Source organism: Gouania willdenowi, chromosome 22 (genome assembly GCF_900634775.1).
Source record: "Gouania willdenowi chromosome 22, fGouWil2.1, whole genome shotgun sequence".
NCBI lineage: Eukaryota > Metazoa > Chordata > Actinopteri > Blenniiformes > Gobiesocidae > Gouania > Gouania willdenowi.
The window spans coordinates 20,853,157-20,975,052 of record NC_041065.1 but is presented as its reverse complement, the minus strand read 5'-3'; the positions used below and the strand labels follow the sequence as shown (position 1 = coordinate 20,975,052).

At 40.7% G+C, this 121,896-nt stretch overlaps 1 protein-coding gene across 4 annotated transcripts; it reads right to left on the bottom strand.

Annotated features, from left to right (window-relative positions):
• Window positions 1-14,698: 14,698 nt before the first annotated feature.
• Window positions 14,699-72,457, bottom strand: runx3 (RUNX family transcription factor 3). Of its 4 annotated transcripts, none has more exons than XM_028437780.1 (8): window positions 72,222-72,457; window positions 71,799-71,890; window positions 47,809-48,050; window positions 47,038-47,194; window positions 45,704-45,808; window positions 30,502-30,648; window positions 24,720-24,794; window positions 14,699-17,297 (listed from the first exon to the last, which is right to left on the bottom strand). In XM_028437780.1, the coding sequence occupies exons 2-8, from the start codon at window positions 71,854-71,856 to the stop codon at window positions 16,816-16,818; spliced, it is 1,266 nt and encodes a 421-aa protein (XP_028293581.1). In that variant the 5' UTR covers window positions 71,857-71,890; window positions 72,222-72,457; the 3' UTR covers window positions 14,699-16,815. The 4 variants fall into 4 exon arrangements, with proteins under 4 accessions (XP_028293581.1, XP_028293583.1, XP_028293584.1 ...); XM_028437782.1 differs by having other exon boundaries at window positions 71,799-71,879; XM_028437783.1 differs by lacking the exon at window positions 30,502-30,648.
• Window positions 72,458-121,896: the final 49,439 nt, after the last annotated feature.

The window sequence follows — 121,896 nt, the reverse complement described above, 5'->3', positions numbered from 1 at the left end:
CATATGTGATTAACTACATGTGGTCTAGTGCATTTTCATATGCAGTTGAAAGAAATGTCTAGACTTTGCATTGTTTCTAGTAGTGTATAATTCAACTCCCCTATTTAGTCAAGGACAATGAAGAAATTGAAATTGCAATAATCGATACTATTGCGTAACAGAACCTAATAAATCAAAATTGCAATATATAATGAATCGGTACAGAAGCATATTGTCCCAGCTTTAGTAAAAACTACTGATATTGGTCACCTGACTGTTTCTATTGTGTGTGTTTGATGTTTGACCCCTTTGTTAATGCACTCAGACGGTGAAGAATTCAGTATTACTCAGTGTTTATGCGCTGGGAAGGTTTCACGCTATTACGCACACAAGCGGTGATCTCACTGCTTATGATAGTGGCATCGCCGTCCCAGACTACCAAGTAACTGGCCAGCTTGGCGGGTGAAGTGTGCTCGCTTTGTTTATTTGATCCCTTATTAAAATGTGGGAGTTTGGCTTTCTCTCTCTGGGGCTCGGTGGCTGCTGTGGTGGGAGATAGAGGCCTGTGGTGGACCCCCATGAAAGTGGTGCAGTCAGAGCTGTGGTTAGCTGCAGCTGTCGGTGGGTAAAGAGGCACAGAGTGGGTTCGAGGATGGGAATCTTCAATCAGAAAGGCCTTTAACTGTAAACACCACTAGAGGGTACTCAGCCATAGTGAGCCAAAGGTGAGTGGGTTGCTGCTCTTCTGCAGGGTGTTTGTTTTTATCACCTTTACATGGTCAGCACATCTTCACAGGAAGTATGACGGGTGGGGTGGGGTGGTCCTAAAGTGAGTACTTTGATGAAGAAGAAGAAGAAGAAGAATGCGACGAGTGTCTGTAGTTGTTAGCGTGACGTCAGGTGTGCCTCCATCAGCCTTTTGTGGGGATTGTTCATTCACTCTGTTAGGCTACAACAGTGGCCTGTTTTATTTAGTCTGTGATGGGAAAAAACGATTAGACATAAAAGGCTTTGCTCTGTCAGCAGCCACACCCTGACCTTCACTCCACACAGGGCAAGATTTACCTCACAGTTTATGCTGCGTTAGTGTGTCAGAGCCTGCGGCGAATACCTGTCTGGTTCATGATGATTTATTGCTGCGTCTTTGTGGTTATGCATGTGTGTAATTCTCTGTGTCTTTATGTGTGTGTTTTCATAGTGCACCACACTCCTCTTGTTCTTTTCAAATAGGAATCAGGAAATGTCTGCTGGGTGTGCTGATAAAGCCAGGTGTGTGTGTGTGTGTGTGTGTGTGTGTGGCTAAAGTGAAGCACCAGGTTCCTTTGCAAACTTACACAGCACCATTTAGGAGACGCTCTTTGAAGTCGTGGCTCTGCCATCCGTCTCCAGCTCATGGCTTTCTTTTTGTGCCAGCCTCTGCAGAGGCTCTTTAAAGGGAAACACTCCACGCTGTGCTGCCATGGTAAAATGACAACAGACTACACTTTCCCTCATGGACATTAAAGTCCATTTCTGTTTGGATTTTTATCGTCCCAGTTTTAAAAAAAAAGTATCTGCTCCGAGCTTAAACTGAGATCTATTACATGAGACTACAGTAGAGGGGACTGAATAAAGACAGGCCGCGAGCTAAAGGCAATTAACTTGCCTCCAAAGTTAATGGATGTATCTGATCTTCCCTCACTGCAGGTGCTGGTCCTCTGATCTAAACCAGAGTGTCTCCTTTACTCGCCAGCAGCGATGGAGGATGCAATGACATCTAGTTTTAACATTAGAGGAGCAACGCAGCAGCAGCAGGAGGATGAGGAGATGTATTGATTGCCCTTAGCTGCTCTTTCATAGCCTCTGTGCCTGGGTTTGTGTTGGCTAAGCCCTCTAGCCTAATGGATTTTTAGACTTCCATTAGTTCGTTGAAGACAGTGTGGTTTAAGTAAGTAACAAAAGGCTCAGTGAGAATGCTTTAAGCATTAATATGACAGTTGGTGTTAGTTCTCCAGCCTGCTAACTCATCAGGAATACCTGAGTAAGGATCACAAAGACTGTAGGTCAGTACCAACGCCTGATGGTTCGTTTTGGCTCAAGTATTTCTGGTAACCAATAAGCTAGATTAACCGTTATTTAGGATTTTAGTTTGAAATACTAATGGCAGGGTTGGCGTCAATTATAATTGTGTAATTATTAGTAATAATAATTATACATCAATTTCATGTAGAAAATAAAAATAAAAATATGTTGCTGTTCTACACATAATTGAATTGTAATTGAGTTCAGATAATTGACTTTGTAATTGTAATTGGATTGGAAATTTGATAAAAACTGTCATTTACAATGTAATTACCGGTGATCAAAAACGAGAACCATATTATATACCGTACTGTAGTTCTATGGTTTACACAAACCGAATGTTTATAAACCATTACGATTACTGGTAATTACATTGTAAACGACAGTTTTTATAAAATTTCCATTCCAATTAAAGTCAATTATCTGAACTTAATGGTTTAAACATAGATCTATATGAAACATATTTTAATAATGGTTTACTATATATAGTAAACATTATTAAAATATGTTTCATATCAAGTTTAATTGTTAGTTCTCTTGAGGATCATTGAAAAAAAAAAATAAATCTCAGCGTTATACTGACAGAAAAAAAGGCTCAGCCACCCACACCAAAATATTAATACCAATATCCCCATGAATAATGAAGCCTAACAAGGTAAGCAAGAGATGAAAAACAAATTAGATGATAGAACATATTTTTTAGTGTATTTTGCAGCTGATTTAAGACGTGGGTCAAACTGACTCGTTATCATAAGAGATGCTAACAGAAAGTAAACACAAGAGAGAGGTTATGTTTTATGGGTTTATTTTTATTTCAAGCTCAGTAATTGTGATTAATTCTAATTGAACGTTAGTAATTTTTTTATGGGGAAAATAATAATTGTAATTTTAATAGTAATTGGAAAAAAAAATGCTGGTCAACATAATTGTAATTGAGTTGTAAGTGAGCCTGGATATTTGAAGATGACCCTAACTCTGACTAGTGGTGTACAACTGTTGTGTTCTGTAAAGATTGTTTTGTGCACAGACATTATATACTGACTGAGTAGAGACTCAACCAGAACAGGACGGAAAGTGCTTTGTTCCATCAGTGACCCACAGGCTTTGATAAACATGAAAGACAGAATGGGATGGGTTTAGGGTGGTTTGTTTCCCTGTTGTTGAGCTGTATTCAGGTTCCTCTTGTAGGACCATCTTTTACTCATAAAGGTTGTTTATTAAAAGCATAGTGCAAAGAGAGACGCTGCGGCCCACACTGTTTCTGATCACTGCAATTATCGGGTAGATCTGGTTCAGCTGGCTCACACAGGCCTGGTTTTTCTACAGCATGTGGGCGGATGCTTTTGCACTGACCCATCAATCCCAACAGACTCCTCCACTCCGTGCACACTGTGTGGTGTGTTTAACTTAGTGGTCGATGCGTCTTTCATGCCACCATTTTCCCTGCAATCCCTCAAAGCGTTTTGCTTTTATTGCAGCAGTCACCATATTTTTCCACCAAGGATGACTCTCTTTTGCCGGGAAAGCAACGCATTCGTGTTTGCGTACGTGCACTCGTGCCATTTTGGGAGAGAGCCCCTGTCCTTTTCTTCTGTGGCTGACCGCAAATCCCAAGATCCTGTTTTATTTGGCCATCGTAAAGACGGCAAATTCACCCTCTGTCTGTGTCTTACATCAACACGCTGTGCTTGATCTCACCAGAACAGGTTCTCCCTGAGCTGGTTACAGTAAATGCCAGCACGGTTCCCTCCCTACACTGAGACATTTCAATATTTACATCCTGTTTCCTCAACATAAACTTAGACCCTTGCAGTGATTGAGGGTATCTCTATTTAGAAAGGGCCAAAAAGGACGTAGAGAACCAAACGCCTGAAAGACTGTCATTGGCGATTAAAAACCGTTGGGCTTCTTGAATCAACCATTAGTTTGCTTGGCATTAGGTACGTTTTCATCATATTACATCATCTTTTCAAATCTTTCTAAGGTTTCTCAAATCCTTACCTCAACCTTGTATTTTTTATACCTACATGTCCCTGAGTGGGACTTTAAATACATAAACTTATTGGAGGTGGTTTACAGGTAAAAGCTTAAATTGACTGAATATTTTGGATACATTAGGATGCGCATTGGAGATATTTAAAACATGCTATGTATGGGATCTTAAAGGTACTGATTGAGAATCCTTAAAATTCTATGAGGTCCTCTGTGTTTAACTAAGATACAGTAGCTGTGTATCCTAACAGCATGATGGGACATCCACCATGTTTTATAGGCCATAAAATAAACTTTGTATACTTGTCCATTTAGACATACTGGAGTTTAGCTCCACTCTGTAGAGACGACCTTTGGGGCATTTAACCCTTGCCGACATCTTTATTGTCCTCCTGAGTCGGTCTATCAGTGACTTAACAGGTTTCCTACGACTGTCTTACAACTTTTGTCTTTTTCATTGTGGAAAATAAAGACAAACTGTTCGTTCAGACAGCCAAACAATCGTTCATTGGTTATTCCGGGTTTTGTGAACACTGAAAGAGAAGCACAGCTGGATCTGATTTGTCATGCACTTTGGGAAACCAAACTCACTGAGGGGTGACGATAACTCTTTTTTTTTTTTTTCTTGATCAATATTCATTATGTTTATAACAAAACAGATTATTAGAAATGTATTTCCATGAGGGTTAAAGGTTGAAGAGCCTTGTTCATTTCATGAACGATCAATGCCACCCAAGGCGTATGTTAGCATTGCATACCATCAGTGTCCCCCTATTGGTCGACTACTCTGCACCCTGCCAACCAAGCGAGAAACAAAAGAAAACCAGAACAATGTGCTGGCTGCAGATCAGTAGGAGCTTGCTTGTTCTCTCTTATACTGTATTTCATTTTAGTCATGCCTGCCTGCCCGATGAGCTCTACACTCACACTCCTCTCTGTCTGCCTGATCACAAAGAAGGGACTTTCTGTGAGAGGCTGGTTTTGATTTGTAGGCTTGAATGCCTTTGTGATATTGCAACTGGGTTGCTTTACTCGAATATAATACATGCGTGTGCATCAGAAGGAGAGTTTTTCCAGTTTTAGACTTAATTCCTAATTCACTGATGGACTTTTAGGAGAGCGTAGTGAAGAGACTTTTAATGAGTGCATTGCTGCTTGCCTGCTGCCTTATGGGTTTCTTTGTATGTTGGTGGGAATAGAGGAGTAAACATCGTATGTAAAGAACTTTGGTGTATAGTGGGGAAAGAGGGTGCATATGTTGTCATGATTGGACCTTTGCAGTTTTGAGGAAGTTTAAACGCACTCTTAATAAGAATATGTTAACATTCTTTTCCCTGATAAGATACTTTTTGTGTGAGAGTATTTGACATACTTCAAGAAGTTTTTACTTTAACAAATTTTCCTGTTGTGTTGGCAGATGAGTTTTCTTATTTTAGTCATTATATCCCTGATTTTACAAAATAAAAATGTAATAATGCATTTTCACTTTTTGCAATGCAGTTTGGATTGGTGGGGAAAAGGAATGTTTGGTCTTATGCGACTTTGTTTTTGAGGTTGATAATTGTACAGTTCTTTCCAGTACCAATTTTTGCACTGGGCTCCCAAGAAGGATGCAGAAGTTCTCCATTGCTTAACATGTATAAAACAAATAACCTGTTTTTTTTCTGTTTTAAACGTGTTGAAGTGATACTTTGGATTCACTCACTGGTGTGTTTTGCACTGTCAGTGGTGTGTCATAAGAGAATGGGATAGTCCATGATATGGATAAATCTACAATTTGGTTTTTCCTGTACATTTTGATATAGCACAAACGCCTGCCCTTATTAAGAGTAAAGCATGGCTGTACGTACACACATTTCTCATGCTGATGTGTGTCTCCATGTGACACGGGGAGCTCCAACCATGACTCTTGTCTTGGATCAGTTGTACAACTGCCACCTCCTGATCCGATGTCTCAGCTCCGTATTCTACCTCCCTCTCCCTCTCTGATCCTCCTCCATACTGTCATCTCACAGGAAAACCCCCTTATTACCAAGCCTCAAATGTAAAATACTTCATTTTCCATCAGCCCACAGTTCCCCCTTTGTTCCATCGCCCAATTCACTGTTATGTCTCTCCAATTTTTCCCCTAAATCTGAACACTCCAAATACTTGAAAGATATTTTCACTGCCTTCATCTTCCCTCTGTGCCTCGTGGGCAAAGAAATGGTTAGAAATTAAGGTGTCTGGTGTTTCCAGACTAACACCTATGCAACGTTTTATTCCCTGTGATCATGTAAACTCCCCACACACACACGCACACATGCATTCTCTTAAACATATGACGGGCCTTCTTCTACAGGTTGCTGCATGCACGGACAATAACGAAAGTACGCACCCGAAGAGACAAAGCTGTTTACTTCAGATGCAAGTCCTACAAAGAGTGTAAGATGATCTCCCATTAAAGATGAAAACAAACCAGTGAGTGGGAGGTGTACCCTGGGGAAGAGCTCAGTGACTATAGTGGAAATGTGGAACCATGGGAACTGGTTAGTCCAAGCCTACGGGGCAGCTGCGGTCAGACGCGAGGGTGTGGAACGCTGCCCCCCACACACTCGTCAGAGTGAGCAACAAAAAAAGTAGCTTCACTCACCTCACCTGTATGACATCAACGATAAATCACACTTGAAGCGTCAGAAGCAGGTTTAGGTACTGAGAGCTGGCTTTGATGCCTCCTGATAAAACATCAGTAAAACAGATACTCAAGGAAAAAGTGATCACACTATAAATCTGTCAGTGTTGTGAAGCTCCAGTGTTTCCCTGATGATTTATTAGGAGATTATGTTTAAGACTATTTAGGAATAGAACTGTTATAAAACAGAGGAGGCTGCAGCCTTGTGGTGAATCAGTGGTTTGCAATGATTTCTTTGTTCAGCCACACAAGCTCTCAAAGATATGAGTCATGCAGATGCACAGCCAACCTTAACCCTATAAATCTAATGTTTTATATCAGATACACATGCACACACACACCTCTGCCACTTATTGAAAACCAGTGTTAAATACTAAAGCATTTAAAAGAAAAAAAAAAGATTATATGCCATTAATTTGATCTCCTAAGGTCTGCTGTGATATCTGGAACCTATGGAGCCTTTTCCACCGGGCAGGAGCTGGAGCTAATTCGGAGCTTCATTCTGTTTCCTCCAACAGAGCTCCAGCTCTCGGAGCCAAAAACGAGAGCTATACGCTGGCACCAACTAGCTTCTGGGCTAATGGCCATTTGTATTCTTATTATGCCTATTGTTGTTAATGTTTAATGTTGGCTGTTTGCACTATCATAATATATAGTATCACTAAAATCTAAACTGTGTGCAGTGTCTCATTCTCCACTCCTACAGTCAAACCTAGTCTTCTGAGTCTAGCCCAAATCATAACTGTATCACTATCTGTTAGGACCTAAACTGTACTTTAAATAGGATAGCGTACATGCTACATTTGGTGTCAGAGAAGACAAATGGAATGGTGCAAAAAACAAACAATAGGAGCTGAAATGAAGTTGTAAAATTAGTTAGGAAAAAACAAACGTGGAGATATTTATCGGGTGTTAAAACACCTGAACTGCATAAAATGAAGACGAAAGAGGATCTGAAAAGAAGAAGAAATTGAGGAGTTTAAATATAAATGGATGTCGGGTCGTGAGTGGCCGGTATTCAACCATTTGTTCCCATTTAAAATGTGCGCTATACAGTTTGTGGGGAGTGGGATTTGTTTACATTTGAAGAGCATACATGTTAGTAAAACATTTTTTCTCTACAGTACATGTAATTCTTAGTACTGATTACTTCTATTCTTTCTAACTTCAAACAGTGTTCCAGGGATCCCGTTTTCATCTGAGTTAACTTTGTTTATCAAGTGATGAGAATATACTTAATAAAAAGTTCACTTCTCCGACACACCCAAAGTTCCATATTACACCTTTTAATCATTGTTACAACATTGTTTTTAAATTAAATGTTTATATATTTTTTTTTTACCATTTTAATGTAATTCTGCAATCAGCTAAAATATAAGCTATTTAAAGAAATATGAACGCTTAAATCTATTCTGTGGCACTCATAATGTAGTTTATTTTTGATGGAAAATTGGCTGGTGGAAAATCTGGTTGGCTGGTAACTTTAAGAATCTATCGCCATGCTCGCTGGTGATCTAAAAATTGAATTTAAAGCCCTGGTTATAACACATGATGGCAGTCATTTTGTTTTAATTTCGGTGAATGAACCCTGTAATTTCCCAAAATCCTCAAATTCCACAAGATTTCCCTAAATTAACAAAAATTGGTCACAAAATCAAGGAAATTTAACTGAACATCCTGCAAGGACAGATATCACTTATTGTTTGGATATTGTTGGTGCCTTTCATATTTGACATATTAAACATTGAAGTGCAGAACTATGGGTGCATTAATGTTTAAATTTGCTCGTATTTCCGCATAAAATCTGTGGCCCACTTGAGATCAGAATGGTCCGTGTTTGGCCCCTGAACTGAAATGAGTTTGACACCCCTATTCTACGAGGTTCTCAATGGACGAAGCTTTTCCGAAGTTGAAGTCACATGACCATTTGTCAACAAACCGATTGTTTATGTTGATCAAAACACTTTCAACCTTCTGTATTTGTGAGTAAATTATGTTTGATTTGTTGATTTTTGAAGCCTAAACTACTTCTTTATCTGAGTAGAATCAACCTAACTGCTGCTACAGAGCATAGTAAAAATGAAAACAGGAAGGAAGAACAGATTTTAAATAACCATTCATCCACCCATGTGATCCAAAACAGAGTTGTGCAACTGTTTCCTCAATGCTCGCACACAGTCAAAAAAAAAAAAAAAAAGCACAGGAGATAAAACGCGTGCGTGTGAACTGCCTATTTAACCAGTTCCCCTGCCTGGTTGAACAGAGTCCGGGCCCACAGGGAACCCTTTCCCCTCCTTCTCGCCTTCTTGCTGCCCTTTTGCCATGAGGAGAAAGAGCCTGGCAGTGCGCTCAATGTGTGTCTGTGTGTGTGTTAATTTCCTGTTTTATGGAGGAAACAGCATTCACATGTACTGATCATTATTCAGATTTTCTCTGTGAGAAAAAAAAGGGATAGAGTGGAAAGAAGTGTGTCAATTCTCATGAATCTGTATGGGAAACAAGTCGTATTGTTTCTGGGAAGCTGCCCTGATCGCTCAGAAAAGACCTATTTTAATCCACTGGTAAAATGAACACACCAGAGTTTCAATCAAATGGAGAGGAACATCTCATTTATTATTCCAGTTAAATATAAAATAAAATAAATCCTTCAAATGCTACATAACCTCCAGCCACATCAAACCACTTGTTTCCTGAAGTAAAATAACTTAATTAGGACCATTCGTGGTTGTTGCACAATGAGGACAATCTCAACCCAATAAATGACAGCACTAATGCCCGCTAACCATGTCTGAGCCACAGGTCCACCGCAGTGTGCTACCAAGTGTCTGTTGGTGCACTTTTATTATTTTCTTGAATGCATTCGATGAGCTGGACAGGGAATCAGTTCTCAGCTAAAGCTGCATTACGCGATTGTTAAAAGCTCTTTGTGTCAACTGGGATCAACTGGTACGTTCTGATAACATTACAGAATATTAGAAGTATTAACAGATGGCCATCGGCATACCAGCACCTCTATGGCACTTCATATTTCAAGGTCAGTGTATGTTTTGTTCATTGGATTTTCTGTTCAGAAAAGGATATTTAACAAAAGAAAGAAAAAAAAAAGACTAGTTATTTAATTTTTAATTTTAATTTTAGAATACAATAAATAAATAAATAAATTCAAGGCATTTATCAGGGTCAAGATGGAATACACAAAACTTAAAACACTTTTTCTGTTTCTAAACAAAATAAATTAAAATTAAATGTTAAAAGTCCCCCGGAAAGTTGCGAGTTTCAAAATAAGAGCATTTATGAGGACAGTGCTGTGTTTTTGGATTGTGCTTCTTCCCTGAAACACACTTTTATTGTTTTGAAAAACAACATACTGATGATTCAAGTCCATCAACTCTTGCTACAAAGCAGTGCCAAGATCCTTTCTCTCTCCTACTCAGCATATTTTTTTTGTTTATCTTCTAACATTTGATTTTTTTTGTTTTTAGAAACAGAAAATCAAAACCAACCTGCTTTAAAAGTTTTGTTTATCCCTTCTTGATCATTATGGAGAAAAATGACTTGAGTTTTAATCTTAGTTTTTGACTGTTTAAAATGAAAACCAAATAACCACCCATTTTTGGGTTTTTTAAATATTTTTTTTTATAAATGAAAAATCCAATGACCAAAATGTACACTGACATGCTAAGGTGCTGTTAATAAAGTCATGTATTATACATTTTCTGGAGGAATAATCACAAATGTGTGAAAGCCCTCAGTTAATAGTGGCAACCCTCTGATTCCTCAAAGAGGACTTCTATCCAACAGTCCATCAGAGAAGGAGCCCACTGTGGGAACTGCACAGTGCAACGTAACACTCAGTGGTCTCTAAAGGGCCAGTGTGGATGAGAAACCACCCTACCCGGGATCCCTCTGCTCTGACTTGGGAGAGCTTACATTCAGCATCTCTCTTCTGCTGTATCCTGTGTGAGAACAGTTGCATCACAGCTCTGGTGGTTTTGTAGCCCCTGGCCTCTTGGTTTCTCCATCAAGCTGTGGGAACCCTGATTTTGGACTCTAGCCTCTGTTCCCACCAACAGTCTTGGTTAGAAAATAGACCTCTTGTCATATACTAGGCACCCGAACCAAGCCGGTTCAGGCTCTTTCCCTTCTCACGGTCATTGAGGAGGCCTTAATTGCTTTCTTATGCAGGTACTGCAGAGGCAACTTACGAAATTAAAGAGAGTTTTAATGATTATGGGCTTCACACAGTCTAATCTGCTTTAATGTTAAGCAATATTTCTAAATGTCGACAAAGTATAATTGTGCTTTGAACGTGTTTCCATTGAAAGTTGTTTTGGGCAGGAGCCTCGTAACTCTCATGAAATCTCATCTCGCAAGACTTTGCTGCAGAAAGATGGACGCTCAGAACCTCCTTATAACACTCTGCATTCCTTTGTTGTTTCACGTTTAATGTGGCAGTAATCATTTTTAAGTATAATGCTAAGAAATATCTGGGTCTTCTCTTTTGTTTACACGTACCGCAACATGTTTTCTCAGAGAGAAGTGGTCGTATGACCAGGTACGTCACGTTCTGTGACGTTTATTTGCGGAAAAAGTGTTTCCGTAGCGCTTTTGAACCACATTTCAATATCAAAACATCTGAAATTCCTCCTCACGAAAGCATAATTTGAGTGTTTTTTTTGGAATTCAAGTGTTTCCATTATCAGTTTTTATTTGCACTATTTAGATTTTGCGCATTTCCAAGTGTAATGGCAACACAGCTTCTGTCTCCCCTCTGTGCATCCACTATCTGTCTTTCTTTGTCTCTAATCTAAATTTCAGCTTAAATCTCTATCATCTGTTTTGATGATGTAAGACACTGAGAAAGATGATGCATTCATAATGATAGAGGAGTGAATTGATCCTTTTCTTCTAAAGTGTTGTCTTTGGTTTGACTTTTAACAGGTATGCCTAGAGCACCTCATCCTTTTTGCTTTATTTTATAAATTATTCAAATTCCGGACAGAAATTGCATCCAGACCGTCTGTGATCATTTCCTTTTCGTCCAGGGGAGTTGCAGTTTTTGATAAAAGCCGATAATAATAAAAAAAAAAAGAGCAGCTCTGCTTGTGTGTAGTCCCATGACAAATCCTGAGCCAGATGAGAGCTCCTCTGCTTCCCACATGTGGACAAAAAACACCAGGGTATCTCAGAGAAGACAGCTGGAAAATTCCCCTGAGCCCGGCCTAATTGAAAGCTTATCGTCTTCCCTTTGTTTATAGTGGTTGGGGGGGGGGGGGTGGGGGGGGGGATGTGCATGGAGTGACTATGTGATGAGATTTGGCGGAAACACTGTCATACACTCGCACACTGTCGAGCTCAGACTGTCAAGGCAGCGTGGTGTGTGAAATCTGTCAGCAGGGGATTGTGTGTGTGTGTGTGTGTGTGTAGTCATCTGAGTGTGTGCCGTTAATTGAACACAGTCTATATCAAGGCTGTTTGTGTTGGCCCGGAGGCTTTGTTGTCTTGCCAATGCTGCCCGATGCAGACACACGCAGACATCAGAAGCTAAACAGAAGGAAAGAGCAGGAGGATGAAGGAGACAAAGTCCCAACAGGAAAAACAGAAAAAATAAATGAATGAATGAAAAGCAATTCATTCCAAAGTCAAATCGTCTTTCAGAGCACGTCAACAGGTGGCAGCAGTTTAAGAGGGAGCCACTCTGGCTATTGCGTATCAGGCTAACCACATCTGAAATCAGACCACCAAAGGTAGCATCTCCAGTGTTTAATCTGATGGCTCAGCCTCAGATGAGTCAAGCAGATGCCATCAGCGCGGCATAAATGAACAACCGCATCGCTGGTACAAAAAGGGCAGCCGACATTCCAGCCTTCTCCTGTATTGTTTGCAACAAGTGACGACTTGTAGACGTGAGCGAACACCAGCGTTGCCAGGGCGGTGTTGGATTCCTGAGCTGTGCTTTATTTACGCTCAGGGTACCACCGTGTTGACAGTCGGGAAGCTTTCAGCGAGTGGGTGAACACTAACCTGAATGGGAGAGAGAAAAATGGTTATCAAATGGGGCCAAACCACATGTGTGGTATTCAGCTGAAGAGGTGAGGATTGGTGGAATGAATCAGAAAGTCTGGTGTTAAATTAAGGACCATGATGGCCTCTGTTTTTGCAACTTGATGTTTTTACAGTTTATCTAAAGCAGTGTTTTTCAAACTTTTTTGTTTCATGTACCCCCTTCGTACGGCTACAACACTTTGCTCAGAATACTGGGGGAAAAACAACAGAGCATAATGATGGAATGAATGAGTGATTACACACATTTTAAAGAATCTCACTTGTAAATGAATAGAATGAAACTGTATTTAGTGGCTCCTGAATAGATTTATTTCAGTTTTTATCATTTCCACTCATCACCTGACTGGTGTGGGACCAACACTGACCCTTCTATTCTAATCAACATCATTTTCATTATCATGATCATCATTTTTAACCAAAAATAAACAGTGTAAAACCCCATATTTGTAATGCTTTCAGTTGTTAATTTTCCACTTTCTCTCTCAATCTCAATCACCCCCTGTTGTGCCATCGCGTACCCCTTGGGGTACACATACCCACATTTGAGAAACACTGATTTAAAGCAATAGTTCTCAACTGGTCTGGCTTTAGGACGCACCATCACCCCTGGAAAACAGGCTGCAAAACATTGACTACAGGTGGTGAAGCTAATGAGGGAAATGTTCTCTTTCACACTAAAATATCTTTGATTTGTGTGTATTCAAAAACAAATATCTACAGTAATATTCAGTGCGCACAGCTTTTCTATCATCAAGACCTAAAGTGACTTAATGCACAGGTGTGTAGTTAGAGAATACAGCTTCTGAATATTTAATTCATAGCGTTAAGCAGCTGTTTTTATGCACAATCTCAGAGCTAAATTGTTTCTAGAAAAATCAAAAATGTATTTATTTACCATATCGGTGAATACAGAAGGTTTTTGCCTCTAAATAAGTGTTTATTGTATGTGGTATTTATGTGTTTATGAGATATTTATATTTACAAGTGTAATGTTAGGAGATTCTTTTAAAAACAAATCCCTTTCAAAATAAAAGTACCCAATTTTCCCTGTTTATAGGTGTGTGACTCACTTTTAGACCAATCAGTCGAGAACCCCTGTATTAAAGACATGTGCTTTAAATTATATATGTATATGGCTTTTGAATTTTTGTTATCCTAAAAGGAATTTGAATTTTATTATCTAAAAAAACCCATTGTCTATCATTTTTTTTAACCATAGTTATCATATATACATATATAGTATGAGGAGGTAACTATTTTATTTTTCTCCTACTCACCTGGAAAAACAATTAGAAAAAGTAATATTTTTGTTATATAATTTAATTTCACTATTTCATGTGGGGGACAACACCCTATTTAAGATAAAAATACGTGATTACAAACACACATCCATTTTAATAAAATAATAATGAGTATAATATTAATTATTATAGTAAATATAGTCTAGTAAATATTTTTTATTGGAATTATTATTACTCCAAAAAAAAAAAAAAAAAACAGATAAAATATGATTTGCCTTTTTTGTATTAAGATGTTTTTGGTACGCTTAGTAATGAATTTGAGAGATATTGATATTTAATGTAATAGAAGATAATCCTGACTTGTGAAAAATCTTGGTTAAATATGTTTAAATGCAGTTAAAAACAATCGAGTTCTTTGTAAATGAGATCGAAACATTTTCTTTTTAAAGCAAAACAGGAAGCAGAGGAAAAATTGTGTAGGCACATGTTTTTTTTAATTAAAAGGATTAAAAACTTTACAAGCACTCGTATGGAAGCGTTGAAGATAACATGACATACATGGACAGGATCTTTAAATTAACACGTCAGGTTTGCACGTACATGCTTTGAGCATAAAAACAGACATATAACAGTTTGGTTAATGAGAAAGTGATTCTTTTACAAAGAAACAAAATCCGATGTAACATTGTGCTCTTTTATCAAACACACACTCAAACACACTACATGTGTGCTTTTTGCTTCATAGCCTTCTAACGAACACTGACACGAGCGTCCAATCACCAATCGATTGGGGTTGACGCTCATCTACTCAGTATTTAAAGGCAGGTGTGAAGATCTTTGGTATTTTCTAGCTGCATGATTTCTGCTCGTGATGAAGTCTGGTTTTTCACAGCCAGGCCTCAGAGGAGTGAGCAGGGACATCTTTCAGTGGGAATGAGGGAAATTCTATCATTAAGAATAGAAATAAGGCAAAAAAAGGTCAGCAGAGATGGTTGCATAAGTTTTCCTTTTGTACACCTGAGCTAGAAAATGCTTTGGATTTGAATAAAATCTTTGGATTTGAGTAAAAATCTCACCCGTGTGACAGCCTAATACTCATCTGTGAAAGTCACAAATGTCAATAATCTTCTTCCCTGATTGCCATGCACATTCAGCTGATTAGACTTGATTAGAATCAAGTGTGTGAAGTCTTCATAGCACTGGTTACTCTGAGCAAAGATGGCCGCGCACCAACAAGAGGAGGATTTGTGCGGTAAGAAGAAACCATTCTGCCTTGATCAAACCTCTCCTCTTTATCCCTTCATCCTCACCACTCCTCCAGGGGATGGGGGATCATGTGGTTAGGGTTAGAGGGGAGGCCTAGGGGACGGGAGTGTGAACGTGCACACACACACACACACTAATACACACCTGTAATGCAGGAATGTTCGTGTGTGTGTGCGCTCATGTTTTCCCAGCACACGTTTGCGAGAGCGAAGAGTTAAAAAAAAAAATTATTAAAAAAAAAAAGAAGGAAAATTCAAACATAGTGCAAAACTTAGGTATCTCTCAGCGCAGAAAAGACGGTTTGGTATAATTTACAAACGAGCGCACTCTAATGGCTATGGATCATTTGGAATAAAGGTTTTTAGTGCATCAAAGCTACATTGGAAAGCAAAAAAAAAAAAAATATTACATTAAAAGGTTTAGTTTTTTTCATAATTTAGTTGCAATATATTACACAAAATCCAAATTTATACTTAGCAACAGAACATGGTTTATATACTGCATATATATATTCATACATATAAAAAAAGAAAAGGTAGAGAGAAATGCTTAAGTGATTTGGGGTATAAGCATACATTTCCTCAAAATTGGATTCAAATAAATACCAAAACATCTAGTTCAAAAATAGGAAACAAGGACTCTTTTTGTCAGAAGTTTGCTTGAATAAAAAAAAACAAAAAAAAAAAACGAACACAAAGAATAAAGACAACAAGACAAACCTTTTCAGCCAACACTCCCCCAGTTTAAGTCTGTTACATTCCTTAAAATATCAGCCATTGTCCTTTAAAGTCAGGATTCATTTACGTAAAGTCATGAAAGTTAAAATGCTATTTGTTTTGCTCCGTTGGGGGTGGGTGGGGGAGCCTTTTCAATCAAAAACATCCGCCGATTTCTTTAGCACCAAATGCTAATGCATCCGCTCCAATAATAAATTAGGCAATAAGTGCTGTGCAACATCTTACAGCTCAGTATGCAACAATGTTTTCACAACAGGCATTTTTGGCTGCATTTAAAATGTTTGCGACAGCAGGTGACGCTTAAAACAAGTGATTGTGACAGAAGTCCCCGTTGTGTTATCAGGGAGCATAGTTCCAGTTCTCTTCTCTGTGCAGTCTGAGCGAGCTGTTTGATGAATGTGTGCTGTGGTTTTTCAGTTCATCAGCTCTACTGATTGTCCGCCCTCTGATTCTTTGTCTGCGGATGCATGGCTGCCGCTTTGCAGCAGACAAATGATCCTGAACCATCACAAAGGCGTCTCCTGCTTTACCCTCACTTATATTTACAGTCAACGCCAAACACTGTCTCGTATTGGCTTTTGCCATTCTTTAACAGTCCCGGCACCGTGCAGGAGTTCAGAAAAAAAACAAAGCAGGTCCAGGTCTTGAATGAGTCTTTGAAAGCAGAATGTCGTTACAGCGATTGTCGGAGAAATCAAAGACAAACATGCAGCATTTCTCTTTTTTTCTGAGATTCTTTTTCATTCAGTGTTCAGCTTTTTTTTTTGTTTGTTCATCCTCCTCTCCTCTGATTCCCTGTCAGTCAATATGGCCTCCACACGGACTCATCCAAGCGACCTGAGGCACTCATAGCTGTCGGGGAGTTGCTGTGGCTGCCGTCGGCTTCCACACCTTCAGTCTGGGCGTTCAGCCCCGGGTTCATCAGGCTGTTGGTCCCTCCGGCGCCTGTGGCCCCCGAGCAGGAGAGCAGACGTGTTGGGGAACGCTCGCCTCCGGTATTCCCTGGCGCCACCATGGAAAACGGGTAGGATCCGGAGCCTGTGCCGTAGTACAGGTAAGAGTTGGACTGGAAGTTTTGGGACTGGTTATTTGTGTAGGGTGGTGGCAGATAGGTGTGATATCTGGAGGAGGCTGGCATGCTGAGGCCACTGATAGCGGTGCTCGAGGTGTTGGCAGAGTAAGGAAAAGCCCCCGGGTAGTGCATGCGGGGGTCCGAGAAGCGAGGGTCCGTCAGCGGGGATAGAGAGGGGAAGGTGGTCCTCTGAGGGAAGAGATCTGTGGTTCCTGTCGGCACAAACAAATAAAAAAAACAAAAGGTTAGAACTAGCTGACTCACATTTAAAAAATAAAAAAAACACACTCCGCCACATTTCCAAGACATCCAACTGTCCCGAGGACTCAATGCTGGGCTCCGATTTCTTCGTCTGTGGAAATGTTTGCTCAAAGTAATGAACTGAGACATTTTCTGGCTTAATAACCATTATCAAGCAGTGACAGCACATCACCCCACAGCCTAATGCACCAGACTGCAGTTATGAAAAGCACCCCCCCCCCCTTTGCAAAAGCCCCGTACCGACTCTTCAAAAGGAGCGCAACGTACAGTTTTCAATCCCTTTCAAAGCCATGAAAAGAAGAATTGTCAGCGATGACGGTTGCTCTGTATGAACACTGATGGTCTGTTTCACTGTTGTATAACACATCATAAATCTTACTTAGGTGACAGAAGCAGACGGACACAATCAGAGGTAGTTGGCAAGACAAAGGAGGAAATGAAGCAGAAAAAAAAGTGTGAATGTTGTCAGAAGTGAACCATACCATTTTAGAGTTGGGACTTTAGCTTCAATACTTTGTAAAAATAGCAATTACGGAAAACCGCAGAAGGCTTTGACCAACTGGTCTTTTTTGTTTCTTTGCCAGACAAGGATGAAAACATTAGAAATGTGTTGGAAAGTTAATTTGGCAGAGCTTTTGGGATCAAAAACAAGAAATTCTGGTGAGAATGAAGTGACTTCACATCCCGCAATGCAATAACCTTTTCAGACATTGTCAATAGGAGAGTGTTTACAGCGGAGATAAACACAAACTGTCCTGCAAAAATGTCAACATTTAACATCTTTCTCAATCAAATTACCTTCGATTCATTGATCTATGAGGCCTACACTATGTCTCCGGCAGTGAGCTAGGCCACATAAAAGGAATATTAGGAGAATCACCTGCTAACACTGTAGCTCTTCAACCTGCAACTCTTTATCATATTAAAAGGAAGTCTGAGTCCCACACATTGACTTTGTGTTCCTCACACTCTGATTATTTAGAAGAAGCCAAGGTGGCCAAATAGTGATCAGCCTTGAATGTTTCTATTCTGGTCGTTCCTCAACCCTATTCCATCAACACCTAATGTTTGAATGCACTCACAAAATGCTCAGTCCATGTATCTGTTGTTTTCTTGCATGTAGCTTCCATAGAACTGATGTGGCCTCATGAGTGGTAAAATGCAGATTTAGATGCAGAGAAAGAAGAGCTTGTGTTTGTGAACCAGCAAGCGCTTGCACGCCACTGCCCTGAGTGGGGGAGGATGCCACACTTGCGTGCCATGGACTTGTTAAAAATGTCTTTACCTAATGTCTAGAAAACAGGGTCCATTTTCAGCTATAAGAAATGAGGGCATTTAACACAGCCTTGGAACACTCTTGGTTTTTTCGACAATGTATTGTCTTTAATTTTGGGACGAGGGATTTTGGCGACTTGTGGTGGGGTCTGCTTCTTTTTCCAGACACTGCTGGGCATTGGAGTCGGGCTCCATATCTGATTTCACGCGAGTAAAATCCAGGCCTTCAGCTGCTGTTGATTCGGGTGAAGTGGAGTCAGACTGCTAATTCCTACCGGACTCTCAAAAAGCTTTTGCTAACTCGCTCTCCCTGTCTGTCCCCACATCTCTGCCCTGTCTGGGCTAAATTTAGGCTGTGGGTGGGGGACATGATGGCTCGGCCTGCTGGGGCACAACCCCCCCCCCACCCCACCCCACCAGTACATGATCTGTGTTTAATTGAAGCCGGTGGAAACGTGTTGTATCTAAACTGTGGTGGGGATTGACTTCTGTCTTCTGTCAGAGGAAACTAGACTGGACACTTATCACAACACCTCAATATGCTGGTGCAGTCTTTGGGTGCTGGATGTGAGCCAGAGAGAGTCTGCCTCCACCTTTGAACCATCCGCACAGTACGGGAGCTCCCTCTGGAGGACTGGGCTAAACAAACTGCTTTGTAATTGGGAAGCAAAAGTTTAGCCATCTGCTTTTTCTCCTTTTTAACTACGCTGCTGCATACCTCACGGCACCCCACCCTCCCCCACCCTACATAAGTACAGGCTTTTGCTGTTGTGGCTGTGGTTACCGTGGTGTATCTTTGGTCGTGAAGGGCTTAAGCCTGGTAGTAGCTGCCTGTAAAACCTGTGGCACAAAAGTACACATGATCTCAATTAGGCTCATCCAAGTGTTTTGACTAGATCGCAGGGACAGGAGAAAGGTTGGAGCCCAGAGGGTGAGCTGGCACAGGCCACTGTCTGCGATGTTCTCTGTCTCTGTAGCAGGATTGCTGAGAATCAGGAGGTTTTATTAGAGAACACAGTGTTCCAAGCATGCTCTCCTTCCTACTGTACCACACACACCAAGGGCGGGTCCTCCTTTCTATTTGGCCCTAGAAGTCCACTAGTCCACACTCAAGCGTGTAACCCAGATATGCTTGGAGGTTTGTCTCATTTGCGTACGGGAGAAACAGATTTTGGTTGTTAACATGAGAACCGGCTTAAGGTGGTCACGTCTGTGTTTGCCGGCTTGTGTGTGTGTGTGTGTGTGTGTGTGTGTGTGTGTGTGTCCAAATGCGGTGGGAGGCATTGGAGGAGATGCAAATCCAAGCGCTCACCTGTGAAATGTTTACTCAGGCTTGATGCAAACTGTGACGACCAGAGCTCTAGCGATGGTGTCTCAGGCAAATAAGTGGAGGGGAGGAAAAATAGGATAGAAAAAACAGAGGGATGGCCCAGCTACGCGAATATGACCCACGGAGGGAGGTCATGCCTTAGCCTGTGCAGCTGGGTCATCAGAAAATAAGCTAATTAAACGCTAGCATGGACATAATGAAATAAAAAACATTTAAACTGAAGACACATGCTAATTATGTCATATGCAATCGGACCATGTTCATAAATTTGATAAATGAAGAGTTGAAGGTAAAAATAACAATAGCAGCTTAAAGATTTTGATGCTTGATGAATCTTGATAAGGTTATACATATTAATTAAAAAGATTCTGATATATTTCAAATATGAAATTTGCATTGGGGAACTGTGCCGATAGTTTATAAGAAACTATTCTAACTCCTCTTACACTTGAGTCACGACTGGTTTGGGTGGTTGGAAGTCGGGATGCCACAAAGGTGAGCTGTCGACGTTTGATAACAGGGCAGTAAAGAGCCACACAATGCAGGGCAGACCTGCAGCTGCATGGCAAAGAATAGGAGAGCCAAATAAACACAAATGATCTGCAAGAGTTTATTTAAGCATCGATGCTCTGGGGCTGGAGCATCATGTCGAATGCAAATGCTAATCACCTCTGGACTGCGGCGCTATCGGTCCACGGTAGCACTTCATCATGAGGGCATAGAATATTTTGCATGTTCCCAACATGGGGCATGTGATACAGGCATTGTTGAGGGAGGTCTGTGATGACAAAAAGAGCTGATATTTTCCTAATGCTTACAAAACCAAGGTGACATGATTTATTCCTCTGTTAAGTAAATTTTTTTTCTATGGGAGACATGGTGCTTGTTGTGTGATGTGTTACTGCTGAGCCGCGATTAAGTGCACTGTTAGTGGAAATGTAAGGAACTCATTTTGAATTCAGAGTTTATGTATCAAATGTTTTCATTTTTAACTTTGAATGCTTTATATTGCTAGATTCAAACATTCTGCATCAGAATTGCAGCGTGTCATGTTTCCAGTACTTAATCTCTGCACTTGTGTCCATGTTATTGATTGTATGGTTGAAAATGCAATTGTAATAGGAAAATATAACTCATAAACAGGTACATGCTTGTGGTTGTGTGCGCCTGGGTATGAAACTGGTGTACTTGAACTTTTACGGTAACTCTTCCAATATAATGTACTTTGTGAGACGCAGTTGTTGTTGATTGAGTTCCCAATGGGAATACAAATGTGAAATGTACGAGTACTGAGAAAATGAATATAGGGGTAGGCGCACATAAGCTTGCTTGCTTCAGCCTACTCCTTTTGAGATTCTATTACTGTGTAATGATGTGACTTCTGTAAGTAAATGAATGTAAACAGCTCAAATAAACTAAACTAAAAACACTATATATACTTAACTCTTAACCACCATGGAATGTGATGTTACATAGCCAATCAGCATTGAACCATAAGTGTAATGATCTTAATCTCATATGAACTAAAAACAGATTTCTGAAGTGAAAAAGGACGACAAGGCCAACCTACAGCCTAGCTATGACTCAGCCACACACAGCACCTATTAGTCCCTAGACTCTTCACCTGTGGTGGGTTATGGCCAACCATACAGTATATATAGTCTAAACTGTTCTTTTCAGGGCCTCTTCCGAGGGGTGGCCAGTGGTGCCACATTCCGTATCAGAAGATTAAGAAATCAAACGACAAATGGATCTACTGGCAATGCTTGTGCATCTTCAGTTGGAAGCATTACAAATGGTAGATTAAAATGTCAACAAATGCTGATTGCCACCCGTGTGACTCAGTAGGCCACCCTGGTAATAAACGTCTAGACACACCCCTGTTTGTTTTTTGCCCAATTTGCTGTTTTTAGCTGTTTTTGAAGACTTTATATTAGCAGAATAAAGTTAATTTGTTAAACCTTTAGTGTTTTCTGCTTTAGGTGTTATGCTAATGCCTATGAAAGATAAAAAAAAATACAATAAATGTATAAATGCAGTATATATAAAACTGAGCAAATGCTAGAGCTTCTTCTTTGTGTCTGCTTGGAGCTCCACGTCTCAGTGTGAGCAGATGACTCAGCATTTCTGGTGTCGAGCAGTGGTTTCTTTTCTCCACAAAAGACTGAAAGCTATTTGGCTGCCACTAGGTTTCAAATCTCCAAGAGATGGTTCGAAATGTGACTTTAGCAGTAGAAAGATAGGGAAAAAGCAAATAGTATGAAGAGTGAAGAAGGTCTAGGAACGTCTTTGGATGTAATCACCTCTTCTGGTAAAACGAAGCTAACACTGCCACAACAATCAGCCAACAGTCATCCTAGCTTCTCTGCTCCAGTTGTTTTAAAAGCTTTGATTTAAAGTTGTTTTCAGACTCTAATGTTATTTGAGTTGTTTTAAATACCTTCAAGCCTCGCTGAGATGCTGGCAAAGATTAGAAAGCTGTAATCTGTCAATGACTTAATTGTCACTTTAGTATAATTTTCCAAAACCCTTTGCACGCTGTAATTAAGGTCAAGTCTGTGACGTCAACCCTGACTAAGGAAAAAAAAAAAAAAAAGAGGCAATTTTCTCATTAGCACGCACAAAAAACACTTCCTTTGTAAGAATCCCAACAGATTTGAGGTCAAGTCAGGAGACTCAGTATGTAGCTCCTGCAAATCAAGTCAGCGTTTAAGTCTATTATACCGCAAATTTACAGATCAACAACATTTGTGGGAACAATGAGGCTGAAAAGCTTGCTGAAGGAATCAGGGAAAGGAATGATCCATTGGTCAGCTTTCTGAAACACACATTTCACTCACTTACATTTAACAAAAACAGCAGAGTCAGCAGCTCAGACGAATTACAGTGATCTACTGCAAGCACCGGCTTTCAGCTTTACTTAAGCTACTGCGAAGTAAAAAAAAAAAAAAAAAAAGACAGCATCAAAATCTCCAGACCCTGCTGATAGCTCTGGCTGCAAAAACGCTAAACTGTCTAGTATCGTTTTCCAATTCTGTGAACACAGCATAGTGTGTGATGCCATCTTTTGCAGTCAAATTGTAATTCTGAAAACCAAGTAATTATTTATCTGGAATTTTATTCCAGCAAAATCTCCTTACCCATTTCATACATTGGTTGTATGAATTTAAAAATTGGCATGAATGTTATACCCTCCACTCGGGGCAGCTCAGAGTCAAGACTTTATAGCAACAACAAAGTACAGCCAAAAAACTTAGCAACTGATAAGGAAATAGAAATAATGTCCTACGGAAAAATGAGATGTATAGGTAATAAAAGTTATCAATGACCTTGAACAACCTGTCCTCAGGATGTTTAAAAGCAGGGTAGGTGATTTTCAAAAGCATGATTTTGAATGTAGCCTCCTTAATGGCTCCGCCTTTACCCCCCCTCCCCCCTGTGCTCCGTCTCACTCACATGCATGCGCACAGCTGCTACATCGCCCTCAGCTCATCGCTTGTATTGTGTAGAAATGTCATTGTCTCATGTCTCATTCAGTAGTAAGTAAACAATAAACTTTACCATTATATATGTTAAAAAAAAACGTGACCAAAATCTCTGTTTTAGCTCTGTCAGCGGTGACGCGCTTTCAGTGTGAGCTTGTGCATAAAAAGGATCGAGAATGAGCAGGGAGACGTGATTGGTTAAAAAAAACGTTCAGATTTTTTCCATTGGTCGAACTTAATTACAGGTTTACAGCTGCTACAGATGACGGATTTTCTTAGTTCCTTTTTCAGAACACAAAACATCCTAATTTTTGAAAGGACATAAAGACAATTTCAACCAAAAACTTAAAAAGAGTATCTGGAGAAAATCGTCTACCCTAGCTTTAACCATAATGTTTCTTCGTTGCTTCTAAGAGGCATTAGCAATCAAACACTGAAAGCCACTATATGTATGTTTAGTAACTTATTAAACGTTGAACATGAAATGTCTTTAACCTTGACTATGGCACATGTGACCTTTAAAAACCACAACTGTGTAGAAAACACCGTTGAGAACAGTGGTTCTCAAACTTTTTTGGCTCAACAACCCCCTTTGTCTGACTACAACATTTTGCTTAATTTAAAAACAACTATAGAGCATAATGATGGAATGAGCGAGTGATAAAATACAATGTAAAAAATCTGATTTTGTAAATAAGTGGAAAGAAACAATATTTAGTGCAGTGGTTCACAACTTTTTTTGGATCGTGACCTCATTTTCATATCAAGAATTTCTGGTGACCCCAAAGACATTTTTTTTTCTAGAATTAGTTTTTGATCATGTTTGAGATCAGGTCTTTTTATTAAACTGATTTTTAGTTGAACTAGATTCATATTTCACAAAGTGAAAGTATATAAATACAGTTGTTTAAGATTGTGTTTTAATGATTAATAATAATAATAATAATATTAATAATAATAAAACATTTTTCTGAAATTTCAGGTGACTCCATTTAAACTCCAGGTGACCCCACATGGGGTCCCGACCCCAAGGTTGAAAAACACCAATTCAGTGGCTCCTGAGTAGATTTATTCCTATAGTTTTTATCATTTCCGGTCATCTCACGTCTGGGGTGGGACCAAGAATGACACTTTATTTAATTTTCCACTCACTCTCTTTCACTCAAGTACCCCCTGTAGTGCCATCGTGTACTTCTAGGGGCACACATACCCCCATTTGAGAAACAATGTTATAGAAGATACAACCTTAGTGGTGAATGCAACCTGATCAATAATGTTCTCACCTGGCCATGGTCTCAGGTCCTCCTCTACCTTGCAGGTCTTCAATGTGGGGGTGTCCATTTGCTCTTGCCACAGGGCTGGGGAAACACACAGAGTTGAAACAATACGTTAACACCTTGGTTTCATAAGCAAGTCAGTAGAGGTTGTATTTGCAGGACATGGAGTATTATCATGGTATGCCCGAAAATGTAACGGCAATCTAAATCACAGGCTCAGAAACCTTTCCAAGACAAACCAGTCACAATGTCTTGACATCTGGTAGTTTGGAGACGTGTCTTCCTGTCAAAGGTTGGCTTTTGCTGACTGAGCAGTGAAAACTGGGAAGAGGAGGAGTCTTTTTTTTCTCACCAACGTGAGACCAGGTCTGGAAAACATGCTTGATGGGTGCATTCAAGATATCTGCAAAGAAGCTCACTAGCCTGCGCAGCCAAAGCTGTCAAGAAGTAAAATGGGGTCAGAGACCTGCTGGCTCAACGTGTGGGACCCTGCTTCACACTTCCCAGTCACATCGCAGCTGGACTGACACAAACAGTTGGCTGTTTGCTCAGTCTGATTCTGTGCAGTTGTTTCGAGACAAGTTGCACGGATTCCTGTGAACAGTGAGGGGCAGCGCAGGCGTTGTACAAACATTGAGTATCATGGTATGACTCTTATATTATCATATTAAGCAGAATCTTTCTGATTCTGCTTAATATGTTGCATAAGAAAATTTAGTGCCACAATTTTGGAATCTGTCTTTTAAGAGGAACTACCATAATGGAAGTGCTGGATGCTTTTCTTAGAAGACTGTGCGTGTCATATTAAAAATAGATGAAGAACTACATCATCATATTGGTGCAATACAGAGGCCTTCTGTTTCTTTCTGAGGAACCAACGTTACATTAATATACTTTGACTAACAAGCCTAATGAAGCCTGGGTGTAGCTGTTCAAGCCCTTTAAAAGCTTGTGGTGTCTTTCATCACTGTAGCTTCCTGGATTACTGTGTCAATGGGTGACCTTATGTATCTGTAACTGGTGTTTCTGAGTGGAGTTTGCCTGTTCTCCCTAAGCTTTTCAATAACATGTTTGATTGATGGAGGGTGGTTAAGTGTATGGCTTTTTACTCAAGGCATGAACCACTGTTGACTTTTAGTGCACTGTAGCAACAATTAGAAAGCAGGAGGATGTCAGAGGAGGACAGCGGTAGGTGGCGACGGCAGCGTTGGATTTGGTCACACTGAGCCTAGAATGTGTAAGATCACAGCTTCCCTCTGGAGCTCCTCCACTTCCTCAGCAAAGGCCCAAATCAGCACTCAGTCCCCCAGAGTTCCCGCACCGCACCTCACAATGGACAATTCTTAGACATAAATGGTCTTATTCAGAAAGTCTGCCAAGCAGCTGGTCCGATTCGCTCAAGAAAATAAACACTTCCTTCAAATATTTTGATTGGCCAGCAGACAACGTCAATACAAGGGGCACAGATTGCCCCTGTTAATAGGAGGACCGAGCCCTGGGCGGAGCTGATGGAAGTAGGAAGGCAGGGGCTGAAATGGGAAGACGCAGCATCACTAATAGACTTGGTTGAGGCGGTGCCAGCCTGGGAGGACACAAATAAACACACACGCACTGCTTTTGATGTGCATTGAAAGGAGGTTTCTGAAGAGCAAAAAATGGCATCCGTCCCCATGACTCTAGATCAAGCAACGCCTCAGAGACATGTAACGCAGGGCGCCGTAATGAAGCGTGTCATTGAGACACTGTGAATGCTGGTCCTTGTGCTGGCTTCCTGTTTCGCTCAGGCCTCAGGCGTCGCAACAAGCAGAGAATTTGAGTGGAGTGAGCAAGACAGAAAGAGCGACGCCAGCGAGGGAAGGAGGGAGAAAGGCTGAGCGTGTTAGCGAGGGAGGAACACGGCCTTGGCTCAGCTATGTGCGACATTTGATATGTCTTTTGAGCCCTCACTTATAACGTGAGCAAAAACAAACACATGACCTCTTAGAATCTTAGGTTTTCTCTAAGAGCCCATCGTCTACTGCGCTCCCCAGATTCAATGGAGACTGTTCATGGCCCACATGTAGTTTCTGTAATTATTGAAATGTAAAACTTCGGGTGACTCTGATTTGAAATTATAACTTACACAAACGGGTAAAGTTAAAAACAACTTGCTCTAACTTAGATTTTTCTTTGTTCTATTTTTTTTTTAAAGAATGAAACTTCAAAAGGTTTTTCCTTTCTCAAAAAGAACGATTTTCTGTTTGAATTATTCATCATGTTCCAAAAAAAGGTTAACCACAAGTGATGCTTTCAGGCACTATAATAAATAAACTCTGTGGCAGCCATTGGCATATTATGTAAATAATGGTGTGCAGAAGTAACAGAGTGGCTAAGACTGATCCAGATTCCTGCCTCAGAAGGCAAGTTTCCTGCTCGCCGTTCCAGAAAGCCACTTGAAACCTGACTTGGTGGCTACGCTCAGAGGTCCACACCGCAGCTACCTGACGACGCTAATTTCCTGTCTCACCCTGGCTTCTAATTGGCTGATCATGTCACACTGAATGTGTGAATTAGCGTCAGCCCTCTCAGGTCGAGTCGAAGGAGGGAGATTGGTGCCTCAGAGGAGGGTGTGAGTGGGCAGCTTGTTTATGTGGAGTAAACAGTGCGGTCACTGTGAACACAGTTGGAGAGAGGGTTGTTTTTTAACTCCTCCTCTAAACTAAGCTATCTCAGAAGCTTCGAATTTTAAATTTCGATCTAAAGTATCAAAGCGCAGCTGCAGCAGATGTGGATTCCCTTCTGGGCAACAATAGCAATTGCTTTAGAATGACATTTGGGTTAAAAAGGCAATCCCAAAAAAAGAAATACATTAAATATATTGGGCTCCTGGCCATCATTGGCCCCCTCTGACTGTGCCCCTGGAGAGAATGAGGAAAAATCTGAAAAAAATATGGATTTCTTTTAATCATTATGTGTGGTAAGATAAGGGATAAAAATATTTAACAAAAAAAGTTATAGTTGAATTAAAACAGAACAGCAAAGCAATATTTACACTGTATTGTCTCTAAAAATCACAGGATTCTTTACATATTTGTTGCTAAACAGGTGAAAATATAATCAATTATCTGAATTTTTGATGTGTTTCAGAGTTACCCTGGAGTATGCTAAATGATACCACCTTTAATTACCATTACCATTACTATTACAATTTCATTTAGCAGACACTTTTATCCAAAGCGACATACAACACGAGCAGTTAGGGTTAAGGGACGTGCTCATATCCCACAGTGATGATGGCCCATGTTGGATTAGAACCGGTGACCCTCTGATTAGAAGCCCACTTCCTTAACCATTGGTTACATTTATGTAGTTTCTCTGTTGTGGGTGGGGTTAAAGGTCTCTTAAGGTTTTATCCATACAAACCAAAAAGTGTTTCCCGTTACCACTAAGTTTTTACTGAACTGTTTGCTCAACTCCAAACTGGAAATCCACGAGTAAACATTGTTGGAAAAACCATTTGAAGAAACCTATAGTCTGTATTAATGGAGAGAAAGGAACCAAAGTGCCACCCACAGGCACACGGATTATACTCATGTGTCTTACTTGAGGTTTTACAAACCAGAATAACAGTTTAGCACTTGATTGTCTGAGTGTCAGATTTACCAGACTGCACAGGCTGAACTATGAACACACACACGCATACATACATACACACACACACACACAGCCTCCGCCCTAGCCGAGAATCATTCCACATGTCTAGCAGGCTTACCTGTGGCCACAGGAGAACAAAAACAAGCAGCGAATACAGTGTCTGCCAGCATACAGGAATCCTGTTACTGCATGCACTGTAATGAGCTCTTAATTACCCTGTCTGTCTGAGGCACTTGCAAAGGGCTTGCAACACTAGCACATAACATTGTGCATGCACGCGCGTGTGCTTTATTTTATACGTGGTGCAACTTTGTGTGTGTGAAAGATTTAAAGATCCACAAGTCGCCCTGAGACAGAGCACGTTGGGATGTCTGGAGACTGTTGACAACCCAGCTGAGACGGTATTTCATGCCTCAGACAACAACATGAAGCAAGGAGGCTTTATCAGGAAGAGGAGGAGGAGGTGACATCGTACTTTTTCTTTTTTTAGCCGTCTTCAAGAGTGTAAAAAAAAAAAAACAACAAACAAAAACATTCAGGCCCTGGCTGATGGAAAACATCTTTTGTAACAGCAAGACGGGAATCCATTTAATTATAACCTGTTGATGGGCGATCTATCACCCAGCAATTCCCAAACAAACAGGGCTGGGATTTAAAGCATCTGAGGAGTACAACAGCATCTGGCAGACCTCGTCGAAAGCAGAGACGTGTGTGATGTTGATATGTAAACTCCTCCTGGGGTTTATTACAACAAGCCTATTTTTGTTTGAGCTTTACTTGTAACACTGCAGTGTCGCTCGTCCGTGTGTGCGATATCTTTTGGGATCCGACACGACGCGTATCTTCAACACACACGACGTGGGTGGAAAACAAGCCTTTTGCTTTGTTATTCAGTTATTTTAACACTCTTGTCTTGTGGTGTGCTGTCACAACGGTAATGCTGTAGATTAGGATGTGTGGTTTTCACTGCACGACCCCTCCTCTGTCTCACACACACACACACAGACGTCTTATAGACAGCCTCCAGTCACTGGCAGCTGTAACGTGACGCTCAAGGCCTCTAACGTCTCTGACACTTCCAACTGATGTTAACAGTGTTGTGTCTGCTCTCCGCCTGTGCACTGTACATGCGTGCGTGTCACAACATTTGCCACCCTTTGATGCCTGCCGAGCCTCTGATGCTCTAAGTCCTGCTTTAATCCTCAACCAGGCAGACAAGAGAGGAGCTGTCTGGGCTGTGTCTGTACACTCATGCAATGGCGCGTTGTCGGGAACTGAATGCTACTGCTTCTACGTAGCTACAGAAGAAGGTTTTAATCCCAGAGCTGAAACCATCAGAGTATGATTATCAGTGGAAGTGGCTTGTTTACAGTATCATTATGAGGTAAAGACATTGGGAAACGCTCCCAGTGTTCCCTGCCAGTCAGCTGTTACAATGGTTGTGACTCAGCTAAAGCAGGAGGGCCGAACAGGTGATCCGCAGCAATGGAGTCCAAACAAAGCCTCCCATATGTGCTGACATGCTGATGTAAGGCTAATGATGTTCATTAGCCAGCATGAGAACCAGAGAGTGGGCGGCAGAGGGGAGTATTCAGGAGTTTCGGACATGATAGTCATCTTCTGTCCAGCCATCACACACACACACACACACACACACACACACACACACACACACACACACACACACACACACACACACACACACACACACACACACACACAGGTCCGTCTGAGTCTCCAGTCTGAGAGGGATGTAACTGCCAAGGTAGCGTACGGCTGCTACATTCTTGTGCGTGTGTGTGTGTGTGTGTGTGTGTGTTGAGTAGAAGCCAGCTGGATGACCCCGGCCACAGCACTGACTGCTGGTTGCACTCCGTGCTGCCACCTGGATACAATGTTTCTAAAGTAGATACATTGTGGGGTTTCCAGGCTATCCAGGGTCAGAACTGACACGAGATTCCCCCCTTTTTCCCCAAAACACACACACAAGCTCTGCTGGAGTGTGCACAGGAAGGGATGTTGGCTTCGTTCGGAGCGAAGTGAGTTCCACGTGTTGTGTTGACATTTAACAGACTGCTAACCTTCTGGCCAAACACAACAAGATCGGTTTGACTCGTTTATTTAAAGCAGGCGAAGGGGGAGATGTGGTCCTCACCTGGTGGGGAGCTGAGGTGGGTTTGATGGATGGGGCGAGGGTTGTTGTTCACTTGACCAATCCTCATCGAACGCTGGAAGCGCTCGATCTCCGTCAGTCGGTCGGAAAATTGCATCTTCTGGGGATCCTCCAACTTTACTCTGTGCCCTGTAGAAGGGGAGAGGGAGATCAGCAACCTGACAGCTTTACTTCCCACACAACCTTCAAAGTGACACTAAATGACTTCAGACGTGCAGAAAGGGCAAATATTAAAGAACCTTTCCACCTGTCTCATTTCTTAATGGAGAGTTTACCAGTTTGACAGATCCAGGCAAAAACAACCCGCCTCTGCCTGTACAAACTATATTTAGAGTAAAGTTGGCAGCACAGACTTCATCCGGCTTTGTAATTCTCAATTATTCACACAGGAACTATGTATAAAGAGAGCGAGGGCGGGAAGTTGGTGCTGTCACAGTGTTTTCAGCTTCCAAACACAAAAATATTGAATGTCAGCAAACCTTGAAATACATTGGCTAGACACTAAATGTTACCCAAGCTGCACCTGCTGCTACATCATCTGCAGATAACAACAGCATAAGTGGTAGAAAATAATTGCTTGAGGAATTTTGTTTTGCTCTAAAGAGGACGAAAACAGCAAGCTACGGAGTGCAGCATCAGGGCCTTTCTGGAAAGTGTTGAAGTGAGGTGATTTTTATCTCGCTCAGAAAAGAAGTGGTGCATATAAGCTCCAACACAGAGAGAATGAAGTCTCACTGACACATTACTTAGTCAGAAGGAAACACCTAGTCAAGGCTACCAGACCGTATAGTCATCAGTCTTCAGCACGCGGAAGGACGCGCGAGTCAATTGTGTGCTTGTGCGTAATTGTAGACCAATCAGCTGTAGCATTATGACCCTTGATGGGTGAGGTAATAAACATAATGACTTGTTAGCACAATTAGTGTTAGCACAATTAATGGTCAAGTATAACTATATAATCATAAAGTGTAGGTTAAACAAGGGCCAAATGTTGACAGTGAGTTGACCAAGTTTTTCCCCCATCAGTATCTCTCCAAACTGGTCCAGGGAAGGTGAAGTCATGAAGCAACACTATTATGAGCAACCAAGGCTCCATGATTCATGTGGGAAGTGAAAGCTTGTCCAACTGTGTGTATTTCAAAGTGCTGAAGAAGTCCATGATGGTTTTTACAAAAGTCTGTGTGTGTGTGTGTGTCCTTCTGACTGTAGACTCATTTTCAATCAGGGCCCAAATACAGAATTTAGAGCAATTTTAATATTAATATGTTATAGTTTGCTTTTCCAGGTATAAATGACATATAAAGTATATGACTCCAACAACATTGAAGCAATAAGTGACCCTAAACTTAAATTTACTTAATTTGATTTGATTTTGTGACCAATTTTTGTTTAAAATGTGTGTTAAATTTTGTAGAATAATTTAAGGAAAACGAAGAGTTCCTTCAATCATTTGAGATTAAAAAGGACGACCATCATGTAATATAAGCATAGGAAAATTGTATTTATGTGTATTTGGAGGGGTTGTTGTTTATTAATTCCTCCTTTGGGCCAAATTGCATGCTCTAAAAGGACAGGATTTGGCCCCTGGCACTTGAGTTTCACACAAGTGCTATAGACTGACCCCTTCAAGTACACATGCGCACACACTCAGTGCCACTTTGTCGTCCCCTTTGGGGAAAAGGCCTGATCGTGTCTATTGTGTTGACACACACACACACACACATACGTGTATTCACTTATGTCTACATGTGAACACACCTTAAATGTCAGACGTAAGTCCGGATGAGGGCTCTGCCTCTAATGGGAGGAAGACATTTTAATGTAACTATCAATGCACCAAAACTGTGTGTGAACCGGCATGTATACATTCTGTGGTTTTCTCCCTGGCATCTCTACAGAGCAGCCTAATGTGAAGTAATGGCTGGATTTGAATATTTTATCACTATATAAAGGGGGCAAGGCAGACGGACCAATATGGATTTTGCCCGTCCTTTCTCCTCACTGACCCATGGGCAATATATCTTCCCTCTGAGGCTGACCCATGGGTAAAGTTTCATCTCATTTACCGCTCTGTCCATTTGTTTGTGCCCACCGCCTCCCATCCGTCCTCTCTTTACAAACTATATAGAAATATCTCACTTTGGCTATCATCACATCCCCCTCCCACCACCACCACCACCACCACCACCACCCGCCTCATTCTCCACACACATACAAGACATACAAGGAGGTACGTAGTGATGCAAAGACACAATGTCTGACCACATGCACTCACATTGAAAGTCCCTGCAGTGCAGAATATTCGAGCGCTTCTTTGCTTTAATCACCAGGTGTGGGAGTCTATATAATACATCATTAACAGATATGTATGTATTCCTATTATAGTGCTGTTTATTATAGGAGCTTAAAGGGAAAGCCACAGAATATTTCTGTTTCTGTTCGGTTTTGCAATCAAATGGGTACAAAAAACACTGAAAAGGGATTTGTTTTTCCCTCCTTTTTATACAAATGAAATCATTTCCCTCTATGAAAGAGGAACTTTGTCAAGTGTGTCCTTCTCTTAAAAAAACTGTAAACTCAACATGATAGTAATGATCCAGATTAGTCAAACCGTTGACAAGTTAGGGTACTGATTACTATGTGTTATCATGTGTTGTTGCACAAGAATGAAGATAGTTTGATATGGGCCACATTTCAATGGCTAAATGCTAAATCAGAGCATCTAATCAGTAATGGTCAATATCTATTGAAAGCGGTTCATAGAAGGGCAGGCCAGCCTGATCCAACTACTGTAGTTAGTGTGCAACTTGATGGAAGAGTTGCTGTTCCAGGCCCGTTGTTTGACCTGCACATAGCAGCGACTTACATTGACTACTAAATAAAACTATATTGGTTTTATTTCGTAATAAAACTACATTGGTTTTATTTTAGGATAGAAGGAGAGTGAGAAAATAACAACAAAAATTATTTTCAATTGTAACTTATAAATAACAGATAGCAGAGCACTCGAGTTCAACACATTTGGCCTTCACACCTCTGACGCTCACTCTTCAACACATATGCTCAACTTTTATGTGTGAGAAAGAGAAGGACTTAGTCATGGCTAATCTGTGCCAGCAGAGGCAGCAAAACTGCATGTTTTCTTCAGTGTTAAGACAAAAGAAAAATAACAATGTGTGCATGCATGTGTTGTTTGTCTCTACAAATAGGGTTTAATGTCTTTTGCTTGACCTCATATTTGGGCAGCCTCTTCTTTAAAGTGAGATGTAAGAACTGGAGTTAAGTATACACATGTATGCGCACACACAAACTTACTGGGCTCCAACTCGCACATAGACACAGTGGCTACTGTTTGTTCCAAGTCATAGCAGCGACGGCCAGGGGAGGCCGCCCACCAAATATAGCCTCTATACACGTCCTTGTGTAGTTATTAAGAGATTTACACCACCTCAAACGGCTGAGGTCAGGGAAACGGTACATCCCGCTGCTCCCTGGTAGGAAAATAAAGAGAGTCAAAACGGGAAGAAAAATGATAATTGGTCAGTTTTTCTGCAGTCAGCCGTGGTTTTGAATTAACTGGCAGAATCTTCAGGGATGAAGGTGATCCTTCATTTAGCCCCCCACACACAGTGTGACCCAGTTCCAGCTGGCAATGACGGTGAGTGTTAAGCGACATGCTGTTTCCAGCTTCCAGTAGGGGGTTTAGTGTGCTGTAAGGGTTTTTTTTTGTACATGAATCACGCAAACAAGGCCTGGAGCTCATTAACCAAGGCCCAAAGTAACACCAGTCATTAACTGGAAGGCTGATTAAAACTTTAAACTGTTTTTTTTATTCCTCTATTGAATCTCCTAGTCTTAAGTGAGTGGCACCTAAAAAAACGAATTGATTGTTTCATTTTCTCATACAAATTAATGTTAAATTCTAAAATATTTTATCATAATGAAAGGGTCAAATATGTTTTGGTCAGAAAATGCAGCCCCCGTCTGACTGAAACATACATATTTATGAAGGTGTTTGCTGTAGACATTGAAACTGGAGTCAAATTACAAACATGTGTGTGCTGTCTAACACCATGATTAGCATTTTTTTTTTTTTTTTACATGTTTTTTGGAGGCAGACCATGGGTAGAATATGGACTCTCAGAGGTGGGGATCAGAAAATAACACGTTTCACTGAAAGGTCAACGCGCACTGCCACTGAATTTTGTTCATGCTTTCATAAGGAAGAACAAAAAGATATCACCTTTCTCATGCCCTTTGTAGGAAGAGATTCAGAGATTTTTTTTTTTTTTTTTTGTTCAAATCCAGGGTAGAGATTGGTAGTGTTTGTGCATTGGTTACTGAAAGGCATTATCCTCAAAACAGCCAAACTAAAAAAGGAAAACGCATCTCTTTCTTTCTCAAGGAGACTCAGATCGCCCTGTTCAGTTGGGTTGCATTGGGTGGTTGTACGTTTATTTTCACTGATGACACGTGCACTACGTAATTTCAGACTGTTCTTTGATTTAAAAACAGGAAAAGCTTTAGTTTCAGCAAAACAAAGCTTCAAGATGAATGTGACCAATTTGGAAGATCCAACTAAGAAGCTTAGCCAGGATAGTATTGGGTCGCCAGTTATAATAATCACCAGGTAAACAGGAACGCCCCAATGTTTATGCTGCTCTTTGTCTGTTTTTTTATTTTTTAAATCTCCTAAAGCCAAATGGTTGATCGTTTGTCAACAGAAAAACAAACATGCTCAGATGATGCACATTATGTTTGACTGCAGTGGAAGTTCTCAGATCTGAGATCTCATTGAGTATCCAATGCCTAGAACAAAACAATCTTTTTCCTTGTGCTAAGCCCATTAAGTGAAGGAACAGACTGCATGACATGAGTCATCTTGTTTTTTTTCTGTGAATTCTATAACAGAACTGGAGGTTATTGACTTGAGCTCAAAGTCCAAGGATTCAATCTGCCAATTGTGCTTTTCTCTTGATATGTGTCTTTCTCTTGATAAGTGTGTGCTTGTTATTGTCCGTTTGTGTTATTCTCATCATTAGCAATGCTAATACTTTCTAAATCCTCAGGACCTGTTTCCTTCAGTTAAACCTGGTGTTAATATGCAGTCATTGACTGGTTGACCCTTACTGAAGCCACAGTGTCTTCGGCCCGACCGCCAAACATTTGACTTCCACTCTATAGGGCCAGGGGCCAGAAGGAGCCGGCGCTCCACACCGGCCCCATTTTAGAGGGGTTTCTGTGGTTGGATGAATATTTAATGTCAGGGTGCACTTAGGAGAGAATGCCTTTGTTTTTCTCTCTATGATATCATAACCACAAGATAGAGCTGGGAGATGGAAGTTGGTGCACACATGAGGCCTAAACAGTAGAGCTCAATATGCATCCTGAGCTGAAAATGGACGCTGCAGATTTACTAGCCTCCTCTCAGGGTACTGGTCGCATCATCTGAAAGCATTATCGAGGTCTATGAACAAATAAAATGCTTGATATAAATTGTCTGGTATTAATGATGTACTGAGAGAGGATGTAGTAAAGAAAAGGGTGTGCCATTCCGTGTGTGTGTGTGTGTGTATTTTATTTCCTAATAGTGTTTTAATCGCTACCCCAAATTAACTCAGTTAGTTTGCTGGATAGAATAAAAACTAGGAAGTCGTACGTTTGTTTTTCTCATGGATTTGCACGTGACCCCGTCAGACGAGAACAAACCACATGAACGCTACAGTTTGCTGTTTGTTGCCCAGCCTTCCACAAAAGCTCATATCAGCTCACCAGACGGTGTTTGCTCAGCGAGGAGACTTAAACACGATGCCACAACTCAGACATCCCCCAGTACGACCAGTTTCCTTCCTTCATCCCCCAACATTTCTCGACTTTTCGTGCTGTTCTCCCGACTGTTTGTCTCCCTCTCTCCACTAATAGAAAGAAACATATGTTCCTGTCCAAAGGGAGACACATTTAACACAAGCTCTTTTGAGTAAAGGCCTGGGTGCTTTTTAAGGGGTGAAGTGAAACTCTATCTCGACGGCAAAGGGTAATACGTGCTTTGGCCCTGACCCAAGTCTGCACTGAATATTTCTGAAGTGTAAATATTTGTGTTCAAGGTATAAAAGAATATGATAGGTCTTTGATAAATGACTAGAATAAATTCCCCAAACACTGAAAACTATGTCTGGACTTTAAAGTCTGTGCATACATTTCTTAGACTTAGCACAAAGATGCTAAAGCATTGTAAGGCATATTTAGAGGCTTAAAAAAAGAAGCACTTTTCAGTTGATTTCTGGAAAATCTTACTGCATACACATGCCAAATAATGTAAAGGATGACCTTTAGTGTGCTGTAAAGTATCTGTTGAAAACACGCTTGCAGAAGCTGCAGCCTTATCTGACTTCTGAAACCCCTCGCTTCGATGTGGGGCGACAGTTGAACAAATCTCGCAGTTGGGGCCTACTTGCCTGCATGCAAACTTCCGTTTGCCCTCAACAGACACAGAGGATGTTTCAACATCTGTTGTGCAAAGCCTTGCACACCTGTATTCTTCTTCCTCCTATCTCACTCCCACCCTATAGTCTCTCGGGCTAGCCTCTCTCACACTTCCCCTTTTGTTTGACAGTAAGCTTTCAGTCTAAAATTAATATTTTCCTTGCTGAAGGCCATTACATATATGAGGGTTGCCAATGTACTTTTCCAGGCCACCAATAAGACCATTGGATATTGAAAAAAGGGTGAGCCAAAGCTCTTGTGTTGAGGCTGAACCTAAAGGATGTGGGTTTTACCCTTGGTTGGAGATTGCGGCTGTCTTGTCTGAGCCTAAATGAGTTGTTAGCCACAAAACGCTGCATTGGTTTAAACTAATTACCATAAAAGTTACTTTACAGGTTTAGTCCATGCATTGAGTTATATGACTATATCATTATCATGCATTGCACTTTTTATTCCAGGGCAGAAACTCACATGAGTCTGGAAACATGGTCTGCAGCAGTTAATGTATAGTGAGTTTTTAAAAGGGATTTTTTTTTAAGGAGGGAAACAAAACCTTGGACATGGTTTTTTATCTTCAGTTCACCCTCTATGGCTGCAGTCGAGGCGTTTGTCTGTTGTCTGGTCTATAAAGATGCCTCTGGGGACGTCAACAGTGTGAAAATCCCCCGAAAACAAGCGGCGCACAGCGGAAGTTGCTTCATGCGACTGTTTGAGCACAGAGCACAGCCTTCCTCTCTGATAAGAGTATGAAGTGGCTTGTGTGTCTGCGTGTGTGGAGTACAGGCGGTGACACATACAAGGACAGGAAGGCAGGTTCAGGCAGGCCACAAGTGCCAAATTGGGGCCCATGCACGCGGATTTTCTCACTGTTCAATAAGGCCCGCACATGTCGAGCGCAGTCATCCCTATTTTCTCTTTCCATTGTTGACTTCACAAGTGTGTTTGTGCATGTGTGTCTGTCTTCTAATCCTGCTCTGCTCTGAAGTGTGTTTGGGGAGGGGGGCTATGCAAGCTGTTTTGGTTTTTTTTTTTTTTTCGTGGCTCTTTGGCAGTCTGCCTGATTTTCCCACTGCTTCTGCTGCTGCTTTGGCTCTTGTGCATAGAAGCTGTTTGGCTCCAGTGACAGATCATGTTGAAGCAATAAACTGCTTGGAAATTGTTGTTTCTACCTGTAATAGAGACGGTACACATAATGACACTAAAGTGCTGTAGTGTTTGTTGTTTGGAGGTGCAGAGAGAAGGTGGAGGCCATTGCAAAGGCAAGTGTTTGACTGGTGTCACACCATCAGCAGATGAGTTCACACCTTTGCGTTAACTAACACACACGGTAATGTGCAATGAGCATGTTAGCGCCATCAAAAACAGTTCCTAACAGGTGATATTCCAGGTGGCTCAACTCAAATGTGTAAGTGTAAATTTTCCATCACACTGATGAGCATGTTTTACTCAATTCTCACCTTGAGGTCATCATGCATGTTCGGTCCTGTCCTTAAAAAACGATTGATCTTGATTTTCAGAATGAATGCAGATCGTAAACGTAAAGCCTCATGAAAATGTCTGTTTTTTTTGGGGGGTGGGGGTGTGGTTTCACAGAAAGTAAAAGCAGCACCATGTTTGCTACGACTTTGTGTTTGACCCATAGAAATACAAACGCTCCTTCAGATAAAGCCTGAAATGTCTGTTAGGGGTTTACAGTTACAGAACATGTGAGACATTTAACACTAACATCAACAAAGTTACAAAAAAAATTTAATTATTGAAAAAAAAAACTGTGTAACGTGTATTTATTTATTTTTTTCTTCCCAAATGCATTTGCACTCACAGTGTTGTCAGGAAAATTTCCGCCCTTGTAGTTAATGGCCTTTGCAAATTCTCTTAACTTGATGCAAAACCACAGAGGCATCATTTTACAGGGAACTGATTGGTCCGAGTTCCTAATTCTAATGCAATCTTCAGCTTTCGTCATTTAATTTTTGTTGCCTTTTAAAAGAGAATCAGAGGAAAATGACCCTTCCTGAATAAACTGCTGCATTGTCAGAGAGAATAACAAGCCCTCTCACTTTCTCTGATGATTCTGTTTTTATTCAGAAGAGCTGTGTTTACTCAGGGAATTACGACCTCTTCTCACCTTGGACGCAAAAGAAAGGATCTTTCCTTTTACCTGCTATTTACTCCCTGTTCCTAACCATTAATAAATATGCAGACCACAGGGTGGTGGGACATCTTTTCCAGTAACTAGCAGGTGCCTTATTCCCACAAGCCACCACTCATCCTCCTCACTCCCCCTCCTGTTCCATCCTGCCCCAGTACAAAAAAGTGTTTATTGTCATAATGCAGCAGAGGAGAAAAATATTCCTCCACTCATGGGCCATTTATTTTTCTCGAAGCAGATCACAACTTATACTGGATTACAGTTGAAAGGTCGTAATGGTTCTCCTCCAGCGTGGGTGCGTGTAAACAGGGAAGAGTGAGCACACACAGAGTGGGCCTTTTACTTCCCGGGTAGGTAAGTAAACAGGAAAGATGCTCGGCTTGGGAGTTTAGAGGGATGCGTGTACCAACACGTGCTATGACCCGAGCATCACATCTAAGATAATTAAAAAAATAAAAAAAAATCTTTCACTTTTATAATCGGAGTGAATTAAAAGCACTGTCTGAAGCGGCTGTGAATAATTCGGCAATTCCTTCTACATCCTGCTGTTCTGTCTGGCGTCAGCAAATGTGGAGTGGAATTTTTTTGTCTGAGTGGAAAAAGAAAGGGAATCGGTGTGGGGGATATGTTCATGTGTCTTCGGCAGGCATCAGCTGGCCCGGGGAGAGGGAAGCGGCATCGTGCTGTTTCAAAATGTTAAACAATGATGCTGTTTTTAACAGAAACATGTGCAACAGCAGACAGGCTGAACAAGTGTGTCAGTAGTAACTGCAGCTTACATCAATAAGTGTGTGTGAGTGTGCAAATCTTTAAGAAACCTGGCAACAAATCTCTACATTCAATCCAAAGAAAACCTTTAGACGCTTACATTTGCAGAATCAGACATTAAATAACGCTTCACAGAAATGTGTGACTGGCTGCTTTGTGCGCCTGGAGGAAAAAGCACAACTATTGGAGGCTTTTGTCCTCATCTGGCACTCGTCATAAGCCTCGAAATGTGGTAAATGTTTTCGGCAAGTTTCTCTGAAATTATTCAATATGAACCCAGACATTCCAGTGGATTTATAAATAGGACAATATTTGCTCCAATTTGGATGACTAAGGCCCAGTATGATATGTCTGGATCAATGGGGATGATAGCACAGTCTTTAGTCGGCATAGACGCCAACGATTCTCGATTCTTTGAAAAAGACATAAAGTTTATCTGCTCCCATCAGGCTGCGAGCCATACAGAAGAGGATTCAGATCATTATTTTGATGGTCATGAGTTTAAATGTTGAGGCTGCCGACTATGTGAATGTAGGATTGTGTGTGTGTGTGTGTGTGTGTGTGTGTGTGTGTGTGTGTGTGTAGGAAGCAGACTATAGCTCTTGGTTACACTGTGAGCCATTAGAGGAAAGCACCAAGCATCACACACTGTGTGTCTCTCCTGGCACCGCTACACCTGTAGGCCTTTTTCTCAAAGACACCCAGCTCCATTTACAAACATCAAAGTTGCCTTTGAGAGAGCAATTCTCACCAAGGCCGAGCCTTTCATGTGATTTGTGGAGCATGGGCGGTGCCCCCCCCGTGGGGGCAGACTTAAAGAGATGCACCTGGCAGGTGCGCAGAGCCGAGCACACGCAAATGCATGCGCAACATTTAATGCTATCAAGTTTTTTTTGGTGTTGACTTTACTGAGACACTGCAGAAGGACAGGGAAAATAAGACAGCAAATGTCATTGTTTGTCTATTTGCATACTTTGAACAGTCTGTGTGCTAAATGCAAATATAATCAACCTGACAACTCCAACACGCACGCACACATGCACACACACACACACACACACACACACATGCACACACACACACACACACACACATTGTTTCCCTTACTTCTACGCCCCACGCCCGTCATTCTTCTGCTGGAGCTACCAACACACCCAGCCGAGTAAACAGAGACAACAAAACACGACGGTGCTCGTGTGATTTTGGTGGATGTGTGTCGGCCCGTGAGTGGGAGAAGTGTATAGAGCTCTGTTCTAATGTCTACAACAGTAGCTAACGCACTTCATGAAACCGTATCTTAGATGCTGGGAACTAGCCTTGTTAACCACTTTAAAGAGTGGCCTCACCTGCCCAAAGATGACACGTTTGAATTAGCCGTAGACTAAAGTCATGCATATTTACACACTAATGTCCATGCAATGTTATACAGTTTAAAAAAAATTAAAACAAAATAGCAATGTTCAGTAAAGTAGATTAACACACACACACACCCCCGCCGTTATTTATTGTAAATTATCAATGGAACCAGGCTTAAAAATTCTTAAATTAATTTTAGTTATTTCTTTATTTAATTATTTACCTAGTTGCTTGTTTGAATTCCATTTTTTTAAATGTATAAATATTTAACATTTAGTGATGGTAAATAAAATACAGATTGTAAATTTAGTAAAAGCATTCTTATGAGTAGATCAAATAGAATAGTGAATAGTGTTATCATTTCTATCACAAACTGAACTTGGAGCATTGATTTCCTCGTGTGCTTGGATTCATCCTCAAATATTTGGAGAAAATACTAGTTTCTCTGCGTTTTGTTTGGCCAACAAATACTGTTCAAACATTCTCCTTATTTCCCACAATGTCATTTTTTTTTTTTTTTTTTTTAATGAAATACATAAACTCATTTACACACGTTCTTGACACATGGATCTATAAGCATCCTACATGAATTATTTCTTCAGGCTCTAACATAGCTCATAGATGCACTGCCTGAAGCTCTGAGGGGAGTTTCTCTACGTAACTTAAGTCGTTTACAAGATTTAGTGCCTCTTATAATCTCCCTGTCAGACAAGGAGAAACTGCTTTGTGTAGCATTAGCCTCCTTTTGCAGCCCAGTTAAGGCCGAGTAGAAGTGTGTTGATAAAGTATGACAATCATGGAGGGTGTTATGACGAATGCCGGATGTGTGATGAGGAAATCAGCAGCGAGTGACACTAAAATTCTTGTAGCTGAACATACTTTCTGTTCAGAGATGCAGTGTGTGTGACTGTTTACATGTTTGTGTATCCAGACGTCAGTGTGTCCAAATACAATCAGCGTGTCTTGTTTCTGGAACCTTTACAGCGCTGTAGTCCTGTCCATCAGGTTCTCCATCAGTTAACATTAACAAAAACCTCCCTAGTGCCAGTTTCCTCTGTGTTTGGCAGCGTCGCGCTCACACAGGTGAGCACAACACTGTCCAAGTAGTGCTTCAAAATCCGACTGAATTGTTACCACATTGTGTGGCATGGTTGAAAAAAAAAAAATGAGAACAACAGGATCAGCCCAGAGTTTAAAACCCATCACTGTCTCCAGGGACGGGATAAAGAAAAAGTGCTGTTAGTTTTATGTGCTTGGCAGGGGTGCTGCCTGGGCTCAAAATGACGAACCTTGTGGGTGGATTATTTTTATAGTCCTGGTAATGTCTGAATGCCACAGAGTGCTCCTGTTGTTTGTCTGTGCCTGCATGAACAGGACTTATTCGGCACATGGAGAATACACTACTTGTTTTACTGCGTGGCTGTCTTCTTTGCATTTCTTTTCCAAGTTTGCAAACAAACCCAAAACCTTCCCCGAAAAGTCATCTCGGCATTAAATAATTAACTGAGCCTGTTTATTTTATTCACTGTGTGATATCACTGGATTAGAACTCAATGCAAAGTCATTGAGTACCAGCACTAACACTCTATTCATCTCCTTAGTGTGGCATAGTTTACTATCAAAACACACGTCTATTATGATCAGACCTTGAAAGCAGTGCTTTGCTATCAGGTACTACGATGTTAAACTGCGTTTTTGCAGTGTTTCATTGGATAAAGCTGATACGTTGGGACCCACAACCATAATATATTTTAGAAACCTGGTTGAGACTGGAAGAATCCCTCACGTATAGCTCCACAGTTGGGCTCACAAATGACATCTAATGGGTCCAACAACAGAAAGAGGCTCTCAGTTCAAAAATACGTACATTCAAATGTGTAAAGCATTTTTTTACCAATTCAAGCCAGGACAACTTTTCAGATGAAAGAATGACTTATGAAGTCCACAGTTTCAAGAACACACAATAAGAGAAGTCAATATCACCCTTGTCGGTGCACAGATCACGAAAACTCAACAACACAAACTGTATCACACCAACACCTCCCTATCACAGCCTGCAGACAATGAAGAAACCACCCTAAACTGCTTCATTTAATGCGGATCACATCATCCATCCACTTGTATCTTTTTATAACACAGGAAGTGTTAACTAGCTGCCTATACATCACACAAACATTAAAAAAAAAGATCATCAGTATTGGACTTATGTTATGTTTTCTGTTGTTCCCTTGATACTAAACATTTGAACCTATCATCATGCAGCCATATGGAAGGCCTGATAACAAGCAATGTGCTCGATAAAAGTGTGTTCGAGAAGAGACACAACAGGGACATGTGGGACTAGCTATGCCCGTGAGGACTTAAGTTTCAAGCCCTCCTTTAAAATGCCTTTAAAAAACCAATACAAGCTTTAGTTTGGTGCACAATGTGTAAAAAGAAGTACATGTTTAACATGTAATCTACAAAACAGGTTTAATGTGTTTGATTTCAGACATGACCAAAGCATTAAAACATCACATATGAGTCATGTAAAGATGAGTCTAGTCACATCAACAGAGTATTTTTCTCTCTGAGATCATCTTTCCAAAGCAACCATGTCATTCTTTTAGGGAAAAGAAATCATCCAATAGTTGGCACGCTGGATGTTTTTAGTTACACTGACAGGAGAAGAAAAGCTGATATTTTCTTAATTTACTGAAATCATATTCAGATGCTTCACTGCTTATTCGTTGTATTTTTCTGTTGTTCTGTGAATTCCCTCTTGGTGCCGTGTAACGATTTAATGGAGCCCTAAATTCCTCCTGACCTATATTAAACAGTGTCACTTTATAGCAGCCAGCGTCAGTGCAAAAGCAGCCCAGCACTGCTGACGCCTGCTGCTGCTGCTGTGACATGTTGACAGACTGACGGAGACGACCTGAACGTACACAGTTATTTCAAGCAGATTACAGATGCACACGAGAGTGTTTTAAGCACAGGCACGCAGCCCTCTTTCTTCCTTTCTTTTTTTTTTTACAAATTGAAACCATCCGCACACCCACAATGAGTGGGTATTATTATCCGGCCCCCTTCTCCCGCCTTTGCAGTCACTGTTCTCTTTTATATGTCTGCAAATAGCATCCTGTTTAGCAGGAGGGTGATGAGCCTCTATTGGAGCCTTTCAGTTCCAGCCTCACGTGGCCACCATTGCTGTGTGATCTGCTTTGACTGAGACGAATCCACCACATTCCGAATAACACGTCCTTATACTCCGAGAGACTTTTAAAACCCTAAAGCAGCCATGGGCACCTGGTGGCCCCAGGGCTACATGTGGCCCTTGATCTAATTGTGTGCCTCCACCTGAAGTAAATGCACAAAATAACTCCAAAAACATAGAAAATGTCAGCATTGACAAATTTTTTTTGCAAAAATACATAAAAAATTGGCAAAAAAATTGCCAATACTCAAAATGAATAAAAAAAAAACAAAGAAAAATACAAAATAACACATAACGCACTAGACAACAAAAATGTATAGAATGACAGAAAAATATACAAAAATGACAACAAAATTATGCAAAATGTCTTATGCACAAAAACCGCAAAACAACTAAAACACACAAAACCCTTTGCTGTGTATTATTGCTCAGATTGGTCATTATTCTACATGCTGGCATGAATGTTGATAATGTGGCCCTCGGATCAGAGAATCACATTTTTATTGCCTCCGCTCTGATGTAAGATGCCCATCTCTGCCAGGAAGCAAAACCTTCCAGTTTCCATAAGGTCACAATTGTATCTCCTGCTGTTCAAACCTTGTGCATCTGATTGGTCTGAGTAACATCACTCACTCATCATCCCTACCCTGAGAAGCGAGCTTTGTCTGAACTGTGGCACTCACTGCTTCAGCAAACCATGGCCACCCTGCAGGCCTGAGTCCAGTATGAAATAAATCAACGGGGCACTTATGTGGTCAGGCAGGTAAGACCCCGCTCTGACCAGCACTGGGGGAGGTAGCAGTGAGGAAGAGGAGGAGGAGGAGGAGGAAGAATCTACAGAGCTAAGAGCCACCTGCGGCTTGGAGACTCGCTCAGGTCCTCTTAGTGGTCTTGGTTTTGCCTTAATATGCTTTACAGTTTCCTCTGACTGGGTGCTTCCCTCCCCGTGCCCCTGCCACACACACACACACACACACACACCCACTCACGCACGCGCGCACACAAACAGGAGGCTCACCATAACCACTGCATTCTCACACATTTCTATCCCAAATTCAGGTCAAAATAACTCGAGTACAATCTGGAGCTTTTACGCACGGGATCGTGTGACCAAGATGCGCATTTTACGCACAAAAAGATACAGACACACAAGCTCTCCAACTGGGTGTTACTATTACCAACGCAGCACTGAAAGTGGTGTGTGTGTGAGTGTGTGTCAGTGTACTCACTGCGCGGCTCTCGCGGTCCGTCCACGGTGACTTTAATGGCGCGGTGGTAGGTGGCCACTTGCGGCGGTCCAGTGAACACGGTGATGGTCAGGGTGAAGCTCTTTCCTGCGGCACAGGCACGACAGTTATTTAAATTTTTTTTTTTTTTTTTTTTCCAAAGATATCGTTTCTTCCCATCTTGTTCGCAACAATACATCTCTTGTTCAACTTCAAGCAGCCTCCGAGTCAAAGGGAAAAGACGCGCACTCTTTGGCGGTCTGGTATGATTTAGACTGTTGGTGGGAATGTCTTCCAGATTGTCTCAAAGAGCTTACAGTAATAGTTTATTGTTCAACAAGGTTGGATCTTGCTCCCATCTGCATCAAAGGCAGTGCAGAGGAGGGGGCGGGAGGCTGCACGGCGCAGCGGGGCCGGGACTCGATCCCCAGCCAGAAAGCTTTGTTTAAGAGAGACTGCGTGGGAAGACAATAAAAAAAAATCTCGGGCGGGATAATTGACTACAGATTATATAAAAAAAGGTGAGAAATACAGTTTTTACTTGGTGACGAGACCTTTTTCCCCCCAGGTCAAATCTCACTGAAAAAAACATTTAATTCTGCTTCAAAACTCATTCTTTTAAATATATATTCACGTTTTGGTCATTTAGTTATTAATGTTTTAAGTTGTAAGTATTTCAATGGACAAATTATGGTTATTTTTGGCCTGTGCTTTAGACACAACATCCTGCAAACAGGCATGTTGATGCGTAAATTGTGCGTAAAACAAAAGGCCTTTTCTGACAAATACGGTTTGGATTATTTAACAATACACAGAATGTAGCTTTTAATTAACCAGCTAGACAATATTTTGCATTTGGGAGAAAAAAAAAACAACAACAACCATAGGCTATCCAAAAATAAAAAAATAAAAAATGATGCACACCAGATTTGTGATGTCTCACCCCTCCTACCCAAATTAGACTAAACAACAAAATCTACTTTTGTAAGAGATCAAAAGGCCCAGGAGAATACATGTTGATATGCTATGTTTATAAAGCCTCAGACTGTTCATCTGTGTAAAAGACTTGGAGAACAAGATTTTATTCAAATTATACACTTTCACTAAAAAAATAGTATATGCTGTCAAATCTAGTCATTTAGAAATAAGAGCCATTATTATAATAATAGTAATAGTAGGTGTGTGTGTGTGTGTGTGTGTGTGTGTGTGTGTGTGTGTGTGTGTGTGTGTGTGTGTGTGCGTGTGCGTGTGTGCGTGTGTGCGTGTGTGTGTGTGTGTGTGTGCGTGCGTGCGTGCGTGCGTGCGTGTGCGTGTGTGTGTGTGTCTGGGCTCTGCACCTCGTCCGCTCCTGCCCACAAAGCGCAGGTCGTTGAAGCGGGCCACCTGGTTCTTCATCACCGCGGAGGCGTTCCTCAGCTCGGCCGAGTAGTTCTCATCGTTCCCGGCCATCACTGTGACCAGAGTCCCGTCGGGCACGTCACCGAGTGCCACGACCTGCAGGCAGTGGAGGAGAACCAGCGGTCACTTTGGGTCACCAAAACCCGACAGAGCGCTTAATACCATATCCGGCACCCACATCGTCATCACCCAATTATTTTATTTTATTTTATTGTTTTTAATAATTTAAAACGCAAATACAACTTGGATGTAACGGGGATTATAGAAGGCTAAATACAAAATAGGGAATAATAAAATGCTATGTGTATCAATATATTTTTTAAATTCTCAATAAGGCTGTGCCATAGAAATTGCTAATTTTTTTAACTACATAATTAAAATAATCATGTAAAATTAATAACTATTATTTGCTGTAATGCTTTGACTACAAATATATGTAATCATCCTTGTTTAAAATATTAGTCCTCGTGGCCTAAAGCATCTTGAATCAGAGATGATCCCCACTTTAACAAATTATGCACAGAAAGTAAAAACTCATCCTCATCTGCTTTCGGTAATTAAATAAATCACAGGCTAGTGATCTTTTAAATTCTAATTAAATTGAAATGACTCGTTTTGCAACTATAATTTTTGTTGCAACTAGTGCGTGCCTTTTAGTTACAGTGCGTTATTAGAATAAAGATAAATATGTTTGAGCTTGTGCGTCTTGCCTTGAAAGCCACCGGCAGCGTCTTGTTGCACCTCCAGTGAGACGGCAGCACGGAGCAGAGGAAGTTGGGGCTGTCGGTGCGCACTAGTTCACCAGCGTGGTCCGCTAGGACGTCCACGACGTTCCTGGTGTCCGGCCTTGACCTCAGAGGCCCCGGGGTGGCCATGGTCCCGTTGCTGTCTCCGAGTTTGCTGCAGGAGAAGGACGTGGAGGGCGGCGTGAACCGTCTGGTTGTGGGCGGCTCTACGGGAATATGCATCACAACAGCTTGGGTCAGCGCCACGGGACTGATGTGGTGTCAGAAAATCTGGCCTGCTAAGTTAGAGAAAGATTCCTCTTCTTTTTTTCTATTATCCAAAAAGTCTGTTTTCAGAGTCCTCCGCGGGGGCGCGCAGGGATGATGGGCACTCGGTGTGTGTTCTCTGCTTCAACAGAAACACTAAACTCTGGTAACAGCAGAGCTATAGATCATCTGCACGGGATGCGTAAAATTGACAAACATTAGTTCATTTTTAATGTCGGTGCAGCATTAAAAAGAAAATGTCAACCAAAAAGCAGAAGCTCTCCAAAGTCTCTCTCGGTGCTGAACTTGCCACAGCACACGTTGGCACGCGCACAAACAGTTTACCAGCTATTTGGGATCCACACAAAAAGTAGTTTTGTTGACTTCCCTAAAAAAAAAAAAAAAAGATATTGCCTTTCGGCGACAAACCAGATGATCCAGGATCTGAGCGATTCCGGTTGAATGGCACAATTTAATAGGACGGTTTAAACTATAAAACACGAGGCAAGTCTGGAGCCAAAAGTCAAAAAAGCAGAAAAACACATAAGTATGAAAAGGAGTGATCTAAAATTAAACTACAGCTGAGACAGCGGGTTTTCCTTTCCGCGCGTAAAAGTTGTTGCAGTCGCATGAACCGGCGGCTCTGCCCACAAAGGCACCGCACAGCGGAGGAAAAGGTGGGGTGGGAGGAGGAACAGCTGCTGTCGCTCCTGGTTTCCTTTTAAAAGTTTATCCTCCTGTGCGCACGAAGGGCAACGAGAGACTGAGTGGAGTGCCGCGACGTTATTTCACCCCACTCATTTTAGCATTTAGTGGTTGGGAGTGCTGAGATGATTTCCACCAATGAATCTGCAGGGCTGGGCTTTACATCAGGCCAATCAAAGTGTTGCCCTGCTCCCACTCAGCTCTGAATTATTCATACATATCTGCGCCTTTATGTGAAACACACAAGACGTTAACATATTTGAGAATTCAGGAGCCAGTTTAGAGAATTCGTGAGGATGAATTAATTGGATTTGGATGGATTTTTACAGCTTTTACGCAAACTTTTCAACATGACGCAACTCTGTCAATGGGGTTTTACGCTTTGAAAATGAGTGTTTTAATAAAAAGAAAACAAACTCTATTTGACCCAATGACATTTTAGCCTGAAAAAAAAAAATCTAAGTTGAAATGTTATATTATGTAAAATACAACATGTGTATTTGTGCTCATTTTACACACACAATTTTATTATATCTGCTTTAATATGAGCTGCTTTTATCATCGGATGACTAAACTGAGGTTTCATCGAGATGGCCTAGGGATGTATGAAATCAGCAAATTATTTTTTATTGTAAATATGGGTTGCCGGCACGACAGTGAAGAGAGACATTAAGGCAAACTTCTCAAATCAATCCAACCTGCAGATGGATGAGATGGATGAGCGTGCGCGCCTTCCACTGTGCGCCTTTCCGACGCTAGTTGGCGTATTTGTCTTGTCAATGGCTTTCAGCTCTCACTGTGTGAGGCAGACGTTGCACGTCTTCAGAGAATAAAGCAGAACTTTGTGATCGGACAGTGATCTGTGTTTAATTAGACTTTAGAAATCGCATGTGAATAGTTTGGATAAAACTTTGACACAATTTCTTTTTTAAAAAATAGAAAAAATAAATAAAAACCATATTCGTGATAGTTTTTTTTTTGGTTAATTTCTGTTCATTAAATGTCCATTTTATGAGTCAAAATTCATTATTTAGTAGATTTTAGTTCAGTCTACTTAATTAATCTTTCTTTGTTTTTTCAAGCTTTGACTGCAGATGTATATTTTGAGGCAAGTTAAAGTACAACTTTATTTTACTTTGTGTAACAATTGTTTAAATAACTGGGGATAAAATCCATCTTAAATGTGATTTTTAATCATTTAAAATTCACAATGGAAAAAAGGGCATTCAAGTCCTTTTGTATAGTCACATGTGTGTTTTTTCCCCCTTTCAGTGCTGATCAAAGCTATATGATGTGAATGATGAAGAAAAAGGAACATGTAAATGAAACACAGTTGTGTTTGTTGAAGGTTGTGGCGTTAAACCTATAAATATATACCTTTTTTATTTATTTACTGTGGCTGTATATGTGGCTACAAACAGCGTTGCTGCTGCTGCTGCAAAGGAAAAAGCCAAAGTTAACATTACATGTCAAACTCAATGTATACAGGCTTTAATTATTTCATATTGGCTCAACCTTAAATATGACATAAAAATGTAAACTAAATACAAATATGTTGCTTAGTTTCAATTCAGAGGAAATAAAACACATTTTGTAGAGAAATGTAAAAAAAAGTTTATAAAAATCTGTGTAAACATGACAGACCAAACAGTGATCATTCAAAAAATATGGCATAAATAGTTTAATGACGGCTGTCTGAAACAAAATAGTTTGGTGTTTTAGTTCTTTTTCTTTTGGAGTTTTTTTTTTTGTTTTTTTGTAGGTTTAAGGGAGGTTTGGGATTCTCAGATAGGCAGATGCTTGGCTGCATGGGAAACAAATGTTTGAGAAATGTTTCTGTACAGTTACACTTTAAAAACCTATGACAGTCACTTATTAAATAAAAAGGACATATGGAATATGAGACAGTTCAGCTCGTAAGACAACATTGCTGGTGTCCTATAGTGCATTATGCAATACTTAATGTGCTAAATAAAGACTTTTTTTTTTTTTTTTTTTTAAAATAACAAAGTTCATTATAAAAATTACGATTAAAGGGCTTTTAAAATTTAATTAATTGGATGGTAAAACATCAATTCAGTGAAAACATGATGTAAATGTCAACACTTAGGATCCCATATAGGATATAAGTTTTTTATTTTCTAACACTAGTAATCTAAAATCCCTGACACAATCAAAGTCACATTTATTCATTGTTTCCTGCCTCAATATTAAGTCTAAGCTGACTTTCATTATTCATTGCATGGGAACAATATAAACTCATTCAGACCGTCACCTTTTCATTTCTTTGTGTCCATAAAAAGACAGATTTTGTGGCCTCGTTGCAATTAAAGATGCTCATTAACGGAAACTGAATGAGTGAAAATACCAGCAAAATGCAACACACAATAGTCTTCAGGAATGGCAGCAAACCGTGTTTAACGAGGCTGCAAACGTGTTTCTATCCCTTAAATCAGCGACAACATGAATCTGGTATTTATGTAAATATAAAATGGTAAATAATACAGATCTCAGCTTCATTTGCAGCAGGAATTAAATATTTTGCTTTAAACACTAAACAGTATAGTGACTGAATGCTAACAAATCATTTAAGGAAATAAATGAAATCATCTCCTTAGATCTTCCTCCAATCTTCTCCACAACTTGGACCATGACAGTATACGGTTGCCATCCTCGTGCCCTGTTTGACTTTTTAAGGTTTGATATTATCATGTGCAGAGTAGAGCCTCACAGGTATAAAGTCTTGGGTTCATAATCTGAGAAAAAAGGCTGATGGTGTTGCCTGTACATGGTTTGCATGAGTGATGCTCTGTGTGTACACATTGCAATCTGCTTTAATGTGAATAATTATCTTAAAGTGAAAACACTGCAATTATCTTCTGTTATATTAATGAGGTACATAAAGGAAGTTGTTGGTCAAACCATTTAACAAGTTAATCCATGTTGCCTTATATTCCTGTTGAGAACATTAACCTTTGCCTGCAATAAGTTGGGGACTTTTTCATCAAAATATTCAGATTTTGAAGGGAAGGGACTTGCATATTTTTTTTTTTTTTTTTACGATTTTCTTTCTTGACCCTCTTCATCTACAATATTCCACATCAAAGCTTGGGCATCATTTTTTAAATCCAAGTCTGCTTTGAGATCTTTGTCTGGCAGACACTATGCTGATGCAATAAATCTACTTTGTGTTCAGTTTTCTGTGTTGTATGTAGGAAGGTTTAGGGTTATGTAGGAAAATGAACAAATAAAGTGTCAGTCTGGGTCCCCCTCCAGGCGTGAGATGACCGGAAATGATAAAAACCATAGAAATAAATCTATTCAGGAGCCACTTAATCAATGTTTTTCAACCTTGGGGTTGGGACCCCATGTGGGGTCGTCTGAAATTTCTAAAAAAATATTATTATTATTATTATTATTATTATTATTATTTTTTTTTTTTTAGATTAAAGCAACAATATTAAACAACTGTATTTTTATACTTTCACTTTGGGAAATATAAATGCATTTCAACTAAAATGCAGTTTAAAAAAAAAAAATGTCTGAGCTTAAATCAAATCATATCAAAATGGGGTCATTATCAAAAAAGGTTGGGAACCACTGCACTAAATACTGTTTCTTTCCACTTATTTATAAAATGAGACTCTTTAAAATGCGTGTTATCACTTGTTTATTCCATCTTTGTGCTCTATGGTTGTTTTTAAATAGTTTTCTAAGCAAAATGTGTCGTTAGAAAAAGTGGGTACATGGATTCAGTAATAAGAGAAATGGGGTACTAGAGCTAAAAAAGTTTAAGAACCATTGTCTTAAGTGATATGATTTAACATTTTGTCTTTAGTTTGTGATGCCTGCAGCTAAATTTCTTCATGTATAGCTATAATAAATCACATGGCGCTTTGATACTATAAAAATTTCAGTTCATTAAGGGTTAACAGCAACCGAGTGCAACATAATATCAGATCACCTATCGTACAGTCTCTATTTTGAGCACAGCTGGGCTTGGACAGTGACATTGCTGGTGATATTTTAGTCATCCTGCAGCTCCAATTTAATATTAAAACGTGACCACACGCCCCTGGTGTACCCCGCTCAGCCTTAATGTGCGCTGCGGGCGCCTGTCACATTTAGACCTGCACATTTCAACATGCAGTTTCTACAGTTTCAGCCGCACAGGCATTGAAAACAGAGCACGCCGTGCCCCTGAGTGATTTTTAATGATCTGAGTTGCTCCAGTCTGAAATTAATACAGAAGTTCTGGAGGATGTGCAAAACCCTCTGGACCCAGCTCAGAAACATCAGCGATAGAAAACAAACCACTTGAGATAAAAATCAAGAAGTCACAGCATCGTTTACTGAACAAAAACTTGAAGTGCTTCTCAACCCAATCATAATCTTATGATGATGTTGGTCTAAAGGACACTGTGAAGTATCCAGTCAGCAAACGCTCCTTTAAAAACCAAAGGGAATCTTATTATTTGGTTGTTAAAGTGTTAAAGGTCAAGCCTCTAGGGTCAGTGAGGGTGGACCTGCCTCTAAACACCATCCACACTATATTCGGTGCCACATTAAAGCCTCTTTGATACAAAGAATGTAGTCTAAGATGCAACAAGACTCCTATAAAGTTATACCCTCTCGCTTCCTGAATATGATCTATTAGGCTGTGTAAACTCCAGGGCTATTTTCAGCCGTGCACCCATAAGCCTGCAGATGGGCGGCTATTCATTTAGAAAAGGGGTCTACGAGGGCAATTAAGAGTAGTTTGAGGTTCGCCGATGACATAAGAAAAAGATTTCTATCTTTAGAGAAGCTGTGGCAGTCACACATTTCTGTGCATTCACAAATTACAGGGCGAGCTCCAGCCCTCAACCCACCGAATGCATTCCTTCCGAAAAGAGTCGACTCGGATTTCATCCGGGGGTTTTCTGCTCGGTGGAAATGTGAGCGCTCTTGGAGGACGACTTCTATGAAATGAGGTTTTATTCCTCTTGGATTAAATTAGCTCTACTTTGGGGCTTGGGCTGGTTTGTTGTATGAATGATGAATTTTGCGGTGGCTGTCTGGGACGCCAAGCCTGTTTACTCTTCCCTCTCTCTCTCCCTCTCTCTCTCTTTTCATATTCCACTTTTTCAGCTTTGATATGTCAAGAGTTTTGTGTGATTAGACTTCCAAGCATGATGCAAGCCACCAAAGCCATTTGTGCCAGTGCCCTCAAAGCCAAGTCTTTCTCTAGCGTCAGAGTGTTTATATACACCAGTATATAGAGAAACTTTTAAACAACAGCGCGTGGGTGCAGACTGTTTGGGTTTTTGGCCTCTTGCTGCTCTGATGGCTGATTCCTTCTCAAATTTTGATTACACTACGTGTCAGCACATCACAGTTGGCGGTCATTTTTGTCCATTTTGATGTCAAGACAAGAAAATAGAAACCAGATTGAACAATTTTGATCGTATAAATCTGTCTGCTACATGAATGTCTTTGTTAGTTTGAACTCATTTGTGCACTCAGACTGTGTTTCATGTGTCTAAAATCTTTGTTTCCAAAGCTTTCTTTGGCTCTTTCGTGCTCTTCCTGAGGACAGTAAGTGTTTAGGAGTTGGGAATTTAGAGTGTATTTTATCCACAGGACGAAGGGATGATGTGACGTTTCCAAAGCCAGCAGCTAATTACTATGTAAGCATGATGAACAGATACAGCAGTCACCAAAAAGAGACAATGAGCACATTCATCTCATGCATCTTTAATACCCTGCTTACATTTTATAGGAGGTCCAGAGCGGAGCCAGGGGCTTATTAAAGGCGCTGCGAATCAATTGAGCAACTTAATGGCTGTTGGGGGACGACTCCAACTCTGTTTGATTTCTGTCTGCTAAATGTAAATGGGCTTCTTAAGGACTACACTTTTTCAATGATACCAGGCATGCATTTGTCCATCTGATGCCTCACACCGTAATGAATGCATTATGAGTTTGGTAGGCTGGGCACTTGGATGGTTCTCCCAGAGCAGCAGTCGAAGAAATTCAACTTATTTACTTTAAAGTACTTTCATACTAAGCTTTAATCCTCAGTGGAAACTGTTTAAATTTGTTCCGAGCTAATCCGAGTATGGTTGGCCCTTTGGTTATTCCAAAAAGCCAGATAAGCGGTGTTTTTCTTTCTTTAAATTAAAATGAGAAAAAGGCAAAATCTTGTTTTGTTTGTGTGATATTTAGTTATTTACGGGGAAGTTATTAGGCGAGAGCTATATATTGTTTTATTACTGAGGTAACGCTATCCAAGCTTCACAAAATCTTAGTCGTGCAATCCCGCCTTCAAAATATTATTGCTTCTCTATGCATAGTTCAACAGTAAAGGCTTGTGGGGGACAACTCGCAAAAATGCCAAAATTACGTTGTACCTTGCCATCTTTAAATGTAATAACCAGAACGAACCATACACAGATTCACGATGTAAAAGATTATTTACATTTTGATTTTAACTTGAAAATTTGATGAAGCAGTAAAATTAATCTCCGGAAAATTAAACCAATTACTGTCGTTTGCGGGTTTTGATGTTGACAGAAAGAGCTAGACTCTAATTAGCTTATGTATTAAGCTAACTTTTACATAATCTATAACTTGTGGTATCAAATCATGTGAAAACATAGCCAAGAGAAAATATTTGTTTAATTGTTTTCAGCATTACAAGTGGCGTTTTTGGCTATATGCTGACTATGCAGCTGCATAGGGCCCTATAAGCCACTGGAGCCCCCCAAAGCTGAGTCAGGAAGGATAATTAATTTGACCTTTGTCCTACTCATTTGTCTTTAAACTGAATATGCTTTCAAAAAATTATATAAGAACAATGGCTGGTGTTTCTGTTTTCTGATGTATTTGAAAGAGCGGTATTAATGCAGAACCCTGTTAGGTGATAAAGTGTAATTGATTCTAGCAGTTTTTGGACCATTTATTGGATTAGGGACCTCTTTCCTATCCTGATGCCTTTTTTCCCATCTTTCCTATGATTAATTTCTCATCTGGGATGAAAAAAGTATTCTGAACCTGAATTAATAAAATAAAGCGTCAAATAAATTAGAATTTTCTATATTAAATAAGGCAAGTTTGTTTTCAACTGAATATGATTCAATAATTTCAAAAGTTTAACTTTCGAAATTAACACGTTTTTTGTTAAACTATAGACATTTTTTTTTGTATTTGACAAGCAAAATACAACAAACACGTTAATCTTCACAAGTACACAAACTCATTAGTATTGTCTAATCATTATAACACAATGTGATGCAGAGATAACTGAAAAGGATGTATTTGGCTTTCATAAAGTGATGCTCTTTAAAGGAGATTAATCATTAACATGTGGTTACACTGTACAATGTGTTTAGGCCATTCTGTTGGAGCTGAACTGGAAATAACATGTCAGAATAAGAATTTCATAAGCCAAATATTTCCAAAGTCATCAATGGAGTCAATGATCTATAGGAAGCACTAATGGTATTGCTTTGTCCAATCATCCTATTGGTATTAATAGTCACGTAACGTACTATAAGTGATCCAATAAGTTTGCTGTGTTCAGGATTTGAACATCCTGCCTTCTTCCAGCTGCAGATTAGTGGCACACCCTACACCCAAAGCAGGTCTGACAGGGTGGAGTGGGGGACTTCGGCCTAAACCTCAGTGTCACAGCCGCTCCGCCCTCACATCATCCATTGGGTAGACTCACCCGACGATGACAGTCCAGCCTTTGTGATGTGGTTTACACGGCTGTTTATCCTTTGGAAACCCACTAAGAGTAGCGAACCCACCAAAAGGCCCGGGTGCTATTATAGGAGTGCTCTGGGGCTGAGTTTTGATCTGGTGGGATTGTAAAAAGGGCTCTGCTTTTTTGCGGGGAACCACTATTGGGTGACATTGTTTAGTGTGACTTGTAAGCACTGTTTTGATTTTTAGGGTGACTTGGCAACCTGTAGGACAATGTAGATCCAATAATAACATGTGTCACTGTTAATACAGCTGTGCAAATGCACACACAATGTATACTATTCCTTATTCGGAACTTGATCTCCTTTTCTTCACCCCTGAATGACAGAGTTTCAATCTAAATGCGTCCCATAAATGCGTCAGCTCCCGCCCGTTCTTTCTTAGTTGTGGTTTTTAGTGTAAGCTATAATCATTTCTCATCTTTCTTTGTCTTTGTGTCACTGCCTGTGTGTGTGTGTGTGTGTGTGTGTAACGGTACACGCACACAAATCCACATGTGCACACGAACGCAGTGTTTCTGGCGAGAGCTTCTGATGCAAGGACGGCAATCTGTAATCTGTAGTAATTGCATGTTGCAGAAAAACATTTTTCCGCTGTGGTAATCGCTACAATATGTGCAGTTGTGTTGCCAAAGTGACAGCACCCCCCAACCCCTACTGACACACACACACACACACACACTGACAGTAAAGCTGTCCTAGGATGGGCTGAAACCTTAAAGCCTGGAAGAGATTGAAAACTCACAGACACACACACACACATACACACAGGGACACCAGTGGAGGAGCTGCCATACTGTGTTCACCTTCTGCAAAAGATTTACAGTTCCTGCCAGTGACAGTTTAACTGCCAAACAACTGCAGAACCAGCGCCGTGCCAGGACTCAGCTGCCACACACCGATCAGCTGCCCGATCTTTCAAAGGAGCCACAACATCTCCCTTCTCTTCTTTCCCTTTCTAACAGCCATGAGGTGAAACATCTAATCCGCCTTGTATTACTCATGAAGCCGACTCCAAGAATCACTTGTCGGAGCTGTTTCCTTGTTTAGTGGAAGTTTTTGTCGCCACATTCAACAAAGGGAGTGCATTGACTGTCTGTGGCTGAACCACTGATGCTTATTTATCAAACCGTCCTCTCTGACACCAGTTTGTCTCGCTGGACTGCGTCGTGGGTTTATGAGGTCATCACCACCGCGCCAGGAGACGGAGGAAAAACTATGGCGTGTGTTGCTCGGCCAACCTGTCGCTCTCTATCGCTATGAAGTCATTAGCCGAGGCATCATCATCATCACTTTGGCCAAGAAAGCCGTGAAATGTGTCAGCGTAGCTGCACACCTACTCAAAGGCTTCAGAGGCATTTATAGATATACAGCAGAGGCACTAAGATTGCAACCAGACAATGTGTGTGCAAACCTTTTCCTCCTCTGACTGCTGAAGCCACCCAACCTCCCAGCAGTTGAACTTGCCTGTGTCTCTAATGGAGTCTCTCTGTCAGATCAAACAGATCCCAACGACAAGGGGAGGAGACACTTTGCAGCGCTGGAAGCCGTTCAGTCTGACAGCCCCCCAAACATGTTTGATTGGCAACGCAGCCTGCGTCTGCTCCTCCATCACTGGAGAGCCCACACAAATATAGTCGCACCACCAGAGAAGAGGTGAGGAGCGGGGAGTCAAGGAGCCGGGGTTAGTCGGCTTAAAGAATAAGTTATGAGGCACTTCTTTTGCATACAAAAAAGCCCTGAAGCTCAGGCTATTTCTCAAATGAAATCGCATGTGGGCCGAATATTAGGAAGTCAGCATAGCTTCCAGCAACCACTGAGCCATTATAGCACAGCCTGTAAACCACATTTTTACCAGCGGACAATGCCTCTTTGTGTGGCTGTTGCCGCTCATTGCAAACCATACAAGTAAAACAGAATTGAGTATTGAAGAGAGGGAAAATCAATGAAGAGGAAATGTCACTTTAAAAAATGGACTAATTATGGAGAATTGGGTGAGGATGAGGAAGCCGGTTGGTCTGCTCTTGTTTAGCCTCATCAGGATGAAGACCTTTGATGTGGTAACATGTGAATGCCAATGATTATTCTCCCCCGCAACAAAAGCCACATGTTGTTACTTTTTGATACAAGGTCGCTGCTGCTTTGAGCTGTGAAGCAACACAAGGAAGCATGTCTCCTACCACCTGAACGCGACACAACATCCTCGTCGTAGTCAACAGGGAACTGAGCCAGAAGACCACTGCTGTAATCTTCTTCGTCATACAAATCGATTGCATCTATACGTCTTGAATTTGTCAAAGTTCATCACATCAGTGTTTTCTCTGTCCTTTTAGCTCACTCAAAAATACTCCTTTCACCGGGTCATTTGGTGCTCTGTCACACTCATTTAGGTACAAATGCACTTCAAAGGGAGCTATGATATTGAATTTGCATCTATTACCTAGATTCTCCATTGCCATCTGACTCACTGCACCACTTGAATGGATTCGAGCAAGAACTTAGCGCTGGTTTCCTGACCAGTGGCCACACCACTTTTCTCCACAAACATGAGACAACTTCTTGGAAAGTATCTGGCTTGCCCTTCAGGACTTTTATCATAAAAGAAACAAGGGTGTGGTGCAGCTCTGGAAAACAAATCACAAAAAGTAGTTATTTATCCTGCACTGAAACCTATGAAGAGTAATTGATCAGTCAAGCATGTGATGTGATAGCAAATTAAATGAAAGTTGATCTCACATCTAATGTCTTTGTCAAATGTATATTTAGTCTCAATTACCAGTTGAATATTAAGCTAACCCAACTGGATACTTTAATTATTGTCAGTGTTCCACCATTGCAGCACCAGTAGCTGCTGCAGTTACATTTTGGACATTTTGGAGTCTGGAAAACCACTCGTGTGTCCGGGATGAGAGAATGTTTCCTCTCATCATCTCTGTCACTAATCAGTAGTGACGTTGCTCGTGTACCGTCAGCTCTCGTGGCATGTGGAGCCTCCACAGTGAGGCAGGACTTTCCCCTCTTTGACTCAGAACCCGAGGTGTCCATTAGGGTTTTTGCTGTAACTGCATTCTAGTGCTCTGATGGCTAACGACAGGCTAACAGCGCAGTGATGAGAAGGAGCGTTTGTGGACACAGCCTGGTGGTTAGGTCAGTCAAACTGTATATCTCCTGCTGTTTGTGTCTTATGGCATCACAGTGATTAAAGGGAGAAAGTTGGGACAGAAACGGCTTCCTTCCAGGTATCTGTAAAGATGAACAACCCTCTGTGTCTTAAGACTGTGCATGAATATCATCCTGTCCTTAGTGTCCAAAGCAATTTGATAATCCAGCATTGATGAAGATTAACTAAAGTGCACAAAGTAGCTGATAATGCAAAAGATCTGATGCAGCCTTGACAAACACGTTGACTTCTACGTTCATATCCTTAGTCAGTCACCAAGGTGTCATTAATTGTTCATGCAGCACTCATTCCTCAGAAATTGAGTTTAGTGTGTTGCTTGTTAAATTGAGTCAAATGAAGCGATCCCATGAACTCATCAAACAACAGAACTAAGATGTTGGAAGGAACATCCGGCGAGATCACGTAGATTGAGATTTTGAGGAAGATTTGACAGCTAGCGAGCGGCCTTCTATGAGCTCTTAAGTATGCAATAAATCAGAATCATTTCTAATATTGGTTAGAGTTTGGATGTCGATTGGATGCAGAGTTGCTGTGAGGCGGACGTGCTAACCACTAAGCCACCGTGCGCCCTCGCCCGGACTCCATCCGAGACTATTTATTTAATAAGAGCCTTAAAAGACATGAATATGATGAAGAGTGGATGGATGGAAGCATAAACATGCAGACATTCTCACACACACACACACACACACATACACACGGACCCCGCTGATCTATCTCTCTTCTGTTCTGCCGATTGGCTCTTGTGCGCAGGTGACTGTGGTGGCTCCGCTCCGGTGGAAAATTTTATGAAATCATTTATTAGTGGTATATCACTGCAGTCCAAACAATCTGATGTCACACACCCTTGAACCAAGCAGCAGCCATGTTGAAAGTCTCAGGTAAGTCTGATCCTGATCCTCAGAGTAATTTGAAGAACACACACACACACACACACACACACACACACACACACACACACACACACACACACACACACACACACACACACACACACACACACACACACACACACACACACACACACACACAGACAGACAGACAGAGATTCCTTGCTTTATAGATAGATATCTTTTTTTGAATGGAAAGATCCAAGGACCAAAACATACACTGACCCGTAGCCCTTCCATGTGCTGAATTATAGCAAATCAAAGTACAAAGCTACCATTAGGGCAGCTGGCTGACAGCCTACTGAGACCTCAAACGTGCTTTTACTTTGAAAACGGCAACTTCTGGTTGCACAATATGGAAAAAAACAGACAGTTTTTTTTTCTTTCTGTCTTCTTTTTTTAATTTTTGGAACAGAAAATGATAATCAGCTCTTTTTTAAGATGTTTATCCCTTTTTGACCCTTAAAATGCCTTGAATTTCAATCCTAATTCTTGAATTTTTTTTAACCTTTTTTTGTTTTTTTAATATCCTTTTCTGAACCAAAGACCCAATGATCAAAACTGATAAGCTCATCTGTTGGTGAGCTGCGTGTGGTTCAGTCATTGGTCCTTGTTTATGTCTTTTACACACTAAATGACCCCAGATTTAGCACTGCCCAGGGCACACGACAGAAAGACTATGAGAACTGTGAACACTACAGTTTTGCTCTCACTGGTATAAAACTGAGTCTTGTCAGCACACGGTAGTCAAATATTTTTGTAGCTTGAGACACCTAATAAAACGACAGCTGCTGATATTTTTTGAGAAAGTGTTATGTTGTTGGACAGTATGTGAGTAATTCTGTTGAACTGAGGCTTCAATAGACCATATGTTAGTCCTGACTGGCTGTTATGGTGAGGTCAGACAGGATTTAGGAAGAGGAAAGCTGCAAGGTCATCCAGCTGACTCAGCATGAGGACCAGCACGTGTGTGGCAGTGTAGGCAATACATACCATTGCATGTGAGTGTGTATACCGTGAACTTCCCTGTGCTCGTGATGTGTACTCTGCACCCATGAGAATGGTATTTGCTGCAGACAGAGTGACCTCACTGCAGACAGACTATGGAGAACAAAACCAATGGAGGGGCCACTTCTGCTGCACAGCTGAGGGGGAATCCCTGCACGGTGTTTCCTAATGCGCCAATGGAAGTGAGCAGCTGCAGAGAAAGCACGAGCTCTCCAAAGTTTACTTCAGGGCAAAAACCTGCTGCATTACAGGGAGGATGGGCCATCTCGTAAACTACTTTTTTTTTTTTTTTACGATGTTGTAAAAACAAACCACTAAAAAAATCTGAATATTTAATCTGAAGAAGAGAAAATAAAACTGAACTTTGCTTCAATTTGCAGAATTATGATAATTCTCTTTTTTGGGGGGTTTGCTTTGTTCATCAATGTTGGGAAATTCTCCTGTTTTTCCCTGTGGCAGTTTTTATTTTTTAAATTATTTTTTGACACATTCCGGTTAAAACAAAATACTGCATATCAAAATGAAGTTGAGGTCCTTTATTTATGATCTGTATTCAAATTAAGAATCACCCCCTGGAAAAAAAAAATCCTGCAAATGCAAGCCAAATTTATAAATTATACAAATAGCTGAATTCGTCATTTCTCTTCCTCAACATTTCTAAGAAAAAGGGCAAAGTGAAAAACTTTAACGCCTCATCTCCACAATGTGGGCCCCAAGGCAGTACTCTCCAAAACAGATTCCAGTGTTTAAAAGAACCATAGGCAAACATCACATTGCTATCTCAGTGCTTTAGGAGGACAGGGATGTTAAAGTATCAATAAGTATCCTAACAAAGGCTGCCTGATTCAATCAATGTGACATTTTTCACTCCTATCTTAACTATATTAAAGCTGATTTCATTACGGAATAACCCCGGAATCATCTTAAATGGGTGGACAACAGCTGGTCATTGTAACACAAAAGTGCGCTGACACTGGTGGTGCTGGCGTGCTTAGTCATGGGCACATTTTGCTTCTCGCTGCCGGATGGAGGTAGTTGTTGACAAAGCTGCAGGGAGGAGTCCAAACAATACCTTTCCCCCATTTCATTCAAATGTCACGTCACCGCTCGCTACAAGCTGCCGTCAGGCTACAATTGAGGCCGTAATTTTAGCGTAGAGTCTGTGGAGAGGGAGGGGCATGCAAATGAGTGAAAACGGTATGAGCTGTATTTCTGTAGTCAGAGCAAAACACTTGAAACTCTTGATTTTTAGACTTCTGACTTATAAAAGTGCATTTGAAGGCCCATAAATCACATAAACATTAATGTTTTTATTGCAGCATCAGCCATACTGTTACAGTCCATATCTGGACTTCCTGGGGAATGCACCTCTAGGTGGCACAAATCTGGTTGAAATTTTCTATACACTCCATTTTATCTCATGCTGATCTAATAATGATGGTTAATTTGAAAATCCCAAACATGAGTGTTCCATGTTATTCAAAAGGAATGGACTTGCTAACACAAAAACAAGCAATTACAACGGCATTGTGCCAATTCGACATTTAATGGTGCAGATGACATTTTCGATCTTCAGCCCTTCTGTGCAGCGAGGGGGAAAGCACTCCAAGTTACTCCATTACTGACACAATTTGCCCCCAAAGACTAGTCTAGAAAAGACCTACAATCCCATTTTTGAAACACTGTCTCCACAAGCAATCCTCTGTGGGTAAAGTTATGTTTGAGGGCAGGAGAGAAGCATCCCAAAAACATGTTTTATTGCAGCATGCGACAATTAGCTGTATGTAAACAAGCTGAGAGAATGAAATTCTGGGAAAAAAAAGAGAATCCGAAAACATTTTGTAGCCTGGAGCCTCTCACGTCCTATCATTATCTGCATTTTTCCTCCACCGTAATTAGGCTTTTCTTTATTGCTTATGGGACGAATGACAGACTTGGAGGATGTTTTGTGCATGATTAAAGTTGCTCATAATGAAGTGAAGAGCCAGTCTGGAGGAAGGATTATTGCAGATGAAAAAGAAAAAAAACAACCCGTTTGATTTAATCCTTTGATGGTGACAGTGTGAGTTCCTTTGGGGCTTCAGATCTTCACTAAACTTTCACACATGATAAAATAAATCCCTCCCGTCCTGCTTCCTTCACTACCCCTTTTAGAAGGAGGGTCTCCGTCTGCTGATGCGTCGTTGAACATGTGGGATCTACATATGTTTAAGTCATTTTATGTGCTGCTGAGCTGCTCCATGCCCGCCCATTAAAGTAATTTGTGGGTTGGGATGATGTTAAAAACAAAAGTGCGCTGACACTGGTGGTGCTGGCGTGCTTAGTCATGGGCACATTTTGCTTCTCGCTGCCAGATGGAGGTTGTTGTTGACAAAGCTACAGGGAGGAGTCCAAACAATACGTTTCCTCCATTTCATTGAAATGTCACGTCACCGCTCGCGACAAGTAGCTGAAAAGAATCCAAACTTAATGTGAAACAACAGCTTATGTATTTTCACCTTTTCCCCTGAATCTACATGCCGTTTCTTGCTTTGTATAACCTTAACCATTCCCATACATCTGCACAATTTGTGTGTAAATTTAGGTTAATATTAAATAAATGAGCATCCTGCTCTCTGGGCAGGGGCCAGCCTTACTGTGTAATAAGCTCTGGGGCTGGTTTGTGGTCAGGGCGTGGGTTTGAAGCAGAGCTAGGAATAAGAAAATTGTGATTCATTTGAGTAGTTTAGGTCACGAGGTGAATGAGATCATGATCACTGATGTGGATTTAATCATTTGAAGGGTTTGTATTATCAGCTCGTAAGAGAAGCAAAGCAAGCGTGAGGACTCATAAATGCATCCGGTGTGAGTTTCACTTCAGGGCAAATTGAAGTTTTTTTTATATGGTGATCATTTCCACCTCATTATCCCTATTTTGAAGCATATTTTAAGTTAGTTGCCTTTTATTCTGAAAGTAGTTTTCTTCCTGTTGGTCCCACATGAACCAAATGAATCGTCTAATTTAGCATGTCCCCAAAACAAATACACAAAATGACTTCAGAAATTGTACAAATGAAAACAGAAAAACTGGGGTATGTGTACTATAGGGGTACTTGAACACCTCTCAGGATGTACACAGGAATATTTGTAAGTTTATTATAGACTTTTTTTTTAATTTTACATGCACACAGACTTTTTTCATATCCAACAATAATATTTTGTGACTCTTTAAAATACACCAAAAGGTGAAGTCCAAATTCTAAAACAAGCAAAACATCAGAAATAAATGAATAAAAAGGCTTAAATTCAAGGTTAATGTTGGATGAGACACAGGAAAGAGTTTAGACGAGCCTGCAGACACAAATAAAACATGAGCTAAGGGGTAATTGCAATAAGAAATAAAGGCTTGGGTGTACATAGGACAACACTGATGTAAATCACAGAAAAAAATCCAATATGACTCCTAAAAACTTTATTGAGGGTGTATTTGTGGCTTTTATGATACTGTATATCTATATCAGACATGAACAACTGGTGGCCCATGGGCAACATTTGTCCCCTGGTCTGATTTCGTGCAGCTCCCCAAGCAAATGCATAAAATACCTCCAAAAACCCACACAAAATGATCCTAACAAAAAAAGTACCCCAGAAAGACATAAAAAACACAAAACATGATTCCATTAAAAACACAAATAAAAATACACTAACTGACTCCATAATCAAACAAAATCACAACAAAAATATACAAAATTTCAGAAAAATTTCCCAAAACAACAACAAAACACAGAATTGACTCAAAAAAATACACAAAACAACAACAAAAGCACAGAACAGCTATCAAAACCCACTGCTGTGTCACGTGTTGCTGTTCAGATTTTGGTTTTTATTCTAAATGCTGAGATGATTGTTGATCTTTCTTTGGCCTCCAGGTGATAAAATCTCTGATCTATATCTATATCTATGTAGATCTCCTCCTACACGTTGTGGATGCTGCTCTAAACCTATAGCACACATCCAGTCCACCTTTCATCTCTTTTTATTCCTCTGGGAATGTTGGCGTCTCAGCCTTTCACACCACCTTTTTTATTTTAAGTAATTCAACATAAGTCCACACGATCCAGGCCGGCCCTGTGGTTGTTTGCCGACCACCAGAAAATTGTATTTACAACTGCACTTAACACAAGTATAACCTTGAGAAAGTGTTTTGAATCAACGGCGAGTGATTGTGAAGGCAGTTTTAGGATTAGTCAACCACATAATCAGCGGCACCCCTCCCTCACTGCTCCCTCTACCTGGAAGCTATATCTCTGGCTGCTCCTGAAAGTGTTCTCCAGAAAGTCGTGTTGACAGATGGTGAAAGCAGCGAGACAGACTGAAAAGTAAATAAGTTCCCGAAGAAGAAGAAGAAGAAGAGGAAAAAAAAAAAAACCTTTATGACTAATGAAGTCCAGAACGCTCCCTCCGTCCAAGACAGCCGTCAGAGCTTTATAAATAGATATTATAGTCGGCTCAGTTGGAGACAGGATTTCACTGCTTGGCGGCTGTCATGACATTTTTAATATTTGCTTTTACTTGGTTACGGGTTTCAGCCACCTGGTTTTTGGGTTTTAGGGGTCACTCACATGACCCTGCTGGGTGCAGGACTCAAATGAGGCTTTGATAAAGCAGACCATCACTGCCCACTGGAGCAGCAACAGGGTTGGTGGGATTTATGCCACTTTAACCTTTAATGTGCATCTCTATCTTTACCTTAATACTCATTAGTTATTACACTGTAAAAAAAAATGTGTCTGATTTATCAAGTAAAATGGGTCAATTCTACTACCGCTTCTAACTGAAACTATTACAACAGCCGGTATAATATCCTCTTTCATACTGGATATGAAGAAAAACATAAGCTCATTGCTTCATTCATTGCTCATGCGTTTTCTGTTCAATCTTTGTATTTGCAACCATCCTGCTGTTTTGTGTGTTGCAATGAGTAACAATAGTTTACGTTTAGTTATTTTATTTATTTGACTAAATATTACAGTGGACTGTTGTGAAATACAGTGGACAGCATAGTGCTCATCTTTTGTTGATTGTTTGACTATATGCACATTTCACAGATCAACAGATACTTTTATTTATTATTTTTTTTTGTGTTTTTTTTTGATCAACAGATAATATGTTAAAATATCTTTCAGGCAAACAGTGTTAAATCAATACAAAGAGATTATTCACCAGTGACATACCAGGCTAACATTTTTTTTAAAGTATTTGTGCACAAAATGGGTTAAAATTAAACTAAAATACCTGCGCCATTTTATAGATATTTATGTATTGAAATTAAGTGCAAATTATTTCTTAAATTGTATTGAATAGATTCTATTGGTGGATTTTTATTGTGTATATTAACTAATTTATCCCTATTTAACCCATGACATGTTAACTCATTTAAACCCTGTGTTGTATTCCAGCCTACATTTAACACAGAAAGATGTTTTTTATTTAAGATTTCACCTTTTTGAAAAATATGTATAAAGCAACCTAAAATAAATACATAAATACATTGTGTGATGTAAATGTTCTAGAATAAAAAAAGACCTTTAAAAAATATTTAAAAACACTATATTTATCAAGCAATGGAAGTGAAATATTTGAATGCATGTATTTAGAAGTATTTTCATAATGTATTTACTCAAAAGATTGAGACCTGCTTTACCATTTCAAAAGAAGAAGAAGAAAAAAAAACCTAAGTTTGACTATCTCTAAGGCAACAAAAGAATTATAAAAGGGGGGAAATTAGCTTTTAAAAAATTGAAGTAAAAGCAAAAAAGAATGATTCTGCTCAGAGACATTATCACTTTAGGACACAACGTAATAACACAACGGCCCGCAGGCTCTGGGTTATGAATAGCCTCTCTCACACTGTGATTTTCCCTTTTTCTGGCACTTGCGGCACCAACCAGACCACCTCCCACAGTCCTACAAAATAACCTCTCTGCAGCACTGGTTTCTCACACACAAACCCTCACTCCCATTCATGCAGCGCAATAAGCCAAACATATAAAACCATTCCCACCCTAATAAACCCAGGCCTTTTATACTCCACCACAAAAGGAAACTGGCTCCCTAAAGCGTAACACTCCACAAGAACAACAACAACAACAAAAAAGAAAAAAAACAACTTTGGAGTATAAAACTAACATGCACAGAACACTGAGGGAAACGTGACGACAGAAAGACAGACACATTTAGCTTCTGACAGAAATGCAGGTTTCTGATGAAAAATGTGGTTCTGTGAGGGTTAGCAGGTGTAGCCTAATTGTGGTCGCTATCATCCACCCGTCTATGATGCACTCACACTGATAGCAGTTTGTCCCGTGCTCACTTGAACACGTCCTGTTCTGATGTATGTGTCGCACATCAGCCTGAGGTTTCTGAGGTGAGCCGTGTTCTTGCTTCTCACGCGAAGTGCGTGTGATGTAGCACATCACATGCTTACACGTGTTGCCTGTCTGCACTGCAAGGTCGCGATAAATTAAAACTATCAATGTGGCGCCTTTGTGCTGCCATGGTTTTCTACGTGTTTCTCCCTCTTTAGCTCAAATCCAAATGCAAAGATTCATGCAGGAGGAAAAAAAAGATGCTAAGATCGAAATCATCTCCAGTGACCTAAATGAAAGAGATGCGGCGTAGAGTAGCGTTTCCTGACTTCTAAAGAGCTGCACGCGGGGTTTCCATGAGCTTCATGTCACACTATATTAACCTCAGAGGTTGGGGGAGCCAGATATTTAACAGTCTCCTTGATTTTCTGTAACCGTTCCTCTTTATTTCAGTTTGATTTGAAACCAAATGAAAAAAAAAAAAAAAAAAAAAAACCCTAACTCTACCAAATTGCTTTGCTTGTGTGACACAAGCTGTTAAACAAACCACCAACGTACTCTCCTTACATGAGGTAGCCCCGATTCGAAATGCTTTCAGATTGAATGGGAGGATTTAATGACTTGGCTTTTATTCCCTCGCAGAGCAAATGTAAAAGGACGTTGCACATTCACTAATTGTTTCCAATGGATGGTTGACGTTTAAAATAGTGTCTGCAGTTTTACCTCCTGCTCTGATTGGCTGTAGAGGAATAGAAATGAATGGGGATGCATTAACCTGAAGCTGTCATGTTATGGTATATGAGAAGATACGTCTGTGTGTATGTGCGTGTGTGTGTGTTGAACACAGAGTTGAAAGTAATGGATTACAAGTACTCACGTTGCTTTTATGGGTACTTGCACTTTTTTGATTAGATTTCTAAATCAGTTATTTTACTTTTATATATACATTTAAAAAAAGTAAAGTAATGCGTTACATTTCTGCACCCAACAGTTACTGAGTACATTTTAATTAAGTTCTTATTTTTATTTTTTTTTAATTGAATTCATTGTTTATTTTATTTAAAAAAAATAATTATACATTTTGGCAAAACATTTACTTGTGGAAAAAAAATTAAGTTCACATGCAAGATTTGGTCTTTTACTTTTTAAGTTTATACATGAGATGTTTACTGTATGCAAGGGAACCGTGGCAATATTTATTACCAAAAATAAACGAGGGGGGTGAAAGTAACTCATACTTTTATTTTGAGTACTATTTAATTGAGCTACTTTTCACTTGTACTTGAGTATTTTATGTATGACTTACATGTACTTGTACTTGAGTGTCAGTACTCTTTAGACCTCTGGTTGAACATCATCTTCTCCAGTCAATGTGAGTGTGTTGTTGTTTTTTCAAAGAGTAAATTAAAGAATTGTTTTTCTGTGAAATCCAGTTGCAATGATTGTGTTTGTGTGGAACAGACTGTGCGTTAAGGCTGCAGAGGTTTTTAAGATTAACTCTGCAAACAATTATGAACCGGTGCTCCTCCTGTGGCTGCAGCGAGAGAGAGAGAGAGAGAGAGAGGTTGGGTTCTTTTTTTTTGTTCTCGCTGGCCTTTCAGTGGCCCATTCAGTGTGTGTTTGGAGAACAGAGGGAACGACTGAGCCTCTTCAATCTGAATCCATATCAATCATTATCAGTGACCCATTGATTAAGTGATTATTGTGTGAGATTTCTCAAATGACAAAAGTAAATCCAGTGCAGTTTATTCAGGTAAAACATCCATACAATTCTTGTAACGTTTTTGTATTGATTGTTTACGCACAGATTTAATTTCTTTGAATCAATAATAATCAATATCCCTATCTGCCTACAAATTGAAGCAAATAACAAGATACAAATTTGACTCCAGTCTCACGATATTGAATGTTATTGTTACCTTTAGTGTCTCTCAAACTTCATAGGCCAGAGACAAGATTGAACTCTTTGTTTTATTTCATCTATTATCATTTATCTATTATTATATTAGGATCCTGGCATCATAAAAATGCCACCTGTTCTTCTATTATAAATGGATTCTTTACATTTTTTAGGAAGTAGCTTCATTAGATCTGCTTGAGTGTAAAAAAAAAAAAAGCAATCATTAACATCCAAAAGTTATATCATGATATTTAGGAAATTTCTCATGCATCATTATTCTCATGTGAGGAGGAAGAATATTCATGTTGGAGCTCAAATATGGGGGAGTTTATTTTATTTTAATGTGTATTTTACAGTAATAGAGGTTCCTTGGTTGTGCACTCAAACAATATGCAATAGCTTAATAACTTTCCAGATCAATTACTTTATGGTTAATAATTTTCTGAATCCAAAACTATAGCTTACAGTTGTCATTGTGAGAAGTCTCTTTCTAATAACATCCCAACCCAATATATCTTTTTTTTTTTTTTTTAAAAGATCAGTTATCTAAATGTTTATCACAAGATACATAGAAATATATAGTATAGTATTATATATATTTGTCCATATTTGTAACAAATTGGGACTTTTTAAAGGGTTACATGGTGTGCCAAGGTTGTTAATGCCTTTTCCAAATATTATTATATTTATTAATTTTATTTTACATATGAAGAAAGCGAGTAGAAGGATATAATGTATTAGCTCTTTAATTGTAGGAGTGATTTTGCTACAAATGGTGACCCGTGTAGGGTGTTCTGTGCTTTTCAAACGCATGACATAATCCCAACGGTCAGAATCCCAATGCCTGATTAGAAAAGTGGACAAAAGTCACTTCTTAAGAGTTGTCAATTGCTTTAAAATAATGACCTGCTTATCAATAATACCATAACCTTAATTCGTACTGTAGTAAACTGTTTGTTATCAAAAACGTGTCATTATTTAGTATTTACGTACATGTCTGTCCACTGGGATTCTGACCGTACAGAATGTCTTCATAAGTTCATGAATCTGTGTTGTTCACAATCTCTAATCATAGTCAAGTCATCAAAATACAGTTAAAGTAAAACAAAGCATAGAGCCTGTCTAAGCTTTTTCCATTTAGTTACATATGGTACATACTAAATGGCTTAAAAAAAAAAAAAAAAAATCATGATTCCCAAATGTTATGGTGATGTAATCACTTGGTAGGCCGCATACAGTCATTGACCTCATGAAAGGGAATAAGCAGCAGCATTAGAGGGACTGTTTGTCTCTGCTACCGTTTTCAAGAACAAACATATTGAAAAGTTTAAGACTATTTCTTCCTGCGGCACTCACAACTGCTGAAACCTTTGTGAGTATAAAAGCCATCTGATTGGAATTGTCATGGCAACAAATGGCTCCCTCATTGAGGCTAAGCTTTAAGCATCGCCAAGTATAGTGCACTCACCTCACCACACAGACCAAAAGTACCTCCTGGAAGTAAAGCAGAGAGAGCGAGACAGTCTAATAGGTGTTTTTTTTCTTCCTCTTTGCTCTTTTATTGTATTGCTCTGTTCCAGTAAAGCCTTGGGTCACATGGAGCCTCTTGCGCTCATATTCACAGAGTGAGCGACGACTTTCACCTCATAATGAATGCCTGTGGTGAGAATCCCATTATGGCCCGACTCCATCAAGCAGTGCAGAACACTCCATAGCACAGGAGGCCTTGATGGAGTCTATCTGTCATCTGAGTGGAGGGCTATCATGCAAATCTATACTCCTGTTTTCAACAATCTCACACTGTGTATGGACAGACTGATGAATGCAGCGTTTGCCATGTCCAAAAACAAGCAGCCAAACAACCTACTGTGCATTCAAAAAAAAAGCAGGCCAGGAGTGGGATGGGGTTAGGTAAGGATCAGCACTCACCTCTCAGTAGGCTGCTGTTGTAGTTGGAGAACGAGTCAAAGATGCTGTTGGATGCCATGGTGAGCCCTGGCTGCAGACAGTCTTTTAACGACCTCCGGAGGAGAAGAAGAAGAAGAAAACAAGGAGGATTTAAAGCAGAAAGCCATACGAGAGAAACGAGAAAAAGAAAGAGCACAAGAGGACAAAACTCCTGGAGCTCAGAGTCTGCATGCAACCAAGAAGCTATGGTTTGTAAGTACCACAGGAATCCAAAGCCACAGGCTTGCAGAGAGCGTTGCTGCTGCAGCGGCAGCATGTGTAAGCAGCACAAGACAAAGGAGGCCAAAGGGAGAAAAGATACAAAACAAACTGGGACTGTGGAGCAGACAGTTGCTCTAAGGCAGCACCACAGTTTGAGTCTCCAGGTGCTGGAGGTGAACTCACCAGGGCCGGAGCAGAGAGGGGGCCCACCTGATAGAGCCTGGTGCTGCTGGTGGTGGTGGTGGCGGTGGTGTAGTAGGCTGACAGGGAGGTCCTCGGGTTTAGGCTGAGGGTCTGAGGTTTTCAAGCTGGCCCGAAAGCGTGGTCTGTCTCCAGCGATGGCGGCGGTGGCCTGACTGGAAGCCTCAGAGCTAGTAACAAGGCTCAAAGCCACAGTCTATCTGCATCCTCCTCGCCATCCTCCACACATACACACACACAAATACACATACACACACGCACACTCACACACACACTCACACTCCGCTCTGTGAGTGGTAAAACCCATGTCACGTGAGGTCACCGAGGCCTTCCTTCCCTCCCTCTCTACCCCTCCCTGCCGCCTCCTCCTATCCTCTCTTTCTTTTACCTCTGTCTACTTCCTTCACTATCCTCCAGACTTACCTTCCTTTACTCTCACTTTTTTTTGGATAGTTTCCTATTTTGTCACGAGTGCAACCTGCATTGCTGTGTGGCTCACTGAGGTTTGTAGCCTGCTCTGAAACCACAGCAAAGAGGCGGAGAGATATTCAAATATGTTGAAGAAGACCTGAGAGATAAAAAGCCAGCGTGTTGTTTTTGTGTTTAACATGCTACATTGATATTTTTCTAAATCACTGCACATGTGTGCCTGTAAAAAACCGGTGGTTTGGGGCCTGCAAACCTCCACCCTCACTTACCACTTGATAGTATCATTATACGAGTGTCATCCATGGCTCAGTTGGAACTGGCTACCAATACTTATTGCATGTATTTATTTGTTCATTTATTGGTTTACACCTTTATTTTAAATTTCATTCTCTATTTCGGAAAATAAAATATTTTTTTTTTTGCTTTGGGGTTTTCATGCCCCATGTGTCACTTAAACTCACTGATAATATCTTAAGGGTTTTTGGCACTAATTACTTTTTTTTTTTTAAACCTATAACGTTGACCTATGATTTATTTTCCCTCTAAAAATAGAAGATGGATGAAAGTGCAATTTTTCTCAAGTGAGTGTGCGAAACAAAATATTGAATTTTAGTGTTATTATTTAATATTTCATACCTTATTTAATCTTATTTTTATTTGTCTATTTTAGTTTGATGTTCTTGATTGAATTTAGGTAACACAAACATGTCTTTGTGGCGAAGTGGTTTGCGTTAATAATAGGTTCCTTGTTCAAACCTCTTGACTGGTGTGTGAGCTTCTTATTGTGGTGTTTGGATGTAATTTCTTTGCTTTTTACAGGTAATTCTGTATCGTTTTACGTTCCAAAGAAAGATTTTTTTTTTAAAAAACAATTTTAATCAAGTACGTCCAATGCGAGATTGTCTCTCATTGTCTCATGTCCTGCTGTTGTCCTGTTATGGCTGAAACTGGGTTTACTGTCTAAGTAAGGAAGGTTAATGAGAATGCCTTGTGTCTCTGGTATTGTGTTTTATTTATTTTTTTACATTTTTTAATTGTACTTGTGGTGGTAAAAATGTGCATTTCTTTTTACTTTTTCCCTACCTAAGACGATAATATGCCCTCGATTGAGATCAGGCACTAATAATGAATATTATCTTTGTAAATGTAAAGGTTATTGTTGCATTTTCTTTCATATTTATTTTATCTATTTATAGGTGTATTTAACAGGGACAGTGTACATTAATAACCGTACAGAAAATGTAACAGATTTAGCCTAGAAGGCTATTTTTCATCTGTAGTCCCTGGGCAGAATGTTCAAATGTCACCCTAAAATAATTCAAATGACAGGAAATATACAATAAAATATACAGTGAAAATGTAACTACATAATAACATATCAAACTACCATTTACATATTATTAGAAATAATAATAATATGCTTCCATGTGCTGAATGCACAAAGTCAAAATTACCAGGATTATTTTTTTCATCCCGTGCAGATGATTTTGAAAAAACAAAACAGGAAGTGATTTACTTTGCTACAGGCTGTGCAGGAATAAGCACCAGCGGAGCGGTAAATGTAGTGTGACAGGCAGAGAGAAGGTAGTCGTTTGCTGCGGTGCTGCTGAGCCGACTCTTGTTGTACAACATGTTTGTGAGCATAAATCACAGCCGTTTGCCAACCTGTGGTATCCACACTTCCTCTCTCCTCTCTCCTGTCTCTTAGCAACACACTGACCATGTCTGGCTGTGGGACATCAGGCCCAAACCACCGTCTGGTCTCTCATGTGACCCAGCTGAAAATCTGCTTGTCTCGGTTCTGCTTCGGTTTTTTCTTTCTTTTCTTTTTTGCACGCATGTCGGCCTACGTCGTCCGCTGCTAACTGCTGCATAAAACTGCTGCACGGACCACAGCATGTATTTGTATGTGTACGTACAGTACCATGCTCTTGAGTGTGTGTGTAAGTAAGTAGAAGGTTGCCTCTCTGTCCTGGTAGCCCGCACTGCCCTGCAAATGAGCAGTTACCGCTGTGTTAGGCGGCAAAATGACACAGCGTGTCAGAGAGTGTGGCCGAACGCTGAGGCCGCGGCCTCGGCCCCAAGGCTTTTGTCAGTCCGTCCACACGGCCACTGTAGGCCTCGGGCTTAACCTCACACCGAAGTGAGGCTTCCTCTTCTCACACCTCTGCTGCCTCCCGACATGGCCTCGGCCCGGCCTGCCAACACAGGGACACATTCCAGCACAGAGAGGGACTGCTCGAGGGAACCGACTCCCTGAAACATCAACTTTCTTTATATTTATGAGCTCTGGAGAAACAGCAAACCGTAAACATTTGTGTTTTGTTACATTTTGGTCTCATCTGTAAAGACGGCGCGCTGTATTCAAAACCTTGTGGTTGTTTGGGTTATTGTCTTTTTATGTGTATACATTTTGTGCAAGCATGCTGCTCGCAATAAGTGGCGCTTTGTTTTTCAGATTTCATCCAAGTGAGAATTTTACTTCGCTGCGAGTTATTTTCTCAAGAGCATACTGTTTCAGATTATTGTCAATTTCCTTATTTTTGTCCACATGTGGAAACAAAGTCGCTGCATTTGGGTTTTCACTGAGGAACAGAGAAAAACTAAAACAAATATAGAACCTTTCCACAGCAATGTGCAGGGTCCAGAATTGGCCAATTCGCTGTTTGGTCCGAACTCGACATTTGAAGAAAGCACTTCTCCCTCCATCCTTGGCATGTTTTTCTCCTAGGTAAACATCTGCTTCATGTTTTGAAATGTATCTCATGGCTTTGCGCTGCCCATGACCGTGAGGGAAAAATAGTCTGCAGATCATTGTGGCCATCTTTCACTCAATGCTTTTTTCCCCTGCCCAGGCCTTGTTTATCAAGCCCCTGTATTTAAGCTTAATATAACTCCTGTTTTGCTGAGAAAACTGTGGCGGTTTAATCACTGTCAGTGGTCCTACGCCTCTCGGGTGTGGCTCCCGAGGCAAAAAGGATCCAGTGCGGTCGTGCGTCCAGCTGCAAAGGGGCTTATTTTGTGGTCTAAAAATTGCAGGCTTCCCCATATGTTCCCCATAAACGTGGAATGCAGCGTGGGACTCGAGGAGGCTTTTATAATGAAGTGGCCGTCATTGCATCAAACACCACAGCCGTGCTCGGCTCCCGATAGGCCACGGAGCTCATTTTGGGAAAGCGAATACAAAGTCCGACTGCTTATGACTTTTCACCGACACCTCGTATCAGTGCTTTTCCTCTAATTACATTACGCTGCTCATTCTGCTGACAGTATCTATGTTCTCACTTGGGACTTTCTCATGATCTGTTTTTGTGGCTGACTGACTGTTTAAGGCGACTACCTGCAGTGAGCTGTCAGCTTGGTTTGGGTTTTCTGTTTATTTTTTTTTTCCCCTTGATGTTTCTTGAAGTGGCACATTCAGGTTGGTAAATAAAGCTTGTGGGTTCAACCCCTGGTTGGGCCCTTTTACACTTTAATGTCCTATTGTTGGTCATATTTTTCATTATTGTAGTTGCAAGGGGTGTCAAACAAATTTTAGTTCAGGGACCAAAAATGGACCAGTTTGACCTCGAGTGGGCTGTAAATTTTAGGTGGGGGGGTAAAAAGAGCCATTTTAACAACATTGTGCCCTAGTTTTCAATGCCAGTCCCTGCAGGATCTTCACTTCAAGAGTTTTTTGTTGTGTGGGAGAGTTCTTTCCACAATTTGCATCCAAAAATAACAGACCAAGAAACATAAAAGGCATGAACATATCACATGATGGACAGGTATGGGAGTACTGGGGAGCAGCCACAAGAGCAGCAATATAGTGAAATAAGCATGGGAAAACTGCGAGCCCCTAAAAATTATTGTGGAGTTTCATTACATTTGTGAACTGGAGATATATACAACTGAATTACTTGGTAAATTACACAATATTAATGTTTTATCATTTCTACTGTCTCCTCTGGGCTTAATTCGAGGCTCTAAAGGGCCAGATTTGGCCCCCGGGCCTTGAGTTTGACACAAGTGGTTTAGTCTGTCTGTGGTTAATTGTTCCGTGTGTTTCTACACCCCTGTCTTGTCAGTGTGCATGTGTTGAGAGACGGATTAGGCTCCTTCTGCCTGTTTGTTTCCACTCAGGTGTTTCCTTGTTTACTGATTGCCTTGCCTTACTATTTAAGGAGTGCTTGAACACAATGTGTTTGGTGTTTCTGGATTATCTTCTCCTACTCTCCTCCTATAAGGCGACCACGGCTTAGGTGGCAGAGGTCTTCTGATTGAGAGTTTGGGGGTTTGATCCTGTCTGTGTCTAAGTGTCCTTGGGCAAGACAATGAACCCTAAGTTCCTCTTAATGGTTGATTATCGCCTTGTATGTCAGCTCTGTCTCATTGGTGTGTGAATGTGAGTGTGAATTAGATGATATTGTGAAACGCTTTGGGACTACCTTCGTGGCTATAAAGCGCTATATAAAGCATGTCCATGTACCATTGACCCGGATGGTTTGTATCCTTGTATCTTCCAGTGTATCAGTGAGTTTGTAAGTTTTTTAGTTTGTACTGTCACCGTTTTTTTGTTTTGTACCTGGACTGATTTTTTCCCCCCCCCCCAATTAAATGAATGTTAGTTTAAGCACCACCTTTGCGTCCTCCATTACTGTATCTCTGCGTTTGGGTCCTCACGCCTCATACACCCTGACATGAATTAATGAACGGTCTTGCTCGATTTCACTTTACAACCTGAATACATACATGATGTTGCACATTTTGTTTTCTCAGAGTGAGATGATTCCGTCACGTTGCATGCATTCCCGAGGGTCCCGTTAGGGTTTTCATATCTGCTGCTGTGTAAATTAATCAAGGGGTAACAGTGGCTGTGTAGGTGGGTTGAGCCTCCAATGGCGTGGCACCTTGTTTATGGTGCATTCACTCTCCATCCAAACAAGCTGAGAAAAGAAACACAGGCTACATTTATTGATGTTTTGACCTTGTGTCCACAGCGTTCAGCTTCAATAATTTCACAGGTTTAAAACAGCTTTAGAAGCAATATGGTTTGTATAAAACACATTGTTGAGAGAAGATGGTTTTGCAATTTGCACTTTTTGCTATGTATTCTAGCATAAGAGTTGCTATTGTAGTGTCATTCAAGCTGAATTTGACATTTTTCCCGCAAATAACTAACTGCAAGATTTTTTTCGAACTCATATGAAGAGTCGGGCATGTTAAAAATCAATGTCTGCCCTAAACTCTCGCTGATTCAAAGCTGAACACACAGTAGTTGTCGATCACGTCCTCGCTTAAAGTCTGAGTATAGTAACAGCCCTGCTTTCATCTCTTTTTGCTAAAGTCCACGTGTGTGTGCATGTTTTGTTGTTTTGTTGGCACTCCCAAATGCAGTGGTTTTGCATGCTGTATCATGGTTGGAAGTGATCGCCGTCCCCATTATTTATTTATTGGTTCCAGCAGACATGGAGACTGTGCTAACCACATGGAGTAAAGGGGAGTGAGGCGCCATGTTGCCACACACACACTGCGAGGCCTTGTCCCAGAGATCCTGTAGTGTGCGTTAAAAACCTGAAGGCTGCCAAAGTTCTGTAGATGCTTATGCACGGACATGATCTTAGACAGACGGAAGAGCAATTCCTGCACGAGAACGGATGATATTAAAAAGGTTGAGAAAGTGTTATACTTGGTGACAACTGATTTTGGTCCTCAGGAATAATGAACTAATTCAGATTTTTGTAGTTTTCATTGCTTGTGAGGTTGGAATACGGTTTCTAATATGTGTCCTAGATGGTCAATAGAGAATCAGACGAAATTTGTAATGTACCCATCAAAAATACAACGTTCAGAATGTACATTTTATTTGACAGACACTAGCTTTTTTCAAACAATTGTTTTATGTTGGACCATGTAAAAGTTATTTATTTTTATTGTTAGTATTGTTGTATTCATAATGATATGATTTATATACTGGGTACTAATTTTTCCTGTGCATTTTATCATATTTTGTAAAACAAATTTTCTTCTTTTGTTACTCTCTTTTCTATTACTGTTAAAGCATCCCACGTTTTTTTTTTATTGTAACCCCTTCTATCAATGTGTTCATTTTGCGTTGTTTGTAGTTTGTTGAAGTATTAGAAAAAAGACAACAATGACTAATTTATCTGAATATTCACTAAGCACATGCAACCTTTTCCTTATGGATTTATTGCTAAATTAATAACTCTTCAGATTTAATAACTAATGCATCATTTGATTTTGTTTTTCTTTTTTATGCTGTCAATTTCCAACATTACAAGTGGTAAAATGTTCATGTTGCACAACAGACGAATCAATATTTGTCGAGATGTTTTTGGATATACTGCACAAAAATGAACCCACTTGCTGTTTCACGTGCACTAAATTCACCTGTTGTTACTCTAAGTGTTGAACCATGAACAAGGCAGATTAAAAAACACAGACCCTTTGTTAAGTAGTGTGTGTGTGTGTTTGTACCGTTCTGCTTTGGCTCACAGTTTGCATCACGCCGTGTCTGTGTGTTTTCAAACCACTTGTCTCCACCAAAGTGGTAAATTTACACTTGGCTTTGAGGTGCACAGAGGCACCACATCATTGCAACACAAGCAGCTGTAGGCTGGTGGGTGAAACGCAGCAGCCTCACATAAAAGCACCCATAAACCCGAGACCTCAGTTACCCCAAATATACCAACACACACGTACGTACGCACGTGTCAGACGCTGCCAGACCAGAAAACAGCAGTCCATGTCCATGCCACAAACCTGACTGGTCTCAATAACCTCCCATGTATCATCAGCATCCTCTGATGCTGCAGTATCGCTGAATCTTTGTCTTTCTGTGTCACACTTTTTCTTTTCCTGTCACAGGATTTGCTCTCCAGTTTAACTCGTGCGTCACAATGCTTCTGCACGTATTTTCATTACCGGTGTGAGTCTGTGCACACATACATGTTTCCTGTGGTTCAGACTTTGGTTCTGAATGTGACAGACGAGATCGCAAGCATGCTAAGTCTGTGTGTGGCAGGATGTTCCTCTTTAGCAGATGCACGGCGGTTTATATTCAGACGCCCTGCGCGTGAGAATGTTGTGGCTCATGTCTGAAAACAGACACCTCCAAAATCATAACTCGGGTGAGAAAATTGGGATCATTTCAGAAAAAAAAAAATAGGTTTTGTCATTTTTATCCATTTGTTCTTAAAAGATTGCAGTAATCTCTCACAAAATACCATAACATAACAAATATTGCTGATTAGTGGCTTTTCTTTTTGCAAACTTAAGTTGCAAAGTACATCCTGGCTGGCTCGTTAGTATTAGACCGACTTTACCCATTTATGCACATGTTTATTATGCAATTTAGAAACAAATCACGTATTAAATAGACCCATTTTGTTTGACGTATGCATGCTATATTAGGTGCATGCGTGTGCAGGCTCGGTGCAAACCAACCGGAGAACTGCATTGTACTGGCATCGGCATGCAACACTTTTGTTTTTGTATAAAAATCCAGGACTTACATTTTACAACATACCGGCTGGTGGGCACCTCTTTCAGAAGAATAAACAAGACTTATGGTTGCGTGCTATCAAACGGAGGCTGACAGCTGATGTATTTGACACACACATGCACGCACGCACGTACACACAGAGCCGGTTTATGATGGAAATTCAGCATTCATCAGATAACCACTCGTTTTCGGGAATGCTGCATGGGTCCCTCAATCGTTCACCCGTACTTAAAGTGAGTTTCCTTAAATAATAAATATGCTCAGGTGACAAGCTTTCTGCATACTTTCTATACTATTTTCAAGCCTTAACAGCAGTTCATTCATTGCCATTTTTAAAATTTTCAAGCTTCACATATGTAAACAACATGGTTTCTGCACCGAGTATGCGTGCGCACGTCAGTCACGTCTCTCATGTTTGTCTACATTGAAGTGGGTCTATACACTGCTCAATTTTATATATTGTGTAGGGTTGTCAATAAAAAAAACCCATTGATCCATGATTTTAACTGTAATAATTGTTAATGGTTTGGTGGTATGGACCTGCTCTAAAGGAAACGAGAAACGAGCATGACAACACATGAAAAGGAAAATTAACTTGAATTTACTTAGAATTGTTTGACACGACGGGCATTGTTCAGGAAATACCCTTTTTACCAGTCCACCACTGGTGTGTGTGTGTGTGCGTGTGTCTTTTTTAAATGCAGCACATGTGCATAAGCCCTTTATAGTCTTTTGAAAGCCAGTAACATAATAGCGCACACCATTTTTCTCCACAATGTCGTTCTCACTTTCTCTCTCCCTCGCTGTCATTTGTCTCCCACTTTGACAAATAAGGTCGACGGCCATTAGGATGCTTTATGAGGTGACGGTGACATGGGGCGCACTTGAAGGCCCCATAATGCTGTCCTGGCTCAAACACACACACACACACACACACACATTTTCCTTGTAAGTCCTCCTGTCCCTTTCTGCCTCCTCGTTTGTCCTTTGTGCTCTTTAATTTTAGAGCTCATTGCTCTTTGTCATCCAGTCTTCCAATCGCTTTGTTTGGTCTCTCTATGTGTGTGTGTGTGCATGTGTGTGTCTGTTGGAATATCTTGGCATTGGCCCTTAAAAACATGCACTACCCGTCTGATCCTTGATCCAGGGCTGGCTTTTATTCTAGGGGAAACATAGTGTTTCCTATCTGGGCGTGGAGTGTGTGTGTGCGTGTGTGTGTGTGTGTGTGGACAAAGAAGCGGGGGATTTCTAATGAAGGCCATGGCGGCCTCCCCCTAGTCTCTAATGTAACCCAGGCTCCCCGGGCTGAGTGACTGGATGACTGGTTGGACTCGGTCCACGTTCAGGGTTCCGGGTGTGTAGAAGACCACCTTTGGGCTGCTTTTAATGCAACTCCTGCTCACACTGACTTTAAATCTAAGATATGTGAATTTTCCCACACAGTTTATTCAACCATTAAGTGTGACTGATTTTGTCAGAACGTGCATACACATCCTTCACAGCGTTGTGGTTTTACTGAGAAAAAATGTCTCAAACAGATCTTTAAAGGTCATACACTTTCCTCTTAAGGATGTAAGACAATGTCGCTCCTGACAAAGAAAAAACAGAGTAAAAAAAACTCTGACTAACTCTGGGAGATCACCCAGCTTCTATTTGTTACAGATACAACACGCAGACAGAGATGATAAAACACAATATTTGTGATCTTTTCTTTTCTGGTATTGTCATTTTTAGTTTTTCAATGGTGTTACATAATCTCATCGTGTTTGCGTAATTTTTTTCTGGATTCTCTGTTTCCATCAACACCGTACACGATTGGACTTATTATTATATATTCTGCATTTTAAATAGAATTAAAAATGTGTTACCTGTGCTTGTTTGAAAGGTTCTCGGTCAGATAATGATCTTCAGTGTGGAAATAATATGCTGTGAATCTAATTATCCTGGGGAGTGAAGAGATTAATGGATTATAGATATTAGATAGATTGTGTCTGAACCTCCCTCCTCTTTTCAAAAGTGTCCCTTTCTGTTTTCCAAAAAATGGTTTATTTCACACCTTTGTCAAACCTCTTATCTCATATTTCCAGGATCTCTACATTGCAGTGTTCTAAATAATCTTCTGTTCTGCTGTCTCATGACCTGGCATGATAGCATTTAGTGTTGGGTCATGCTTTGGTGTAGTAGTTGTGTGGGTTTCTCCAATTTACAGGTCAATCAAGTTTGCTGTGCTTAACTTCTCCAAACCCGTAGTTTTAAACATATTGCCCCCTTAAAGTGGTTTGAACACTTTTATTGCCCTCAGCTATCATCCATGAAATATGGTCAAAGATGGACATTCAAAGACAGTCGAATTAAAATTGAAGAGAACCTTTTCTTTTGTCTCCATGAACCCTTTCTGCAGAATTTATCAATGATTTCTATATTCGTAACTTTCCAGTTTTACTGTATACCACAATATCCCCACAACCAATCCTGACTCTAATGTGAAGTTTGTTGGCTGAGGTCAACGATGTCTCCCTGGATTCCTGTGCTGTTATGTCACAAATATTACATCTAATCCAGGGCAGCACACTGGTGTAGTGCTTTGTAGCCTCACAGAAAGCAGTAACCTCGTTCTCTGGGTAGATCCGGATTAGGTGTGCATTGCTGTGGGGGTTTGCATGTTCTCCTGACGGTTGCATGCTTTAGATTCTATACGTTCAAAAACATTCATGGTCCAGTTGAAGGAAGAGACAGGTGTGATTGTCTTTGTTTGTCCAGTAAAAGACTGGAGTTTGACATCATTTTTTATGCAACAAAGAAAAAGGATGTATCATTATTTATCTATAATTTTAGTTTAAAGCTTATTGTTTGCACTGATATTCCAGTTTTAGTAGTCACTACTTTCCCTATTTCTTCCTTAACAAATACCTCTTTGCACTGTTTTTTTTTTCCCTTAGAGCCCCCGCCCCCATCCTCATTTGATATTTGCAAAGACAGCAGTCAATCTGCAGAGAATGCTGAAATCAGGTTGTTACTAAAAGTTGGAGCATAACACATTTCTTCCATAAGGTAAAATATGAAGGCGGTGGTAAACTTCTACTGTAAACCAGAAACAAGCCACGTTACAGAACTCACTCACACGTGCTGTCCCATAAAGAGGAAAAAGCTTTTTAAAATAGACAATCTGAAATATAATGTTTTCATGTTAGCTGGCTACTAACAGGAAATAGTGGAAGAAAAGCCAGATTCACAGAAGGAATAAAGCGGATGCTGATTTTCTCTTTATATGATCAAATACATAAAAGATGTAACATATTGGTGGACAACATTTCTGGAATTTAACTTCCACGTTTGCACAACTTAATGCAGTTATATATATTTAGATATTTTTTGCAATTTCTGAGAAATTCACAAAAAGCTGCAGTGTGCGTTTTTAGATTGTGCGGGGGTGTGTGTCTGCTGTCTATGTGCAGCCAGGTGCTGACATACCAAGGCTTTCTGGTTGTGGTTAGCAACTTGCAGACGACTGAGAAAGAACTGTCTTTTTTCTGTTTGTCTGTATTTCTAGCTGTTCATGTGAATAAACAGACTGTGCATCGATTTAGTTCACACAGAGGGGCGGATTCACAAAAGTTTTAGTGGTATTAAAACATGTGCAAACGTCACTCTATGCTAATAAGGAGTACAAACTCAAGGGAATCAGGACTGCGCGTCTTCAGCGCGTCAGAATGCGCCCTCAATCCATTTAGTGTGTTTCCCTCTGATGAATATGTTTAGTAGGCGGATTTTGTAAGGCACAGAAAAATGGGAGGAGGACATGCAAGTAAATCAATGCAGTGGGAGCAATGCAATTCATCAAATCTGGAACTGTTTTGCCGTGATTGTTTTAGCACGGAAAAATACTGCACCTGACAAGCAGGTGTAAACACACGCAGAGATCCGCTGCAGTGAATGTTGACACAAAACATATCAAAGATTGAAAAAAAGGCTCCAGTTAAACTTTCTAGTATAATAAAATTATTCTAATAAAACAATAGTCAATATTAACAGCCACTGAATGAGAAAATAAAGTGTGTGTTTGTGTGTGTGTGTGTGTGAGGGAGAGAAAAAGCTTCACACCTGCGGCGGTGCGTTTGGAGTCTGGTGACGCTGTGGTGGGGAGAGGATGCTGCTGTGCGGGGAGTTCTGTCGCTATGGACAAACCGCTTCAGTGATGTTTTGGCCGTCAAACTCTTGTCGCGTTGATGGAAGGAGCATCAGGCCAGAATCAGCTGATGAGAGTATGGTGACATATTGCTACATAGGAGGTCAAACCTGCTGGATGATGGTCAGTAGATCATCTTAAAATGTTGTTGATCGACTGATTGACAGACTGTGTTGTTGTATTAACTCAGATCAATGGCGTCAACAGATCAATAGGACGGTTTCTGTCCAAATCTGCCTATTTTTCATGGACTGATCAGAGCAAAGTTACAGGACCTGACGGAGCACCCATAATAAAGGAGGGGGGAAAAATTATTAGGTTTTGAAGTTAATGTTTAAAAATATTTAATTTTTTTTATTTTATTTTATTTTTTATTTAGTTTTCTACATTATTAAATGTTTGTGCAGCAGACAGAGAAGTCCATCTGCCTCCAATTTAACTTTCTCAAATGTCTGTGCTTGTGCACACTGGCATCTCCACATTAAACTAACAAAACGCTCATTTAAATGGGGCGGTCTGCACCACTTCTGCACGTGCACTAATCATTGCTGCAGTCTTAGTTAATTCCTTGCAGCAGGTGAGGAAACTGCATCACCAAAGGATTTAGGGAAGCAACTGGTTTACCACCCTTTATTTCAGATCTTAGTGAATCCGCCCCAGAGTGTTTCGTGACTAGACTGGGGAAGCTGTGGTTTAGGCTGCAGTGCTACCTGAGTGCATGTGGTTCTCTGTCTGGATCACTGTGCAGACAAATATTATAGAATGCATTTTACAATATCAGATGTAATGGAGCAGAGCATTGGTAAGAACATTGTGGGTTAAAAAGATCCTCTTACCCTGATCACAATGTAAAAATATTTTTAACTGGGCTTCCAAATGTAGTAATTTTCTTAACTTCCTGGAGCATTTGTTACTCATATTAAACTGTTTATCCAAGTGTTGTTTGGCTGTTTTTGGCACCTTTATAATAGCAATTTTAGTTCTACTTTATTCAGTTCTACATGCATGTGATATACGTGCACGACAGAGGTGGACGGGCATCGTCCCGGTGGGCTGGTCCGGTTCACTACTTTTTTTTTTTTTTCAATGAGTGAGTGGAGGCAGACATGTTGACAGGTGGCCAAAAAAGGTCCAAAAGTGGCAAAAACATGGTAAGAAAAAAGTGTAAAATGACTGAAATGGGCCAAAAGCAGTCAAGAGTGGCCAAAAATGGGCAAATAAAGAGGAACCAGGTGGTTTGTAATGGCCAAGGGTAGCTTAAATGGGCAAAATGTGGCAAACAATAGTGAAAAGGTATCTATTGGTATTTATAGCTTATTTGGATAAAAAGTGGCCAAAAAAAATAAAGAAAGGGCAAAAATTGGATAAAAGTGTCAGAAAGAACTTTCAAAAATGGACAAAAAAATAGGAAAAAATGGATATTTATTGGCAAAAGGTAGCTAAAATCTGAAAAAAGTGTCAGAACTTTTTGAAAATGGGACAAAAGAATTTGCAAAATGGCAAAATAATATAGATAAAAAGGGGTTAAAAAGTTTCTCCTTTTAAGGTTTTCTGGGGGAATAATAATTAAAATGAAGACATAAAGAGCCGTACATGTTGAGCATCAATGACTTAATGACAGCTTCTACATGGTGTTGCTGATAATGTGGTGGGCTGGTCTGGACAGAAAATGCCAGGGCTATATGTTTGTCCCAGTCCACCCCTGGTGCACGATGAAGCCACACATCAATGTGTAATATGTATTATTTAACATATGGTTTAACGTCAGACTATGGACCCATCGTCACATGCTTAATAAGTCCAATAATTCCTTTGATCAGCCCTGGATTTCTGTTTATGAGTAACACTCCATTCCTTATCCTTCTGATTTAAAACAAAGCTCGTAGCTTAAATTGCACCTTTACCGGCATTGATCCTACGGCATCTCTATTGTAAGAACAAAGTGTTCATTGCCACAGAACAGGACATAGGTTGCCACATTCTCACAGTGTTGGTTAGCCAAACCTACCTACCCAGAAATCATGGCTAGATTCTGTTAAGTTGAGTCATTTCAACAAAGCTAAAGGCTTATAAGCTTCACCCACACACAAACCGCCGTGTTCTATCTGAGTCACACTGAAACCTGAGCAGATATGCACTGAATGCGCAGATTTAAGCTTTTTTTTTTTACTGTCCCCACTTAATCTCATTTTGTGGTGGAATGGTCAGAGTTTCTCTCCTCCCTCGGTCATACAACTCATTGTTAGATTGTAACACACACACACACACAAATGCAAAACCCACAATTTTTCATTCTAACATCCTAGAATCGATTGTTATCCTGCATGTTCTTCTTTTAAAATCTTACTTCTGATGTGCAAACAATCGCCAAATTTTGCACAAAGGTCCAGTCCCATGCCAGATTGCCTCAGCCGCAAAACAAATTCACAATAAACCAGCAATGTGTGCTATATATTTGCAACTTTTACCAAAATGTAGCCACAATACTGAAGAAACTTTGTATGTTTAAACCCATTGAAAATAATGAAGTCCATTACTGTTTATTTATTTATTTATTTTTTTTTCTTCACCTTCCACAATTTTTGACACTAAACCTGCTGCTGCACATCTTCAGAATAACCTACACAAATGATCTACACAGATTTTTGATTCATCATGCATCAAAATGTTTCACGTTAAATGTTATTGTAAACATATACTTCAATTTCAATGTTCATAAAAACAATTTTTTTATTTACCCCATTTTGAATTTTGCTCTCATGTGAACAATTGTAGTCGATGCAAAAATGCATTTTTAAACATAAAATTTTCACTTATGGAGCCAATAAATCGTCATTTTTACAGACAAATTACTGACATGCTGTCGAGATGCAATATGTATATTTGTGGGTTTTTTCCTTAATAAATGAATTTTTGACAACCGTTTGAAATCTGCCTTTACACGCTAACAGCTGCTGTCTTGTTTTGCCTAAAAACGCGTGGCACTGACCGTTGCTCCGCAGCAGTTATGATTTTACTTAGTAGTGCTTAACATGAGCTATTTAATCAAGGGCAGATTATTTTTTATTTTTTATTTTTTTTCAGAAACTGTGACAAATGTACACTTTTTTTTGGTAAAGATTCAATATGAATAACATTTTAAATCTTAATTAATTTGTGACTATCAACATTTATTCAGCTATTTCTGCATGCTATTATTATTACCCCCCTTAAAGGTGGCTATAAACCACAGTGATTCGATACCTTTGATTTCCAAATAAAAACGACATAATGCTCTGTCTTTGAGTGGAAAACCCCCTACAAAGCGCTGTTGTCATTTTGTTTGGTTTACTCAACGCCGTTTGTCACACAAAACAAGGTCGCAGGAGTTTCTGGAGTGCTGCTGATGCTGATTATATGTTTTGTTCTGCAGATGTACAGACATCTGGACTATCTCAGGTCGTGGGAAATCTTCTACGGTTAGGGTTTCATTTTCCCTTGGTGCTTTTTATTTAGAAATTAAAAGGTGGAACAAACAAGTACAATCAGCATTACTTTCATGCTACTGGTGAGCAAAAATGAAGAAAAGCTCAGTCTGCATGCCTTTTAAACACTCAGTATCAGCCAACATAGATAACCTGATTGTTGTAGTAATTTTCAGTCAAATCCTTCATTTAAAGGTCAAATACAGTATGTATTTTGGTGTCCATCTTTAGTTGCTTTAAGTTTTAAAGTAAATAACCCAACAAAAAAGGAAGAAAAAAAAAAGAATAGCTGTGCTGGAAACAAAGAAATATACATTTGAATTTTTCCTCTGTTGGATATTCATCATCTGAAACCTAAACCCTCAGACAAAATAAACCATAACACAAAATACCCACAAAGGAATGTCGGCAACCTTCTCAGAACTCCCGACTATTTGCTTATGAAACAGAGACATTTTAAAGGACTTGTTTTCTTTTCCGAGGTGAAGTTAAAGTTTGTTGAAAGCTTGCAGTGTGTGGTGTGTGTGTGTGTGTGTGTGTGTGTGTGTTGGGTGTGTTTTGTCGTACGCACAGAGCAGACCTATGCCTGTTACAGTCCAGTGAAAGCAGACACAGGCTGGCACAGGGAAGACTTGCCCTGGCACAGATCAGATCAGTTTATAGTAACGTTCAACTCTCTGTGGCTTCACAGCTCTGCCCTGAGAGAGGCGTCACCATGTGACAGACATGCTCTGCACGGTTCCAAAGCTGATCAGCAGTTTAGACTGCTCTTATATTATACTGTATATCAATCACACTCGGTCATCACTTTGCACCTTGTTGCAGCAGCTTTATTTGTTTCCTTCCTCTTTTAGTCGAGTGTTGTCATACGTTCATCCATGTATTGGCTAAGTGACAATGTCCGCTATCTTTGATGATAGTCTTTGAATATTTTACAGATAACATAATATACTGTATATATAGTTCCCAACTGAGTTTTTGATCAATGAGTACCGAAGAAAATTTAATTGATCAGTTATTGATGATATATATATATTTTTCATTGGTTAAAGAAGAAGGATCCACCGAAAATGTTTGCATTACTGGGGCGACTGTGGCTCAGTGGTAGAGTGGGTCATCCAAAAACTGAAGGGTTGGGGGATCGTATCCTGCTCTATCCAAGTCGTTGTTGTTGTGTCCTTGGGCAAGGCACTTTACCCACATTGCTTTGTATGAATAGGTATGAATTGTGCATGAATGTTGTTGGTGGTGAAATGGCAGCCACGCTTCTGTCAGTATGCCCCAGGGCAGTTGTTGCAACGTTGTCAACATTACCACCACTAGTATGACTGGTGTGATTGAGTAATGGTTTTTGTCCACACTTTGAGTCTCCTTGAAAAAAGCGCTTTATAAATCTAAGCTAATGTTATTATTATTATTATTATTATTATTATTATTATTATTATTATTATTATTATTATTATTATTATTATTACCGCATACTATTACTGAGGGGTAAAGGGCATTCCCGCTCCTTCCCAGGGGGTCCGGGTCTCACCCTCTCCCCCTGCAGATGGCTTCGTATCGATATCTGGACAAAAAACAAGGCATCGGAGCAACACTAATTTATACATGCCTTTAACACAGTAAAACCTACAGTTGCATTCCCAGGAATAAGGTGAACATAGCCGTGGTGTCTCTCTTCTCTTTGAGTGTGGATTATTGGGGCAGGTGTTCAGCAGTTAGCCTCACCTCATCTTGTGGTTAGAAAGCATCACTTTTTTTTGCCAATATGCAAACAAGTGAAGAAGGCTTAATTTGCAAACCACATTCAGTATCAGGATCTCAGCCACACATTTCCACAGGCTTAGGCAAAGAGCTACACGAGCCAGGTTGTAGAAAATGCCCCGAAACTATTGACTAAACCATTATCTGATAACACAGTGGTTTAGGACTTAGGGTTTTTTTTAATTGCACGATATCTGTGCAGACAGAGAGGGGAGTGTCACTGTGATCAGTGTCTACTCGTGCCTGCTGCGAGTCGTCAGTGCGTCTCATACAGCCTTCCCCAAATCAAGAAGGAAGAAGTGAGAAACGGTTGACATGTGCGACCAGCATCTTCCTGTTATGTGTGTGTGAAAACCCAGACAGCTGTCTTAAGTTGCTCGCACGCAAACGCCTGCCTGGGAACCATGGCTACGGCAGCTCCACATAGCAGAAGGCGGAAGTGAGCAGTCGCGCTGAGGAAGTTGTTGGTTTTTCGATGGCCTTCACCATGGTTTCATGAGAACCGTGACTTCAGCTCGTGTGTCAAGCCAGACAGACAGCAGACGTGGGAACGTAATTTGCACAATCGTTACGACAGCGATGACAGTGATGATAGTGGCTGTGACAAGACATCTAGTCACAGATGTGTGAAACACAGCATGCTGACGAACTCAGTCTACAGCAATTAAGTAATGCAGTTTGATAGACAAAAGTAAAATACAGATTTGCCAGAACACACTTTTGAACGTAACTAACAGTGCTTTGGCACATTGCTTTTTGACTGATCTTTGTGACTTCCTGACCTCTAAGTCAGACCTTTGGTTAGGTTTTCATGGTCAGTTTTTACCTTCTTGTCTATAATTGTTTCTGTATGACCTCATACTTCCATGTGGAGATGGTCAGCAGTAAAAAGCTGCAAACTCATCTGTGAGCTGTTGTAGGTAATTAATGCTCTATTACTACAGTGCATTAGAGATCATATAGCTCATCTAAAAAATGTACAGCACAAAATATGAGGTTTTAGTTTAGTTACTTTACTCTAACTGATGTAAACATTATCTGATCTGGAAACCCAATTAGCATCAATGCTATCAGTTTAACTGTTAGCATGGGCACTAAAGCACTGATTTAATGCACTGCTCCAACATAATGCATTGTAGCTCCAAGCTTACTGTGAGAAAATAGTTTGTTCCAAAGCCAGATGACCCAGTCTTGGTAGAGTTTGCATGTTCTCTTTCTCTGTCTGCAATTTCCTCCCACAGTCTAAAAACATGTTGGGTTCATTTTGTCGGATTAATAAGAGGTGTGGCACGTTAGAACAATAGATCTAAGGATACCCCTTGAGATCATGTATCAATCTGATCTCTATGGATGGATAACTAAATGGTCCCAAAAAATAAGCCTGTAGAACCTTGTACTTTTTAGGGTCTAGATGTGTTTTTGTTTATGATGCGATTTACCCCCATTGGAAATTATGCTCCAAGAAATAAACATAAAGCTAGAACAGAAAAGTGTTAGCTGCTTTGTGTGTAAAGACTTTACATAAGTGGTATTTCATTTAACAAGCGATATAAACATGGGAACCTGCATGGCTGTAAATCGCAGCGTTGCCACATCCTGTAACACTTAATGATATCAGCAAGTGACTGAATCATCTTGATGAGAGGTTTCATCTGACAATGTGTGGCTGTGCATGTGGCTGTTTCCTCTCATATCCCATCCCACACCTGCCACAGCTTGGCTTCTGCCTGGCCTCAAGCCTCCTGTGAGCTGTGCTATGGTCGACTGAGCCCGCCACCAAACACCCTCATGGGGAGCCACTCCCCTAATCCTGAACCCCAACAACCCCCAGAAGCCGGCTAACGTCACAGTCAAAGCCAAAGTCGGTCTGAGGTGTTTGGGGGTTATTGGGTTTGGTTGTGTGTACAGACACCAGTGGTTTTAGAGCTGCAAGCAAAGATGACACTGGAAACCAGCACCTGATACGGATTGCCGTGGTTCAGTACATTGAAAGGGAGAGCAGAGGAACAGGAGGAGGGGTTTATGAGCTGCTAAATGCCAGAGTCACCGCAGGTAGGAGCTCCTCTGGCGACCTCATAAAACAGCTCGGCAATTCAACATCCAAAAATGTTTCAGCCTTTGCTAACAACAGACAGGAGAACGGTTCAGCATCGAGATGGGGCTGGTACTTTGACATGGTTTCAAAATATTTGGTTTGCTTAGAATGTCAGGGTCTTCTGGGAAATCCTTCTTTGCTCTTTTTAACTGCAAGAGATTTATTATTTATTCTCACCTGGAGAGTCTCAAAAATTCTCCCAATCCAAAACTTTGTCACAATGTATCTCACAAATCCATAAATGGATTGAATTAACAAATAATGCTTATCACATTTGTACAAATCCTGGCTATATCTGCTCGCTGCATGTACTTAGTGGTCGAGGAGGCCCATTGTATCGAGGTCCATTAGAATGTCCAGTAAAAGGCTGCTTGTATGCGGCCTGGTTTTAGGGCCCTGGTTAATAACAGAAAACCAAGCCAGGCTTTTAGAGTTGGTGCTAAGCAAAACCACCACTTCACAACAATGAATATTTTACCTTGCTACCGGCAGTCCAGCAAGCATTTAGCAACCACAGGCCATGTTAAGTGTTCCTGACCAGAGGCAAAGGGGGCACTTAACAAATGATAATGCCAACTATCAGTCAATGCTCTGCCTGAGAGCCCAACAGTGGCCAGAGTCCGACCACTCTACACCCACCACTGACCCACCAGCTAACCACACACTCCACAGCCTCCAGCACACACACACGTACAAACGCACACCTCCACTTTCTGGTATAAGAAGGGGGACTAGGTGGTCGTCCGTGAAAGGACAGCTGCTGCTCAGCTGACTGAGTGACCCTCTGACCCCGGCCATCAGTACAGAATGACACCAGTCTGACCTCCTTAAGAGGCTTTTTACAGTAACAGCTGATAACCACAGTCAAGGAAATGGAGGTCCAGTCTCATAAAACTCTGTAATGGGACAATACAAAGTTTTTCACAAGGTAATTGAAAGCTATTCTGAAATACTTTCGATCAGAAACAAATGCTTAAAACAAACTAAAACACATTTCTTCACTTTTTAGGACTGATGATTCCATTCTAGATCCATCGCGTCTCTTTATCTTTGTGACTACTAAACCCAATACTGTACTCTGCTCAGCAAATGCCTGATTTCGCAGAGATTCTGACTTTGCATCAAGTTTGCATGTTTTAAGCATGCTTTAGGTTTTTCAGTTTTTCTCCCTGTACTCTGATTTGCCTACAAAGTTTAAAAAGATTTGCATTCTAGTGGAGACCCTAAAATGACTGTAGGAATTACGAATCACAGCCAACTTTTTCCACATATGATACAATACTGATTGCGTAATATCAATATAAAATCAGCACAGAATATACATACTTTTCCAACATATTTTGTTGTGTGATTTACAATGGGTTAAATATATTTTAAACTTGAAAAAAGGAATATTCTACAATTAAATAAATAAAGACCCTGGAAAACAACCTCAAAACCAATACAAATAAATTAAACCTTTAAAGTGGAATATAAAAATTCTAGTGTACTTCAGTTTTTTGTTTTTTTTTACTGTCAGTATTTAGATCTGTCAGCTGCTGGATAGAAGTGTCGGAGTAGAAACCAGAATGGACTGCTTGTATCGGATATTTTATTTTATTTTATGTTTATTTATTTTAATAAAAATAAATTAATAAATAATTAAAATGTATCCAATATTTTAGATGCAGGTCTATATAATCCAATCTGCTGATTTTTTTTTTTTTTTTTTTTGCTGATATTGGACAGATTTTCAATTCTAAATCGTATCAAGACACCCCTAATAGGACTCAACGTGTCTTCAGACTGACTGTTTCTGTTTTAAGTACGCTGAAAATGTTTTTCTTTGATCTAGCATTTTTTTCATGTTCTAGGTATGAAGAATGGTAAAATAATTAAACATACTTACGCTGGTTCACAGAATACTCCGGATCACATGTTAATGTTTTACCAGCTGAACAGACAGACCAGAGAGCACTGACTGATTTGTATCTATGTTTTTGGAAAAGCTTTTGAATTCAAGGTGTTTCCGATGAGCATCGTTGGCCTTCTGTATCAGGACAGGTCAGCGATAACTCTCATATAATATGACGTGCCCTCCGGACGGACTTCTGATGTGAGCTAACTGTTCATTGGCTGGATGCCTTTAGTACACGGTGATGGTCTCACATGACACGACAACAGATAAGGTTTCTCTCTGAGGTGTGGCAACCAGAGCACACGTAAAAATTATGCTGTACTCATTGGCTCCGGAGTCACTGTAAATTCAATGAGCTGCAGCTCTTGAATATTTATGAAAAAGTCTACGGTTTGGCGCTGGCCAGAACTGAAAAAAGGAGTAGAGAAAAGACAACTACACACTTCACTTTCCTCCTAGCTCAGCATGAAGAGCAGCCAAAGAAATGATGATAAAGCCGGAGCTATGAGTGAAGAGGGAATAAGAAGGAAAAGTGCCCCACGACCTCTCTGTGTGGTCCTACTGAAGCGTGTGTTCTGTTTAACTCTCACCAAAGTGTTTTAAAGTGTTACAAGTGCATTAGTGCGGGTCACGCCTTTGCTTTGCTAACCTCTGACCCCCTTCCTGCAGCTCCAGGGCCTAAAAGTGAGCTCATGTTGAGGGGTTAGGCCCCCAGTGTTCACAGCAGTGGCTGGAGTGGGAGAGAGGAGGGGGGGGAGGCTTGTAAGGAGTGTGCAGCCCCTGTAATGATCTCCTCATGGATCTTTAATGGCTCCCCTCCGCTGGTGCGACACTGAATTATTCAGCGCGCTAAAACTGTGATCACACACAGACATGCTCTCTCTCTCTCTCACTCACACACACGCACACACACACACACACACACACACACACACACCTTCTTGTCGCTTTAATTGAATATGACAAAATAATCTGAAAATCCATTGATCCGTTGGAGAATAGACAGAACCTTATGCAAACTATTAATGTCTCCCCATTGCCTTACAAATAATTAAAGATGGGATACCACCTTCTTCTTATACTTTCACAATAAGAGCCCTGAATAAAAGCCAAATGGTTTTAATTTGTAGATAACTCATTGATACTCTCTTATAAGAGGTTTAAAAAGTTGGAATTGTTTTATAAAACAGATTTTTCATTTATCTATTTATTTAAAGAATAATTGCTTGCTAACCTTTTGGTCACAAATAGTTTGTAACCATAACCACCTCTGACTGTAATGCTACCAGGATACAGCAACATGTACTCATGAATTTGTACGCAATCAGCATCTAAATAAATGATACACTGTAATTGGTTTACTATGCATATGCTTTATTTTTTTCTAATTAATGTAACATTACAGAATTAGCTTTTTTTAAGTCTGTTCTGCACAAAGTGAGACCAACATCTTAGACAAAATCAGTGACAATTTTCTAGCTGATAAGTTTTCAATAATTAGCTTTCGATTTAGATATAGTGACATATAGACACAAAAATTTAGATTTAAATATAACATTTAGAGACAATATTTGACATTTATTTTTTGCATTTAAACATTGATGACAAATACATACATACATATTCGTTATATTATAACATTACATATAATATTATAATGAAAATATAACAGCTAGAAAATTACTGCTTTTTTGCTTAAATGTATTATTTCTTTGATTTTCTCTCCGTGTGCTGATGATTTTTGCTAAGTCTTTCCCCGAACAATCTTACTTTGAGTAAAGTTGAAAACAAAACATCCTCAGATGACAACATGATGCAACTTAAACAAAGGAGTGACTGTCCTAATGCTGAGCTCTGTTATTTTCTTCACTGATCAGCACATTGTCTTCACACAATGATCCAGAATGTTCTACATCTTTTCTCCATCAGCAGTGATGTGTCTGTATATCAGTCAGATATGCAGGGGAGACCTGCTTACTCAACAAACAACGAAACAGATGAAAAATGACATTCGTGCCTGTGGTTGTTTTCTTTTCCTTTTCTTTTCTTTTTTTGGTCTTCTTTTTGTTTGAGTTCAAAGTGACCGCGCCACCTAGTGGTAACTACAGCCTCGGGCCTTTGGCTCCGTCACGTGTGCTTCATCAAACTGGTTTCCAAAAGATGAAGGCGAAGATGTCAGACACGCAGCTGAGTTGATTTTGTGCCTGAAGCAACCTGGGAGATCAGCCAAAATCCTCATTCCCCAAACCTGGAACCTTGGGGTGCATGATAGTGCTATCAGGACTGTAACCACACTCCCTTACTGTGTGTGATTTCAAACAATGTTTAAAAAAAAAAAAAAAGCAACGATCGCCTGTTGTCACTTAAATCTCTCTGGCCTGCTGAGGTAATTGGCTACAGACAGTCTGAGCCTCACAACCTGCAGAAGCCTGAGCTTCATTAGTCACATCACGGTGTACCATCAGGTTTCTTTTGGCTCTGCAGTGTAGAGCATCCATCCATCCATCCATTCATCCATCCATCTATCCATCCATCCATCCATCCATCCATTCATCCATCCATCAAGCTGTAATGCAGTGTTGCCAAATGCAGAGCTTTAGCAAAAAAAGCTAATTTCTATTGACAGAAAATTTGATTGATTGATTGATTGATTATACTTTATTAATAGAGGAAATTCAGTTTCAGTTACATCCCGACCAAGAAACATGAAAAGACAATCACATACAACATGGGGGGACAGGAACGGGGCGCAGCAGGGCGGCGCTCCATTTCTTAGATAAGAAATATGGAACAATGGGTAGGTAGAAGAGGTAAAAAAGGACAAAAACAAACTAGGCCGTTGTAGAGAGGGGCGGAGTTTGTGATCATGAAAAAACTCCATAGCAAACATTGCAACAAAAACCAACAAACACAACATTCAATTTAATACAATAGCACGTTAGCGCCCGGGGGATGGGTCTTTTGGATGGGTAGTTCGCAGGTCAGCCACAGGGTGGCGCTGCTCTTACGGCCTCTCCTCCTGCTGCCATCTGTAGGAGACGGTGAAAAAAACGGGTTGTGTGTGAAAGTGTGGGGGAGTGAGCATGTGAGCTTATGCCTGTTTTCTGAGACTCTGCTGCCGTCTCTCACAGTTTGTCTCAATGCCGATAACGTGGGACGGCGTTGCCATAGAGATGACCTCAAGAGTTTGTTTGCGGAGACAAAGATCCCTGGTGTTCATTGGAAAGTGAGGTAAAGGTTAGAGCGTCGAATCAACATACCGTCCATGGAAGAGTGTGGAGGAAAATACAGACCTTGACAACAGGCTGGTCATCTCAGGGGGCCAAATGAATGAAGATACGTATTTTTCAGAAGTCACAATATTGACTACCAGCCCTATTGTTCCTGGTCATCCAATAATCCAATAATGTGGCCCTTTCCCTTGACACAAACTCTCCACTCTTCCTTAAAAGTTCACCACGGTGAATTCCATCTGAGAGTTCCGCCCCTTCCGTCGATGACTAGTGGCTTACCAATGATGCTGCCAATGTAATCTAAATTTTGCGATAAATCAGGAAAATGCCAGTTCCAATCTGATAGCATTGAGAGACCAGCTGATCAATTCCATGACTTCGATTTAGGATCGGGATGCAGATAGAGGCTCCTATTAGAATAAGACAAGGCAAAACAAGACAAAGAGCAGCAAGCAGGAAAAAAAAGGAGGGAGCAAAGAAAAAAGTGTCCCTCTCCTCTGAGAGAAAGGAGGAAAAAATAAACAAATAAATACATAACTAACATATTACACAGAGATAAAGAATTCTACTTTAAAGATTATTGATACAAACTAAATAGGCAATATGAACAATTAATATAGTTATTCACAGCAAGAAGGTCCTGGGTTCAAGCCTTGGGGTGGACACTTTGGTCCTTTCTGTGTGGAGTTTGCATGTTCTCCCCATGCTGCTCTGGGTTTTTTCTGACTTCCTCCCACAATCAATGACTGTTCGGTTGATTGGAGTTTCTAAATTGCCTACAGGAATGAGTGTGCATGTTGCCCTTTCATGGACTGGCACCCTGTCCAGGGTGTACCCCCGTCTAACACCCAATGAGAGCTGGAGATAGACACCAGCAGACCCCAGCGACCCTGAAAAAGGCCTCAGTGCTCTATGAGTTAAACTAAAGTTGTAGTAGCAACAGTAGCCAAGACATCTCTCTGTGTGTGTTATGTTCTGTGTATAACACTGCACATCCTGATTAAACATGTCACTGATGGCTGACGGAGCGTCCCTGGACAGTGAATGACCCATCAACTTCCCTGGATGAGCTTCATGTGTCTCACTCCCTGTAATTCTTTTTTCCGCTCCATCATTCCGCCCCTTAAGAGGCTCGCTGCAGTTTTCACTGTAGACCCTGGGGTCAGATGGAAAAAATACACTCATAAACAGCATCTATTATTCATGCCTTAAGGCTGGCCATCCAATCACAGAGTCACCGGCTGCAGCAGCTGTCCAGCTGCGATCACTGAGGCATCGCTCCAACAGCAGTATCTTCACACAAGCGTACAGAGCACATCTTCAAATCCGCTCGGTGAGATAAGCCCATCTGTGTCACATCTGTTTCCTAAATAATGCAGCCTGGCTGTGAAGCTCTCACAACAAGTCGTTTTTCTAACGCTGATTATGAAGCCCCTGCTATGATCACACTTGTTTGTGTTGTTGGCTTTTTCTAATCATCTGCCTCCAAACATAAAGCACCAGAATGAGTCTTTTGAGTATTTATGAAGTCTTTTGTTGACGTCTAACAGAGGCAATTACTGTGTTTCCACAGCCACAACAGTGCCATTTGATGATGTTCGCAGGCTTTCGTGTAAATGTGGGCCCGCATTTGACTGTGTTGGTATACTCATCCATTAGGGTCCCCAAAGGGCTTGTGATTCCACACACAGCTAATGTGTGCATTGGTGCTTCTCTTGAGGGACCCTTTGCCGATGGTATCAGTGGCATATCAGGTGGTTTTTAGTGTGATTGTGCGGCCAATGTGCTGTTGACTGGGATGCAAATCTCCGTCTTAATGCCCTTACCCCATTTAGCATCACTGTGACTTGAACAGTTAGTGACTCCCGCTAAAGACTTCTAACAATTTAATCCTCGGCAATCAGGATCGAGAGTTGAAAAGAGACGAGGCGGAGAAAGAGAGTGAGCCAGGAGAGTGAGCCAGAGGGGAGGGATGGGGTTATTCTACAGACGGATGGAGGAACAGAGGAGACTGGCACAATTACCTCCCGAGCTTGATGATGGGAACATGACTCCAAAGTCCGGAGCCATAGGCGAGGAGTGGGAAGGCCGTTCTGGTTCACGAGGGCTTGATGTTTTGGCTGCTTGTTCCGATATTTGTAACAGGAGAATCTGAAATCTTCATTGTGTAATTTGACAGTTAGTTTCCAAGTCTCCAACAATTTCAGTGATTTCCGTCCTCCATTCTGATGATTTTTACTGAGAATGAAGGATGAATGTGGTGGTGAGACACAGCGACCATGAAGGAGGAAGAAATACACAAGAAACAGTCCTTGCCTGCTTTCAGTATGTGAGAAACACTTTCATTCAAAAATAGGACTTGCAAATAAATAAACACAACTCACAGACTAAATATAACTGTATACAGACATCTTTTTCTCACTTTTCAAAATACAGCACATCCACATCCTGATGAAGATATAACTTGCAGCATTCAATGACTCTCAGTGGAGCTCCACATTGAGCACATAGTGAGCTTGTTTGCGGCTGCCGGGTAGAGTCGGGGGAGTGGAGAGTAGGGGAGAGTTTGGGGGGTGGGGGGCTGCGTTTGCAGGGCCGTGCCAGAGCCGCAACCAAGCAGGACCACCCAGGGTGGCGTCGGGAGGTTGGCAGGGATTCAGGGAAGTTGGTCAGCTCAGCCGGGCTGGCAGCCTCGTGCCCGGGGCTGAGGCCGCAGGCGGCGGCAGCTCTGTGAGGCCCTGCCAGAGTGGACACAGATATTCAGTCGTGCCCACAAAGGCCACTTCAGCCTTCCACAGCAGAGCTATGGAGATACAGAGCATGTGAGTGCATCAGAGGTGGAACGCAGGTATTTTTAGGACATGGTTTTCCCCAAAGGCAGGAGACCTCCCATCAGGAAAGGAAGAGGTTAAACCACACAACGTTTATTCACGAAAAGCCAACAGCTCAGCAGCATCTATCTTAAAATGATTTTGCTTTGCTCAACATTAGATATAAGAGTACAGTGCGTCACCTGACTGCATAGGAAACAGTGAAACAGCAGTGTAACCTCGGCGACAATTCAAACATTTGTCCTTACAGGGGTCAGACTAGTTAAATGTGTCAAACTCAAGGCTCGTGGACCAAAATCAACCATCATAGCATGCAATCAAAACTACAAGGAAAACTGATTACAAATAAAACACTCATTGTGGGCGCCGCAAAAGGCTGCCCCGGTGTGTTGATGTGTCTTCTTCACTGCAACTACCAAGTCAAATTCCTCGTATTGTTCTAAACTGTACCTGGTCAATAAAGCTGATTCTGATTCTGATTCTGATTCTGAACACTCATTAGGTAAAAATGCCACAGTGGTCAGTTCAATATTTCTGACTGAATGTTTTCTTTGAGTAAGAAAGTTATTTGTCTATAAGAAATTATAGATAATAATCAACTATGCCACAATATGATCAAACATTGGATTATTCTGGCCTGAATATGGCCACAGAACTATAGAACGAGATCAGAATCAGAAACAGAAAAAAGTTTTATTTGCCAAGTGCAGTTTAAAAACAATACAAGTAATTGAACTTGGTTTAACTCTCCACTCCCCCTACTCATCCCTGAGTGAGATTATAAACAAACAACTCTCATTTTCTATCTGTCTTTATCTTCTTCCTTAGGTATTTGGGAAAATGTAATAATCGTTCAGCTTTAGACAAATCATCTAAAGTGCAGTCATATGATGGGTTGTACATCGTTTTCATGCTTGAACAGAAATATCCAAAGAGTGTATAGATGGGTGTTTATGTCGATTGATGTATTGAATTGAATGACAAGTCATAAGTCATGTTTGATGGTCCTTTATTTTGAAAACAAAGAGCGTGAAGAGGGTCCTCTCACACTGGAACACACCGTCTCTCCTCTCCATCTTTCTGCTTTTGTAGACGTTAACCAGCTCCTGTCGTCTCACAGAAGTCGATTAAGCTGCAAACAAAGAGGTTTCCCACGTGTTTTATCGCCTCCAACGGGGCCGATCATTTCATCGCAGCACTTACTGCTTATAAACTCTTTGACAAATCGCATTAGCATTTAGCTTCTCTCAGCAGTTCACTGCCTCCCTGCCAAAGTATCATTTATCACACAGTAATTCACTTTACTAGGTAAATTCACTTTGGCTTGTCGCTTGGGTCTGTCTGCTGTCTGTTTTTTTTTTTTTTAATTCTACTCTATAATCAGTCACATTGTCTGTTTAATATCATGTGTGTTCCTGAAAATGTTCAAAAATTTCCTTCTGAGTTATCTTTTTGATTCATGCATTTACAGCCTCTCATCCTCTCTTCCTGCTTACGTCCCACGGGATGAGCACTGCGCTAAACTTTCGAGCCTGAATCCATTTAAGCCTCATAAAACTTTCTCAGACAGAATATTTGTTGTCAAGCTTTTATTGAATTAAGCCATCAGAGGTGTGAAACAAGGGAGGATGGGTGAACTGCAGAGGAACGGATCAAAGCTTACAAGATTTCTACACCTCTCAGTGTCTGAGACAAATGTTGAAGTATTTGTTCTCATCAAAACAAATTTCCTACGAAATTAATTTTCAAATTTTTAAAGATACAAACAAGGCAAATGAAAGGAATGTCATTGAATCGATTTATATACATATTTATATGTTTACCTAAGAGGCTAAATGTCTGCTATAAAATATTCTCATTTTTTATTTTTTTTTGGGATACAGTGTGTGTGCTTGTGCGTGTGTGTGCTGAGTGAGTAACTTCCCTTCTCCCTCTCGTTTGCACTCAGGTGTTCCACATCTCCTAATTATCTTCCCTCACTATTTAAAGGAGTGCTTGGCTGCTGGCTCATTGTCTCTGTCCTACCTTCCTTGACCTGGTTGGTAGTCTTTGCTTTCAGTCAGTTCATTATTACTTTTATTTGTGCATTTGATCATGTTTATTTTGTTCTTTATTGTGTTTAGTTCTCTTATTAAGTGGACTTTAGTTTGTACTCCAGCCATGCCTTGTCTCTGTATCTGGGCCCTACAACACCACCTCACTACTTCCTCAAAGACAAAGATCTCAGGAGTAATATCTTCACTTGCGTATGTTGGGTATGTATACTGATTCTGGCTCAGTTTGGAAAAATTTAAAATCCTTCTCATCATTGCGGAAATTTCAAAAATTCCTATCAGTTCATAATTGATCAATCTTTATGAAATCTGACTCAGTTATGTGGGGTTGGTTCTTCAATTACCCTAGCAAGATTGGAATCAGATTGGGAATTGCACACTGTGTGATTTTTTTCAAAAGCAAAGTAAAGGTGCCCATACATTTGGACCTACTGTATCGTTATTAATCTGGATAGAAATGTTTTCCAAGTCTTTAAAGTTATGTGTATGTATGTATATTTAAAGTATGTGCTATTGCTAAATGGGAGAGGGTAATGGTAAAAGTCTGACAGGGGTTTTGTAAATGTAAATAAAGCCTGTCAGACATCTGAAAACCTGCCTACTTAAAAATCCAGGAATTGGAAACATCTCAGCCAAGTTGTTTTTACATTCATTGGACACCATGGAACCTGACATACAGCAAAGGTTGTTGTTTCTTTTCAAAGTGGGAGGGAAAAATATTTTCAGAGAAACCTACACATGCGTAGAAGAACATGCAACACACCCACAGGAAGGTTTTATACCAATTAACCATTAGTCAATTAGTCTTTGTTGCTGAAAGCATTTCATTTCACTCACAAACATGCCCAGTTTTTTGCAGGTTTTTTTTTTTTTTTTTTTGTTTCCTTTTCTGGCATTCTGCTCGCCCTGCTGCTGCATCTTGTTTGAGTTGAGTAAAGTTCCTGCAGGGCAGGTGTGTGACTGATCTCCGCAGCTTATTTCCTGGGGCCGTTTATCACTGTCACGACCAACTCAAAATCAAACTCTACCCCAGTTGCCTCCAGCGGCAATACTTCTTAAGGATTAACAGACTTTTGATATACTGTACACCCATATGCAGTGACACCTACATTCTCCTTCTACCTGAGTTTGTGCCTCCCGTGTCTAATGTTGTTTTTCAGCCAACTTTCTTTATCACAATCCCCCCCCCCACCCAGATACATTTGCAATTAATTTATTTTGCCGTGGTTTCTTTTCTTCATGCCCCCCTTGATCTGCGGAGTAGTCTGGAAATGATTTTGACGCTTTAGCTGTAGCGCACAGCTGCCTTTTGGGGACATTTTGCACTCCCTGACTTTTTACTGCAGAGGAAACACTGTAATGGGTTATGAGGGAAATTTCTAAATAGAAGGCCCTAAAGGGATATTTTGGCTGTAAATGCAAGGCGGCAACATTCAGCAACTGTTCCAGAAGGAAGTTTGCACCCATTTTGAATCTTAATTGGTCATCAAATGTTGAGTTCACATAAGAACCCAGCCTCCTAAACACATAGAGCACAAATATGAGCTTCACATTTGAGGCTTTAGTTGTTGGTTAGGGTAGCTGGGAACTTGTGAGAGTGTGAAATCTGGGGTTTGACTTTCGCAGGCGCTCCACCCACCTGGACCATCTGTACTGACCCCAAATTCAGCTGACTAAGCACTTCTGCCACATCAGGAGATTAACAATAAATGAGCAGCTGACACACAATGGGCACAGTTCTACCTCCAACATCACCTTTTCTGAATAAATGTTCAGCATTATTTTAGATTTGTTTTGCGTGTTTAGAATAATCGCTGAAGTTAGCACCGCATTCTGAAATGCTTGCACAAAAATTAAGAAAGAAACCCTGGATTTTTATCTATTTATGAATATAAAAACGTAAGCCAACAAAACAAAATGTAGATTAAATCAGTAGTTTGGTGTCACATTGTATTGGTAACGCAGAAGTCAGATCATAATAATAATATAAATGATAAAGGGATCTTAGCAAACAGGTGTAAATGATGATTAACATCCCATGTGTGTTAAAGCACAGTTACAATGTGAAATAGTACAGCTGTGCATGAGGTTTTAAACTGGGCGAGGACCAGTAAAACTCTGATACCAGTGCGAGAGTCTCATATCACAGTCATGCACAGAAGGACTGAGCAACAAGACACAAGGAAGTTATGCTGTGTCAGCACGGTCTCTCACAGCCAAACATTTCTTAGGAGATAACGGTTTCCATATATGTTCTTTAAGGAACCTTGACATCAATTTAAGTCAATGTAATTGATAATTAATTACAATTGTGGAATATTTATAATTGCAATTTAAAAAATCTGTTACTGTTGTAATCATAAAACATTTTTTGTTGAGTTTAAAAAATTGACTTTGTAATTGTAATTGCCATGAAAATTCTATAGAAATTGTCATTTATAATTTAATTCAAAACTGGGGAACCATGTCACAGTTCCATGCACAGTTCTACACATACAGTATGTAGTTAGCAATTATTAAAATATGTTTCATAACAAGCATTCTCACATTTTATCATTAAAATTCTACCTATTTTTTCAGTGATTAGGAAGCCTAACAAGGCAACTAATAGATAGGAACAAATTAGCTGAAAGATATGTGTTTTTAGTGTATTTTACAGCTGATTTACGACCTGTTATCATTAGAGATGCTAACAGAAAGCTAACACGAGAGGAAGATTAACTTTTATAAGATTAAGTATTAATTCAACTGTAGTAATTGAGAATGCAATTGTAATTGATTTTCTGAGGATAAAAAATAATTGTAGTTTAATTGTAGTAGGAAAAATTGCTGGTCACTGTAATCCTAATTGAATTGCAATCGAACATGGATAATTGAAATTGTAATTGTACCTGAAAAATGTATTTGACCCCAAACCTGTTTTGGACAATGACCAACAGCAGTTCCTCATGGGGACAAATATTGTGGTCGTACAATCTCCCTGCACAAAGTCCAAACATTACAGCTAAACATAAGTCTGTAGTTGATCTGTTCGTCCCTGAAGTGATTCTGGTCCATGTGCACTAGTCCTCTGATGGTTTTAGGGGAGAATTTTCACATCTAATATAAATTTGGCTAATTGCTCTGTCTCTCCTCCCCATCCTAATGCTGACACACACACACACACACACACACACACACACACACACACACACACACACACACACACACACACACACACACAGATGTTGCTCGCTGCAGAGAGAGCAGAGGAGGATTAATATAATTGCAATGTGCGAGTGTCAGGAGAGAGGCCAGGATTACCGGGGTCTTCTCCTTGATCCACAGAGATGCTGATGATAATGCTCTCTGCTCATCCCCTCGCCTTCTACACGCACACATCAGAAATGAGCCACGCCCACACACCCATGGCGGGTTAGAGTTTCATGAACGCAGCAGACTTTAAGTATAGGTTGTGTGTCCTGAATCATCCAGGGGTTAGTGATTCACTTCTTCCCAGTGCAACTTTAGCTTTTCACAAGTGTGTATGAGGCTGAGGCCTTGCGTCAGGGCAGCTGGCTGCTGTTTACGTCTGCTGTCATGTGCGCAGGCTGCGCTCCCAGCTGACGCACTGCCACCTCAGTGGGGTTAACCTAGTCAACTGCTGAAGTTTAGTACACACAGGCTGCACGGTCATTGTGACCTCAAGATTTTTCATGAAACCTTAATATTCTTGTGTACAAACCCACTTAAAGGCTCCGACTACAGTGGAAAACCAGGTGAAATAAAATTAAATACAAAGAACATTTCTGTACACAATAGTCTAGTATAACACTTTTACAAAAAGCTAGATCGTTGTTTGTCGTTTCTTTCCATTTTATGCGGGTGTCCATTTGCGGGTCAACTAAAGGAAACATTACCCAGAATAAATTAAGTGAAGAAGATGAAGAAAGAAATAATTTATACGTACAGATAGCCCTTTTATACCACTTTATCTTCCTGAAAGAGCAAATGTTTCCTGTAATTGCACATGTTGCGAGAGCATGTTTCAACGTGTAACTTGTCTACGGCTTGTTATATAGTGTATCCGTAAATCAACTTGGTTACACAAAAAGGCGTAAAACACACAAAATAACAACCACAATACAAAAAAATTACTGCAAAAACTCTCAAAACAACAGAAAGAATACCTAAAATGACTCCAAAAAACACTCAAAATGACAGCCCACAAACACAAATTACAAAAACACACAAAATTATCCAAAACACGGCAGATGACAACACAGATAAACAAAATGACATTTTACTACACAAAACAACAACAAAATACACCAATACACACAAAATTATGCTAAAATACACAAAATGACAACAAAAAACACACGATACAACAAAAAATGACAAAGTAACAACAAAGATACACTAAATGACTTAAAAAAAACACACAAAATGACAAACAAATGCACAAAACCTATAGTTCTTTTCTGTATTAAATTCAGATCCACATCAACATGTATTTTGATAATTGGGCCTTGAATCCGACAACTTTGTGCAATTGCTAATCATGTTATAAAATTAAATTAGCCGTAACAGTCATTTTACTGGTCATTTACGAAACCATATTGATAAAGTTGAATGGCTTCTCTAATTTACTTAAAATTTCAATATCATTTTGTATTCCACTGATGCCTCAGTGTAAATGAAACCTGGCCTTGCAGAAGAAGTTTTACTTTAAAGCATTGAGCTCTGAGCTGGACCCGTTTTGCTCCGTCAGGGCTCTTTAACAATATACGAGTGACTGTATGAGAAGCCGCAGGCCTGCCATCCTCCCTTAACAAAATCATGTCAAAAAGCAATTAATATCTTAATACCTCCATCAACTCAAACCGCCAAGCCGCCAAAAGGTCCGACTCTTTGTTTTTTCCGCCCTGGTGTTGGCCGCCGAGCTGCTATCGCCTGGCCCGTGGTTTCCTCGTTTTCATTTCCCTTTGCCCCGGTGGTCAGCTGTGGTTTTCCAGGGGGCACAGGGTAGGACGTTGTGGGCAGGAAGGTCCTCCACTCCAGCAGAGCATTAAGTACTTCTCTTCAGGCCATAAGAGCTTCAGTGGCCGCAGCCCTGGCCCCATCTAATGCAGCCTGTGGATCAGGCCGAACAAAGACTCCCATGCACTCTTAAGGCTTTACATCCATTAAGGCCACACCAGAAGTCTGTCGACACCTTGGATATGATCTCCAGGGAGGCTGCTCTGTGGAGCTGATTGTTTGAAGCATTAGTTGTCTGTTTTATTTAAAACAAAGATTGATTTAAGGTAATTTTGTACAAATTCATCCATACTTATTTTCTTTGTTGTCCAACATTCTTACTTTAAAAGCGGGAATTGCTGACATATCCCATGGTATTATCTTTCTAGAGCTGAGCTTATGCTGCAAACGCATGAGCTCCATAATATCAACCTTCCTATCAAGTTCCTATCACTAACTCGATCTAAGTCTTCGTCTCTTTTTGGTGTTTCTTTTCGAGCTTACCTCAAAGGCGAAGAAAAAAAAAAGACAGTTCTTAACTTCCACAATATTTGGTTTCCTTACTTTTTCATTCATTTCTCTTGGCAGGCGAAACCAGCAACTGGTGGAAAGTCTTGGCAGAACATGTGATAAAAGGTCATGATTAAAGGGACTAAAATAAGTGCTGTATATAACTCATGTGTCCATTAACCACTGAAAAGAGAAACAGAAAGAGCCGAGAGATGTTTTTCTTTTTTTACTTTTGCCTTGGCAGTTCGTATGTTTTTATAAATAAAAAATCATTCAAACCCAGTCTCTGTTTGGCTTTCAGGCTGTATTTTACCTTCTCATTGTGAAGGCAGTACGCACTCTTTTTTGTGATGCATGCACAGTGTGATGAGTGCATCCTCTGCAAACTGAAGGCCCACACACTTTGACCAGCCTGGGTGGCAATGGTGCCTTTGCATACACTGTCGTGGTTTGGCCTTCGCCTTGCTCGCCTGATTGCGTCTGGGCTTTAGCTCCACTGGACGACTGTCTTGCGATGCTATACAGCTTTCCTTTACCTTCAGCTAAAACACAGCTGTGCAAACACATATACATTAAACTGGGCTCTGTATTAATGACTTTATGTTCGAGGTGCTGTGCTGTGGAGGTTCTGATATTATTGTAGCGTTGTAACTGTGGTGGTCCTGTCTGTAGAATGGCTGGTGCTTGCTGACTCTCCAAAAAGTGGATGCTGACGTTGAATGATTGTAAAAGACCAACTAGACCACTGTGGACTTTTAGAAACAGGGTTTTTGAGATATGATTGTTTAGTGCACCACATCAGTAGCTAAGAAATAAAGGGTTACGAGTGATTTAAAAGCCTTTGTAGGCACAATAGTCAATGCCACATAGGATTCAGGCGGAACCGTTTTTCCCAGGACCCTGATTCCTCTTGGAGACGGCGAACAGTTTGAGTCATGATTGTTGATGGTTTAAGACTGAGAGAGGTTGTTACGATTCATCCTGCAACAAACTCTTAGTGCGGCCCATTGTAGAAAAGATTGATTTACTATTTATCCCTCTGACAGCACAGATAGGGAAGAGTCATAATTCTGTGCACTGGGGAGATTAAATTCCTGTATCGCTGTCAGCTACATTAACTGACTTCCTGGATCTCAATTCAATTAGTGCAGCAGCATTTTCTAGCATTAATAAATCAATAGTGATGGCCTGCAGATAGGCATACTGCAGTCAGTATGATGAAGACACATCCTGCACACACACACACACACACACACACACACAACATGTTCCTGTTTATTACCGTTCATTGATGATTCCCTGACTTCACAAGAGTCAGCTAGCACATTATCTGATGTTTAACTATACTTAGCAACCTTAAAGGTGCAGTCGGTAACTCTCCTGCCCTGCCTCCAAAGTCCCTCCAGACAGAGGAGGTTGGCGTGAATATTGCAAAATGGCTAGTAAACCACACAACAAAACCGATAAAGGTGCGTTCACACCGAATGCAACTGAAGTAACTGAAGCGACTAGATATATTCCAATCAATGTAAATGACGCAACCTCAAGTTATTTCCCCTCAAGTGACATGACTTGCGTGATTTGAGCGACTACGTGAAGCGCGACCTTGTCGCTCAAAGTTGAAAAACTTGAACTTTTCAAGCAACTTCAAGCGACAACTTCCCCTCCCGCTACAGTGAGATGGCTGCAGCGGAGAGCTTTAGAACACCTCCTCAACTTACCGTGACAAAATGAAAGTGGATAACTTCTTGAATAAGCCTACATTCTGATTGAACTCATCCTTTAGTAACTCCGTAAGTTGATCATTTAAACCGTAAGAGTGGAGCTGTCTATGATAAGTGCTGTAAACATACAGCCAGAGAAGAAGTGGTCAACCCCCTCTCTCCCCTGTCACTGGCTCTACACACACACCCCCACACACTGTTCCCTGTTCATCGCGTCACTGGAGCAATGAAGTGATGGAGTGACCAAAAAGCACCACTATGTTCAAGTGACTCATCAGGGGCGACTGAAGTGACGGAAGTCGCTACAGTCACGTTTGGTGTGAACGCACCTTTGCCGTGTAAGCTGTTGATGCTAATACTAGCTGAGGAGGGAGGGGGCAGGAGCTGTGATTGACAGCTGTCAGACAGTCCATCAAACACAATCCTGGCTCTGATTGGTTCTTTTTGCTTGGCATTCTGGCAGTACAGATTACTAGTTTCATGTAATGCTGTCTTTACATAGTGACAGTTTTAGCAAATATGAGAAAAAGTCACTTTTATAAGAGTTACCTTTTGCACTTTTACATTCAGCTTGTATCCTCCGAAGAACACAACAGGCAGATGTCAAACCTTCTTCCCCACATAATAATCTCATGGTTGCTGCTGTTCAAGAAAGTAATTCTATACCGATTGTTCCTTCAGGCTCGTAACCATCCGCTTACTCCCTTTGCGAGGACTTGAGCCAAAAGACACTTCTGCTTGTGAGCTGCAGAACAGACAAAACCGTGTTGTCTTCCAGCCGTTAAACCTCTGCAGCTGTTTGAAAACTTCTATGACAGCCAGCAGAGAAGCAGAACCAGACTTCGGGTGCCACTGACAATGACAAGGCGGAGGCAAGACGTGTATAGCTGTTCTGAATATTATGTGACAATTTTCAGACAGGAATGTAGACAATAATAGTTTTGACACTGGACCACTGCAAAATAAAAAAAATACCATTGTATTTTTTATTTAATTGGTTAATTGGTTGTCGACCATGGCATGCAAAAGCACACAAGACCACATCTCAGTGCCTGTACCACAATGATCTCACAAAGCATCCAGTCTGGAGTTTGTAAAGACCATTTGATCAGAAGTGTGTGGTTTCAATAGTGTTTCTATCATGCCTGATTTTTCATCCAATGCTACATCTTTATTGTTACACCACATGCCAATGTTAGCCCGTTAGGGTTGAAAGATCTTTCAGATCCTTCCAACAGTATAAAGTCTAAAAGTTGTGATTCGTTGACCTAACCTTTATTATCATTTTCATCTGTTTCTGTCAATGTTTAACTTCTCTGTTCACTATTTTTCCAGTGGATTCTCTTGTTTCTAAGATGTTGATTTCTCCTTGATTACACAAACTGTGCGTCACTCTGTGAACTGCCAGAGTCTAATTTGGCCGGCCGGTCTGATGAGACAGTTGATAAGGGCATTGATTGGCTCGCCTTCTGAAGGAGGGAAGGATTTCATTGGGACAAAGATACGGGGGCAACACGGCATTCATTTCAGCAATCAGCCTGCCATCCTCCCTCCTTCATTTACTTTCCCTCCATTTGGTAAAACTCTTCCCAGAAGTCTTTCAATATGGATTACATAGCATGATGAGTACAGTGATAATTCAAGGTGAAATAAATTTCTTTTAATCCTCTTGACTGCCGTAACATTAGCGAATCAGTGAGGACGAATGGACAGACATCCAGTTAGAGGTGATTAGATATATGTGGCCTTGCCTTTGATGTCCATAACTGCTTATTTCTACCACTGGAAGTTGATTTGGTAGTAACGGTCTGCTGAGCACATCCGTAGCTGAGTCCCTGTCTCCTTCTCTTTCTGGATGTGATCGACGCTTTAAAAAAAAAAAAAAAAAAAATCACGGGCCTTCATTATCTCCAGTCAGGCAATTTTTGGGAACATAATACTGTCTCAGGATTGGAGAGGTTGTCCCCATCAGGGCTGGGGTCTGATCAAACCAGTTTCACTGGGAAGTTAAAGAGAAGCATGCCCACCAGTCAGTTCATCTCCCTTCAAAGACATATGGTGCAAATCTCATCAAAAGTGTAAGAGGAGGAGGAGGAATGGGGGTGGGGGGGTCATTCAAGTCACTGATGTGAAAAATAAGGCTGGGCTGTAAAAAACCAAATCAAACCCCGGTTTGCTCTCTGGGAGTGATTAAAGCCAAAAAAGAACCAGCTGCCGCATCGTCAGCCGCATCTCAATCTCCCCAATGCACTGACAGCCTGCTGGTTGGGGTTGGGTGGCAGGAGAAGAGGTGGTTAGGGGGAAAGACAAGTGCTCATCCCTTCTGATGGTGTAGTGACTGCTGACTTTTGATAAGCCACAGAAAAAAGAAGAGACAGCAAGCGAGCATGAGACACAAGGATACAAAAAACCTGAATCCTGATGGTGAGAGAGGTGTTGGAAACAAAGAACAAAGGATAAATTGAAGAAGAAGAAGAAAAATAGGAATAGAGGGATGTCCATAAAGGGTGACAGAGGTCAGTGTGAGAGAGTGCACAAGGGCACAAGCAAAGGATATATGGGCCTACTTCTCCCCCTCTGGGATGTCAAATGGAACAGTCCCAGAATGTCCTTAAATATTGATGTGTAGTGTGAAGCTGTAGGCCTCTCTAATGTTCAGTCGTGGCCCACTGAGACCAGTATACACCAGTATGAGTATACACTTCATTTCAAATTAAAGAACACCATTTCAACACTTACAGATTATTTTATTGCCTAACGCTGAACCTTCAAAATCTATTTATAAAATAAATATCTAAAATATCATTTGAGATTGACACAGTAAGACAGACTACGATAAGAAGGAACTGGTTATAGAAGGGTGGGGGTAAAATCTTCAGCCACATTTTTAAAGTGATTAGATGCTGTATATATGGACACTGTCAGTTACTAATCTTACAAAACCAGGGCCTTTGGCCTTTGTTCAGTAATTTTCACTTGCAACCCTTGAGAAGTAACATCACCAAGGTGAGTGTTGTCAAGTTGCCACCAGCAACTTGTTAACTTCGGAAACACCCAAGAACGACACTTTAGCATTAGTATCTTTAGCATAGTTTAGTCGCCCCTCTATTTGCTCTCAGGCACGTATTTTGTTGCAAAAATCTGTGGCTTTTTATTGTAATCTTGCACTTCTTTGATTAATCACTACGTCACAGTCTGTCAAGCATGTTGACCATCAAAATGTTTCTTGCTGTTGAATCGCTTTTACAACATTTCCTGATGATTGCAGTAACTTTGATAACAATGGAAGTTTTACTTTTAATGCTTCCATAACCTTTTTCACAAAATTTTGTCAACATGTGTTGTCGTCATTTTTTTTACTTTTTTTTCCACATTGGATTTGCAGCTACATACGAATTACTGCATCCTATCCACAGGTAAAGAAGGAATCATCACTAAACCAGCAAGTGTTTTTATTCTGATCACTCCTGTGTTTTGATCAGTAAATACCAGTTTTATTCTTTACTCAGACATCTGGAATGTGTTTTAAGTGTCACTAAGGGCGTAATAAAAAGTCCCCATTAATCATTGTATTGATTGCAATCTTGAGTGAATCGTCTTTGATTATTATTATATATATTATTAAACTATTAGAAAACAAACATATCTTCAATAACTACACTTCATGCAATAGATTCATTCATAGGAGAAGACATATCACTCCCAAAGGGTAAGAGTACTCTACGTGTCACTCCCTGACTCTGCTCTCTAGCCTTAATGACAGCAGTAAGTGAGATGAGATACACAAAGCTAATCACCCTATGACTCTGAATGCACGCTCATGTGGACCATTAAAGCCCCTTTTGTCCTCCACAGGGGAGAGGTGTGAGATAAAGCTGAGAGGGTGTACGGACTATAGGGACCGTACGCTCTGTATTTTACGCTGAGATGTATCAAGTGTTTGTCATCACCATGAATCATTCAAAATACTCCATAGAGTATTATAAAATCTATCTTGTCCTCATAACTCAGAGCTGTTTGTTTCCTTTATTAGCAATGCTTAGACACATATCGCGCCTTTGTTGATACACACACAGCCACATATCCTGGAGTCGATGAGGATTAATCAAAGCCATCAGTGACTCAGTGGATAGTTCGGCCCCCACTTGGCAATCCAAAGCCATGTCTGTGCCCAGAGGTGAAGGTCAAGTTTGCAGAGTGCCTATCCCAGCTGTATTTTGACCACAGAGCAGAAGGTTCAACCTCATACTCCGTCTGTTAGGCATTTTACCCTGACCTGACTTTTGTCAGAGGCTTTAGACCCACAGATTGTGAATGGTCCCTCATTGTGGAACTTGTGGTCAGTTTGAAGAAAGAGCAACAGTCATGGCCTAACAAAGACCTCTCCTGTTAGGGACAGAAAGCAGAGTGGTAGTGTTTGGCAGGAGGGTGCGATGGATGATAATAGTATTGATAAGCTATCTTGTTGTAGAAAAAGAAAACATTTGATAACGATGTTTAGATCTTTCATTGATGAGGAGAGAAGGCAAAGCTCATCACCCTCTGCGGAACCCTCGGTCATGAGGCAAAAATGATATCCTACATTTAATAATAACAAAATAATCAGTTTATCAGTTTTATTTTCTACCTCTCAGTGTCTAAAAATGCCCTGCTCAGTTTGAAACACTATCTAATATCATTCAAAAGCACTCCTTAACTATCTTCTTGGTTCTCCTTTGTGTTTGGCTGCTGTTTCACAATGTTTATGCCTCTGTTTGTGTCTTTGCTCACATTCCTGCAAACACATCAACTATGAGTCACTGCATCAGTCATCCACCTCACTTACTTATGTCAATAAGAAGTTAAGTAAGGAAATGTTTGTTGAGTATTACTGTATTTATTATTTTGTTTTACATTTTGTTAGTTTCAGGGTTTCATCTTTGTCACTTTAGTCAGGGGTTCACTGTAAACTCCCTTCTAGTTTGTTTTTCTTCTGTTTCATCAGGCTAATGCAAAAAATGCAGCGAAGAGAGAAAAAACAATTAAATAATCATTTTTACTAAGAATACTGAGGGGAGGCCAGTAAAGTAAAGGACAAGAACCAGCTCCTGATTTTGAGCTGATTTATTTTCTTTGCAAAAGTGGCACATGATTGGCCAACATAGCAGAGGAGAGGGGCTACATACACATCATGGTCATGTGTTGCTGCTACTGTGCAGAGGAGTGAAATATGCTCTGCCAGTGTGGAGAAAAATGTAGAGAGAATGATAAGGAGAAACATCCCAATGCTCAGATGAAGATGAGAGTGAACAGAGGGAGTAGATATGTGCTTACAATAAGACAGAGCAAACATATCTACAGTAAGTTATGTCACAACGATGGTTGTCCCGAAGCCCTAGGCATGACTGTGTGTCCACAACGTCACAACGCCCCAAACCCACGAAACCATGCAGCCACCAAGAGAAACCAGGGAGGAGTAAACCACCCTTACTTCCCATTCATCTTTTGTTCTAGCAGCAAAGCCCTCAACCTTTCAGTCACCCGGTAAAAACTCAGAACACGTTCTTCACTCATGCTCTCTCTGTTCAGAGTTATTGAAAAAAAAACAGAAAGCGTGTCCATCTGGTGAGTTGTCAGTTATAATCATGACGTTTAAGATGATGGGGCATGCAGGTTACAGTCTGGACCAGATCCTACACCTTCACTAAAATAAAGGACTCAGCAGTGCTTGTAAAACCTACACTGACATATGGAGAAGTAATAAATGTTTGACAATCGACATCAGTTGCTTGCTCAGGCTGAGAGTTTCAGACCATTTTCCCTTTCCAGTTCTCGTGTGTATGGATCTGTTCAGTCATGAGCCATTCGCCCTCAAACATGCTCTTACACACAGGGAGTGTAAACCTTTGTGTAACCGCGGGTCGAGTGAGGAGTTCATTTGATAGAGGGCTCTGCTTGATTTGTTTGTGGCTCCAAAGAGGCTTACGAGAAGCAAGCCACCCCTGTTCTGGTCTGATAAATGGTTCTGGCGGGAGGAAGGAAGGACAGAAAGCGTGTGTGGGTGTGTGTTTTGCAAAAGATGAGGATTTTTTCACAGCTTAACAATATTAAGGCTCAATTCCCCATTGACACACGCACACACTCAGACACATATTCAGCAAATAAAAATGTGCATGCACACAAATGAAGAGAATGAGCTGAATTTGAATGTCTCTGAACAAGCTCACAGGCACGTCTTTGTGGTATTTGTTGAAATGAAACAGTGCGGTGATGAGGTGGGAGGCTTTTCCACGAGGCGCAGCACTTTTCATCCTGATGCAGAGCACAGTGGGCCGTGTGTTTGCTTAGTAATGCGACGCTGCTGTCTGTTCTGTTCGCTTGCAGCGCCCTAATTGATTGTTACCTGTCCCATTCAGCCAGGCCTCCAGCTAAACACTGCCACAGCCGATTAGCTCAGACTGCAGCTATGCTAATGGTCCGTGAATACACGGGGGCCCGTGTGTGTGCATGTGTGTGTTGGTTTCCATCTCTTGGGTCTCTGTCTCTGTGACTCTTATGTGTAATGAGTGAGCATTACCACTGCTGACAGGCCACACAGAGAGAAACACAGTGGTCATGCAGTTGTCCTACCAACTTCCCTCGCGACTCTTCTTACACACACACACACACACACACACGCACACACTTTCCCCTCAACACACACTCTCCTAGGCGCGGGCCTGATGTCAGCACTGGGCAGAGTGTGTTCCAGTGGAACACACAGATTTGCTCCGGCTGATGGCAAACCACAGCTGTGGAGCCTGTGGCCGCCTGCATTTCCTTTAATATCCTGGCTAATGTACAGAGAGAAGCCAGGACCTCTAGAAAGCTGCTGGATTCCTGCCAGATGTTGCTGGCATCCCGCTAGCCTTATGTAATGTTTTGATCAGTACAGTGGGCAGTGTTTCATGTAAATAGGCCTGGACGTGGATATTTTCAAACTTAATTAAAAGAGGAAACTATTACCAACTAATTTTAGATTGAATCCCACATTACTCAGACTCTGGGGGCTTACTATGACAAATGAGAAATATAAACCTGGATGACTCAAATTGCTCTCACGCAATTAAAAACCCTGTTTTATATATTTTTGGGGTTTCATGAAAGTTTTCCAACTCATATTTACATGTCCATCTCTGTAAGACTAAGAGTTGATGATGGCATTATGGTCTGGTTCAACTCAAACAAGGACTGTCTTGTAGGTGATGGACTTCGCACTGTTATTTTTCTTTTCCAATCTGTTAGCATTTCATCAGAAAACAATTTGGATTAGCATATCAAAGTCTGGCGCCATGGTTCTCATTTGGAATAAGGTGGATTTCCAACCCCAGGTAAGGGGAGAGGTTTTGCCTCGAGCGGAGGAGTTTAAGTCTCTTGGGATCTCGCTCACGAGTGAAGGTAGAATGGAGCGGGCAGTTAGGACGCTTAACCGGTCCATTGTGGTCAGGAGACATTCGTGTACATGTGTACACAACGGAGTGACTTGCAGCCTTTTTGGCGATAGGAGAGTATTTACTGTTGGAAGTCTCACCTGTGCAATATTATGCTATTTTATCTTGTAGTGCAGAAGTTTGAAGTTGCTAAACGGGGTGTCTTGTGTTAGTCTTCACCCTCATTGGCAAAATGTAATGCTTATGATGTCATAGTGGTGTTATTTAGAGATGGATTAGGTCATGTATCTTCCCCACTGAAGGCCCCAGGTACCAAATGTACAGCCCGCCACTGAATACACCAGATATTGGAAAGCATTCACACATGTCAACAGCAAATACTAGAGAAATAAATAGTACTTCAACTCCAACTGAAGAAGAAAAGCAGTCAGAGTGAAAAACAAAAATAGCCTGTCCAACATTGTAAAAACTTGCGCCAGGATCATGTGTGTACAGAATCCTGATTTGCACTCTCCATGGAGCAGGCAGGTGCTCCAAAAGGCAAAGAACATCATTGGCCATCCACATCATGTTCTTAAGGAGTGGTTTGCCCTGATGCCCTATGGGAAGCGCTATCTCGCTCCCAGCAGGAACAAATAGGTACGCAAACTCTTTTATTCCTTCCACCATCAAGCTTTTAAATACTAGTGAGAGGGCCAAATGACATGTGTCTCACGTACTGTTTTTTAGGGTTGAATCTATTTTGATTGATTTATTGCCACTATTGAACTTTATCGCAATGTCGTTACTGCTGTAGCTACTTCATGGCTGTCTGTTTTTCTCCCGCACAGTGACTGACTGGGAAGATTAAATGTGGACGTGTGTGTAATGTTCTGTCCCTTGCTGCAATCCAACCCACTGCTGCAAACTGAATTGCCCCTCGGGGATAAATAAAGTTTTCCGAATCTAAGTTGCAAAAAAGTAAATGTGCTCAGAAATGTGCCAATGCTGGCTGCAGAGTGATGGAGAGGTTAGCCACATTGCCTGTTTAAAAGTTTAAAAGTATAAACAACTCAACTGCCACTGGGTTGATGGACTCAATTAACTTCAAAGCAGGCCTGGGTCTGCAGTAGGGGTGGCCAGTGGAATAACCAATGAGCTTCTCAGAGGGACTTTGTTTCATATTCAAAAAACGACTGGTTTGTAAGTTGCTTATGAAAACCTCAATGTTGTAGCTACAAACAGTAAATAGAATTGTAAAGGTGAAACTTATTCTGTGATGTAGGCGGTGGCTAGTAATTTGGATTTGGGTTCCAAAGTCGGACCAGTTGCAAACCACTGATCTGGGGGAATCACCACTAAACAAGATTCGGGATCATATTCAGGCTGACATATCATTGAGATGTTAATTGAAGCAGAAAGGGTAAGATGAAAGTAAATAAAAGATGTCAAGATACAGTAATATTGAAGTTGGTGCAGAAAGAGAAAGGAGGTGTACGCGTTCTCAACCGCACATATTACGCGTGGCTTCATGCGTAGACCACCATTGCGGTATTTAATGCAGCTGGAAAAACCGCATCCCCTCCCATGGAACCATGCCAGGGCTACAGTCAGAACCTAATAAGCATCATCTTTTTAAACCACTAAAAAAAAAAGAAAAATAGATTGAAAGAGAGACAAAAGGGGGTGAGGGGATGTTGAGGGTTTGACAGTTTAGAGGGCAGCAGTTAATGGAAGGCTGTGGAGCTGAGGAAGGAAACCACAAGAGGATTACAAGCGAGGGTGTCTGTGTTTCAGTTAAACTCTCAGAAACCGTTATATAGACTCACTGACCCTCTCTCCTTCAGTAGAGCTTCCTGTCTGTCGACCCCTCACCCACTGAGTGCCAATTCACACCAAACTGTGGCACTTGAGGTATGACTTTGTAGAGAGGTGCTCCTACCCATACTCACTTCATCTGTCTCCTCTGTCTGGTGAGAGAACTACAGTTGTTTTGTATGAGAAGCTTAAAACGTCTAACTCTTTAGGCCTTTGCTGAGTCGTCACATCTGAACAAACTTGCTGCGGTGAGAATTTTGACGAATGTCAAACCAAGTAGAGCAGAAATAGGAGGAAAAAGGCCCCATGCTGTTGCCACAAACCTGCTGTGTTATTCCTTTTGCTCAGAGACTTCCTGTTGACCTTGGTCATGTGACGGGGTTGGTTGCTTGGTTGGATTTGCTGGCCTTGTCTGGTCTGAAATCTGTCATCTCATGGGGAAGCTGTGCTTGGCCGTTCCACTGCGGTTGCAGTTAACAATGGGCGAAAGTTATGGCAACTGTGTTTGTGTCAGCGTAGGTTAATGACTTCCTGTCCAACGGTCGTCCTCATACCAAACTTAGATGTGGTGCATATTTCTCTGTATTGACTTTACTGCTTGGGCTTATTACTTAATGTGCGGTCTTTCATGTCAAGTCCTGAGGTGGCGTACGTTCATTTCTACATAGCTGATGCTTTAGATTCTAAGGATTTACACTACCAAAATAATACAATACATTCACACATTAACCTCTGAGTTGCTGTTGACATGTATCATTTACACATATTTTGTGAGTTACAGTTTTTTTTTGTTTTTTTATTTGTCTGATTTGAGTCAATGTTGTTCACTACCTATTAAAGCTCTGTGCGCTGGGACCTTCTACAGGTGGTCAGATGTCCTCTGAGTAACAGATACTTACGGCTGAACACTTTAACGCTCAGTCCAGCCACACACACACGCACAACAAACAGATCACCGCGACCGACCGACCAACCAGTGCAGTGCAGTGTGTGCGTGAGTGTGCGCCCGCCCGTGTGTTGGTGTGTGTGTGCGCGTGGGGGGCTCGTATCTATGGGGGTGGATCCATTCTAAAGTCATGCGCACCAGTCCATCGAACACATAATCGAACGCGTACCCTGCTCCTGCACGTCTGACACTACATCTACATTTTTCATAGACAGAATGGGGACACCTACACAATGCACAAGTCACGTCCGCATGTGTGTTTGATGTGCCTTAACACGGTAACGCCTTAACACGTTTGCAGACGCCACACCTACGCCACACTTTAAAGTGTATGCACACATACGCCACACCTGGATGACACCTAACAAACATAAATATATTAGTCACACGTAGAAGCAGCAAAAATTGCTAGGCGTGCAGGTGTGTATGCGCATGTAGGTCAGGTGGATTCATTCTATTCAATGGATCCAACCCCCATACTCAACACTCACACAAGCTTAAGGACCTGCACGGTTTAATAATGTTTAAAAAATATCTCTTCTTTCCTGTGTTACTGGTGGTAAGAGCGTAGCCTTTTCTTGTCATGCTGAGGGGAATCCCCAGTGCTGATCTCATTTAGATATGATTTGCATATGTAAATGATTTATATGTTCAAAAGATCCAGTCCTACGCACAGATTTAAACATCCAGATTTCTACGAGAGTGCGCCTGTCTCTGGATTGAAACATCCGCTTTTTTCACACCATTTTTCAACTAAGACTTTGTACATGAGGACCCTGGTATGCAGTCTTCCAGGTTAATGGTTTTAAATGCAATCAAAACATTCAACGAACTTTAATTGCATGCTCTGTCAAAAGATCTTATATTACACTTTAAATTTAGTCAGGTAACATTTGTCAGAATTCTTTGAGAAGCAGCCGTGAAAACGAAGTAACTTTGTGTATTAGAAATGTATGATACACACTAGATTTTATAGGGGAGGGGTTGGCAACCTTTAGCACCGCAAGAGCCACGTAAGCCCCGCCCCCCAACCAAAAGAGAAGCTGAATGACACAGATCAATCACTAGTAAAAAAATTCATAATAAAACACACATACACACACAAATGTTTACATTATTTATATTAATTAATCAATAATGCTACATCAAATTGTTCTCACATGACACATATATTTCAATATATTCCTAAAGTTGCTACATTTGAGTTTAGGTTCAGTTGTAGTTTGAGGATTTTAGTTCAGCGGTGCAGGAATGATGTGTCAGTCCCGTCTGTTGTTGCAGCATCACATTTCTTCACACCTCAACAAGTATGGAAGCTGAGGAGATGGGACAAGCAGGAACATCTGCAAGAGGCCTTCCAAATTATATCTAAAGATGTGAAGAAAGACCAGGGAGGCTGTAAGAAAATCAAAAAAGGAGGGGTGAAAAGAAGGAGGGTGAGGGAAAGACCAAAAAAAGTTCTGACTGTGAAATGACTGCCAGATTTCTATTTGTGCATCTTGAAAGGCCCGTGTCTCTGCCGCTGCATCTGGGATGTGGGATGAAAGCTCTGGAAAATCAAAGAAGCCCGGGATAAAGATCTTTGGAAGCCTATGCTAGTAAACATGCCTATAAAAGCAGCTTCAGGGATGGAGCGTTAAAGAAAAATTTGAACATTTGCCCACCTTCAATAAAGCCTGAGCTTCTGCAGGCGTCGGTTCCAGTGCCGCCGCAGGGCCGTCGGTGGTTTGGAGCTTCATCCTTGTATCATATCTCCTGATTGAGGCCTATCAGTCATGCAGAGAAATGCTGTGCCAAATGTTCTTTTCCATTCTGCTTGCTTTTCATACATTCTTCCACTTGCTCAGTTCCCCCTTTATCAGCATCGCCTCTCAGTCTATATTACACCCTATATAAACTCTGTCTTTGTCTGTCAATAGAAACCAGCAGCTCCCTTCAATCACATCCACTAAGGTCTCATTTTACAGTACAAATAAAAAGGGGCTTTATACAGTTTATAGAAATGTTGAGTCAGCAGAGTTGCAGCTGTTTTATTGACCAATATAGATTTTAACTTTTTACTGCTGCTAACTGCTACCTGTTGTTCTCCCACACCCTCTTTTGGATTCCGTTGCCGGACGCTGCTGGTGGATGCTTTGCTCTCGACCACACCAGGTCGACCAGTGTTTCCTTGCTCTCCATGCTGGCGTGCAGATTGAGTTTGTGGAGCTGTGGTCGCCTCCTCTTGCTGAGGGTGTCGCGCATCCCAGGAGCCCTGAACGTAGGCGCGGACCTGCTGTCCAGGGGGGCACCGATTTACGGGGAATGGATGCTACACCTGGAGGTTGTGGAACAGATCTGGACCCATTACGCACGGGCTGAGGTGGATCTGTTTGCCGCGGAAGAAAACGTGCAGTGTGCACCATTTTATTCTTCTCACAACACGGGTGCTCCCCTCGGGTTAGACGCACTAGTGCACGATTGGCTGCACATGCTTTGCGCCTTCTTCTCCACGGTGAAAGTGTATCTGGCAGCTATTGCTGCCTGTCATGTGGGATTTGGGGATAAAACTGCGAGTCGGCATCCGCTGATCGTTTGTTTTATGAAGGGAGCGTGCAAACTCCTCCCTGTGTCCCCAAATCATGGGATTTGGCTGTGGTTCTAGAGGGACTTAAACATCTTCCTTTCAAACCGCTGGGACAAGCAGACTTGAAGTTTGTGTCCCTGACAGTGTTGTTACTGGCTTTGGCGTCAGCCAAGCGGGTCAATGACATCCATGCGCTGTCGGTGCACTCATGCGTTCTTCCCGGGCGATGTGAGGATGGTGCTGA

What these genes read in the sequence shown, in the direction of transcription:
- runx3 (XM_028437780.1), bottom strand. Translation starts at nt 71,856, where the DNA reads ATGGCATCCAACAGCATCTTTGACTCGTTCTCCAACTACAACAGCAGC. An exon ending in CCACCTCAGCTCCCCACCAG is followed by an intron (nt 24,795 to 30,501) that starts GTGAGGACCACA and finishes GTGTTTCCCCAG; the next exon opens with CCCTGTGGCAAGAGCAAATG. An exon ending in GGACCTGAGACCATGGCCAG is followed by an intron (nt 17,298 to 24,719) that starts GTGAGAACATTA and finishes TTGTGCCGACAG; the next exon opens with GAACCACAGATCTCTTCCCT.